General features: G+C 43.2%; 5 protein-coding genes across 5 annotated transcripts; all 5 read left to right on the top strand.

Moving 5' to 3' along the window:
* Positions 1-1,896: 1,896 nt before the first annotated feature.
* LOC129700663 (fibronectin type III domain-containing protein 7-like) lies at positions 1,897-43,015 on the top strand. The gene is made up of 17 exons (XM_055641244.1): positions 1,897-2,034; positions 4,495-4,631; positions 13,957-14,095; positions 15,338-15,401; positions 16,099-16,356; positions 18,857-19,012; positions 24,646-24,906; positions 25,007-25,267; positions 28,187-28,447; positions 32,037-32,297; positions 32,396-32,650; positions 32,897-33,157; positions 34,001-34,261; positions 34,850-35,104; positions 36,055-36,077; positions 38,852-39,128; positions 42,460-43,015. Exons 1-17 carry the CDS (start codon positions 1,897-1,899, stop codon positions 42,747-42,749), a joined length of 3,558 nt encoding a protein of 1,185 aa, XP_055497219.1. The 3' UTR covers positions 42,750-43,015.
* A 908-nt stretch (positions 43,016-43,923) lies between these two features.
* Positions 43,924-74,100, top strand: LOC129700662 (fibronectin type III domain-containing protein 7-like). The gene is made up of 12 exons (XM_055641242.1): positions 43,924-44,164; positions 44,454-44,714; positions 44,813-45,067; positions 45,541-45,801; positions 48,825-49,085; positions 65,682-65,936; positions 66,541-66,801; positions 70,219-70,479; positions 72,319-72,579; positions 72,954-73,214; positions 73,320-73,574; positions 73,814-74,100. The coding sequence occupies exons 1-12, from the start codon at positions 44,017-44,019 to the stop codon at positions 74,098-74,100; spliced, it is 3,027 nt and encodes a 1,008-aa protein (XP_055497217.1). The 5' UTR covers positions 43,924-44,016.
* LOC129701253 (fibronectin type III domain-containing protein 7-like) lies at positions 52,327-55,105 on the top strand. The gene is made up of 3 exons (XM_055642386.1): positions 52,327-52,642; positions 53,637-53,897; positions 53,989-55,105. Exons 1-3 carry the CDS (start codon positions 52,357-52,359, stop codon positions 54,276-54,278), a joined length of 837 nt encoding a protein of 278 aa, XP_055498361.1. The 5' UTR covers positions 52,327-52,356; the 3' UTR covers positions 54,279-55,105.
* Positions 74,101-74,223: 123 nt separating the features above from the next.
* Positions 74,224-100,039, top strand: LOC129701252 (uncharacterized). Its single transcript, XM_055642385.1, has 15 exons — positions 74,224-76,582; positions 78,416-78,670; positions 79,286-79,546; positions 79,647-79,907; positions 80,995-81,255; positions 81,740-82,000; positions 83,209-83,817; positions 84,615-84,875; positions 86,026-86,286; positions 87,769-88,023; positions 90,307-90,567; positions 90,664-90,924; positions 97,991-98,251; positions 98,527-98,787; positions 99,423-100,039. The coding sequence occupies exons 1-15, from the start codon at positions 76,408-76,410 to the stop codon at positions 99,710-99,712; spliced, it is 4,194 nt and encodes a 1,397-aa protein (XP_055498360.1). The 5' UTR covers positions 74,224-76,407; the 3' UTR covers positions 99,713-100,039.
* Positions 100,040-100,198: 159 nt separating this feature from the next.
* On the top strand, positions 100,199-117,366 carry LOC129701251 (fibronectin type III domain-containing protein 7-like). The gene is made up of 13 exons (XM_055642384.1): positions 100,199-100,450; positions 100,737-100,997; positions 102,242-102,502; positions 103,873-104,127; positions 105,344-105,604; positions 105,708-105,968; positions 110,137-110,397; positions 111,773-112,033; positions 112,438-112,698; positions 113,504-113,764; positions 114,386-114,673; positions 115,080-115,322; positions 116,729-117,366. The coding sequence occupies exons 1-12, from the start codon at positions 100,228-100,230 to the stop codon at positions 115,319-115,321; spliced, it is 3,096 nt and encodes a 1,031-aa protein (XP_055498359.1). The 5' UTR covers positions 100,199-100,227; the 3' UTR covers position 115,322; positions 116,729-117,366.
* Positions 117,367-121,525: the final 4,159 nt, after the last annotated feature.

The following is a 121,525-nucleotide window of genomic DNA, read 5'->3' as shown; positions in this document are numbered from 1 at the left end:
TTCTTCCTCACTATTTCTCTTGTAATAGCTTCCTGTGTCAAGTTGCGTGCCTTTTGCTAAATGGACACATCTTGCTATGTGGATGTTGTTTGACAAGATGAAAGTGAGTGTGTGTTACTGGAAGATTGATGCTAGGTGGAGTAAAACACATCTGTTTTTTTTCCTCCTCGTTCATAGCTCCATGATTCCGAATGTTTAGGCTCACCTGGATTGTATTAACATGCAGCGCTTCAGTCTCATGGAATCCCAGGCCCAGCCCTGTGGCACTTTCCGTACAAGAGCCACAGCTGCATGGGACTGATTGACAGTCACCCAGTTGTAACACACAGCGGACTAACTGTGCAAATCAAAGGACTTAACATGTAGTCAAACCTATACTGTATCTGTTTTTAAAGCCCTCAATTAAAATTGCAAGAGTAACCAAACCATCTTTGTGGAATCAAAATACAAACTTAAGTAAGTGTTTGGGCCATGTTGTAGCTGGGATATCGGTACTATCTGGACGATCTGTGAGGTCTTTTATCAAAGGGTGGTGAAGTCTGGTGGAAATCTTTTGCCACAGAATGCTTTGGAAGAAGTCAATGGACTGCAAAGGCACGTAGTTAATTCTCTGCCTCAGGAGGGGGTGGAGGCCGGTTCTCTGGATGCTTTCAAGAGAAAGCTAGATAGGGCTCTGAAAAATAGCGGAGTCAGGGGAATATGGGGAGAAGGCAGGAACGGAAGTAATGATGGAAGATGATCAGCCATGCATCATTGAATGTCGGGCAGGGTGCTGGCTCGAAGGCGCCGAATGGCCTACTCCAACACCTATTGTCGTATTGTCTATTGATATTTTTTAAGGGTGGAGATAGATATAGTCTTGAATCTTATGGGTGTCAGATGGTAGGGGAGAAGGCATGAGAATGGGGTTTAGGAGGGAGAGACTAGATCACCTATGAAGGAATGGACGCAGAGTTGAGACTTGATGGGGGCCAAATTGAAAATGAAAAAAAATATGTCTATTCTACTTCTATTCCTTATGAAGCTTAATGACTGACTACTACATCATTACGCAGTCATTTACTTTACCAAATCAAATTGTATTAGGCATGAGAGTAGTTTTTTTTCAATCCCAAGCAAAGGCCTGAATTGTGTTTTGAATTCTTGGGCTTTAATTGCCACCCTCTTTCTTCTTAGCATGGCGAAAGAGCAGCAGTGTGCCTGCCATTGAGAAGCCTACCAGCCATTTGAACTGGTGCGAATAATGCCGCTTGTGGTATTCCTGGTCTCCACCAGTGGCTTGGTGCGTCATATGTAATTATCTGGTCAGAAGAAAGTAAAAGTGCATGTTGGCCTCCTAACAAAATGCCAACGCAAAAGCTAATCACATCGCGCAAACCTGTCAATGTGGCGAGTTTTATAACATAGTCATACATGTCAGGCATCGCAACGAGGGGCCCACAGCTCTGGCTGGTGCACGTTTGTCTTTGAAAAGTAATGTATGAAAAGTTTAAGAATAACGTGACTGAATTAAAACAAAGCATACTGATTGAGGGTTATTGAGGAGAGATAACAAAAAATTGTCGAGGGAGCAAAAGCGGTATGATGTTGTCGATATGGACTTTAGCAGGCGAGCGCATTTGGATAAGGTGTCTCCATGGTAGAATGGCTCTGGAAGGTTAGGATCACAATGGGATTCAGGAAAACTAGCCAATGAAGAGAAGCATCTGGCATAATGAAAGGAAGAAGGCAAGTGTGATGGGGGAAGGTGTTTTAGGACTGGGGACTGGAGACCTAGTGGTGGCCAAGGATTCCCCCCCCCCCCCCCCCCCCGTGCTAGGTCCATTGCAACAAGGTCCAGAGTGCTAGGGAGAGCTAGAGGTGGTTGAGTAAAAGAGTAAGGGGCTCGGTGCTTTAATGAGTAAGGAAAGATGGTACGGCAGCAAGTCTGGAAATGACATTACTGATGATTTCGTCAGAAGTGAGGCGAATTGTGAGGTGAAGCTGCGAAATGAAAAAGGGGATAATCAGTTCTTACTAGGAGTGTACTTGGAGGTAGGGCCCCTAAAAGCAATTGGGAATTAAGAATTAGAAGATTCATACAACCTGGGCTGCCAATGCAACTTGAAAGCCGCATTCATGTCCAATGGCCTCCAAAGTTGGCCTTGCCCCAATTTAGTAATTTTGACTTGTGAAGAACGCCCTCCCTTTCTCTGCATAACGATCATGAAACTTAATAGAAACAGTGGTCGGCTGGTCCCGTAGGAGCTCATCCAAGAACACACTATCATTCAACATGCCCCTCTCTCAATTTCCTACGACCTAGTATCAAGTGTTTGCCCTCTTCCTGTGTGGGGATCGTCCTCTACATATTGCCTGAGGAAACGTTTCCGGACCCACCTGACAAATTCTGCCCCAGATAGACCTTGTTAACGCGGACATATACGCAGTCAATCTTGGGGAAAGTTTATAAACTCAACGACATACGAAGCTTATTTTGTCCTGCATCTGGACCTCGCAATCCTCGTGGGCAATTTGCCCTCTAGATTTGCCGCGGTGGACTATTTGGGGCCACGACATAGTCCCGTGGCAGTGCTCTCCTTTTCTATGTCTCATATGTAGGGCATACTTCGCATTCTCATATAGCCTCCTCATGGACAAACCATCAATACTTGTCATAAACCATCTCGACCAGGGTTCCTGACATCTTCCTTGTAAACAATAAAGTCAACACCTCATCATCTTGGTACTAACCCAGTCCTCTTCTCTCCTGAAGCATCTGTAACATTGGAACTTTAGTTGCCCGGTACTGTCACTCTCCTACTGCAGGTTTCTGGAATGGCTACAATGTCCTGGGTGCGCATGTACCTATCCATGACCTGAGTCAGTTCATCTGCCTTACCCAAGCAGTATCTGCTCCCATTTAATTAAGTGCAAATTCAAACCAACAGGCCTTCCTCGCTCCCGCGCTCTCCCTCTCTCCTGGCCTATGCTGTCGGCACGCCTCTCATCTGCGTTAGGTACTCGCACAAGATCACACCAACCACTTGCGATCTAGTTTTAAAAAAAAAAAACCCGGCCTATGGTGTCGGAAGGAACTGCAGATGCTGTTTTCTTACCAAGGATAGACATAAAATGCCGGAGTAACTCAGGGAGCGGGATCAGGCAGTGGCATCTCTGCATAAAAGGACGGTGGTGACGTTTCGAGAATCAGAGCCCTCTTCCTCTCAGACTGAGCAAACCACCCACCGTTCCCCACGGCCATGTAGCACGTGCGAACGCCTGCCCTGCCAGGATATTTGTTCCGCCTCCAGTTAATGATGCAACTCATCCCTCTTTTAGCAGGTCACCTTTGGCGACCAGAAGAGATCTCCAATGGGTCAGAAATGTCTGAAACCTGACCTCTTAACGCAACGCAACTACCTCAGCCGACACACTAGCACCTGGCAGTTGGGGGCTGGAAGGGCACTCGGCAGAAGATAAATTACCATAGGAGGTCCTGCTTGTTAGCCTTTTAAACCTAACCTCGGCCACTTACTCATCCTTTGCAGTACTCTGCTATTCCTTTCGGCCTACCTATTATCATTTATGCCATACATGACTCCACTTCCCCTGTGAGAGATGTCACTTGATCCATATACATCGATTCCCGGCACTTCCTATGTGGCGTATCTGAAAAGCTACTTAAATGGCCACTATCATATCTGGCCTCCACCCACCATCGTCCTGGAAATATTTGTTTCATGGTCCCCAGCACCACTCTCTGTGTAAAAGAAAACTCAACATCCTTCATTAAACATCCTTTCCCAAACTCACCTTATAGCGATGACGTCGCGACAGCTCAGTGGTGGACATTTTCACAACGCTGGGGAAAAAAGTTCGGAGCTATCTACCCTATCTATGGCGCTCTTGCATCATTTTATATTCTCCTATCGAAGTCTCGCCATTCAAGCGGCTCATACTAAAAAAAACTCCACGTCTATTCAACTTCTCTCCTGAAGGCTGAAAAACCTCCAATCCGGGCAGCATTCCGATAAACCTACGTCCTCTGGGCATCCGTTCCAAGACCTCCACAGCTTTCTTGAAATGGGGCCGACCAGAACTGCATAGCGTACACACGCAGTTACCTCGCGTAACCAAACATACTATAGAGTGACTTCCTTCGCTTATATTCAATGCCACTAGCAAGGAAGACTAGCATACCCCTAGCCATATCTAAGCCACCCTCTACGAATTATGCTGCCTAGACCTTTATTGAGAAACTAGACTAAGTGGGACCCGGTGGGCTACCTAGCTTCAGGCACGGGGAGGGTCATGATATCTCAACGCAATATGCGCACCTCAGCCTAACCAATTTCGCAATATTGTTGGCCATTGGGGGGGTGAGGGGTGCTTTTGGAGAGCTAGTATTAGGTGTTGTGGTCTGAAGGAACACATAGAATCACATAAAACGCCATAAAGGGTCCCTTCAAGACAGTTCATGTAGAACACTCAGTGTTGTGTAGATTCCGGCAGGCTCAGACACTGAGGATTCTAGGGGCCATTGCCCAGTCGCCGATCTTTGCAGCGACTGAGGGCTACCACTTCCGAGACTTTCAGGGGTTTAGAGTGCGCGCGCCACCCCCAAAGCCGGGCGTGGCATTTCATTCTGGGTGAGATTGACAGGAGAGAAAGTAGCGCAAGATTGGTTAAACACTAATATACTCTTGTATTTTTCAGTGATGGGAAAAAATCCATGGGGGGACTGATCATGCGGAAGGAGGGCCTCTGACTAAGAGGGCCAAAAAATCAGCAGCGCATATATGAGAGCATTTCTTCTAAAAGCAAAACAACAGCAAAAACCGGAAGTGGGTCATAAATGAGATCTTATTATAATAGACGAGAACTTGGGCGCCAAGATACATCTTGGGCACATCAATGATGTTAAGGGTTTTGCCATTAATCAGTATACTCTCTTCCTTACCATCAAAAACACTCCGGTGCAATGTGCAACCACCCCACTGTGTACCCGGGTTAATCTCGGCATACTTCCATTGCTCTGGTCCCATTTCTGGCATGGCTTAATGCGTATATCCGCGACAAGGTATCCTCACTGTCTGCACATGGTCTGCAACTATCATACTAAGGTCTGTTTCATCAAAAACTTAAGCCATCACCGTCATTCTAAATTAAGCGTATAGGGCGCATATCTATTATATTTATCTATCTAGCTATCTATGCTATCTACTACTGCTATGCTATCTATCTTCTATCTATCTATCTATCTATCTATCTATCTATCTATATATCTATCTATCTATCTATCTATCTAATCTATCGGCTTTTGAAGCTCACATACTTGTTCTGATTGGGAAACATCTACCTTCACTTTATCCCACTTTCAACATTAGTTCTGTGGAATTCTCATGGCCTTCAGCGAGTGGTGTGAGAGGCCCGGTTCTCGGTGGGGGCTGTTTCAAAAAGGAGAAAGGTCTAGATTAGGGTCTCTTAAAATATTAAACAGGGAGTCAGGGGGATCTGGGGAGTAGGCAGGAACGGTGGTACTGATTGGGGATGATCAGCCATGATCACATTGACTTGGCTGGTGCTTGCTCAAGGGCGTAATGCCTCCTAACACTCATGCCCTATTGTCTATTGTCTAATGAGAGGCTGAATCGGCTGTGTAAACTGTGAATGAGGGTCTTTATGGTCGTGAATTTCATGACACTGACCTACTTAGTGAGATGAAGACATTTGTCAGCGCTGACCCTGCTACCAATATTTGTAAATCAATGTCCTCTCGAAATGACTACTGCTCATCTTATGATAATTAATAGTTTCCTATTGTATGTTTCTCATCATAATATTGAAACTGCATGGTGTAGTACAGTTGTGGCATGCTCTTCTTTAATTTGGCATGTGACAGATATAAATATAGAGCAACTGTTTTTATCGAGGCATAATAATGCTGATAACATTTCTGTTCAGTGGATCACACACGAATCTTGAGGGTTGTTTGAATGAATAACCTTGTATGCTGCACTATAAGAACTTTCAAATCTGTTTCCATCTCCATTACAATACTGCTAGCCTTTTTTGGTTGCTGTCTGATTTTTGATTAAAAGGCATAGTTAGGCCTACGGAGATGTTGTTTTTGTAAATAGAGTTTGTGTCGCTTGAAGAAGTTGATTTACTTTTAAATTTGCAAATCTCATTTTTCAAGTCCGCTATGTCATCTGACAGAAAAGGTCAAAGGGGGTGCAACTGGATTGCAATGAAAAAACGCGGCTGGTGAAAATTTAAAAAATATGGGACTACAGTGGAAGGACAAGCTGTGGTAGCACTGGCCCTTGCGGAAGAGAGACTTAATGGTAATCACTTCATCTCGGGCCGCACATCATGAACATCCTGTACAACATCACGCCTACGTTCTCCTGTGGGCCAAATATATAGTGTACACTGTTGCAGCATAATGCCAGGACTTGTAAACACCTCTCTGGAGTTCAGCTGTGTTTCCCAATTCAGACAGGTAGGAATTAACATTGTTTTACTGATCGTAGTAGGCGCCATTTGTGGCATTCTACAAATAAAAGAACTCTTCCACCAAACAGCTTCCATGCTACCTTGTCTTCCCTTGTCATCCCCCCCCAGTGTGCCTCTTCTGGACTAACTGACTTGATACATACTCATGTGCTCACAATCACATACAATAACTTTCAATGGGCTCGATGGCGGGGTTGTGAGACCCTTCGCAGATCTGAAGATAAGGTCACGACCCATTCCTTCTCTACAGTCAGAGATGCCTGAGTTCCTCCAGCACTTGTGTCTATCCTCGGTGTAAACCAGCATCTTGCAGTTCCTTCGGGCTACACGATATACTTTCAATTCTTGGAACCCCACTACCTTATCTTTACCAGGGAGAACCTGTCCCTCTTCATCGCTCCATTTCCCCACCAGGGAGGCAGCTCAGACCCTCTGGATTCTTCCCTCAACTAGAGACCACAATTCAGTTCCACTAATCGTAGTACTTCTCTCCCAGGCCAAACTTGCCCTTCACCCCTTCACAACCTTTTTTTACAGTCAGATGGTGGCTTCTCGTAGCCATGAGCACCGATGTTCGATGGTGCACTGACTATGGGCGCGCGTCTTGTACAGAGTTTGTATATTCTCGCTGTGACCACATGGCGGTTTTTCTCCGGGGCTCTGCTTTCTAGGTTTCCTCCCACACTCCAATGCAATGCCAGCCAGGTTTCGTGGGCAAAATTGGCATTTGTAAGTTGCCCTAGTGTGTAGGGTGTGCGAATAAGAAGGATAACGGGGGGGAACTAGTGTATCGATGGTCGGTGTGGACATGAGGGCTGAAGGGCGCTGTTTCCACACTGTATCTCTCGAAACTAAAACTCAAATGTTTACTAGATTTGTCAAGATAAAAATGCTGCCTTTTCAAACCTTTGGAATGCCGACACACAAGTGGTGCAGCTGTAGAGTTGCTGCCCTTACAGTGCCAGAGACCCTAAAATATGGACTCGAGACTACGGGCCAGTGGCAGACTGGGTCTAAAGTATATTGCGTTGCCAGGAGACAAAACGGGGCCCCACTTTCAGGCATGGGCCCACTGCGGCCAAGGGAATCGGGGCACTTGCCACGGGCATACAGCCCACCCTTAGGCCAGTCCACCACTGACTATGGGTGCTGTCTGCATTAATATTTCGTTTTAAATTTTTATGTTTTCTATAATTATGGGTCTCCGGGTGGCTCCGGTTTCCTCCCACATTCAAAAAATACATTGGTAGGTTAATTTGGCTTCTGTAAATTGTCCCTATTGTATAGGACCAGACACTAGTGTATGGGGTCCAGATCGCTAGGCCAGCTGGACGACTAAGGGTCGGATTTCCACAACATCTCTAAACTAAACATAAATTGACAACCGTGGTGAGGTCTCCAGCCCTCCCATTAATGCGAACGCTTTAAATCATTTTGATGTTTCACTACTATTTTCATATGTAATGCGCAATCATAAATTTAGAATTTTTTTTAAAAATTTCAGGCTGCCATGCATTAATTTTTCAATCAAAGTTCTGATATTACGTTACAACCAATTTTGTTTCTCTATTAACTCTAGCCCCCTGCAGTCCGCAGAATATAAGCACTCATTTGGTGCTGTAGAATGAAGCTCCCCAGTGCACATAACATCAGTGTGTTGGCACTCGAACAGAGTGAAGGTGGTGCGCAGTGTGTTCTACTACGGCTGTGGCTGAAAGGACTGGAATGGAGGACAGCATACTGTGCACTACAACTCGAAGCAAATCAAAACTGTGATGATCCTAGGCTCCCATGCGGCCAGATATAACCCCATAACTGTGTTAGGCAATGGAACGAGAATTGCACCAGTTGACCAATCGTAGTTCAGCAGCTGTAGAATTGAGCACATGGTAAAAATAGTGCTTTTTATTTTACCAAAATAACTAAAGTCCTGAGAAGTCTAGGAATAGTGTGAATCATTAGAGAAATTAGAAGCACTGTGTGCATCAATAATTATAGCCTTGCATTTGTTTCTCTTAACTAGCAGCGGCAAGTGAGTAAATATTTGCCATAAATTACAGGCTATCAGGCGTTAATTCCCTATTGCAATGATTCGGAATTTGTTACAAAGTGATTTATTTGCCGTTCAGTATCTGTCGATTATTTTTAATCCTATGCTTTCTCCCTTGCCCAGTACCTACCTTGTATCGGCCCCACAGTATGTGGGTCGCTCACGGAGTAACTGTGGAAAATTATCACCATCTCGGTGTTTTGGCGGATCCCAGCAATGGCTCAGAGTCATACCATTGTATAACAGCAAAGAGAATCAATGGCCATTAGGGACCTGTATCCTGCAATACAACAGGCACTGAATGTGAGGTCTCTGAATGTGTACTGTGGTACTGCACTACTACTATATAAACGGTAGAGGCAATCCGCAGGAAGGTAGTGTAACAGCGCACTCAAGCTCCGCTTTAACAGTTAAAAAGGTATGGGTAGGTTCAGGAAAATGATAAGTAATATGTACAATCAGATTCATACAATCACACAGCACTGAAACCGGCCCTTCAGCCCAACTTGTCGCATCTGACCAAGGTGCCCCACATCTACACCAATCCAACGCTGCCATGTTTGTTCAAAACAATATCGCTCTAAACCTTTCGTATGCCATGCCCACATGTTTAAATGTGATAAAGAACCTGCCTCCTATCTGGCAGCTTGTTCCAACATATCCACCACCTCTGTGTGAAAAGTTGCCCATCTGCCAGTTCCTGAAATCTTTCCCGCTCTCACCTTAAACCTATGTCCTCTGGTTGGAACATAGAATATGAGAACAGTACAGCACTCACCTCGTCTCATGCCCCCTCTCTCTCTGTCATCTAGTTGGCCCCCTCTCTCTGTGTCTCTGCCCCTAAAGACCCCCTCTCTCTCTCGCTCTCTGCTGCCCCTCTCCTGTCTCTCGCTGGGCCCCGCCTCCTCCTGCTGTCTCTGCCTGCCTCTCTCTGAGTCCTCTGCCACTCTCTTCTGTCTGCCTGCCGCCTCTCTGTCTGTCTCTGCCCCCTCCTCCTCTCGTATGCCATCTATACTCTACACCCCCCCCCGCCTTCCCTCTCTGCCAGACACGCCCTGCGATGTTGGGGGCTATGCTGAGCGGGATAGGTCGAGATGGAAGGGCGGGGGATGGCAATATCAAAATTATCACGCGATGGTATGAATAATATTAAGTACCTTATCAAGGGGGGGTTGGTTTTTTTTTGGGGGGTTAGAGGGGTGCCGGGGGGGGGGGGGCCCTGGGGGGGGATGGGGGTGTGGGGGGGTGGTTTAGGTGAGGAGGGGGGGGGGGGGTGGGGTTAGTGAATGTAGTGGGTTATGAGTAGTTGGGTGCGTGGTTCTGTGGTGTGGTACAGTTACGCTTTTACAGGCTGCCCCGGCCACCTGCACCACATCCGCGCGTTGAGTGGGGGACGGGTTCTCCCTTGGTGTCTAGTGCTCCTTTAAACATTCAACTCCGCTCTCACCTTACAGTTATAAGCCCACTAGTTTTTATAATATTCCCTTTCAGGGGAATATGATTCTGACTGTTACTGCGCTATTATGCCTTCGCATATGATGTTTTATACTTCTGCCTTTCCAGAATGAAAGTCAATCCAAGTCCTGTCAAACCTCTTCCTGTAGCTATACTAACCCAAATCCAGACCAGCATTCTCGCTAAAAACCACTCTCTGTGACCTATCGCAAATCCAGCACCATCCTATCCACAGTCAATGGGGTGGTCGACCAGAACCCTGCGTGGGCAATACTCCACATGCTCTGCCGCTAACCAAAGAACACTATAAAGTTTCACCATGAATGACTCAATTCATAGAACATAGGACATAGCACAGCTACAGTACAGGAGCAGGCCCTTTGGCCCACAATGCCTCTTGTGTTGAACATGATGGCTAGCTGAACTGATCTCATCTGACTACATGATCCTTATCCGCCGCTAATTCCGGCTGCACTTCTATCGTGCCTATCTAAAATGTTCTTACATGCCACACTTTGTATCTGCCTCTCGAACACTTACCCTTGACAATGTCCTTTCGCGGCCTCTACCACCCATCTGTGTAGAAACTTGCCCCGTGCAAGTCCATTAAACTTTCCACCTCTCGACCTTATAGCTATGCCTCTTTAATGCCTAGAAGCATTTATCACCCTGGGGAGAGCAAAGGGTGACAACAAAAAGGTCTAACAAAACTAAAGTCCAAAAGTAAACATCACCCTCCCACAATGTAAGGTCCGAAATTCTGGGCACCACATGACATAATGTGGAATTTAGGCCCTCTTTTTCATGTCTAACAGTTATGTTGCTCAATTCTTATATATAGCCATTACTATATATAGATAGTGTGATACAGTGTGGGGAACGGTGTCCTCTGGTTCCCAACTTGCCACACCGGTCAACATTGTCCCAGCTAGCATTAATCCCCACATGCCTGGGTTTGGTCCTATACCCCTCCAAACTCCTGTTCTCAGTCCATGCTACCCTGTCTAACTGTTTCTTAAAACGTTGAGAATGAGTCCAGAGCCTCAACTACCCGTCCTCTGGCAGCTTGTTCCATACACCCACCACCCTCTTGTGTGAAAAGGATTACCCCTCCCCTGATTCCCCATATTAAATTTATTTCCCTTTCACCTTAACTATGTCATCTGGTCCTCGATTCACCTACTCTGAGCAAAGAGGCGGTGTGCATCAGTCTACGCCAATCTATTCCCTATCTTATTTTATAACCTCTATTAAGATATACCCCGCCATCCACCTGCGCTCGCTTACACGGGAGATAGAATCCCAGTCTACTCAACCTCCTCTCGCAGCCAGCAGACCCACCTCTCTCTAGTCCTGGCAACATCCTTAGTAAATCTCTGTGTATCCTTTCCGAACTGCCCTACAATGGGCTCAGTTTATTACCTTTTCTCGTTGCCAGTACCGTGTGTGTGCATCCCAGAAGGGTTGATGCGCTCACACATGGAGCTGTGATGCTGGACATAGTGCGGCTCTCCTGGGAGTTCAGTGAAGTGGGCAATATCATACGTGGGCTACTGCAGAAGGGTAGCAACGTGTGCAGCAATGCAGTGCAATGATACACTGTGTGATATCACCGACCTGCACTGTGGAGAGAGTCACTACACCCTCTCTGCAGTTTTGCGATTGATGGACAGCTGTGACAGGTGGCTGAAAGTCCATTCCATCACAAGGAGAACAGGTTAAATGCAGAGAAGTTTTGATGTTTCAGTCACGATAGAGAGGGAGTGTGGAGGAGTTGCTACTAAGCTAATCGGTGAGACTGTCGTTAGGCAGCACTTAAGATTTGAGTGATATTACGGGAGGTTCATCCACTCGAGGTAATTTAGATAGAGCTCTCAATAATAAGAAAATGCCCACGTGCAAATGCTAGTCAGATTGTACTGCAGGCCCCACCGAATAGCAAGCAGGAGATAGTATAGCAAGAGATGCATAGCCAAATTACCAAAAGATGACAAAGCAACAGGGTTGTCTTTGTGAAATATAGCTTCCCGAATTATTGACTTCAAGTGAAAAATCAGTGGCCAACTTTGTTAATGCTTAGACATAGTAATAACATTGGGTGAGGGTGTTATCCAACAGAATTTCTTGAAAACAATCGTGAGGCGACAATGCAATCCAGAACGAGAAGAGAGACATGCTGGTCTTTTTAGCTTAGTTTGTTAGTATAGATACAGCATGGAAAACAGGCCATGCGATCCACTGAGTAGAACACACCGACCAGGCGATCACCCGTACACAAGTTCGATTCTACACACTCAGATGTGCGACAATTTATAGACACCACTCATTACTTAAACCTGCGAGCGTCTTTGGAATGAGGGGAAAACTGAAGCACCCAGAGAAAAACCCACATGGACAACATCCTCTCCACATCCACTCTATCCTAGGCCTTTCACTATTGGGTAAGTTTCAATGAGGTTCCCCTTCATCCTTCTAACTTCCAGCTAGCACATGGCCAGTGCTGTCAAACGCTCATCCTACATTAACCCAATCATTCCCACGATCATTCTCGTAAACCTCCTCTGGACCCTCTCAAGCACCAGCACATCCTTTCTCAAATATGGGGCCCAAAACTGCTCATTATATTTCAAATGCTGTCTAACCATATTATGGTCACTACCTCATAGGAGTTCCTTTACCTTAAGCTCCCTAATCAAATCTGTTTGTTACACAATACCAAATACAGAATTGCCTTTTCCTAGTGGGTTCAACTACAGGCTGCTCTAAGAAGCCACTGTGTAGGCTTGAAGATGCTCAAGGGCTGAGGGTCCTCTAAAACTGCCTTTATCTCTATCCCCCTGTCTGCTTCACTTGCACTCACACCTTCCTCCTGACCACAGACCAAGTTGGAAGCAGCTACTCCGACAGGCGTGCCTGCCTCCAGAAATCTCCAGTCATTCTTCTAAGCTCCTCAATAATACATAAGATCATAAGGTCATAAGGGATAGTAGAGTCGAATTAGGCTTTTCGGGCCCATCAAAGTCTACTCCGCCATTCAATCAGGGCCTGATCTATCTCCCTCCTAATCCCATTCTCCTGCCTTCTCCCCATAATCCCGTGCACCGCGTACTAATCTAGAATCAATCTATCTCTGCTCTTAAATATATCCCCTGACTTGTCTATACAGCCTTCTGTGGCAAAGAAATTCCACAGATTCACCACCCTCTGACGACAGAAATTCCTCCTGATCTCCTTCCTAAAAGAGGGGCCTTTAATTCTAAGGCTATGTCCTTAGTCCTAGACTCTTCCAGCCAATGAAAAATCCTCTTCTCTCCACTCTATCCAAGCCTTTTACTATTCTGTTTGTTTCAATGAGATCCCCCAACCCTCAAATCATTCGTCTAAACCATAACAACGAATACAGCACAGTGCCGCTCAAATGGGCTCATCATAGGTTAACCCAATCATTCCTTCAAGTCAAGTCCAGTCAAGTTTATTTGTCACACACACATATACGAGATGTGCAGTGAAAATGATAAGTGGCAAATCTTCCTGGGAAGATTTTTGTAAAACCTTCCTCTGGACCCCTCTCCTGAGCGCAGCAGCACACCCTTCCTCAGATCATGGTGCCGCAAATTGCTCACAATATTCCCAAATGCGGCCTGACCAGCACCTTATAGAGCCCTCAAACATTGCATCCCTGTTTTTAACAGGCCAGTCGTCACTCAGTCTCTCCTCACATTGCAAACTCCTCCCATCCTGGGTACGGTCCTCATCAACCTTCTCTGCACTCATTCTATGAGAGTTTTTATTTTCTTGGGTAAGGAAAGAACCCACAACTATATATCAAGCTCTGGGTGTACTTGCAGCGGAAGCCCCAATATAAAAAAACGGCAATCATTCAATAACCTCAATACGTTTACCTGCTGTGCTCAACAACTTCTCCTCATCTCTTCCCTTTGCATTTTCAGCCTCGTGTATCCCCGACAGAATCTCGATGTCCAACTCCACTGCGACACAAACGGTGCTTCAGTGTTGTGGAGCCCCACTAAAGGTGGCAGTGTCTTACTCCGCCACAGCCAGAAGGAAGCGATGGACACACAGTTTACTGTGAGACAGTCAATACAGAATGTCAGATAGTGAACCTGTACGGTGGACAGCTGTATAATGTAACCCTGACAGCACTGGACGAGGTGTGTGACGCCTCACAAAGCTCTCGGCTTGAATTCAACACCGGTAGGTCTGTTGCATTGAATAGAATGATTGAAAACCTGTCCAACTAATCCACTCAGTTATTTTGCATGTCTTTCATTCATTTCTTCTATATCTCTCTATATCATCATTTATATCTCTCGTTTCCCTATCCATTGACTCTCAGTCTGAAGAAGGGTCTCGACCCGAAATGTCACCCATTCCTTTTCTCCAGAGATACTGTCTGAGCCTCTAAGTTACTCCAGCTTTTTGAGTCTATCTTCGGTTTAAACGAGCATCTGCAGTTCCTTCCGACACGCTCACTTAATGTGCTTATAATAACCATATAAACCATATAACAATTACAGCACGGAAACAGGCCATCTCCACCCTTCTAGTCCGTGCCGAACACATAATCTCCCCTAGTCCCATATACCTGCGTTCAGACCATAACCCTCCATTCCCTTCTCATCCATATAACTATCCAATTTATTTTTAAATGATAAAAACGAACATGCCTCCACCACCTTCACTGGAAGCTCATTCCACACAGCTACCACTCTCTGAGTAAAGAAGTTTCCCCTCATGTTACCCCTAAACGTCAGTCCCTTAATTCTCAAGTCATGTCCCCTTGTTTGAATCTTCCCTACTCTCAGTGGGAAAAGCTTTTCCACGTCAACTCTGTCTATCCCTCTCATCATTTTAAATACCTCTATCAAGTCCCCTCTTAACCTTCTGCGCTCCAAAGAATAAAGCCCTAACTTGTTCAACCGCTTTCTCTGTTTGTTTGAGGATTTCACACGGACTGAAATTGCCGCACTTTGTTTTTTTCTATATGTTTAAATCAGTTCACTACTGTTGTTGAGACACATGCAGATGGTTTGATTATGTCAAGTGTTTTTTCTTCTTCTTGCGTATGGCGTGCACAGCCTAAAGTTGTAGATCGAGGGTCGACATCCAGGCCAGGACAGCATCAGTTGCTGCGTGGATGGCTTTGATGCCACCAGGGAAAAGCCTCAGTGAGCAGTCATTCACGATGGTGTGGGATGGTCTGGTCTGGATGTCCCGCAGACAAATAGATGTCAAGTGCTGTCTTCATACTTCATGAACTGGCGTTTGCAAAGTTGTGCTTGCTGAATTGGTAACCTCTACTGTTTTCAGCTACAGGTTGTTCAGATTTCGACAGTCTGTTTGCTGATCCAAAAAATCCCTGCACTCCCAATATGTCAGTACCACGCTTGTGTTGTAATTCCTGCACTGAAACACTAGGATGATTATCTCCACAACCAGTTATGCCAATGCAATCATGATGGTAGCGTTGCATTTATTTAGAGATGTAGCATGAAAACAGCCACTTCTGCCCACCGAGTCCACGCTGACTATCGATCCACACTACTTCTATGTTATCCCACCTTTGCATCCGCTCCCGACACACCAGGGCCAATGTACAGTGGCCAATTAACCTACAAACCCGCACACCTTTGGGATATGAGAGGGAACCAGAGCGCCCAGAGGAAACCTATGCGATTACAGGGAGAACGTGCAAACTCCACAAAGACAGCATCCAAGGTCTCTGGGTCTCTGGCGCTGTGAGGTAGCGGCTCTGCCAGCTGCACCACACTCCCACCCCAGGGAGAAGTCTGGACAAATTGTTGCTGAAAAGAGTGGAGCTTACAAATCAGCCAACGCAACAGTGTCTTCCTTTGAGAGAGTCTTTTTGCTGTAAAAACATCTCAACTTTTTCTTTCTTGACTGTTGCGTTAGTAGAAGCCAAATGTATGTTATTGAAAGTACATTTTTCAAAGGGTCGTAAAATATTTGTCATGGGTACCAAAATATTCAGCATAGCTCTGATTGTGTACATTTGTATTGTAGACATTCACCCACTTGTCATAATCTGTTTATGTTTCTACACTTTGCAGCACCTTGTGCACCAGAGGACATCTCCACCAGTCTGAACTGTGCCACCAAGAGTACATCAGTGGCCTGGGAGGAGAGTGATGGGGCGATGTGGTACATTACAACAGCAGAAGGACAAGATGGACACATTTCACAGTGTAACACAACGGGGACAAGCTGTGAATTCATGGACCTGCACTGTAGTCAAACGTACTCACTAACTGTAACAGCGATGGACAGTTACTGTCAGAGTATAAGTGTCGTTATTGAAACTGATCCAGGTAGGATTTCTAAAGATCTTTTTGATTTGTGGGAATGCTCCAATTGAAACTACTTGTCTGAGATCTAAAATGCCAACAAGGCTGGGCAGCACAGGATTGTTCTTGTAGTATAAGGATGGCAGCTAATCCCAGGCAATTTATGTATCCCTAGTATGGAATTGCTCCTCAGATCCAACATGAGAGGCATTTTGAAATCACTCCCAGTGCAGTGTCTCATTAGACAGTGGCTGGAAAACCCTTTCCTGAAGCTGTGCTTCAATGTCTTTCCTGAAGGTTAATCATCTCAGTCGCAGGACTCCACAAAAGGAGCCCCTCACAGATGTACCGAACACTCTGCTCTACATGTCTTTAAGGCAGAGATAGATAGATTATTGATTAGTACTGGTGTCAGGGCTAATGGGGAGAAGGCAGGAGAATGGGTTGAGGAGGGATAGATAGATCAACCATGATTGAATGGCGGAGTAGACTTGATGGGCCGAATGACCTCATTCTGCTCCTATCACCTATGAATTCATGTCTCCCCAGAACCCTGCCATTCACTGCGGAGGTCCTGCCCTGGTTAGACTTCTGAAAATGCAACACTTTGCAATTCTCCTGTTAAACTCCATCAATCATTCCTCAGTTTTAGAAAAGAATCGGTTTTAGAATAGATAGGAACAAACAATTACAATGAGAACACAGTTTGCTTCCTGCTTGTTAGTTTGAAGTACATGACAGGCATATTCACATCACTACATGTTCATCAGGTTTGGACAATCTTATTGATTTAGAATATTTCATTTGGATTAATATCAGGACCAGAGCATTTTCACAAGGTACCAATTTATTTTTGGACCAATTCAGGGCTCAGTCATAAGTTATACTCTCAATGAATTGAACATCTCCAACTAGGAATCTAGTTATTGCAATTGAATCTCTTCATAGAAACATAGAAATATAGGTGCAATAGTGGGCCATTTGGCCCTTCGAGCCAGAACCGCCATTCAATATGATCATGGCTGATCATTTAAAATCAGTACCCCTTTCCTATTTTTTCCCCATATCCCAGGGTTCCTTTAGCCCTAAGAGCTAAATCTAGTATCACATCCAACATGTGTTTATTCTCTGAGGCCACAAATGAAAGAAAATCAGTCAGCACTGTTTCTAACTCAGCAGATGCTGTCTGATCTGTTGAGTATTTTATGTTTAATTTCAGAATTGGAGCACCTGCCATTTTTACTTTTCAAAATCATTCAGTGGTTGACAGAATTGAAACAAATGGCAGAATAGACTCAAGATAAATAGGATTTTCCAAAGTACTTCCCCTCTCTGTGATAAATGTCAATTTCAAGAAGCCAATGTAACTCACACTTTTGTAACTTGTATAAAAATGCAAACATTTTGGATGGACATTTAAACACATTTCTCTAAAGTTATCGATAATCAACTGGACCCAGATCCAAAATTAATAATATTAGGATAATCAGAAACTTTACGATAAGCCAGAGACACTTTCTTGATTACAGTTTAATAACTGGAAAAAAATTAATACTTAAATTTTGGAAAAAACCAACAACCCCCACAATTAAAATGTGGATTACGGAAATGACCGAGACCTTGCATTTGGAAAAAATAAGATTTGTCTTAATTGACAAACGAGAACTATTTTTAAAAATATGGTCTCCATTTATTGAATTTTTTTAAATTAAACTGGTTTAACACAAAATTAAAGTCATAACTTGAGTTTAGGGTTGGATGAACAACTATACTCAACATCTCCCGGATCTATCTCCACAATCTTTATATTTGTAATATCCTTTCCTTTTTGTTCTTCTTTCTTTTCTATTAGTTTACAGTTTCTCGTATCTCTTTCTTTCTCTATTTTCTTTTCTTTAAAAAAAACTTTAAAAATTGAAGCTATGTAAGAACTCTGTAACCGGTTTGTCTTTTATTATCATTTGTACATTTGCTTTTAATAAAAACATTATAAAAATAAAAAAAAGAATAGACTCAAGAGGCTGGATTGTTCACTCCTTTAGTTTAATTCAGAGATACAGCGCGGAAACAGGCCTTTCAGCCCATCGAGTCTGTGCCGACCAGCGAATCCCCGCACATTAACACTATCCTACACACACACTATGTACATTTAAAAAAATTATACCAAGGCAATTAATCTACAAACCTATACGTCTTTGGAGTGTGGGAGGAAACTGAAGATCTAGGAGAAAACTCCTGCAGGTCACGGGACGAACTTACAAACTCTGTATAGTCAGCACCCGTAGTCAGGACCCGTAGTCTGGCGCTGTAAGGCAGCAGTTCTACCGCTACGCCACCGTTCCGCTCCAATGTCCCTCCCAATGCATTGTTTTGCCATTTGAAATGCCACACTGATATCTTATTTATCTTTCCTCCTCTCCAAAAGCTCCTTGTCCGCCTCAGAACGTACATGCTGATAGTGTTGCCCTCACTGCCTCTGTAACGTGGGAGATAAGTAATCTCACAGTGTGGTATGCTGCAACAGCGGAGGGCAGCGATGGACACACGGCCACTTGTACCACGTCCGAAACAAACTGTGTAATCCCAGATCTTCACTGCAGCCAAACGTACAGCATTTCCGTCCTCGCAATTGGTGAAACCTGCAGCAGTCTCCAAGGCTCCAGTTACGAAATTCATACAGGTAACACACAAAGAGGGTTTCGCTTTACATATCATTTTATGACCTCCTTAGTACATTATAATGCGTTTCAGAATTTGATGTTTATTATTCATTAATAAGATTGCCAGTAAGGGTAATGTGTATCGGCGATCATCGGTTGGGAGAATGAGTGCGAGTAAAGGGGCTGTCCCACTGCAGGTGACCTAATCCGCGCATTAAGAAGCGTGTCTTCGACCTTCAAGCTCGAGGGCACTCCGCCTGGAAAACCTCGAGTTGGACCGACCCGTCCGCGTTGAAACCGCCGCGAGCTGGATCGACCAAACGCGCACCAGGCAAAGACACCACACACACACATCACACCATCTCTGTGCTCGCGCGTTGGTGAAACCTGGAGCATGCAGTCCTCTCCAAGGCTCCACAGTAATAACGAAGAAAATATATCCCTCTTTATATCCAGAATGTACAGGATGAATAGTGACTTGGTCTCTTATTGATTCAAATCGGTGTTACTTATAGAAGACAGAGGGCAGCGGGGGAAAGACAATATTCAGTCGGGCTTTCTGTAAGCAGTGTAGGATCTGCGCTGGGACCGCTGCTGTTTGTGATTATATATATATATATATATATATATATATATATATAAATGACTTGGACGTAAACCTAGATGGGTCGGTTAGTAAGTTTGCACTTGACACCACGATTGCTGGGGTCATGGTTTGTGAAGAAAGCTGTCAAAGTCTACAGTAGGATATAGATCAGATACAGAAATGTGTGGTGAAACGGCAAATGTGAGGTGTTGCACTTTGGGAGGTCAAGTGTAAGGAGAAAATATACAATTTTACTTCGGAGTCACGTGAGTGACTACGTGAAGAGCCCGCTCAGCACGCATGCGCGGCATTGCGTTCAGCAGTGCAACAGCGGCCGCATCGGGAGTCAGGCGCTCCCGCTACAGGTGAAAGAACGGGCCATCAGGTAAGTACCCTGAGGTCGGGTTTTTCTTTCACAGGGAGCCTTCTGCTTTCAGGCAGAGAAGAAAGGCTCTTGGACAAACCTGTCCTCCGCTCAACTCCACGGAGGAGCGTTCCATCTGGGGGGGGGGGCAGCAACAAGGCAGTAGGACCGCTTACCGGGCGCTCCGCTATTCCCCGACACCGTGCCGAGCCCAGCCCACTAGCGCCTGAGCAGCGGGCTGGAAGTAAAGCTACCGAAGAAGCGTCCGGCCAGTGTCTTCCGACTTGTCGGACGGGGACGTCTCTCCACCCGCCCGGGGAGGGGAGACAGCCGCCTGAGCCGCATGGAGCGGCTCCTGGAGCAGGAGCTCCAGCGAGACGCGCTTCGTGAGGGGCGCTCCTGCAGGGGGATTTCAGGCACTCCCTCCACAGTGTCTTGTGCACTGCCCATTGCTTCCTCCTTACCCGAGGGTAGCTTTGGTGACCAGGACTAGGCTGGATAAGAAGAGGGGACGCTGGCTGAAGATGTCGGGAGTATGCAAGGGGTGCAGGAACAGGAAGAGCTGCTAGGTGTGGGCAACCCCACGTGCAGGAGGCCGTTAAAGGCCAAACTAGCGGCCAGCATTAACCACCTCTCCAACAGGCCCCTACAGGAGCAGGTAGTCAATGAGGCCTTAGAAACGTATACAGAGAAATGTGAGTCCCTTAAAGTGCCGGCTGTAAACAACCAAAACTGGGGGCACGTTGGGGCAAATATTCGGAACCAGGAGCTAAAACTGCAGCGGATCCTCAGGCTCCTGACGTCAGCCATCACATCGTTTGCTCGTTCCGTGGACAAATACGGAGGATGATCACAACCTTCGTAAACAAATCAATAAAACCTGCCATATAAAATCCTAAATTTGTGGGGTTGTGCATAACCCCAGCCCACTGAGGGCCAGACACCAATGCTCTTTTGGCAACTTCACAAAAGATATGAAGGATATTGGAACAACGAGGCCTTAAAAAAACTTTCGGTCTCATGATGCAGGCCCCGGGACAAGCTCAGCATACCAAAAAATCCTCCATTAATTTGAGGTAGCAGACAAACAGGCATAACTATCCCATGCTCTTGGGCACCCTATCGCGTTCCATCAGTCGAAGTTATACCATATGGACACCCTGCTGGTGTAAAGCTCTACCCATATGGACTGGTGTAATTCGGGGTCCGCATTCTATCCCCGGAAGTCTTCTTTAGACCAGGGCCCCCAGAGCGGACCCCATGGAAAAATGCGCCACCCCCCCCCCACATCGCCGCCATGTGCAGACAATGTGCCCCTAAGAAAAACTCGTTGGAATGCCGGCAGGAAACCAGAACAATACCCATAACCATGGAGGTAGGTGGGTCTGGTTCCTACCAGCGTTTAGAAAAGGGCTTAATACTAACAGGGGGGAGATTACACCTGTTTTAAGAAGCACGGGATTCTATCACGAGTGATCAGTATATACTCAATGGCATTAGTGGATATAAAATACAATTCATACTAGGAAAATTGCCACCAGTTCAACATTCACCCCAGAGGGTATTTTCCCTCTCAGTTAAAGAAAAACGAGAGGGACAAGCTGAACTGGTGAGACTAATTACAAAGGGTATCATTGGGAAAAACAAAACATGAACCCTTGGAATTCGTATCAAATATATTCACTAAACCCAAAAAAGATGGTGGATGTCGCATCATCATTGACTTAACTTCACTAAACATGTTTGTTAAGTATATACATTTCAAAATGGAAACGTTTGTTACTGCCAAACAACTAATTTCCAAAGGATACTTCATGGCAAGCATTGATCTTAAAGATGTTTACTATTCAGTACCATTCTCAAGGATCATCGCAAATACCTGAAATTTACCTGGATGGGGCAGCTATGGCAGTTTAAAGCATTACCCAATCGATTAACATCAGCCCAAGATTATTCACCAAGATACCAAAACCAGCTCTGGCAATATTAAGAAGACAAAAACATATTGTCATGTCATATCTTGATGATATCTTAATAATAGGCAAGACCATGGAATTGACTATGTCAGCTGTATCAGCTACCAAACAGTTGTTCGAAACCCTGGGATTGTCTTACATCCAGATAAATCTAAGTTGAAGCCATCCACAATCATGAACTAATTGGGCTTCACAATTAATTCAGTCTACATGACTGTAACTTTGCCAGGAGACAAAACAGTTGAATTGGCACAATCATGCAACAATTTAATGGTCAACGAACGACCAACTGTTCGACAAGTAGCAGAGTAATTGGGACAATGGTAGCAGCATTTCCGGCTACACAATTCGGACCTTTGCACTATTAAAACTTACAAAGAGCAAAGGTACAGGCACCAAAACGACATGCAGGTCATTATGATCGTGTCATGAAATTACCCACTGAAGCAATATCAGAACTACAGTGGTGGGCAGAAAATGTTTGGCATAGTTTCAGCCCAAATTGGTCAACACAATTTGGCAATGGTGTGTCGAAAGACATATTTGGCTATCAGCAACTTACCTGCCAGGTAAGCTAAATACAGTGGCAGACACCAGGTCACGTAAATTTATGAGGAGTATTTGTGAAATAAGCCACGATGCAACCGGTCAGCATGCTCTCTAAGCTTCTCAATCTTATACCTTCCTGCTAATCTTTGCAATGTTATATGCTTAGTCTTTTACTTTTATCCTGTCTTTGACTTCCTTTGTCAGTACGGTGGCCCCATTCCCCCTTTGGTATGTTCCTTCCTCAATGGGATGAAAAGGTTTTGCATCTTCTGAATTACTCCCAGAAACTCCCGCCTTTGCTGCTCCACCCTCATTCCTGCAGGAGCTCTCTTCCAGTCAACTTTAGCCAGCTCCTTCCTTAATGGCCTGTCCCACCAGCATGCAATTGCATGCGTCTAGCACGATCAAATATGGTCGCTTGAGGGGCCGGTCCCACCTCCAAGCGCGGAGGCGTATGGAGTTGTACGGGGCTGGTCCCGACATCGCGCGGGGCTCCAAAAATCTTGCACTGTCCGAAAATCCCACGCGACAACTGCCTGTTGGCCCCCACCCGCATTGAGGCCGTACGCAGCGCCTTGACGCCGTATGCAGCATCTTGACATCGTACGCAGCGTCTTAGCACGTGGCGTTGCGCGATGACGTCACCGCCCGACGCCGTGCGAAATCCAAATTCAGTCGGCCCACCAGCTGATTGGTGAGTTTGACGTAAATGATGTCACGTGCGAATTTTGCACGTACTTACCGCATACTCACCGCGTACTCAGCGCGAACTCCGCTTCCGTTTGGTCGCGCTAGACGCATGCAATCGCATGCTGGTGGGACAGGCTCTTTATGCCTCTGTAGTCACCTTTACTCAACAGTAATACCGACACATCCAATTTCAGCTTCTCATTCTCAAACCGCAGGTTGAATTCTATCATATTATGTTCACTGCATCCGAGGAGTTCCTTCACCTTGAGCTCTCAAAAACAAGTCCGATTCATTGCACAACACCAAGTCCAGAATTGCCTTAACTTCTGGCCAAGCCCATCGGAGTAATCTCATAGGCATTCTATATATTCCTTCTCTTGGGCTCCACTACCAACCTGATTTTCCCAATCCATTATTATAGTGAAATCTCCCATGGCCTGTGTAATGTTGTCTATCTTGCATGCCTTTTCCATTTCCTGATGGAATTTTAATCCTCCATCCCGACTACTATTCGGAGGCCTGTAAATAACTCCCATCAAGGTCTTTTCACCCTTGATGTTTGTTCAACTCGACCCACAAGAATTCTACATCTTCTGATCCCATGTCGTTGTTTTGCCAAGGTTGGATTTCATACCTTACCATCAGAGCCAACCACTATCCCGTCTTGTCTTTCGATCGACAGTCCAGCCAGCATAAATGAACATGTGCTCATCCTTGCCCGAACCCCATCACCTGAAGTGGGTTACAAGATCGACCTGTTATTAGTCTCGTTTAGTTTAGTTTGGAGAATCAGCGCAAAAAAGGCCCTAAGGTCCATCGAGTCTGCACCGACCGCATATTATCACCACCTACTCATACTAGGGACAATTTTACATTTATACATTTATTCCGAGCCAATTGACCAACAAACCTGTATGTCTTTGGAGTCTTTGCAGTCAACGGAATACTCCACTGAATTCATATTCAAGCAGCCCAGATCATAGCAGCTTCACTGCTCACAGTGGATTCATACAAAAACATAAGGATTGGGGAATTCATTTTGCAACAGTTAGAGATTTAGCAGTTACATGTGCAGCAAGCTGTAATAACTCAAAGTCATGATCAGAAATGTGGTGGCCCTAATGCAAAGCAGCTACATTGAATCATCGCAAATAGCTGGATTGATGGAGGAAAGGAATTACTTTGTAAATCATTTTCAAATCCGTTAGGACTGAGATGAGAAAAAACTTTTTCACTCAGAGTTGTCAATCTGTGGAATTCTCTGCCACAGAAGGCAGTAGAGGCCAAATTCACTGGATGTATTCAAGAGAGCTCTTAGAGAAATCAAGGGATATGGTGAGAAAGCAGGAACGGGGTACTGATTTTGGATGATCAGCCACGATCATATTGCATGACGGTGCTGGCTTGAAGGGCCGAATGGACTATATGCACATATTTTCTATGTTTCTATTTTCCTCCAGTGGATTTTAATGTTTTTCTTTTTCTCAGCTTCATGCGCTCCAGGAGAAATCATTACGAATGTGGATTGTACCTCTAATAAAGTGGTAGCATCTTGGGGAAGAACTGTTGGAGCGATCGCGTACGATGTAACAGCTGAAGGAAGTGATGGGCACACACACTCAGACAACACCACAGACACGCGCTATGAAATGCTGGATTTACACTGTGGACAATCCTATAACATAACCGTAACAACTCTGAGATACAGCAGGGACGGCATTTCAAGTACTTCTGCACAAATACAAACTGGTAAATAACATCCCAGCAAGGAAATAAATTTGATGTTTAGTCATTGTGTTTATTTACAAGACAACAAGTGAATTGATATTAACTTGTGTTTTCTGAATAGCACCCTGCATTCCTGAGAATCTCACAGCTGAGCTGAATTGTGATATGAATACTGTATCGTTCTGGTGGGATGAAGCTGATGGCGCAAAGTTATACATTGTTACTCTTCGAGACAGTCAAAGAGAAACAACTTCATTCAACACAAGTGATACAAGGGCTCAAACCCAAGAGCTGCAGTGTGGTGAATATTATACAATCTCTGTTCTAGCAACAGATGATATCTGCAGGAGACCCCAGCCAGCAGTGGTCAATGTACATGCAGGTAAAACTCCATCTCATGCAATATCGTAACACATAAACTCTTGCATTCTGCAGACAATATGTAAAAGTCTTTCTGCAGACTGAAGAAGGATCTCGATCCCAAACATCACCATGAGAGTCCTTCTCTCCAGAGATGCTGCCTGTCCTGCTGAGTTACTCCAGCATTTTTATGTGTATCTTTGATTTAAACCAGCATCTGCAATCCCTTCCTACACATGTAAAGTCTTTGTTTTTTTTCGAGTTAATGACTCCTCACGATGCGGTATGTTTCATTCTTCATATTACCGAGTCCACAGCTGAAATTATCTCTTTTGTTGCTGATGTCTTTGTACTGGCAAAGTCAAGGAAATACATTGTTTAATTTAGAAATACAGTGTGGAAACAGGACCTTCAGTCCACCACGTCCACGCCGACCAGCGATCCCCGCACAATAACACGCTCCTACACACACTAGGGACAATTTATATTTATTCCAAGCCAATTAACCTACAAACCTGTATGTCTTTGGAGAGTGGGAGGAAAGCGAAGATCTTGGAGAAAACCCATGCGGTCACGGGGAGAACGTACAAACTCCGTACAGACAGCACACGTAGTCGGGATCGAACCTGGGTCTCCGGCGCTGCAAGCGCTGTAAGGCAGCTACTCTACCGCTGCGCCACCGTGCCACCCCAACTGTACCACAGGCACTTTCTTTGTTCGCGGCGTAGCTGGGAAATCACCTCAAATTTGCTTGGATCAGAATGTACAGGTCACAATATTCCAAGATTTACCTGGTGCAACAATGTTCTATCTTATAGAATGGGCATTGGAGGCAAGTGTATGAAGCAGGTGGTGGCTTCATTCCTACCTGCGGAAAGTATGGGGAATGGTATGAGTTTAGGCTGTGAGCCTGCTGCATGACAACTCTCCAGTGGGTCCAGTAAATGTTTATGAAAGACTAATAGCAATCTTCAGGTTAAAGGACCAAGTACGCACTTGACACCTGAAATATTTTCCTGAAGCCTTTATCTTTGTTTCCAGTCGGCATCTGGATTGATGTGAGCCTCATGGCAAAATGCACTCAATAATTTATTGTAAAAGCAAGTTCTTATTTCAGGAACCAAGGATATCCCATCAGGAGCCCCTTCTACATTGCCTCCCATATCTTTACCCCAGCATCTGCAGAGACGACCATATTTATCTTGAAAACTATTTACTCTTTATATTATTATTATCAAAACGCCCATTTTTCAGGCACATTGGTGAATATAATAGTTTGTTCTGACACTAATGATTCCAGCAAGATAGTTACTTCTTACAGCTGTTATGGCAGAGAAGTAGAACGGCTCTATTTTTATGAATGGTTAAGAAGGAACAGCAGATGCTGGAAAATCGAAGCTGGACATCCTTCGATTTTATGGAGATTGTTTGTGTGCAGTTGCACACACATCAGATTTGTTTTAATTTCCCATTCGCTCTATATTGTAGAGTAAGCAGTTCAAGTCAACCATTACATATGTCAAAGTGCAACTGGATTGTAGCATGAACACTGCGCTTGTAATGTGGGACTACATTAAAGGAGCACTGTGGTACACTGCCATTGTGGAAGGTGCTGATGGGAACACTGTGTCATGCACCTCATCAGAAACATTATGCAGAGTGTCCATGCTACATTGCAGTCAGTTATATTCCATCTATGTTGTAGCATCAGACTGCACGTGTAACAGTTCTCTGAGTTCAGTGGTTCAGATTCAGATCAGATTCAGATTCAATTTTAATTGTCATTGTCAGTGTACAGTACAGAGACAACGAAATGCATTTAGCATCTCCCTGGAAGAGCGACATAGCAAACAATTTGAATAAATAATAATAAGTGTCCGGGGGGGGGTGGTGGTTGGCAGTCACCGAGGTACGTTGTTGAGTAGAGTGACAGCTGCCGGAAAGAAGCTGTTCCTCGACCTGCTGGTTCGGCAACGGAGAGACCTATAGCGCCTCCCGGATGGTAGGAGGGTAAACAGTCCATGGTTGGGGTGAGAGCAGTCCTTGGCGATGCTGAGCGCCCTCCGCAGACAGCGCTTGCTTTGGACAGACTCAATGGAGGGGAGCGAGGAACCGGTGATGCGTTGGGCAATTTTCACCACCCTCTGCAATGCCTTCCGGTCGGAGACAGAGCAGTTGCCATACCATACTGTGATGCAGTTGGTAAGGATGCTCTCGATTGAATCTCAAACAGGTAATTACTTTAGAAGTAAACTTGGCATATTTTATTAACCAATATTGTTTTTTAGAGTCATAGATTCTTACAGTTTGGAAACAGGCCTTATGGCCCAACTTGCCCACAACCAGCCAACATGTCCCATCTACACTAGTCCTACCTGCCTTCATTTGGCCCATATCCCTCTAAACCTGTCCTATCCATATGCATATCTAAATGTTACTTAAACATTGCGATAGTACCTGCCTCCACCACCTCCTCCGGCAGCTCGTTCCATACACCTAGCACTATTTGTGTGAAAAGGTTACCCTTCAAATTCCTATTAAATCTTTCCCTCCTTGCCTTAAACCTACATCCTCTGGTTCTCGGTTCCCCTACTCTGGGCAAGAGACTCTGTGCATCTACCTGATCTATTCCTCTCATGATTTTGAACACCTATGTAAGATCACCCCTCATCCTCCTATGCTGCAAGGAATAGAGAACTAACCTACTCAACCTCTCCCTATAGCTCAGGTACTCAAGCAAATTGCTATAAAACAGTATCCAAAATATATCAGTAATTCTTTGTCCTCTGGTCATTTAAAGTCATTCATTCATTTTGTAATCTTAATCCTGCTGGTTACAATTTCAATGCTTTATAAGAATGTTATACTTCATTTTAACTTCCTTGAATATACAATAAAGTTGATTGTGCCTTTACCCATTCTATTGCGTTGATTTCTTCAGCTCCCTGCAGTCCCCAGAATGTAAGTGCTCACATGAACTGTACAGCACGCACAACATCAGTGTGGTGGGAACAGAGTGAAGGTGCAATGTTCTACACGGCCATTGCAGAAGGAATGGAAGGAGACAGATACTCATGCAATGCAACAGTGGCAAACTGTGAGATCCTGGGCCTCCCATGTGGCCAGACGTACAGCATAACTGTGTTAGCAATGGATGAGATTTGCACCAGTTTACCAAGTCAAGAGTTTGAAATTGAAACAGGTAAAATGATCATTACCATTTTATTTAACATAGCAAAGAAATCTTATTTCAACGTTAAAACATAGAGCTTAGAACAGCACAGCTCAAGGACTGGCCCTTCAGCCTGCAATGTCTGTGTCACACAAAACTATTAGTTATCTGCCTGCATATAATCCATATCCCACCATGTCTCAAGCATAGTGAGTGTGTTCCAGGCACTCCTCATCCTCTGTGCAGAAAGGTTGCCCCACACATCTCCTTTAAACTTTGCCCCTCTCATGTTAAAGCTCTCATATTTGATTTTTCCAACCTGAGAAAATGATTCCGACAGTCCTCTCATAATTTTATGTACTTCTATGAGATCTGCCCGCAACCTCTGGCATTCAAGAGAAAACAATCCAGTCTAACATCTCCCAGCAGCTAATATCCATTATTTGAGCCATCATTCTGGTAAACCTCCCTTTCCAAAACATCCATATTCACATGCAAATCAGGGTCGTGCCATTAATTGTATATTTCCCCCTTAATTTTGACCTCACAAAGTGCAATACCTCACACTTGCTCAGATTAAACTCCATCTGCCATTTCGCCTCCTATTTCACAGCTGATCTATATCCCGCTGTATATCTTGACAGCCTTCCTCAGAGTCCGCGATCCCAGCAATCTCGGTGTCATTTGCAGAGTTATGCCCCTGTCCGACCCACTTAGGAAACTTGAACGGAAACCTCTGGAGACTATGCGCCCCACCCAAGGTTTCTGTGCGGTTCCCGGAGGTTCCCGGAGGTTTTTGTCAGTCTCCCTACCTGCTTCCACTACCTGCAACCTCCGGCAACCACCTGCAACCTCCGGGAATCGCACGGAAGCCTTGGGTGGGGCGCAAAGTCTCCAGAGGTTTCCATTCAGGTTTCCTAAGTGGGACAGGGGCATTAAGAACCAAACCATCTACGTTTACGTCCAAGCCATTTATATTTATCAAACAATAGAGGTCCCAGCACAGATCCCTGTGGAATTAGGATGTTCAACAACCTTCAGCCTGAATATTGTTCTTCCACCACAACCCTCTGTCATCAATCAGTAAGCCAGTTCAGAATCCCTACGACCAATTCACTGTTAATCATGTGCATCTTAATCTTCCGGATTAGCCCACCCTGGGGGACTTTATTAAATGCCTCACCAAAATCCAGGTAGACAACATCCACCGCCCGACTTCATCTTTGTCACTAATGTCACTTCACCACTGTGCCACTATAGAGGGTGGCACAGCAGGTAGAGCTGCTGCCTCACAGCACCAGAGACCCCGTTTCGATCCTGACCTTGGGTGCTGTTTGTGTGAGGTGTACACATTCTTCTGTGACTGCGTGGGTTTGCTCCAGGTGCTCCAGATTCCTCCCAGATCACAAGGACGTGTTGGTTAGTGGGCCAATTGGCCCCTGTAAATTGCCTCTAGTGAGTAGGAAGTGGATGAGAAAGTGGAGTAACATAGAACTAGTTTGAATGGGTGATCAATGGTCAACATGGACTCTGTGGGCCGAAGGGCCTGTTTTCATGCTGGATCTCTAGACTCTAAACTGAATAAACGTAATCACCTCCTCCAAAAACTTTGGTAAACTCTTGTAATTTTGTCGGCACCAAAATGTGGTGACATTAGTGTATTGCCTAGGTGAGGTCTGCAACATGATTTTACTGGGTTGCATGCAAAACAAAGTATTTAGAAACATATACAATTCTTAAGGGATTGGACAGCCTAGACATAGGTATGTTACAAAACCTACCTGAATCGTCATTGGGAATCTGCCCACAGCCAGGTCCGCGATTTTGGCGCTGTTTGGAGGGGGCGGGTTTTAAACGCGATTTTTACTAGGCTGTACTAATCGCACATGTTCAGCCTAGTAAATCATTAACGAAAAATCGCTGCAAGACCCGGTCGCAAAAGGTATTATTAGTTTTATAGGCCTCGATAATATAGTTCTAATAGTTTTAAAATTACTCTCTGATTCCGCAACCTCTCGCAGCCCCAGGGTTTTATAAAGCAAACAATTAAAGGTATGTACCTTATTTTTACATTAAATGGGGCATATATATATAACCCTATATATCAAGTTATCTATAGCGAGTGGTTCATTTTGGGCTTTTTATATCCCGCAGTATTTTTCTCGGCATTTGAGGGCACTAATCCAGCGCTATGTCAACGTTCTAAACCAGCGCGTTCCACATGAACCCACTAGAAAGCCGATTTAAATGGGCATTTATTTACAGCAATTGAACACTAAATTCCTTCCATTTGGCCTATAAATTAATGTAAATTAGATATAAAAATCATGTTGTATTGTGAATTATTTGTGAATAATCTTTGGACACTTAGGCTATTTAAAAATGTTAATCTTTCCTTAAGAAATGGGCGTTTGACTATCCAAGATCACAGCTTTTTTGTAATGTCCATTGAAAATCAATAGGGAACAAGATGCTAATTTCCGAGTATGAAAATGGTCATAACTTTTTTAATACTTGAGATATGAAAGTGAATTTGGTGTCAAATTAAACTTATTGTTATGCTTTATCTGATGGGATAAATTGCAGACTTGATTTTTTAAATCTCAAAATTTTGTAACATTGCTACTAGACACAAGAAGAAAATTCCCGATGTTGGGGGAATCCAGAATCAGAGGTCACAGTTTAAAAATAAGGGGTCGGCCATTTAGGGCTGAGATGAGGAAAAACTTTCACCCAGAAAGTTGCGAATCTGAGGAATTCTCTGCCACAGGAGGCAGAAGAGGCCAATTCACTGGATGTATTAGAGAGAGAGTTAGATATAGATCTTGGGGCTAACGGAATCAATGGCCTGCTCCTGCACGTATTTTCTAAGTTTCTATGTTTCTATTTCACTCTGTCTAGGTACATGTGACAATAAAGTATCATTGGATCATTAAAGTGTTTTGGGAGATCGTGTCTCATGAATGTGATTGCGTTTTTTGAGAAGGCAATGTTATTTTCCATATATGTTATAGCATAAAGGTTAACGAGAGCAAAGCCATAATCATTGTCTATATGGACGTCAGCAAGTCATTTGATAAGATTTCACACAGTAGGCTGCTCTGGAAGGTTAAATCATATGGAATCCAAGGAGAGCTCGCTGAATGGATAGAGAATTGGCTTCATGCAAGGAAGCAAAGGATGATGATTGAAGGATGTTTATTGGACTGGAGGCCTGTGACTAGTCCAGGGATCAGTGCTGGGCCCTTTGCTGTTTGTGATTTAAATCAAGTCATTGGGTTAGGGTTATTGACAGATACTTGATTGGTAAAAGTGTCAAGTGGAGAAGGCCGATGAATGGGTTTGAGACGTCCAAAAGGCCTACTTCTGCACCTACCACATGAACTTGTATCCCTGAAATTTAGCTGAGCATCTATTTGCATCCATGTAGATCCAGACCTGAGACCATTTCTCGTAATGTTATATTTCATTTTAATTCGTGACCCAACGTGTCCTTTTTCCTGTATACTTTCTCGGAAGAGTTAAAAGGCAAATTAAAAACCTTGTTCTGTTTGTGCAGGATTAAAGTGACAATCGTTTAAGAATGTAACTTTAAAACTATGACTATTCCCTTCTCCAGTACCTTGTATCCCACAGAACATGGTCGCTCACATCAACTGTGATAATAACACCGTCTCAGTGTTTTGGGATCCTAGCAATGGCACAGAGATATACAACGTGGTTGCAAAAGCAATTACTGGACATTGGGCCTCCTGCAATACAACAGGCACTGAATGTGAGGTCTCTGATGTGCACTGTGGTCTGAACTACTATATAACGGTAGAGGCAATCCGCATGGAGTGTAACAGCGCACAAAGCTCTGCTTTCACAGTTAAAACAGGTAATTCATGTGAAGTATATAGAATCATATCTATACATTATTTGGAGAGTTTCCCTTGATGTATCCTCAGTCTATACTTATGAATGTTCCCGTTGCAGTACCGTGTGTGCCCCAGAATGTTGACGCTCACATGGACTGTGATGCTGGACATATGTCGGTCTCCTGGGAGTTCAGTGAAGGTGCAATATCATACATGGCTACTGCAGAAGGGAGCAACGTGCAGCAATGCAGTGCCAATGATACACTGTGTGATATCACCGACCTGCACTGTGGAGAGACCTACACCCTCTCAGTTTTTGCGATTGATGACACCTGTGACAGTGCTGAAAGTCCTTCCATCACAAGGAGAACAGGTAAATGCTGAGGTGTTTCCTGAATCATTCATTTCTCCATCAGTCATATCATTACTGAATTCTGCTCTGGCTAAAATATTCTTCACCTGAGAATACATTTGCTTGAAGATTTCAATTAAACAAACCACTCCAATAGTTCTCCCCAAAGTTAGAAATGTGTATATGAAGTCCATGGAAAGACTATTTGCTGATCAAGCCTGTCCCGCACTCTAGTACAAATGTTCTTCGTCTCTTTGCTTTTTTCAGTTTCGTGCATCCCACAGCATCTTGATGTCCAGTTGGACTGTGACACAAACGATGCCTCAGTGCTGTGGAGCCACACTAAAGGTGCCGTGTCTTACTCCGCCACAGCAGAAGGAAGCAACTGGCACACAGCTTCCTGCAAGACAGTCAACGAAGAGTGTCAGATTACCAACCTATACTGTGGCCAAGTGTATAATGTAACTGTGACAGCACAGGATGGTGTGTGTGACAACTCACAGCCGCCTCCGTTTCAATTCTGCACTGGTAAGTCTTCCTATCTTTGTGTTTATTTAACATGCCCCAGGGCCCAAGGTACCCAACTAAATCAGTCCCACTTGCGGGTGCATGACCCATATCACTCCAAACAGTTTCTATCCACCTATGTCTTTTCAATGGCGTCATTGTACCTAACTCTGCTTCTTCCTCTGCCAGCTCCATCCACAATTGCACCACCCTTTGTGTGGAAAATGTTGCCCCCCAGGTACCATAGAAACATAGAAACATAGAAAATAGGTGCAGGAGGAGGCCATTCGGCCCTTCGAGCCAGCACCGCCATTCATTGTGATCATGGCTGATCGTCCCCTATCAATAACCCGTGCCTGCCTTCTCCCCATATCCCTTGACTCCACTAGTCCCTAGAGCTCTATCTAACTCTCTCTTAAATCCATCCAGTGATTTGGCAGGGAATTCCATAAATTCACAACAAAGTTTTTTCTCACCGTTTTATCTTTACCCTCTCATTCTCAATCTATTCCTCCCAGTTTTAACCTCGCCTCCCCTGGGGACAAGAATCAGCTGATCTATCCACCTCATGATTTACAGTCTGAAGAAGGATCTCAACCCGAAACGTCACCCATTCCTTCTCCCCAGAGATGCTGCCTGCCCCGCTGAGTTACTCCAGCATTTTGTGTCCATCTTCGGTGGGAACCAGCATCTGCAGTTCCTTCTTACTGCTGATTTCATAAACCTCTTCAAGGTCACTCCCCAGCTTCCTACGCTGCAGAGTAAACAGTCCTACATTGACAATGCAATAGGACTTGCATCTTATGATGGTCATTCTAATTTCTTGCTTGGTCTCATTTAGTTTGTGCTTCACATACTTTGCAGCACCTTGTGCACCAGAGGACATCTACACCAGTCTGAACTGTGACACCAAGAGTACATCAGTGGCCTGGGAGGAGAGTGATGGGGCGATGTGGTACATTACAACAGCAGAAGGACAAGATGGACACATTTCACTGTGTAACACAACGGGAACAAGCTGTGAATTCATGGACCTGCACTGCAGTCAAATGTACTCACTAACTGTAACAGCGATGGACAGTTACTGTCAGAGTGTAAACACCTCCGTTTTTGAAACTGAAACAGGTAAGATTCCTAAGATGTTTGGGAGGTGTGAGAAATGTGATGCTTAAGCTGTAATGGTTTCGTTTCCTGAGAATTGTAATCAAAGAAAGCCACAGTTGCAATTTAAAGTTTTTAATCCATGTTTTGGCCTTCATGTTGATCTCATTTAGCAAAGAGTTTGAATGCACTCATTTCCATGCTATTTCTGACATCTTATGATGGTCACTATAAATTTCTATTTGCATAGAGATGGTTCCTCCGTCTTTCCGCTTCATAAGATCATAAGTGATAGAAGCGAAATTAGGCCATTCAGCCCATCAAGTCTCCGCCATTCAATCGTGTCTGCTCTACCTCTCCCTCCTAGCCCATTCTCCGGCCTTCTCCCTATAACCCCTGATACCGTGCTAATCTTGCTGTGACATTATCTCGCTGGTATTTTAAAAACAAATTCAGAAATGATGGTCTGTTAGTTCCAGTGTCTCTGATTGTAGCAGAGATTCTTGTGGTCTCTTTTATGTTTGGCTGTGTTCTGATTTTCACTTTGAAGGAAACGATGGAAACTGTAATGTTATCATTAACAAATGATCCACTTATCTTCCTTCCAAAAAGCTCCTTGTACCCCTCAGAACGTACACGCTGATAGTGTTGGAGTCACTGCCTCTGTAACATGGGAGCTGAGTAATCTCACAGTGTGGTACGCTGCAACAGCGGAGGGCAGCGATGGACACACGGCCACTTGTACCACGTCCGACACAAACTGTCTAATCCCAGATCTTCACTGCAGCCAAACGTACAGCATCTCCGTCCTCGCATTTGGTGAAACCTGCAGAAGTCTCCAAGGCTCCAGTTATGAAATTTACACAGGTAACACACAAAGAGGGTTTCACTTTACATATGATTTTTGACCACCTTAGTACGTCATAACGCATTTCAGAATTTGATGTTTTTCATTCATTAATAAATGTGAGTAAAGGGGCTGTCCCACTGCAGGTGACCTAATCCGCGAGTTAAGAAGAGTGTCTTCGACCTTCAAGCTCGAGGGCACTCGCCTGGAAAACCTCGAGCTGGATCGACCGTCCGCGTTGAAACCGCGAGCTGGATCAACCAACCGCATGCACGCACACAAACACATCGCAAACGCGGGGGCCAGGGAAAGCGGGGGAGCGCTGTCTGAAATTCACACCTGCGAAGAAGAGGAAGGTAAAAGATGGTTGCATAGTAAGACCTTCGGAGAGCACGGAGGGGGGGTGGAAGGAGAGAGAGAAGTGGGAGAGAAAGAGTGGAAACACTTTTAAGAAGTATAATAAAGTTTAGCGGGTATTTTACCTACCGGGCGGGTTTCCCTTGGTCCTGAAAACTCCAATGAGCCAATCAAAATGCCCGGTCAATGATGGATATTGCCTACGGCTGCCCTCAACTGCCTGTAACTAAATAGCGACCCCACTCCGCTGCACTACGAGTCAAAAAGAATCATGCCGACCAAATTTTACTCGCAGAAAAATTTTCAACATGCTGAAACATTTTTCCGCGACCTGGCTGAGGCCGCGAGTATTTGGGAACTTCCCTCGAGCATGAAGGAGAGTTCCAGTGACCTCATAGGACCACGTGTCGACCATGCTGCGAGTTTGAGTCGAGGGCAAACTTGTCTAAACTCGCAGATTAAGTCGCCGCAGTGGGACAGCCCCTTTAGGAAGTCATGTTGCAGCTTTGGTTGGGAGACTTTTGTCGTGGAGGCTCTCCCTGACTTACACAATACCCAATTTACGTAAACACGCGCTTACATAAACGATTCTTAAAGCTGAATTTACGTGCAGTTTGCTACTGCCATTTGCATCCGGTAGGTTGGGACCCAGCAGCTGTGGAGAGGCAGGGTGAGTGGGTAGTGCCTTGATCTGAGGGTTTAATAAAAGTGAGAAATGGAAAGATGGCATTGGCTCCCCGTCTGCGTCATAGAAATAAAAGCGATCCCCGGGCTCGCTCTCTTCCCCTTTGGACGTGATGCTGGGAAGGCGAGCGAGGAGGAGGAGGGAGAGCGGTGAGCGATTGCCAGCTGAGCACCACGAGGTGGGAGATGTCGGCGACCCTGGGGAAAGGTCTTCTACTCTGATCAAGAAGGCTCATCAGCGTCTCTTCTTCCTGAGGAGACTGAAGAAGGTCCATCTGTCTCCTCAGATCCTGGTGAACTTCTACCGCTGCACCATCGAGAGCATCCTTACCAACTGCATCACAGTATGGTATGGCAACTGCTCTGTCTCCGACCGGAAGGCATTGCAGAGGGTGGTGAAAATTGCCCAACGCATCACCGGTTCCTCGCTCCCCTCCATTGAGTCTGTCCAAAGCAAGCGCTGTCTGCGGAGGGCGCTCAGCATCGCCAAGGACTGCTCTCACCCCAACCATGGACTGTTTACCCTCCTACCATCCGGGAGGCGCTACAGGTCTCTCCGTTGCCGAACCAGCAGGTCGAGGAACAGCTTCTTCCCGGCGGCTGTCACTCTACTCAACAACGTACCTCGGTGACTGCCAATCACCACCCCCCCTCCGGACACTTATTATTATTTATTCAAATCGTTTACTATGTCGCTCTTCAAGGGAGATGCTAAATGCATTTTGTTGTCTCTGTACTGTACACTGACAATGACAATTAAAATTGAATCTGAATCTGAATCTGAAGGGCGGTGAGGTGGCGGTGGAAATGCGAGTGGTGGAGTGGACAGTGTGGTGGTGGTACGGGGAGCGGTGGAGTGGACAGTGCGGCGGTGGAATGGACAGTGCGGTGGTGGAACGGGGAGCGGTGGAAGGGACAGAGAGGTGGTGGACTGGAGGAAGTGGTCAGCTTGTCCCACAGTGCTGCCCGAGGGGAGTGGAGCGATCGTGTGATCGAGCACATCCTCACTGGCCATCATGAGGAAACACTATGGGCCAGTGAGGTGGCACGTCTCCACCTGCCAGCCATCAAACGTTTTTGCATTTTATTTTAATATAGCCCCTGACACGAATATTAGCTTTCCACATGATTGGACCGGTTAAAATCCGATGTTTTTAATTGTGACTAGAAATCTAAATGCTGTAAATAAAGCCTGACGTTACAAAATCGATGCTGACCTCAGGTGCTACATGTGTGTGGAGTTTGCATGTTCTCCCTGTGACCACGTGGGTTTCCACTGTTTCGCCGATTAATTGCCCTTAGTGTGTTGTGGATACGAAAGTGTGAGTGGGTGATCGATGGCCAGCACGGACTTGGTGGGCCGAAGGGCCTGTTTCCATGATGTGTCTTTCAACCAACTTTCAAACAATTCAATCAAAGCTTAAATCTCAGGGTAAAATGAGCCTACAATGTTTACAGCTGTGTGCAACATTTCTGCACGTTTGCTTCTATAATTCCCACCGACTATTTGGGGGCTTAGAATTACAATTCCATCAAAATGATCATTCCCCCCCCCCCCCAAACTCTCCCCCAACCTCTCTTACCCTCTATGACATTTATTACTGTGAAGTCTGCAGCATCTGTATCCTGGAACTTTGAGCTTCCAGTCTAGTTTAGTTTAGTTTAGAGACACAGGGCAAAAACAGGCCCTTCGGCCCACCGGGTCCGCACCAGCCAGCGATCCCCGCATATTCACACATTCCTACACACACGAAGGACAATTTGACCAATTGACCTACAAACCTGTACATCTTTGGAGTTTGGGAGGTACATGAAGATCTCAGAGAAAACCTACCTGGTCACGGGGAGAACGCACAGACAGCGCCCGTAGTCAGGAACCCGGGTTTCCAGCGCTATAAGGTGGCAACTGCCGCTGCGCCACCATGCCACCCCTGCCCTGCTCTCAGCAATGTTTCTGTTATGGCCTTAATATCCGAGTCCCCTGAGCCAATTCACACTCTAATATGGTCTGCCGAACTCTTGGCTTGATGTCAAATACAGGCCTGACTGCATAAAGAAAACAGATTTCCTTCCTGAAAAAGTGTTGGTGAACTAGATGTTTTTTCTCTATTCGAAATATCTCTAATAACACCTCATAATTGCCACTTATTAATTCTACATCTTTTAATTGATTCATTTGCATTTATGTGTGCCATGTTGTGATTCAAAGGCATGTCTCTTATCATTAGTACAAGCTTAGAAACCTTTCATCTGGTAAGACAATCAATGTGCTACTATTTGTTGAAGTGTTCATATAAAAAGTACTTGGAGGTGGAGATACACTGGGTTTAGACCATGATGTCCCAGAGTCCATTGTTGTCATTTGCTCAAGTAATTGCACAATAACTTGTTTGACTGTGCACCATTCAGAAGATAAAGGTGACAGATTTATCAAGGAACCTCTTTGGCACCTCAGACATTCCTTGATCGGACTTTGCTTGCACTAAAAGTTATTCCTTTCTCCTCTACTACTATAAACAAAACTGTAATATACTGTAAATACACGGTATGGCTCGATTGTAATCACGTATTGTCTTTCTGCTGACTGGATAGCACGCAAGAAAAGCTTTTCACTGTACCTCGGTACACATGACATCAATCTGAACTGCAGGTTATTTTGATTCACATTGGTAAAGCCATTTTTTCATAAGAATTTTTATCATGAACCTCATGGATTTGAATGCCAGCCTTTGTATTCTACAGCACCTTGTGCCCCAGATGAAATCATTGCCAACGTGGACTGTGATTCCAACAGAGTGGTGGTATCTTGGGGAAGGATTGATGGGGCGATCTCGTACGATGTAACTGCTGAAGGAAGTGATGGGCACACACACTTGCATAATACAACAGAGACACGCTATGAAATGCTGGATTTACACTGCGGACAATCCTACAACATAACTGTAACAACCTTGACCTACATACGGCACGGAATTTCAAGTACTTCTATACAAATTCAAACTGGTAATGCAATTAATCTTTAAATAGCATCTAACATGGAAATAGTGTACATATGTGCTGGATAGTAAAAGTAATTATACCTGTTTATATTTTCTAAGTAACACCATGTATTTATATGAATCTAACATCTCTGGAGAGAAGGAATGGGTGACGTACAGGTCGAGACCCTTACACAAAGTCCTATATTTCACAGGCTACATCTAATAGTAAATGTTTCAAGTTATCTGTTTATTGTGCTTTTGTTGAAGACGTCCGAAAGTTAATTTGTTGAATTTTCAGTCATGATATCATCAGTGGGAGGAGCAAAATTAGGCCATCCAGCCCATCAAGTCAACCACCACTCAATCATGGCTGATTTCACAGTTGTAATTCCTCTGTATTTTGATAGCTTTGGTCTGGTCTCTCAAAAGTAGGAAAGTATTTTCCAACACCCTTAATGTACTCTCTTAATGTTCTCTCTGGTGCAGGGAATGAAATGTTTGGTGTTCTAAACTAATGACATTTTCAATAGGTTACTTGGTAGTAACTGGCACACTATTCCCAAATTCTTGAAGATATCTGTGGGGATCGCTGAGAAGAGCAGACACTTTAAATGAAAATTTAATTGGAAAAAAAGGACCTGAAACTGTATCTTCTGATGGACCAATTGATCGAACTCCTTGCCCAATGCCGTAAAGTTAGCAATTCATAACGACAGAATAATAAATAGAAACTGGATATTAAGGGTGATGGCACCATGGCAGAAAACATCTGTCTGAAGAAGGGTCTCGACCCTATTCCTTTTCTCCAGAGATGCTGCATGTCCTGCTGAGTTACTCCAGCATTTTGTGTCTATCTTTGGTTTAAAACCAGCATAGAAACATAGAAACATAGACAATAGGTGCAGGAGTAGGCCATTCAGCCCTTCGAGCCTGCACCGCCATTCAATATGATCATGGCTGATCATCCAACTCAGTATCCTTTACCTGCCTTCTCTCCATACTCCCTGGTTCCTTTAGCCACAAGGGCCACATCTAACTCCCTCTTAAATATAGCCAATGAACTGGCCTCAACTACCTTCTGTGGCAGAGAATTCCAGAGATTCACCACTCTCTGTGTAAAAAATGTTTTTCTCATCTCAGTCCTAAAAGATTTCCCCTAAGGATAAACTGTGACCCCCTTGTTCTGGACTTCCCCAACATCGGGAACAATCTTCCTGCATCTAACTTGTCCAACCCCTTAAGAATTTTGTAAGTTTCTATAAGATCCCCCCTCAATCTTCTAAATTCTAGCGAGTACAAGCCGAGTCTATCCAGTCTTTCTTCATATGAAAGTCCTGACATCCCAGGAATCAGTCTGGTGAACCTTCTCTGTACTCCCTCTACGGCAAGAATGTCTTTCCTCAGATTAGGAAACCAAAACTGTACGCAATACTCCAGGTGTGGTCTCACCAAGACCCTGTACAACTGTAGTAGAACCTCCCTGCTCCTATACTCAAATCCTTTTGCTATGAATGCTAACACACCATCTGCAGTTCCTCCCTACACAGCCTGTATTATTTCATGTACTTACACCATTGTACCAATGGTGGGGCTGAACCAGTAATCAATTTGTCTGCTCCATATGATCTCACGTGGGGAAAAGAACGTCATAGGAAATTTGTGCATCAATTTATTCAGATCAACGACATAGAAAATCATGTAAAATTCTACATAACGTCTGCAATAATGAATATGAAAAATAATAAATGAGAATAGATAAAATTGCTTAGTGAGTGCTAATTGTAAATAAATAAAGATATTTTGATATATTCAGTGCCAGCAACTAATGAATGATGCACACACTTCAACCCTTAAGTCTTATTTTTTTTTAAATGTTTTACTCTGTTTTCGGAATAACTTGCTTTTATTATTGTGTAGGAAAGAACTGCAGATATTGGTTTAAATCGTTGATAGACACAAAATGCTGGAGTAACTCAACGGGACAGGCAACATCTCTGGAGAGAAGGAATGGGTGACGTTTTGGGTTGAGATCCTTCTTCAGACTGATCTTGTTAGGCTTTCATTATTGGTTGTTTGACAAATTCATAGATAGAGCTGATAGTTATTGGAACTGACAGGGTGGTAGATATATGGAACGAGCTGCCAGATGAGGTGATTCAGGTACATAGAATGACAACATTTAAAAGGCACTTGGGTACATTGATAGGAAATATGTAGAGAAATATGGACTATATGTGGCCAAATAGCACTGGCTTAAATAGGCAAATCTACATGGATGAGTTCAGCCGAAGGGCCTGTTTCCATGTGGTACGACTCTGACCTTTATGCCTCTTATGGTCGATCAGAAGACACAAGGAACTACAGATATTGGAATTCTGAGCAAAACACAAAGTGCTGGAAGATCTCAGTGGGTCAGGCAGCATCTGTGGAGAGAATGGACAGGCAACGTTTTGGGGTCAGGACCCTTCTTCGGACTGATTGTAGTAGGGAGGAGAAACATGTAAAAAGGAGGCGAGGGTGGAAAAAAACGTGGCTAGTGATAGGTGGATACAAGTAGGCAGTATGGTGACATAGTAGTAGAGCAACTGCCTTACAGCGCCAGAGACCCGGGTTCGATCCTGACTATGGGTGCTGTTTGTACCGAGTTTGTACGTTCTTCCTGTGACCTGCGTGGATTTTCTCTGAGATCCTCCCACACTCCAAAGGCGTACAGGTTTGGAGGTTAATTGGTTTGGTATAAATGTCAAATTGTCCCTAGTGTGTGTAGGGTAATGTTAATGTGTGGGGAGCATTGGTCGGTGCTAACTCGGTGGGCCAAAGGGCCTATTTCCACACTGTATCTCTAAGTGAGAGGGGTTTGATAGGCAGATGGGTGGAGTAAGTTTAAATGGTTAGAGCAGGGGGGCTACTGGAGGGCTGGGAACACTCCCAGCTGCACTGCTCACCATAGCTCTCTGTTCTTCGTCCCATCCCCACCTCTCTTTTCCAACTTTCTCCTCCCTACTATAATCAGTCCGGAGATGGGTCCCTTGTTGCAATCCTTTCCCTCCAAAGATGTTGTGTGGAGGAAGGAACTGCAGATGCTCGTTTACACTGAAGATAGAGACAAAATGCTGGAATAACTCAGCGGGACAGGCAGCGTCTATGGATAGAAGATCTGAGGAAGGCTCTCGACCCGAAACGTCACCCATTCCTTCTATCCAGAGCTGCTGCCTGTCCCGTGGAATTACTCCAGCATTTTGTGTCTACCCTTCAAAGATGCTGCCTGACTTGCTGTTCCTCCAGCATGTTGTGTTTTGCTGATGGTATATCATATTGTCTTGCATCTATTTAATTTTTAATTTTATTTTCAGTGCCTTGCGCCCCGCAGAATGTCAAAGTGCAGCTTGACTGTGCCCTCAATACGGCCCTGGTACTGTGGGACCATAGCAAAGGAGCTCTGTGGTATGGTGCTGTGGTAGAAGGAACTGATGGGAACAACATACTGTGCAGCACAGCAGAATCATCTTGTAGAACTCGCACGTTACTCTGCGGCCAGTTATATCATGTGTATGTTGTGGCATCTGATAGCGCGTGTAACCATTCTGTGAGTTCCACAGTTGAAATCCAAACAGGTAACATCTACTATCGTTTTATTGACTGATGTTGCATATTCTCATTAGAAAATTGCAGCAATGTTCGGTGGGCCGAAGGGCCTGTTTCCGCGCGGTATCTCTGAACTAAACTGTTAATGCTGTATTCTTAATTATTATCTTTTCCTAGAAATGTAATATCTCACACCTATGCATTGTATATTAAATTTGACATCCATTGACCTCTACATTGTCTTGCAATCCACATCAGTCAACATTCCAGCACAGTTGCTAACCATAATAGACATTGAAAGTCTCCACATTCACACCGAAAGTGAGTCACTGCCGACTCTTCACAATTGCAAACACCAAGTACATTAGTGAAGATGGTCACAAAATGCTGGAGTAACTCAGTGGGACAGGCTCTGGAGAGAAGGAATGGGTGGCGTTTCCGGCCGAGACCCTTCTTCAGGCTGAGAGTCGGGGGAAAGGGAAACAAGAGATATAGACGGTGATGTATAGAGATATAGAACAAAGTAATAAAAGATATGCAAAAAAGTAACGATGATAAAGTAAACATGACTCTCAGCCTGAGGATGAGTCTCGACCCGAAACTGCACCAATTCCTTTTCTCCAGAGTTGCTGCCTGACCCACTGAGTTACTCTAGCTTTTTGTGTCTATCTTCGGTTTAAACCAGCATCTGCAGTTCCTTCCTACATATGTACACCAATGGTTAGATTTATGTCTCCCTACCACCAATCTATCCATTTTGCAACATTTTCTCTTCAACATTTGCCTATTTGGTTTCAAACATGTCTCTGCGACACCTTAGTAAAGTCCATCTGAATAATCACTTACACTACACCACATAAAGAAGTCCAGGAAAAGACCAATAGACTCTCGAGCCTGCCCCAATAAATAAATATAATACAAATAAATATTAATATAAATATAAATAAATATAATATAAATAATAAATAATAAATAAATAAATATTAATACAATCATCATCATTCCAAGCAGGACTTCCTTGAAATCAACGATTGTTCACAAGAATAACCAGATAAGATCATAAATGTTTCACATCACACACTTCGACACAAAAGCCCATTCATGAAAGAGAAAAACAAAGCGTTATGAACTGACCTATTTTTCATGTACTGTATATATTTCAATGGAACTAAGAATGTGACTTTGACTGGCCTGTTTGTCCCATACCTTCAGCTCCCTGCAGTCCCCAGAATGTAAGTGCTCATTTGGACTGTACAGCACGCACAACATCAGTGTGTTGGGAGCAGAGTGAAGGTGCAGTGTTCTACACGGCCATTGCAGAAGGAATGGAAGGAGACAGATACTCGTGCAATGCAACAGCGGCAAACTGTGAGATCCTGGGCCTCCCATGTGGCCAGATGTACGGCATAACTGTGTTAGCAATGGACGGGAAATGCACCAGTTTACCAAGTCCAGCTTTTGAAATTCAAGCAGGTGAAATTATGGTTATCCTTCTATGAAAATAAGCAAAATAGAATCACAAACAAATAGGCATAAATTGATATGGTAAAGCATTTAAAAATGGAGAGCTGTGCATTAAATCTTTGATACAAATTCATTATTCCATCAGTTAGTCTTGTCGGATGTTGACCATCTTGAGTGGCTCTTTTCATGTCATTTCATTCCATAATATTTATATAATCAATATTTTTCAGACATTGTTGTACCATTAGTTTCAAATAAGGTTAAAAATTCCATTTTTTTTTTATTCCACATTCGGCAGAACCTTGTATCCCACAGAGAGTGGTTGCTCACATCAACTGTGAAAATAACACCATCTCAGTGTTTTGGGATCCCAGCAACGGTTCAGAGTCATACCATGTAACAGCACAAGGAATCAATGGCCATTGGGCCTCCTGCAATACAACAGGCACTGAATGTGAGGTCTCTGATGTGCACTGTGGACTGAACTACTATATAACTGTAGAGGCAATCCGCATGGGGTGTAACAGCTCACAAAGCTCTGCTTTAACAGTTAAAACAGGTAATTCATGTGAAGTATATAGAATCATATCTATACATTATTTGGAGTGTTGCCTTTGATGGATCCTCAGTCTATACTTATGAATGTTCTCGTTGCAGTACCGTGTGTGCCCCAGAATGTTGACGCTCACATGGACTGTGATGCTGGACATATGTCGGTCTCCTGGGAGTTCAGTGAAGGTGCAATATCATACATGGCTACTGCAGAAGGGAGCAATGTGCAGCAATGCAGTGCCAATGATACACTGTGTGATATCACCGACCTACACTGTGGAGAGACCTACACCCTCTCAGTTTTTGCGATTGATGACAGCTGTGACAGTGCTGAAAGTCCTTCCATCACAATGAGAACAGGTAAATGCAGAGGTGTTTCCTGAATCATTAATTTCTCCACCAGTCTGAATTCTGTACTTTCTAAAATATTCTTCACCTGAAAATACCTTTAAAGATTTCAGTTATATAAACCACTCCATTAGTTCTCTACAGCGACTGAAATATAGAAACATAGAAAGGGGTAGGCCATTCGGCCCTTCGAGCCAGCACCGCCATTCAATATGATCATGGCTGATCATCCAAAATCAGTACCCCGTTCCTGCCTTCTCCCCATATCTCTTGATTCCGTTAGCCCGAAGAGCTAAATCTCTCTTGAAAACATCCAGTGAATTGGCCTCCACTGCCTTCTGTGGCAGAGAATTCCACAATTTCACAACTGTATACCTATGTACAAATGGTCCTTTTGAAATCCAGGAAAAGACCAGTTTGCCAAACCAGCCTAATTTGCACTTATATACAAATGATCTTCATCCATTCTTTTTCCTTTTTTTCAGTTTCGTGCATCCCACAGAATCTTGATGTCCAGTTGGACTGTGACACGAACGATGCCTCTGTGCTGTGGAGCCACACTAAAGGTGCCGTGTCTTACTCCGCCACAGCAGAAGGAAGCAATGGGCACGTGACTGCCTGTGAGACAGTCAATACAGAATGTCAAATACCCAGCCTACACTGTGGACAGGTGTATAATGTAACGCTGACAGTACTGGACGGTGGATGTGACAACTCACAAAGCTCCCAGATTGTATTGAACACGGGTAGGTCTCTTGTGCAGAACAGACTTATTTAACACGTTGTATTTTTAAACATAATTTGAGCAAAGTTGAGGGACTGAGTTTGTTTTTTGCTCAAGACTCCAGCATCCCCACATTGTGTCCCCAATGGTAACTTTATCTGTATGCATATTTAGTTTAACAATCTATTATAGATTGTCCAAAATTTGTTTTGGAGTAGGGAACATGGATATTTGATAGCAATTGGGAGAAGTCCTGACTGAAGGCAATTTATAAGATGCAGAATTTCAGGGAAGTCGCTGGTTAAAGTAATTTCAAAAGTGATCTACACATCAGTTCCTTGCTGGCTGAAGCCACTGTCACCAAAGACTGTGTAGAAGAAGAAGCTGATGCTGCAAAGATGCGCAAATGGCTGTGAGGGAGAAAGGAATGCAGAAATATACAACGACACGCTATAATACGATGGAACTTTAATTATCCCAGGAGGGAAATTGATCTGCCAACAGTCATAAAAACACAAAATACATGAAACATGAAATTAAAGTGACGAGTGGAAAGGATTGGGGATGTATCTTGGTAGAACCAGTCTGTTGCTGAAGGTACTCCTCAGGTTGACCAGTGTGTCATGGCGAGGATGTTCTGCAGTTTGAGGAGCATCCTCCCCTCCAAGATGGATGCTCAATAGTTCAATGGTACTCTATTATCACGTGTACGTAGGTAAAGTGAATTTCTTTTTGCATACATTTCAGTGCCAATCCTACTGTACAATGGGCTCAATCATACTAAGTAGAAGAGTGTAGGGTAGTACACAAGAGTCGCCACGTTTTAGACGCCATCTTGTACACTTCCTGAAGACAGTGACGGTGATCTGCGATAAAGAACAAGAAATGTGCCTTATGCCCCTGTCCCACTTAGGCAACTTTTTTACGCCACTACAGGTAACTAGGCTATAGCCATATGGTCGCCGGGGTGTCGCCTGTATGGTCGTGAGTTGTCTCTTCAGGCGCCCAAAGAATCGTAGCGTTTTTCTGGTCACCGCTGGATTTTGAAATGTTCAAAACATTTTGGCGACAGTCGGCGACCGTTGACGCCAATGAGCGTAGCTTGACTTTTCCTGACGTAGGTGCTGTCGTATGTTGTCGCCAGGATGATGTAGGTTGTCGCCGGTGCTGACTTCGGTGCTGACCTACATCAACCGGCGACAGGTACCGACTGGCCACTGAGTTGTCTTACCTTGTCGTAGCTTGTGCTGGTGGATGTAGGTTGTTGTAGGTGTGGTCGTAGGTGGACGACCTAATGGGTCGCCAGTTGTCGGTAGCTTGCCATAGCTTGACGTCGACTAGGTGGTTGGTTGTTGTAGACATTGTCGTAGGGGGGGGTCCAGTTGCCGGTTTTTCGGTGACCTGCTACGACCAGTCGCCGGCAGTCACCGAAAAAAACACCTAAGTGGGACAGGCCCATTATGCAGTATAGAAATAAGAAACGGTAAACAAGAAGTGTTTTCTGAAGTAGGACGGAGTGAAATCATGGGAGGAATTGAAATAACGTGATTCAGGGCAGTCATTTACATAACAGCTGTTATGGACTCGGAAATTCATGGAGAGTGATGAGTTTTGAAGTGCAATGTTTAGTTTAGGGCAGCACAGTGACAAAGTGGTAGAGTTGCTGCCTTACAGCACCGTAGACTGTAACACAGAGAGGCTTGATCCTGACTACTGATACTAGCTGTAAGGAGTTTGTACGTTTTCTACGTGTGCTCCGGTTTCCTACCATACTACAAAGACTTGTAAGGTTTGTAAGTTAATTGGCTTTGGTAAATTGTAAAATTGTGTCTAGTGTGTGGGGTAGTGTTCGTGTACTGAGTGATCGCTGATCAGCGTGTACTTGGTGGGCCGAAGGGCCTGTTTCTACGCTGAATGTCTAAAGTCTTTAGTTTAGAGATACAGCATGGGAACAGGCCCTTCGTTCCACTGAGTTCATGCTGACCATCGATCACCTGTTCACACTGATTCTAGGTTCTCCCACTATTCTCATGCACTCCTTCAACACTAGGGGCAATTTACAGGTGCCAATTACCTAACCCGCACGTCTTTGGGATGTGGGAGGAAACCGGAGCACCCAGGGGAAACCCACGCAGTCACAAGGAGAAGGTGCAAACTCCACATAGACAGCACCCGAGGTCAGGATCGAACCAAGGTCTCCGGCTCTATGCTCTACCGTGTGTGCCACTGTGCCACTCGATATGTTCTGAGTAGAATTATGTATAAACATTGTAAGCTATGTTTCTGAGATGGAGATTCATTGAAAAGGAAGGATGATAAGAAGTGTGTGTGATAATGCATGGAATTGCACTCTGCTCTCGGACATAGTAAGTAAGGTAGGGATATTGCTTGAAAAAGGGTTCTGCTTAAAAATAATTGTTTGATCGCAAAGTATTTTCATTGAAGCAGGCATGTTCAGTATTCATAGCGTGAGTAACTCTATAAATGAAAATGGAGAGTTGAACCAAAAATGAATTTCAGTTTCAGGCCTCAAGGCCCTTCCTATCGACACTTCTTGCTCTGGGATAAGAGCAGCTTTCTACTGAGGCCCATCTTCCATATATTATCTTCAGTAATGCACTCGAGCAAATGTAAGAGCAGAGATTTTCAATCTTTTGAAGATGGAGTAGGTCCAGGAAAATGTGCCCTACAATGCATAGAAATTTGATATTAATGCTCATTTAGAGATTACAAAGGTTGGTGAGAGTTATTTAAAAAAATTGTAATCTTTGCAAAATTAGCAAGTTGGACAGTTAAAAAACAGTCCCAGTTAAAGTCATTTTTCCTGTCACCAGAATGAGTAGAATTCTAAGATGTAAGCTGAAGCTGTAACTACATACGGTAAACAGAGGGTATCAATATTGAAATGCTCTGTTATAAAAATCCAGATGACCAGTCAAATATGTGATGGTGCTTTATTCCTTGAAAGAAGCTGTAAAAATGAATTCAAGATGAAGTATATTCCTTGCACTGTAACAGCCAGTTTGTTGTTTCTGTACGTTTCAGCACCTTGTGCACCAGAGGACATCTCCACCAGTCTGAACTGTGACACCAAGAGTACATCAGTGGCCTGGGAGGAGAGTGATGGGGCGATGTGGTACATTACAACAGCAGAAGGACAAGATGGACACATTTCACTGTGTAACACAACGTGGACAAGCTGCGAATTCATGGACCTGCACTGCAGTCAAACGTACTCACTAACTGTAACAGCGATGGACAGTTACTGTCAGAGTGTAAACACCTCCGTCTTTGAAGCTGAAACAGGTATAAAACCTTTTTTTTTAAACTCTGATGGGAGGAAATGGTTTTCCTGCTCCAGTGGAAAAAAATGTTTTCTGTCATTTGAAACAGGCCCTTCGGCCCACCGAAGTCCGTGCCAACCAGCGATCCCCGCACATTAACACACTAGATACAATTTACACTTATATCAAGCCAATTTGCCTACAAACCTGTATGTCTTTGGTGCGTGGGAGGAAAGCGAACAACTCGGAGAAAACCCACGCAGTCACGGGGAGAACGTACAAACTCTGTACAGACAGCACCCGTAGTAGGGATTGAACCCGAGTCTCTGGCCCTGCCAGAGCTGTAAGGCAGCAACTCTACCTCTGCGCCACCGTGCCGCACTTCTGTATTGGGAAAGTTAAAATCCCCCACTACGACTACATTATTTGCCTCACAGCTGCCTGCAATCTCTTGGCATATTTGCTCCTCCAATTCCCACGCCGACTGTTTGGAGGCCTGTAGTACACTCCCAACAAGGTCATCATCCCCTTTTTATTTCTTAGCTGCACCCATACAGGAACAAGTTGCACTGGTTCAAGGTGAGAGGGCAACATTTTAATAGGAACCTGAGAGGTAACAGAGGGATGTGGTGGAAACCCTCTGCCAGAGATAATATTTGGGGCAGGTATGATAACAAAACTTAAAACATTTGGAGAAGAAAAAGGAAGCAAATGTAAGGTTTAGAAAGGTAGAATCAGACCGGGCCTTAAAATTAGAAGGGCACCTAGAAGGGGCAAAAGAGGCCATGATCTTGGGGCACAAATCCATAGCTCATTGAACATGGCCATACAAGTACATAGAGCGCTATAGAAGGTATGTGATATGCTTGCCTTCATAGGTCGAGGTATTGTGAATAAGAGTCAGGATGTCATGATGCAGCATTAGAAGACTTGGTTAGGCCACATTTGGAATATTGCATGCTGTTCTGGTAACCCCATTACAGGAAGGACTTGGTGGCTTTGGAAAGGGAGCAGAGGAGGTTTACTAGAATGTGGTCTGGATTACTGGGTATTAGCTAGAGGGACAAGTTGGACAGACTTGGATCATTTTCTCTGGATGGCCGAAGGTGCGGAGAGACCTCATTGAAGTACATAGAATTATTAGAGGCATAGAGTAGGCACCAGAACCAGAATCTTTTTCCCTGGGTCAAAAAATCAAATGGTAGAGCAAATAGTTTAGTTTCGTTTTTAATTTAGAGAAACAGTGTGGAAAGAGGCCCATCGTGATGCACACCGAGACGAGGATTTACTCGAGTTTGGAAGGCAATGTGATAATCAGGGCCAGACAGTCGGACGAGGTATTTCCAATGTTTCCAACCTCCTCCAACCTCATCTACTGCATCCGATGTTCCCGATGTGGCCTCCTGTACATCGGTGAGACGAAGTGTAGACTCGGCCACCATCTAGCATAACGCTTGTGTTCAGTCCACAAGGGCCTACTGGATCTACCGCTTGCTAACCATTTGAACACCTCTTCCTATTCCCATACTGACGTTTCTGTCCTGGGTCTCCTCCATTACCAGAGTGTGGCCTTATGCAAACTGGAGGAGCATCACCTCGTATTCCACTTGGATAGTTTACAACCCAACAATACGAACATTGAATTATCCAAATTTACATAGAAACATAGAAAATAGGTGCAGGAGTAGGCCATTCAGCCCTTCAAGCCTGCACCGCCATTCAATATGATCATGGCTGATCATCCAACTCAGTATCCTGTACCTGCCTTCTCTCCATACTCCCTGATCCCTTTAGCCACAAGGGCCACATCTAACTCCCTCTTAAATATAGCCAATGAACTGGCCTCAACTACATTCTGTGGCAGAGAATTCCAGAGATTCACCACTCTCTGTGTAAATTTTTTTTTTCTCATCTCAGTCCTAAAAGATTTCCCCCGAGGATAAACTGTGACCCCCTTGTTCTGGACTTCCCCAACATCGGGAACAATCTTCCTGCATCTAACTTGTCCAACCCCTTAAGCATTTTGTAAGTTTCTATAAGATCCCCCCTCAATCTTCTAAATTCTAGCGAGTACAAGCCAAGTCTATCCAGTCTTTCTTCATATGAAAGTCCTGACATCCCAGGAATCAGTCTGGTTAACCTTCTCTGTACTCCCTCTATGGCAAGAATGTCCTTCCTCAGATTAGGAGACCAAAACTGTACGCAATACTCCAGGTGTGGTTTCACCAAGACCCTGTACAACTGCAGTAGAACCTCTCTGCTCCTATACTCAAATACTTTTGCTATGAATGCTAACATACCATTCACTTTCTTCACTGCCTGCTGCACCTGCATGCCTACTTTCAATGACTGGTGTACCATGACTCCCAGGTTTCGCTGCATCTTCCCATTTCCTAATTAGGTAACTGCAAGCCGCCTTCCCCCTTCTTCCCCCAACCCCTTTTCTTCCCCCCTCCCTCTGTTCCCTACCTGGACTCGCATCTACTACTCTCCTTCCCCCCTCCCCCTCTACCTACATTCCTTCCTCTAGCTTCACAATTCAAACCTTCAATCCTTATGTCTCACAGCTGTCTTTTCATCTCTGACCTTTGTCCGCCATCTGCCTTTCAACCCAACCCCCCCCCCCCCCCCCTCTCCCTTCCCCTCCCCCCCTTCCCCCCCCCTCACCTCTGTTCACCTATTCATTGTTAGGCTTTGCCCTGTCCCTCCACCTCCACAATCAGTCTGAAGAAGGGTACCGACTCGTAACGTCACTTCTGTATGTTCTCCATGAGATGAGAGATGCTGCTGAGTTACTCCAGCACTCCGTGTCTCTTCTAGCTTAGATGGGGAACGGTCAGAATTGACCAGTTGGGTTCTTGGCCATTTTTCCGTCTGTACGATGCTGTGATGACTTGCTTATTTTTCTTCCTCTCCACATACTTTGTCCCCTCAGAACGTACAAGTTGATTGCCCCACCGTCTCTGCCTTTGTAACTTTGGAGACAAATAAAAGTGTATTTTCTGTTCCGTAGATCAAAGAATACAATTGAGTCTGAAGAAGGGTCTCGATCTGAAATATCACCCATTCCTTCCATCCAGAGATGCTGCCTGTCCCGCTGACTTACCCCAGCATTTTGTGTCTATCTTCGGTGTAAACCATACCCACTACACTTGAAATGCCTTACTGTTTGTGTAGACATTTGTAGACATTTGTTTTGTTTGTATGGCTGTAGAGTTTCGTTTGAGCCTCATTGAGGTTCAAATGACAATGAATAAATATTGTATTGTATTGCATTGTACTATAATTAATTAATGATTTGTTTCTCTTTCTTCCTCTCTAAAGCCCCTTGTCCTCCTCAGAACGTACAAGCTGATAGTGTTGCCCTCACTGCCTCTGTAGCATGGGAGATGAGTAATCTCACAGTGTGGTACGCTGCAACAGCAGAGGGCAGCGATGGACACAAGGCCACTTGTACCACGTCCGACACAAACTGTCTAATCCCAGATCTTCACTGCAGCCAAACGTACAGCATCTCCGTCCTCGCATTTGGTGAAACCTGCAGCAGTCTCCAAAGCTCACGTTCTGAAATTCATACAGGTAATAAAGAAGGAAAGAATACCTCTTCATATAACACATTTAATCTTTGAAGGTTATCTTGAGACACTTCACAATGCAGATTGTTTCCTATTTGGTTACTCTGGAACAAGCTAAACTGTTCAACACTATGAGGTCTCATAAAACACTAATCTGTGTGGAGAGGGCAGTAAGGTAGCAACCCTGAAGTGAGGCAACTACCAACAATTCTTTAGCAATGCTACCTACCAGCGCATCAAGCATGCAAGACATGGCAAACAGCATGGCTTCCACTCCTTCAACCTGTGTGTTGCAAATGCCAAATCACCAAATGACGCAGGGTGGAGAAGAGATAAAACTGAATTCTGTGATGTTGTTCAGGCCTATGAGGCAATGTCATGTTAGTGCAGAGAGAGGCCCTTGTTTTACAGATGCCCACTGCTTTTGCCAGTGACTCCGCTGGCTCAAAATCGATCCAATATTTGGATATGTTTACTTCAAGGAGTATCTGATCTTCAAGGAGTATCTGATCTTCAAGGAGTATCTGATCTTCAAACATGCAGGCATAGATCCACTGCACCAAGCAACTTGATTGGAAATGGCAAGTTTGTTGTCTTGGAATAATCAGTCATCAGCATGAAACACTGGTGGTCTGAGAAACAGTGGCCGGGTTTTAGTGGTATACTGGATTTCAGTTACTGCAATGATTTCATCCCTGGTACTGCAACTTTCTTCAATCCTTGTATTTTTTTAGCAATTACCTCTGATGCGACCAGAGTCTTCCTATTCCTGTCAGACATCATTGATCAAGATTCAACACTCGGAGAAATCAGTGGGACACCTTGGATTTAAAATAAATGCTGAACTTAGGGCATAATTTCTTTGTATCTAATGTGGTTGGATTGAATAGACGTATGTGAATATCATGGTAGCTCCTGAAGCTACTTGAACTTTGAGAGATGCTGGCAAGCAATATCTGTGCCCTTGGATTTTAATGTTAATATTTCCTTTCCTGCAGCACCTTGTGCCCCAGATGAAATTGTTGCCAATGTGGATTGTACCTCCAATAAAGTGGTGGTATCGTGGGGTAGGAATAATGGGGCGATCTCGTACGATGTAACAGCTGAAGGAAGTGATGGGCACACACACTCAGACAACACCACAGATACACGCTACGAAATGCTGGATTTACACTGTGGACAATCCTATAACATAACCGTAACAACTCTGAGTTACAGCCGGCATGGCATTTCAAGCATTTCTGTACAGATACAAACAGGTAAATAATATCCATCAAGGAATCATTTCGATTTTTAGGCAATTAATACAGGCAGCAAGAGAATTGATATTAATTTGTATTTTCTAAATAGCACCCTGCATTCCTGAGAATCTCACGGCTGAGCTGAATTGTGAATTGAATACAATATCTTTCTGGTGGGATGAAGCTGACGGAGCAAAGTTGTACACGGTGACTGTTCGAGACAGTCAAAGAGAAACAGCTTCATTCAACACAAGTGATACAAGGGCTCAAACCCACGAGCTGCAGTGTGGTGAATATTATACAATCTCTGTTCTAGCAACAGATGATATCTGCAGGAGACCCCAGGCAGCAGTGGTCAATGTACATGCAGGTAAAACTTTTGAAAGTGCCATCAACTGAAGTATGAGGTTTCATTAGCAATATTCAAATAAGTTGCTTTTTCATATTATTAAACGTTCTTTTGCCACATATGAATGCTGCAGATTAATTTTATAATACTTTATTGCCTTAAAAATATTTATCTAATTCTCTCGAAAAACTTACCATAGAATTTTCTTCAACTTCCATTCACGGCCTTACCTCACGCTTATGATGTAAAGATTCAACTAGTCCAACTTCACATCCACTTCATTGCCATTTTTCAAATGTATCCATTCTCTGGTTGTCATCCTCCTCCCAGAAGAAATGTACCATATTTACTTTAGTTTAATTTAGTTAGTTTGGAGATACTTCATGGAAACAGGCCCTTCACCCCACCAAGTCCACACCAACCACAGATCCCCCATTTGCACTAGTTCCATGTTATTCCACTATACATTAGGGACAATTTTCAGAGGCTTATTAACCTACAAACCCAATGTCATTATTCAAGCAAAATCATTCAAATGCATTCCACTTGACTTTCACTGTCCTACGGAGAACCATATTTTCCTCTCCAGCATCTTCGTAGAACTGAATTCCCTCACCCTGGATATTACTTCAGTAACTTCTGCATCTTCTCCTGGACCTTGTAAACCTTCTTTAATCTTGAAATGGATACAACACTCCAGTTATGGCAGATCCTGTAATTTATGAAGATTCACTATCTTCTGTGCTTTTATACTTCAAATTCCTCTATTATTGAATTATTCTTCATATTTTATTTCTGAGAGTTATTGAAATTTCATAACTTCATTCATCTATTTCTTTACTCACTTACGGTTGGTCCGACTGCCTGCCATCCAATTTAACTCTCAATTTTACTTTCAGTCGCTTGTGATCCTCATAATGTCAAAGCACAACTGGACTGCAACGTCAATACAGCATTGGTAATGTGGGACTCTGGTAAAGGAGCACTGTGGTACACTGCCGTTGTGGAAGGTGCTGATGGGAACAATGTCTCGTGCAGCACATCAGAAACATCCTGTAGAACACCCACGTTACTCTGTGGCCAGTTATATTCTGTACATGTTGTAGCATCGGACAGGACTTGTAACCACTCTGTGAGTTCTTCAACTGAAATTCAGACAGGTAACTCATTATTTCATGGCATGCTATCCAGAAGTATAAGAGTTTATCATTTACATGCACCCTTATGTTACTTCAATATGTTGACAGAGCATGTGTTTAAGAAGGAACTGCAGATGCTGGAAAATCGAAGGTACACAAAAAAGTGGAGAAACTCAGCGGGTGCAGCAGCATCTATGGAGTGAAGGACATAGGCAACGTTTCGGGTCTGAAGAAGGGTTTCGGCCTGAAACGTTGCCAATTTCCTTCGCTCCATAGATGCTGCTGCACCCGCTGAGTTTCTCCAGCTTTTTTGTGTACCGTTGACAGAGCATGATGGTGGTTAAATTGCTGAATTTGATATTTGGAGGCGTATCCACTGATTTTGGAGATACAGTAGGTTTGAATTTCACAGAAACAGCTTGGGAATTCAGTTTAGTTAAAGGTGGAAGTGGACATGATCCACTGAGTCCATGCTGACCAACAAGCACCCGTGCACTAGTTCTATCTTACACACTAGGGACAATTTACAAAAGCCAATGCACAAGAAACATGCACGTCTTTGGAGTGTGGGAGGAAACCAGAGCACCTGGAGAAAGCCCACATGGTCAAAGGGAGAACATACAAACTTTGTACCGACAGCATCTGTAGTCAGGATCAAACCTGGGTCTCTGGCGCTGTAAGGCTGCAACTCTACAGCACTGAACTTAAATTCAAGTTCAAGATTTTAGAGTCCATTATAAAGGATGATGTTTCTGAGTCCTAAGAAACACTTTATAAAATAGGCCGGTCATGCTCAATGAAACTGTTGGAATTCTTTGAGACAGTAACTAACAGGACAAAGGAGAGTCAGTGGATATTGTTTACCTGGATTTTCAGAAAGCCTTTGATAAGATGCCACACTTGAGGCTGCTAAAGAAGATGAGAGCCCATGGTATTGGAGGGATATATACTCATGTGGATAGCAGGAGGGATATATACCCATGTGGACGGCAGAAGGCAAAGAGTGGCAATATCCACGTCCGTCAAGTCAAGTCAAGTCAAGTTTATTTGTCACATACACATACAAGATGTGCAGTGAAATGAAAGTGGCAATGCTCGCGGACTTTTGTGCAAAAGACAAACAACCAAACAAACTATAAACACAATCATAACACACATATTCTTTTACATAATAAATAATGGAAGGAAAAACGTTCAGTAGAGTTAGTCCCTGGTGAGATAGGCGTTTACAGTCCGAATGGCCACTGGGAAGAAACTCCTTCTCAACCTCTCCGTTCTCACCGCATGGCAACGGAGGCACCAGAGATGCCCCTGGCCTTCCCTGAGTTACTCCAGCATTTGTGTTCAAGTGTAAGAAGGAATTGCAGCTGCTGGTTTAAACCGAAGGTAGACACAAAAAGCTGGAGTAACTCAGCGGGACAGGCAGCATCTCTGGAGCAAAGGAATGGGTGATATCTCATGTCAAGAAGGGTCTGAACAAAGGTCTCGACCCAAATCATCACTCTTTCCTTCGCTTCAGAAATGCTGATTGTCCCATTGAGTTACTCCAGCTTTTTGTGTCTATCTGTGTGTTTAATTGTTGAATAACCAGCACATCAAGGCCACTCATTAGCTGTATGCCGTCAATCCTTATTGTAAATGTTGCCTCACTGTAATCCATATTGTATCAAGATTCAAGATTCAATTTAATTGTCATTTGGACCCCTTGAGGTCCAAACGAAATGACGTTTCTGCAGCCATACATTACAAACAAATAGACCCAAGACACAACATAATTTACATAAACATCCATCACATCGCTGTGATGGAAGGCCAAAAAAACTTATCTCTCCACTGCACTCTCCCCCCCCCCCCGATGTCAGAGTCAAAGTCAAAGCTCCCGGCTGGCGATGGCGATTGTCCCGCGGCCATTAAAGCCACGCCGGGTGGTGCGAGGTCGCACACCGGGTCTTGGTGTTAGAGCCCCCGGCGTGCGCTCGCAGAGTCCCGCGGCCATTCCAAGCCGCGCGGGGCGGTGCTGTCAGGCCCCGCTCCAGGAGCTCTTCGACCCCGCAACTCAGGCGGGAGAAGTCGCCGTTGCGAGAGCCCTGAAAAGCGGTCTCCCTCCAGGGACCCGCGGGCTCCCGGTGCCGCCGTCCGCCAGACCCGCAGTTGCAGCCTCCGAATCTCCGGAGGTCGGGCCGCAGCAGCAGCAGCGCTCCACCACCGCTCCACCCGCTCCGGACTCGGCCAGCCCCGCGACGGTGACGGTGAGTCGTCGGCACCAGAGTCCCCGGTCTTCTCCTGTTGGAGGCCGCTCCTCGTTGCAGCCCCAACGACAACGGAGACCCGACAAAGAAAAGGTCGGGTCTCCCGTGCAGGGAGAGATTTAAAAGTTTCCCCCTCCCTCCCACCCCACCCCCACACACACACCCCAACAAAAAATAACAAAAACTACATAGAAACATAGACAAAAAATAATAAAAACGCGGACGGGCTGCAGAGGCCGCTGCGGACGAGAGTCGCGCAGCCTACCTGGAAGTTTGGTCATTGGGCCTCCTGCAATACAACATGCACTGAATGCGAGGTCTCTGATGTGCACTGTGGACTGAACTACTATATAACTGTAGAGGCAATCCGCATGGAGTGTAAGTAGTATCAGGCACGTCAGCCGAATTGACCAGATTAATTCTGCCTTTATGGAATCTGTAACAATTTTCATTACAAGGCTGACAGGATTGTGGCTGAGGCAATGTTTCCCTTTGTTGATGTATCGGGAATTTGCATATTTTTCTTGGAATAAGGAATATGGAGTAAGCCATTCACTACTGAGATGAAAATCAATTCTTCACCCAACGGATTCTGGAACTTTAGAATACTCTGAGAAGAGTTGGAATCTCTGATGCCACAAATACTTCTTCCAGGCTATTAGAAAGAACTATGTATAACATTTTCTTTCAATTTGAAATTGCATGTTCTAATTTGTGAATTTAAGTATAAGACTGATAATCATTATCCAGTTTTTTAAATATTTCTTCAGCTCCCTGCAGCCCCCAGAATGTAAGTGCTTATTTGGACTGTACAGCACGCACAACATCAGTGTGTTGGGAGCAGAGTGAAGGTGCAGTGTTCTACACGGCCATGGCAGAAGGAATGGAAGGAGACAGATACTCGTGCAACACAACTGAAGCAAACTGCGATATCCTGGGCCTCCCATGTGGCCAGTGGTACAATGTAACTGTGTTAGCAATGGATGAGAATTGCACCAGTTTACCAAGTTCAGCTGAAGAAATTCAAACAGGTAAAATTACTTTTTAATTATGCGAAAACCGGAAAATAACCAATCGTCAGGAATGATTTAAATGATTATAAAATGCATATTAATAATTATGTTAACTACTACTAATTATCTGTTCTAATTGTGGTGTAAATATACGTAGCCAAAACATAGCCATAATTGAAGTTTGGGATCCAAGATGCAATATGGAGATTCAACAGTTTTGTGATGTTGAGGTTGTGGGAGTTTTTCAGCTGAGAGCTAACAGATTATTGCTGTTATGTTCATGTGTTTTTCCCTTGGCAAAATGTAGTGAAAGTACTCAGTCTAATTAAGATTAGCATGAGTATGAGTTCCTTGTAATAAACAAGTAGAAATGACAGTACGTTGTCTTATTTGCTGCTAGTCCCCAAATTTCTACCTCAAATACATTCACTTCACCTCATTGCTCAAGTTAGCTGGTCCATTCCTCCGCAGTTTGTTGTAAGATTTAATATTGTGTAACTTTGAGCAATAGAACTGCAATATTAAATCCACAATTGTTTATAGATTCTTTTTCGATGTTTTCTCAACTATTCAGAACCTTGTATCCCACAAAATATGGTCGCTCACATCAACTGTGAAAATAACACCGTATCAGTGTTTTGGGATCCCAGCAACGGCTCAGAGTCATACCATGTAACAGTACAAGGAATCAATGGCCATTGGGCCTCCTGCAATACAACAGGCACTGAATGTGAGGTCTCTGATCTGCACTGTGGACTGAACTACTATATAACTGTAGAGGCAATCCGCATGGAGTGTAACAGCTCACAAAGCTCTGCTTTAACAGTTAAAACAGGTAATTCATGTGAAGTATATAGAATCATATCTATACATTATTTGGAGAGTTTCCCTTGATCTATCCTCAGTCTATACTTATGAATGTTCCCGTTGCAGTACCGTGTGTGTGCCCCAGAATGTTGACGCTCACATGGACTGTGATGCTGGACATATGTCGGTCTCCTGGGAGTTCAGTGAAGGTGCAATATCATACGTGGCTACTGCAGAAGGGAGCAACGTGCAGCAATGCAGTGCCAATGATACACTATGTGATATCACCGACCTGCACTGTGGAGAGACCTACACCCTCTCAGTTTATGCGATTGATGACACCTGTGACAGTACTGAAAGTCCTTCCATCACAATGAGAACAGGTAAATGCAGAGCAGTACAATCTCCTGAATCACTCGTTTCTCTATCAGATTACTAACATCAAATTCTGCACTGGCTAAAACACTGTTCTTCTAAAACTACATTCGCTTGAAGATAAGACACTCCGTAAGTCCACGGCAATAATAGGAATAAACAGATAAATATCAGGAAAAGATTCCTTGACTGACCAAGTCCACCAAACGCTGATGAAATAATGCTCTTCATCTCTTCTCTTTGTTTTTTCAGCCTCGTGCATCCCACAGAATGTCCATGTCCAGTTGGACTGTGACACAAACGATGCCTCAGTGCTGTGGAGCCACACTAAAGGTGCAGTGTCTTACTCTGCCACAGCAGAAGGAAGTGATGGGCACACAGTTTCCTGTGTGACGGATAATAGGGAATGTCCGATAACTAACCTACAATGTGGACAGGGGTACAATGTAACTCTGACAGCATGGGACGGTGTGTGTGACAACTCACAAAGCCCTCAGTTTGTATTCCACACTGGTAAGTCTCTTGTCTGGAATGGATAGACTTAATATTAAGACAGCATATTCTCAGTAGTAATTTGAGCAAAAGACTAACTGCTGGTGGAGCTGAATGGGTCAGGCAGCATCTGTGGATGGAAAAGACTCGACAATGTTTCAGGAGGTCTGTCCATTTCCTTCCAGTTTTGAAGAAGGGTCCCAACCCAAAGTGTGTCGCCTGTTCATTTCTCATCACAAATGTTTCCTGACCTACTGAGTACCTTCAGCAGTTTGTTTTTTGCTCAAGATTCCAGTGGTATCTTGTACACCCAATGATAACTTTATCTACATGCATAGGAAGGGATTTTGTTTATAGAACAAACCCTAAAGTTTATATGCTATAAACGTTATTCTAAAGTAACATTTATAATGTTACTAGACTAAGTGGGACCCGTTGGGTTCCATGTTCACACGGGAGGGCTGGTCCCCCGATGCAGTATGGGTACTGTGGGCTGAAGGTACTGGTTAATATGGACATTGTGGGCCAAATGGACTCTTGAGATGGCAGCTCAGTCACTCAAGCCTGATGTGCTGGCAGCTCACTAATGGCTGGTGGACTAACAGTTGACTCATGGCCATTCTTTGAAATTCCACTTCAAGCAGGGTGGAAGGCAACCAAATTCAAATGCAGATTCCTACCATTTCAAGCAGGGTGCAAGGCCACCAAATTCAGGTGCAGTTTCCGACCACTTCAAGCTAGGTCCAAGGCCACCGAATGCAAGTGCAGTTTCATACCACTTCAAGCAGGGTGCAAGGCCACCGAATGCAAGTGCAGTTTCATGCCACTTCAAGCAGGGTGCAAGGCCACCAAATTCAAGTGCAGTTTCATGCCACTTCAAGCAGGGTGCAAGGCCACCAAATTCAAGTGCAGTTTCATGCCATTTCAAGCAGGGTGCAAGGCCACCAAATGCTAGTGCAGTTTCATGCCATTTCAAGCAGGGTGCAAGGCCACCAAATTCAAGTGCAGTTTCATGCCATTTCAAGCAGGGTGCAAGCCAACCACATTCAAATACAGTTTCATACCATTTCAATCAGGGTGAAACCACCATAAAACCACTGTAAAACCACACAAAACACCACACACAGTTCAGTAGACATTCAGTGTGTTCAGTTGATTCACAGCTCAGACAGTCGTGACCTCCCTCTCCCCCATCTTGCAGAGATTAAGCCACACCCACACTTATGGGTTTTATTATCCCTCCCTCTCCAACTGGAAGGGGCATGGCCTTCATGGCATGATTGACAGTAGAGAGATTCTCAAAAAAATGTTTTAACACTAACACCACTTTTATTTTTAATTGATGGGAAGAATCCTCTGCACCTGATGAGTGGCGAGGAACTGAGTAAGATTGTCAAAAATCACAGCTGTAAGTGGTAACGTTTTATCTAAAATCAATATTCGTGCAAACAGGAAGTTGTCAAGTTTCCACCAACAATAGCCATTTTTTTTGCAGTTCAGCAGCCTTTCAAAGCGGTTACCACCACCAATAACAGCCATTTGTATTTGCTGTACAGCCTTTCAAAGCAGTTACCACCACAACAACAGTCAATAGACATTTTTTACAGGCATTTTAGAACCAATAGCCACTTTTTGCAAGCTTTAGAACTAATAGAGCCACTTTCTGCAAGCATTTTAGAACCAAAAGACAAATTCTGCAAGCATTTTAGAACCAATAGAGCCACTTTATGGAACCATTTTAGAACCAATAGAGACACTTTATGGAACCGCTTTATGGAACCATTTTAGAACCAATAGAGACACTTTTTGCAAACATTTTAGAACCAAAAGAGACACTTTTTGCAAGCATTTTAGAACCAATAGATACTTTTTGCAAGCATTTTAGAACCAATAGACACCCTTTTTACAAGCATATTAGAACCAATAGACACTTTTAAAGCAGTTACCTCCACCAACAACAGCCTTTTTTTTGCAATGCAGCCTTTCAAAGCAGATACCACCACAAACAACAGCCATTTATTTCCCAGTGCAGCCATTTAAAAGCAGTTACCACCACCACCACCAACAGCCATTTTATTTGTAGTGCAGCCTTTCAAAGCAGTTACCACTACAACAACAGCAAATAGCCATTTTTACAGGCATTTTAGAACCAATAGACACTTTTTGCAAGCCTTAGAACCAATAGAGACACTTTTTGCAAGCATTTTAGAACCAAAAGAGACACATTTTGCAAGCATTTTAGAACCAATAGACACTTTTTGCAAGCATGTTGGAAACAAATATAGACCTTTTTGCAACCATTTTAGAACCAATAGAGACACTTTTTGCAAGCATTTTAAAACCAATAGAGACACTTTTTGCAAGCATTTTAAAACCAATAGAGACACCTTTTGCAAGCATTTTAGAACCAATAGACACTTTTTGCAACCATTTTAGAACCGAAAAAGACACTTTTTGCAAGCATTTTAGAACCAATAGAGACACTTTTTGCAACCATTTTCGAAACAATAGACACTTTTTGCAAGCATTTTAGAACCACATTAAGGGCACTCACAGTTGAATAGGCATGTGTTCAGTGTTATTCACAGCTCAGAGAGACATGACCCTCAGGCTTCCTCCATCTTGCAGAGACTGAGTGAGGCAAACCACATCTGGGGTTTATAGTCCCTCCCCCCTCCCACCAGCAGGGGCAGCAGAGAGAATGGCAATTTAAAAAAAAACATTAATTTCTCTCTGATTTTTCATCGATGGGAAAAATCCTCCGGAGAGGGGTGGGCTCTGAGCGAGGTGGCCAAAATGATGGCCGTAGTTGGCGGCGTTCTCGCGGAATCGCAGCACACTGGGCCAAAAGCGGTCAAGATCAGACTTTTAGTAATATATAGATAAAGTAACATTGAGTATTAGAATGTTATAAAGTAACATTGAGTACAGGAGCCTGAAGACTGTAACGACCAGGTTCAGGAATAGCTACTTCCCCACAGTCATCAGGCTATTAAACTTGGCTTGGACAATACTCTGAACATTAATAGCCCATTATCTGTTATTTGCACTTGATCAGTTTATTTATTCATCTGTGTATATATTTATATAATGGTATATGGGCACACTGATCTGTTTTGTAGTCAATGCCTACTATGTTCTGTTGTGCTGAAGCAAAGCAAGAATGCCATTGTCCATCAGGGTCAAATGACAATAAACTCTCTTGAATCTCTTGAATCTTGAAGCTTGAATCTAAATACATTCCGTCCCTTATCACGGCCAGTTTGCGGTTTCTGTACTTTTCAGCACCTTGTGCACCAGAGGACATCTCCACCAGTCTGAACTGTGACACCAAGAGTACATCAGTGGCCTGGGAGGAGAGTGATGGGGCGATGTGGTACATTACAACAGCAGAAGGACAAGATGGACACATTTCACTGTGTAACACAACGGGAACAAGCTGTCATTTCATGGACCTGCACTGTAGTCAAACGTACTCACTAACTGTAACAGCGATGGACAGTTACTGTCAGAGTGTAAACACCTCCGTTTATGAAACTGAAACAGGTAAAACAGTAATTTTTGAAAATTCTGACAGGAGGAAGTTACAACATCTGCAGGTGATTTGATTTTCAGTGATTGCCAGTGGTCTTGGTGTCCTGGATAATGGGGAACCTCCTTAAATTTAGAGTTAGTTTCATTTACTTTAATTTAGGTTAGTTTACATTAGTTTATTTTAGTTTACTTTAGAGATACAGAATAGAAACAGGCCCTTCGGCACATACTGACTATCGATCAACTGTTCACATTAGTTCTATGTCATCCAACTCTTCCATCCACTACCTACATACTACAGGCAATTTATTGCAGAGGCCTATTAACCTGAGTCCCACATGTTTTTATTATGTAGGCGGAAACCGGAGCACTCAGGGAAAAGCCCATGCTGTCACAGGAAGAACATGCAAACTCCACACAAACAATTCCTGAGGTCGGGATGGAACCCAAGTCTCTGGCGCTGTGAGGCAGCAGCTCTACCAGGGTCCACATTCCTCAAAACTTTAGTACTTTTTCAAATTCCTTTAAAATGTTCCTGCCTCAGCTACTTCCTCCAGTAGCTCATTCCATTACCCACCACCTTTGTGTGAAACGGTTGCCCTTCAGATTCCTATTAACTCTTCCCCCTCTCATTTAAACCACTTGACTATCCTACCCTTGGAAAACGATTCTGTGTATTTAACCTATCTATCCGCCTCCCCTCCTGATATTATACACCCATAAAACATCACCCCCTCAGCCACTTGTGCTCCAAGGAATAAAGTCTTAAACTGCCCAACATCTCATAAGTTCATAAATTCTAGGAGCAGAATTAGACCATTCGGCCCATCATGTCTCCCCCGCTGGTCAATCATGGCAGATCTATCAGATGTTAGACTCACTGGCCTATAGTTCCCAGGCTTTTCCCTGCAGCCCTTCTCAAATAGAGGCACAACATTTGCCACCATCCTGTCTTCCAGCACCTCGCTCGTATTTAATGATGACTCATAAATCTCAGGCAGGGCACCTGCAAATTTCCTCTCTGGCTTCCCACAGTGTCCACGGATATATCTGATCAGGCCCGGGAGATTTGTCCACCTTTACACTCGTTAAGATCTTCAAATTCCACGACCGTAACATTGACGGTCAAAACACTTCCATTGACTGCCCCAATTTCTCCAATTCTAATGTCTTTCTCCGTGTTCAAAACAGAGGAGAAATACTCATTGAGGACCTTGCCCATCTCCTGTTGCTCCACACAGAATTGATCGCTTTGATTCCTGATGGGCCCCATTCACTATCTGGTTACACGTTTCCCCCAAAAGTACTTATAATACCTCTTGCGATTATCCTTCACCTAATCTGTCAGAGCTATCTCCTATCCCCATTTTGCCTTCCTGATTTTGCTGCCTTTTGTAGCATTCTCGAAACTCAGTTCCCAAAACTCCTCCAGGGTACACTTACTTGTTTTGAGGCTAGATTAATTAAAATGATCATAAATCTGAACAATAGATATTTATGAATCCAAATGTAAAGAGAAATTCATCCAAGACACAGGTAACATTCATATATAAACTGGTATAGTTTATAAATATAGACAACATCCACCTAGATCACGGAGCTGAGTTCCTGCTCCTGCCCAATATCCTGCATTCGCCACTGAAATGCCACAGTGTTATCACTGATTCATGATCTGTATAGGAAGGAACTGCAGATGCTGGTTTAAACCAAAGACAGACACAAAAAGCTGGAGTAACTCAGCAGGACAGGCAGCATCTCTGGAGAGAAGGAATGGGTGACGTTTCGGGTCGAGACTCTTCTTCAGACCTTTCATGATCTCTTGTTTCTCTTTCTTCCTCTCCAAGCCCCTTGTCCCCCTCAGAACGTACATGCTGATAGTGTTGCCGTCACTGCCTTTGTAACATGGGAGTTGAGTAACCTCACAGTGTGGTACACTGCAACAGCAGAGGGCAGCGATGGACACACGGCCACTTGTACCACGTCCGACACAAACTGTCTAATCCCAGATCTTCACTGCAGCCAAACGTACATCATCTCCGTCCTCGCATTTGGTGAAACCTGCAGCAGTCTCCAAGGCTCCAGTTATGAAATTTATACAGGTAACACAGAAAGAGAACGTATCTTCAGTAATATCTTTCTTCTTTGAAGGATAGCTTAAGATACTGCACAAATGAGCGATTGTGTCTGAAGTGTGGTTAACATAGAAGTTATAGTAAACTGTGCAGCTCAGTTCAATACTCTGAGGTCTCATAACCAGCTATTGAATTGTCTTTTGTCGCTGTGATATAGAAGCACTCCCACAAATCCACTGTGCAGCCCCTGCATATATCTGCATTAAACTCTGTTAGCCATTCCTCAGCCCACTTGTCCAGCATGTTGTAATTGTTAACACCAATCTTCACTATCTACAATACCAGCCTCTTTAGTGTCATATATAAACTTACTAATCCTGCCGTGTACATTCTCATCCTAATCGCTGATATAAACAGCAAAGAGCAAAGGGCACAGCACTGAACCGTGAGGCACAGTGATCATCACAGGCCTCCAGTCCAAAAACACCTTCCTACTACCACCCTCTGCTTCCTTCCATGAAGCCAATTCTGTATCCAGTTTGCTCGCTCTCCCTACATCCCATGAGATCTAACCTTCCAGAGCTGCCTGTCTGGGCCATAGATGTTAACGTTTATATTTCCTTTTCTACAGCCCCTTGTGCCCCAGATGAAATTATCACCAATGTGGATTGTACCTCCAATAGAGTGGTGGTATCTTGGGGAAGAACTGATGGGGCGATCTCGTACGATGTAACAGCTGAAGGAAGTGATGGGCACATACACTCAGACAACACCACAGAAACACGCTATGAAATGCTGGATTTACACTGTGGACAATCCTATAACATAACCGTAACAACTCTGAGTTACAGCCGGCACGGCATTTCAACTACTTCTGTACAAATACAAACTGGTAAATAATATCCCAGCAAGGAAATTATTTTTATATTATGACAATGTGTATACAGTATTTACAGTCAGCAAGAGAATTGTTATTAATTGACATTTTTTAAATAGCACCCTGCATTCCTGAGAATCTCACAGCTGAGCTGAATTGTGAATTGAATACAATATCTTTCTGGTGGGATGAAGCTGATGAAGCAATGTTATACACGGTGACTGTTTGAGAAACAGCTTCATTAGCTATATTCAAATAAGTTGTTTCTTGATATTATTAAACATTCTTTTATGTACAATACACAATAGGTGCAGGAGTAGGCCATTCAGCCCTTCGAGCCAGCACCATCATTCAATTTGATCATGGCTGATCATCCACAATCTGTATCCCGTTCCTGCCTTTTCCCCATCTTTAAGAGCTCTATCTAACTCTCTCTTGAAAGCATCCAGAGAACCGGCCTCCACTGCCTTCTCAGGCAGAGAATTCCACAGACTAACCACTCTCTGTGAGAAAAAGTGTTTCCCCATCTCCGTTCTAAATGGCTTACCCCTAATACTTAAGCTGTGGCCCCTGGTTCTGGATTCCCCTAACATCGGGAACATGTTTCCTGCCTCTAGTGTGTCCAAACCCTTAACAATCTTATATGTTTCAATAAGATATCCTCTCATCCTTCTAAACTCCAGAGTGTACAAGCTCAGCCGCTCCATTCTATCAGCATATGACAGTCCCGCCATCCCGGGAATTAACCTTGTAAACCTTCGCTGCACTCCCTCAATAGCAAGAATGTCCTTCCTCAAATTTGCAGACAAAACCTACACACAATACTCCAGGTGTGGTCTCACTAGAGCCCAGTACAATTACGGAAGGACCTCTTTGCTCCTATACTCAACTCCTCTTATGAAGGCCAACATGCCATTCGCTTTCTTCACTGCCTGCTGTACCTGCATGCTTACTTTCAATGACTGATGAACAAGGACCCCCAGATCCCGTTGTACTTCCCCTTTTCCCAATTTGACACCATTTAGATAATAATCTGCCTTCCTGTGTTTGCTACCAAAGTGGATAACCTCACATTTAGCCACATTAAACTGCATCTGCCGTACATCTGCCCACTCACCCAACCTATCCAATCACCCTGCATCCTTATAGCATCCTTATCACAGTTCACACTGCCACCCAGCTTTGTGTCATCTGCAAATTTGCTAATGTTACTTTTAATCCTTTCATCTAGATCATTATTGTATATTGTAAATTGTTGCTGTGCCAGCACCGAGCCACTAGTCAACGCCTGCCATTCCAAAAGGGATTCTTTAACCCCTACTCTTTGTTTCCTCTGCCAACCAATTTTCTATCCAGGTCAGCATCCTACCCCCAATACCATGTGCTGTAATTTTGCCCACTAATCTCCTATGTGCGACCTTATCAAATGCTTTCTAAAAGTCCAGGTACACTACATCCACTAGCTCGCCCTTGTCCATTTTCCAAGTTACATCCACAAAAAATTCCAGAAGATTAGTCAAGTATGATTTCCCCTTCGTAAATCCATGATAACTCCGACTGATCCTGCTACTGCTATCCAAATGTGTCGCTATTTCATCTTTTGCAACATATTGGAGGTATGTTACAAAACCTACCTGAATCATCATTGAGAATCTGTCCCAGCCCCGTGTGTGTGATTTTGGCGCTGTTTAGAGGGGGCGGGTTTAAAACGCGATTTTTACTAGGCTGTTGCAATCGAAAATGTTCAGCCTAGTAAATCATTAATGGAAAATCGCTGAAAGACCCCATCGGAAAAGGTATTATTAGTTTTTATGGCCTTGTATAATAGTTATAGTAGTTTAAAAATCACTCTCTCAACCCGCAACCTCTCGCAGCCCCAGGGTTTTATAAAGCAAACAATTAAAGGTATGTACCTTATTTTTACATTAAAAGGGGCTTCTTAAGAACCCTGTATATAAAGTTTTCTAAAGCGAATAGTTCATTTTGGCCCCATTATATCCTGCAGTATTTTTCTGGGCATTTGAGGGCACAAATCCACTGCAATGTGAATGTTCTAAACCAGCGCGTTCACAGGAACCCACTAGAAAGCCGATTTAAAATTGACTTTAATTTACTGCAATTGAACACTAAATTCCTTCCATTTGGCCTATAAATTGATGTAAATGAGATTTAAAAATCATGTTTTATTGTGAATTATTTGTGAATATTATTTGGACACTTAGGCTATTTAAAAATGTTAATCATTTATTAAGAAATTGATGTTTAGATCTAGTAATTGAAGTTTGAAATTAGCTACAATTGGGTAACTAACTAATTATATGCTTTAATTTCAGGTCCTCCAAGTAAGATTATTTTATATTTGTTTCAGAATGGTTCAATCTATGATAACTGAAAATTTCATTCAGCTCTCTTAATTTTTAAGAAGGTTATGGGCTTTTGACTGTCCTCAATCACAGCTTTTTTGTTATGTCCATAGAAAATCAATAGGGAACAAGATGCTAATTTCCGGGTATGAAAATGGCCATAACTTTTTTATTACTTGAGATATGAAAGTGAATTATGTGTCAAATTAAACTTATTGTTATGTTTTATCTGATGGGATAAATTGCAGACTTGATTTTTTAAATCTCAAAATGTTGTAACATTGCTACATCTTGCTCGGTGAATACTGCAGATTAATGTTATAATACCTTACTGCCCTTAAATTATTTAACTAATTCGCTCGAAAAACTTACCATAGAACTTTCTTCAACTTCCACTCACGGCCTTACCTCACTCTCATGGGGTAAAGATTCAACTGAATTCATATCCACTTCTGTGCCATTTTTCAAATGTATCCATTCTCTGTTTGTCATCCTCCTCCCAGAAGAAATTTACCTTATTTAGTTTAGTTAGTTTAGAGATACTTCATGGAAACAGGCCCTTCACACCCACCAAGTCCAGACGGACCATTGATCATCCATTTGCACTAGTTCCATGTTATTCCACTACGCATTAGGGACAATTTATAGAGGCTTATTAACCTACAAACCCAAATGTCTTTATTCAAGCAAAATCATTCAAATGCATTCCACTTGACTTTCACTGTCCTACGGAGAACCATATTTTCCTCTCCAGCATCTCCATAGAACTGAATTCCCTCACCCTGGATATTACTTCAGTAACTTCTGCATCTTCTCCTGGACCTTGTAAACCTTCTTTAATCTTGAAATGGATACAACACTCCAGTTATGGCAGATCCTGTAATTTATGTACACTCAGTATCTTCTTTGCTTTTATATTCCAAATTCCTCTGTTATTGAATCATTCTTCAATATATATTTTATTTCTGAGAATTATTGACTTTTCATAACCTCATTCATCTATTTCTTTACTCACTTACGGTTGGTCCGACTGCCTGCCATCCAATTTAACTCTCAATTTTATTTTCAGTCGCTTGTGATCCTCATAATGTCAAAGCACAACTGGACTGCAACGTCAATACAGCATTGGTAATGTGGGACTACACTAAAGGAGCACTGTGGTACACTGCCGTTGTGGAAGGTGCTGATGGGAACAATGTCTCGTGCAGCACATCAGAAACATCCTGTAGAACACCCGCGTTACTCTGTGGCCAGTTATATTCTGTACATGTTGTAGCATCGGACAGGACTTGTAACCACTCTGTGAGTTCTTCAACTGAAATTCAGACAGGTAACTCATTATTTCATGGCATGCTATCCAGAAGTATAAGAGTTTATCATTTACATGCACCCTTATGTTACTTCAATACGTTCACAGAGCATGATGGTGGTTAAATTGCTGAAATTGATATTTGGAAGCGTATCCACTGATTTTGGAGATACAGTGGGTTTGAATTTCAATGAAACAGCTTGGGAATTCAGTTTAGTTAAAGGTGGAAGTGGAAGTGCGATGCTCCGCTATTCACTGGGAAACGTCTTTTCATTTTGCACTGTACTTGTTGCTTGCAAGATGACAATAAAGGTTGATTGATTGATTGATTGATTGATTGATTGATTGATTGATTGATTGATTGATTGATTGAAGTGGTCGACCGAGTCCATGCTGACCAACAAGCACCCGTGCACTAGTTCTATCTTACACACTAGGGACAATTTACAAAAGCCAATTAAACAAGAAACATGCACGTCTTTGGAGTGTGGGAGGAAACCAGAGCACCTGGAGAAAGCCCACATGGTCACAGGGAGAACATACAAACTTCGTACCGACAGCACCTGTAGTCAGGATCAAACCTGGGTCCCTGGCGCTGTAAGGCTGCAACTCCACCGTTGTGCCACAGCACTGAACTTAAATTCAAGTCATGGAATAAAAGCAGAATAAATATATTGTGTTATTTTTATCCTTTTTTTGGCAAAATAAATCTGGTTACTAATGCCCTTTGAGGGTAGGAACCTGCCAACCTTACTCTCTCAGGTTTGTTTGGTTCATTCTCAACTGCCCTCTGAAAAGGCATAATCCCTCAATTGGTAAGATTTTAGAGTCCAGTATAAAGGATGAGGTTTCTGAGTACTAAGAAACACATGATAAAATGGGCCGAAGTCAGCATGGTTTTGTGACAGGGAGATCATGCCCGATGAAACTGTTGGAATTCTCAGAGTATTGTGGATATTGTTTACCTGGATTTTCAGAAAGCCTTTGATAAGATGCCACAAGTGAGGCTGCTAAAGAAGATGAGAGCTCTTGGTATTGGAGGGATATATACTCGTGTGGATATCAGGTTGGCTGGACGGCAGAAGGCAAAAAGTGTCAATATCCACGTCCTCCAGAGACCCCCCTGACGTTCCCTGAATTACTCCAGCATTTGTGTTCAAGTGTAAGAAGGAATTGCAGCTGCTGGTTTAAACTGAAGGTAGACACAAAAAGCTGGAGTAACTCAGTGGGACAGGCAGCATCTCTGGAGCAAAGGAATGGGTGATGTTTCATGTCGAGAAGAGTCTGAAGAAAAGTCTCGACCCAAATCATCACTCTTTCCTTCGCTTCAGAAATGCTGATTGTCCCGTTGAGTTACTCCAGCTTTCTGTGTCTATCTGTGTGTTTTACAGTAAGTGTTGAATAACCAGCACATCATTAGCTGTAAGCCGTCAATCCTTATTGTAAATGTTGCCTCACATTAATCCATATTGTATCTGGCACATGTCAGCCGAATTGACCAGATTAATTCTGTCTTCATGGAATCTGTAACAATTTTCATTACACAAGGCTGACAGGATTGTGGCTGAGGCAATGTTTCACTTTGTTGATGTATCGGGAATTTGCATATTTTTCTTGGAATAAGGAATATGGAGTAAGGCATTCACTACTGAGATGAAAATCAATTCTTCACCTGACGGATTTGGGAACTTTAAAATACTCTGAGAAGAGTTGGAATCTCTGATGCCACAAATACTTCTTCCAGGCTATTAGAAAGAACTATGTATAACATTTTCTTTCAATTTGACATTGCATGTTCAGATTTGTGAATTTAAGTATAAGGCCAACAATCTTTACCCAGTTTTAAAAATATTTCTTCAGCTCCCTGCAGTCCCCAGAATGTAAGTGCTTATTTGGACTGTACAGCACGCACAACATCAGTGTGTTGGGAGCAGAGTGAAGGTGCAGTGTTCTACACGGCCATGGCAGAAGGAATGGAAGGAGACATATACTCGTGCAACACAACTGAAGCAAACTGTGAGATCCTGGGCCTCCCATGTGGCCAGTGGTACAATGTAACTGTGTTAGCAATGGACGAGAATTGCACCAGTTTACCAAGTTCAGCTGTAGAAATTCAAACAGGTAAAATTACTTCTTAATTATGTGAAAATCAGAAAATAACCAATCGTCAGGAATGATTTAAATGATTATAAAATGCATATTAATAATCATGATAACTACTACTAATTATCTGTTCTAATTGTGGTGTAAATATACGTAGCCAAAACGTAGCCATAATTGAAGTTTGGGATCCAAGATGCAATATGGAGATTCAACAGCATTACGTTCGTGATGTTGAGGTTGTGGGAGTTCTTCAGCTGAGAGCTAACAGATTATTGCTGTTATGTTCATATGTTTTTCCCTTGGCAAAATGGAGTGAAAGTACTCAGTCTAACTGCAATATTAAATCCACAATTTTTGATGGATTCTTTTTCGATGTTTTCTCAACTATTCAGAACCTTGTATCCCACAAAATATGTTCGCTCACATCAACTGTGAAAATAACACCGTATCAGTGTTTTGGGATCCCAGCAACGGCTCAGAGTCATACCATGTAACAGCACAAGGAATCAATGGCCATTGGGCCTCCTGCAATACAACAGGCACTGAATGTGAGGTCTCTGATCTGCACTGTGGACTGAACTACTATATAACTGTAGAGGCAATCCGCATGGAGTGCAACAGCTCACAAAGCTCTGCTTTAACAGTTAAAACAGGTAATTTGTGTGATATATAGAATCATATCTATAATTTCTATACATTATTTGGAGAGTTTCCCTTGATGTATCCTCAGTCTATACTTATGAATGTTCTTGTTGCAGTACCGTGTGTGCCCCAGAATGTTGACGCTCACGTGGACTGTGATGCTGGACATATGTCGGTCTCCTGGGAGTTCAGTGAAGGTGCAATATCATACATGGCTACTGCAGAAGGGAGCAACGTGCAGCAATGCAGTGCCAATGATACACTGTGTGATATCACCGACCTGTACTGTGGAGAGACCTACACCCTCTCAGTTTATGCGATTGATGACACCTGTGACAGTGTTGAAAGTCCTTCCGTCACAAGGAGAACAGGTAAATGCACAGCAGTACAATCTCCTGAATCACTCGTTTCTCTATCAGATTACTAACATCAAATTCTGCACTGGCTAAAACACTGTTCTTCTAAAACTGCATTCGCTTGAAGATAAGACACTCCGTAAGTCCACGGCAATAATAGGAATAAACAGATAAATATCAGGAAAAGATTCCTTGACTGACCAAGTCCACCAAACGTTGATGAAATAATGCTCTTCATCTCTTTGTTTTTTCAGCCTCGTGCATCCCACAGAATGTCCATGTACAGTTGGACTGTGACACAAACGATGCCTCAGTGCTGTGGAGCCACACTAAAGGTGCAGTGTCTTACTCTGCCACAGCAGAAGGAAGTGATGGGCACACAGTTTCCTGTGTGACGGATAATAGGGAATGTCCGATAACTAACCTACAATGTGGACAGGAGTATAATGTTACTCTGACAGCACGGGACGGTGTGTGTGACAACTCACAAAGCCCTCAGATTGTATTCCACACTGGTAAGTCTCTTGTCTGGAATGGATAGATATTAAGACAACATATTCCCAGTAGTAATTTGAGCAAAAGACTAACTGCTGGTGGAGCTGAATGGGTCAGGCAGCATCTGTGGATGGAAATGAATGGACAATGTTTCAGGAGGTCTGTCCAGTTTTGAAGAAGGGTCCCAACCCAAAGTGTGTCGCCTGTCCACTTTTCATCACAAATGTTGCCTGACCTACTGAGTACCTTCAGCAGTTGTTTTTTGCTCAAGATTCCAGCGGTATCTTGTACCCCCAATGGTAACTTTATCTACATGCATAGGAAGGAACTATCTCGTGGTGTAATCTCATCTTCCATTCCAGCACCTTGTTGCATCGCATTTCCAGCTGTTGAGCACATAAATTGTGGTATAATTTCAGATAACCACTCCTCCACCTCATCCATGAAATCATTGAATAACTTCACCTTTACTGCATACCACAGGGTGTGTCTTTCGCGTTCTTTCAGAGATGGCTCAGAGTCCATCAATGCGTTTTTTCTTTCTTGAACCTCCTGGCAGAGGTTAAGTAGTTGGCTCAGATTAGATTCCACTTTGATGGCATTCTTATCTGATTCCATTAGTTTCTTCTGATTCTCAATTAATTTGGTAACCCGTTTCCATAACTTGTTTCTCTCATTCTCGGTTTCTATCAGGTAGGCAGCTTGGGTATTATCTGCATCTTCTCGATACTTTTGCCTGGCTCTGCCATGTTGTGGTTACTCTGACTCACCTGTTCTTCCATCTTCTTGCTTCATGGATTTAAAACAGGTCTTGGCAGATTGCCAAGTCGTAAAATTGGACGAACAAGAACTTTTTCAGTTTGCTTTAGTCTTGTTGATAAACGTCAGGGCAGAATGTTTTGAAAACACCTTCTCAAGAACAATAACAGATTGGATTTTCAGGCAACATCCACAATATCTTCGAAGTTGATAATGACGTTAGTTCAAAAGGAATGTGTTTTATCTTGACTTCAAAACAACTCAAGGTCAGACATCTGGATTTCCCCAGACAAAGTGAAAAAACAATTTGTTGGCTATCTTCCAAGCTAGCAGAACTAGCTTTCGAATCACCTTACAGAAGCCGTTCACATTAAAGCTTTCCAGCTTCAATTCAAAAGTATAATAGTCGATTTTTACTCACGATTTCGTGATAATGTCTTCAATCTTCAGATAATTCATGTCACTGCCAATAAACCTCTAAGCCATTTCTGGCCGATTCTATTGTCTTCAGTTTCTCTTCTCGAACCGGTCTTCTGGCCGAATCTCTCCTGAGATCCTGGCCTTATCTTCTGTCCCTCTTCTTTGGGATGCGGCACATCTCCTGTCAGAGGTACCCTTCGACTCGATGTAGCGGAAGACTTTGATATTGTTTAAGAGATTACTCCCTCTATCCACTTAAGAGACAACATGGGGTTAGAGGTATGTCATATTACGCAAGTAAGCTCTCCTTGAGACTTTCAGAGCTTCTCGAAAGATAAATCTTCATAACACAGTCTTTTGATTAATAGTTTCTTTATTGTTGAAGAAAAACAGTAAGATATTCATCCAACCTTCTCTGACTCATACACTTTAATCTTCGTCAAACTCCAGCATATCGCTTTTAAACATAAGAAAACTCCTCCTGTTTCGGTAAAATTCCACATGGTCAAAGGGTATTCCTTCTAGCCATGTTGAGCTCTAAAACTAAACTAACTAGCAAACTAAGCTTCGGCACAAGAGAACCCAGCAGTAAACACGCCACCGACTACGTAATAAATCCCACCCACATAATTACGGGCAGACCAAAAATTAAATTAATAAAAACTAAATAATGACACACAAAATAAAGCCAAATGTCCCCGACAGACAGTGAAGCTTTAGTTTAGTTTAATTTAGTTTAGAGATACAGAACGGAAACAGGCCCTTCGGCCCACCAAGTCCAGGCCAACTAGCGATCCCCACACAAGTGGTTCTAGGGAACAAGTTACTTTTTCTGTGTCATTTAGACTGAACAGACACAAATTCTGTAAGATGTAAACCAAAACTGTAAGCACAGAAACAATAGGGAAGATTACAAAATAGATATTTGCTTTTTTAAAAACCTCTAGCATGGTCAAAGATGTGAAGGGATTTCTTTCTTGAACAAATACTACAGTGTATATGCTGTAAACGTTATTATAAAGTAACATTCAGTATTCAATACATTCCGTCCCTTATCACGGCCAGTTTGTTGTTTCTGTACTTTTCAGCACCTTGTGCACCAGAGGACATCTCCACCAGTCTGAACTGTGACACCAAGAGTACATCAGTGGCCTGGGAGGAGAGTGATGGGGCGATGTGGTACATTACAACAGCAGAAGGACAAGATGGACACATTTCACTGTGTAACACAACGGGAACAAGCTGTCATTTCATGGACCTGCACTGTAGTCAAACATACTCACTAACTGTAACAGCGATGGACAGTTACTGTCAGAGTGTAAACACCTCCGTTTATGAAACTGAAACAGGTAAAACAGTCATTTTTGAAAATTCTGACAGGAGGAAGTTACAACATCTGCAGGTGATTTGATTTTCAGTGATTGCCAGTGGTCTTGGTGTCCTGGATAATGGGGAAACCTCCTTAAATTTAGAGTTAGTTTCATTTACTTTAATTTAGGTTAGTTTACATTAGTTTATTTTAGTTTACTTTAGAGATACAGAATAGAAACAGGCCCTTCGGCACATACTGACTAAGGAACAACTATTCACATTAGTTCTATGTCATCCAACTTTTCCATCCACTACCTACATACTACAGCCATATTATTGCAGAGGCCTATTAACCTGAGTCCCACATGTTTTTATTATGTAGGCGGAAACCGGAGCACTCAGGGAAAACCCCATGCTGTCACAGGAAGAACATGCAAACTCCACACAAACAATCCCTGAGGTCGGGATGGAACCCAAGTCTTTGGCGCTGTGAGGCAGCAGCTCTACCAGGGTCCACATTCCTCAAAACTTTAGTACTTTTTCAAACTCCTTTAAAATGTTCCTGCCTCAGCTACTTCCTCCAGTAGCTCATTCCATTACCCACCACCTTTGTGTGAAACGGTTCCCTTCAGATTCCTATTAACTCTTCCGCCTCTCATTTAAACCACTTGACTATCCTACCCTTGGAAAAAGATTCTGTGTATTTAACCTATCTATCCGCCTCCCCTCCTGATATTATACACCCATAAAACATCATCCCCTTAGCCACTTGTGCTCCAAGGAATAAAGTCCTAAACTGCACAACATGTCATAAGTTCATAAATTCTAGGAGCAGAATTAGACCATTCGGCCCATCATGTCTCCCCCGCCGGTCAATCATGGCAGATCTATCAGATGTTAGACTCACTGGCCTATAGTTCCCAGGCTTTTCCCTGCAGCCCTTCTCAAATAGAGGCACAACATTTGCCACCATCCTGTCTTCCAGCATCTCGCTCATATTTAATGATGACTCATAAATCTCAGCCAGGGCACCTGCAAATTCCTCTCTAGCTTCCCACAGTGTCCACGGATATATCTGATCAGGCCCGGGAGATTTGACCACCTTTACACTCGTTAAGATCTTCAAATTCCACGACCGTAACATTGACGGTCAAAACACTTCCATTCACTGCTCCAATTTCTCCAATTCTAATGTCTTTCTCCGTGTTCAAAACAGAGGAGAAATACTCATTGAGGACCTTGCCCATCTCATGTTGCTCCACACAGAATTGATCGCTTTGATTCCTGATGGGCCCCATTCACTATCTGGTTACACGTTTCCCCCAAAAGTACTTCTAATACCTCTTGCGATTATCCTTCACCTAATCTGCCAGAGCTATCTCCTATCCCCATTTTGCCTTCCTGATTTTGCTGCCTTTTGTAGCATTCTCGAAACTCAGTTCCCGAAACTCCTCCAGGGTATACTTACTTTGTTTTGAGGCTAGATTAATTAAAATGATCATAAATCTGAACAATAGATATTTATTAATCCAAATGTATAGAGAAATTCATCCAAGACACAGGGTAACATTCATATATAAACTGGTATAGTTTATAAATATAGACAACATCCACCTAGATCACGGAGCTAAGTTCCTGCTCCTGCCCAATATCCTGCATTCGCCACTGAAATGCCACAGTGTTATCACTGATTCATGATCTGTATAGGAAGGAACTGCAGATGCTGGTTTAAACCAAAGACAGACACAAAAAGCTGGAGTAACTCAGCAGGACAGGCAGCATCTCTGGAGAGAAGGAATGGGTGACGTTTTGGGTCGAGACTCTTCTTCAGACCATTCATGATCTCTTGTTTCTCTTTCTTCCTCTCCAAGCCCCTTGTCCCCCTCAGAACGTACACGCTGATAGTGTTGCCGTCACTGCCTTTGTAACATGGGAGATGAGTAATCTCACAGTGTGGTACACTGCAACAGCGGAGGGCAGCGATGGACACACGGCCACTTGTACCACGTCCGACACAAACTGTCTAATCCCAGATCTTCACTGCAGCCAAACGTACATCATCTCCGTCCTCGCATTTGGTGAAACCTGCAGCAGTCTCCAAGGCTCAAGTTATGAAATTTATACAGGTAACACAGAAAGAGAACGTACCTTCAGTAATATCTTTCTTCTTTGAAGGATAGCTTGAGATACTGCACAAATGAGCGATTGTGTCTGAAGTGTGGTTACCATAGAAGTTATAGTAAACTGTGCAGCTCAGTCCAATACTCTGAGGTCTCATAAGCAGCTATTGAATTGTCTTTTGTCGCTGTGAGATAGAAGCACTACCACTAATCCACTGTGCAGCCCCTGCATATATCTGCATTAAACTCTGTTAGCCATTCCTCAGCCCATTTGTCCAGCTGATCACGAGCATGTTGTAATTGTTGACACCAAGCTTCACTATCTACAATACCAGCCTCTTTAGTGTCATCTATAAACTTACTAATCCTGCCGTGTACATTTTCATCCTAATCGCTGATATAAACAGCAAAGAGCAATGGGCACAGCACTGAACCGTGAGGCACAGTAATCATCACAGGCCTCCAGTCCAAAAACACCTTCCTACTACCACCCTCTGCTTCCTTCCATGAAGCCAATTCTGTATCCAGTTTGCTCGCTCTCCTTACGTCCCATGAGATCTAACCTTCCAGAGCTGCCTGTCGGTGCCATAGATTTTAACGTTTATATTTCCTTTTCTACAGCACCTTGTGCCCCAGATGAAATTATCACCAACGTGGATTGTACCTCCAATAGAGTGGTGGTATCATGGGGAAGAACTGATGGGGCGATCTCGTACGATGTAACAGCTGAAGGAAGTGATGGGCACACACACTCAGACAACACCACAGACTCACGCTATGAAATGCTGGATTTACACTGCGGCCAATCCTATAACATAACCGTAACAACTCTGAGTTACAGCCGGCACGGCATTTCAAGTACTTCTGTACAAATACAAACTGGTAAATAATATCCCAGCAAGGAAATTATTTTGATGTTTAGTCATTGTGTTTATTTACAAGATAGCAAGCCAATTGATATTAATTTGTATTTTCTGAATAGCACCCTGCATTCCTGAGAATCTCACAGCTGAGCTGAATTGTGAATTGAATACAATATCTTTCTGGTGGGATGAAGCTGACGGAGCAAAGTTGTACACGGTGACTGTTCGAGACAGTCAAAGAGACACAACTTCATTCAACACAAGTGATACAAGGGCTCAAACCCAAGAGCTGCAGTGTGGTGAATATTATACAATCTCTGTTCTAGCAACAGATGATATCTGCAGGAGACCCCAGACAGCAGTGGTCAATGTACATGCAGGTAAAACTTTTGAAAGTGCCATCAACTGAAGTGTGAGGTTTCATTAGCAATATTCAAACATCAACCTGTTATTTTGAAGTTATTAATATTTATCTTGCTAAATGTTGCTCTGTGATTGTGCAGCGTAATTTTTAAATATCTTAGCTCAATTCCCTCATGCACTTCCTCCAGGTCTGGTTCAGAATCATGTCTGTGGCCCACTCAATCCCCAACAAGAATTATTTTGCCAGCTACCTCTTTTGCCCTAAAAATAGTTATCCAATTGTCTGGTAAAGATCATAATTGGAACTCCTTCAACTTTCATTCAAGGCCATGTATTCCAGAGGTCACTTTCATTGTGTAATAATATATTTTACTTCATATCTGCTTCTTTGCCATTATATTTAACTCTACACTCCATCTTCACAATCCTAAAGAGGACAATGTACCCACTCCATCATCTGGATATAGTTGAATCCCCTCACCCCAAATATCATTATGATAACTCTCTTCCACGCCTTCTCCTGGACCATGTGTGTAGGAAGGAACTGCAGATGCTCCAGAAGAGATGTCCAGAAATCTGAACCCTGCCCCTGCACCAACTCCTTAGCCACACATTCATCTCTCCTATCGTTTTGGTCCGACCATCACCAGCACGTGGCACTGGAAGCACTCCAGAGATCACACCCTTGGACGTCCTGCTTGTTAGCCTTTTACCTAACTCCCTCTACATGTATTGCAGTACCTCATTCCTTTCCCTACCTACCTCGTTTGTGCCAATGTGCTCACCTCCCTCTTGAGTCACCCATTCCTTCTCTCCAGAGATGCTGCCTGTCCCGCTGAGTTACTCCAGCATTTTGTGTCTCTCTTCTCCTGGACCATGTTAATCATCTTTAATCTGAAAATAGATACAACACTCCAGTTGTGGTTGAACCTGTAATTTATAAAGTTTCACTGCCATCTTTGCCTTGCCCCTCAATTTAGGAAGATATTTCTAAATATTTTTCTGAGTATGATTGACATTTTCAAAACTACATTGATCTGTTTCTTTACTTGATTAATCAAGGTGGTCCAACTGCCTGACATCCAACTTTCCTTTTATTTCCAGTCGCTTGTGATCCTCATAATGTCAAAGCACAATTGGACTGTAACGTCAATACAGCATTGGTAATGTGGGACTCTGGTAAAGGAGCACTGTGGTACACTGCCGTTGCAGAAGGTGCTGATGGGAACAATGTCTCATGTAGCACATCAGAAACATCCTGTCGAACACCCGCGTTACTCTGTGGCCAATTATATTCTGTACATGTTGTAGCATCGGACAGGACTTGTAACAACTCTGTGAGTTCTTCAACTGAAATTCAGACAGGTAACTCATTATTTACTGACTGATGTGGCTTGCAATGCCAGACATTACTTCAATATGTTCACATAATATGTGGGATGATGGAATGTATAGGAAGGAACTGCAGATGCTGGTTTAAACCGAAGATAGACGCAAAATGCTGGAGTAACTCGGCGGGACAGGCAGCGTCTCTGGAGAGAAGGAACGGGTTTATAGTATTGTCTTTGCGAAACAGTTAGGAGAGAAGATTGAGAGAATAGTTCATTCTTTCACGATGGAGGGACATGAGCGCTCACCACTTGCAATGCCACCTGTGGCCACTCAGGGAATTTCAACTGAGCTCTTGTGATTTTGTCTGTATTATGGGTGTGGGCGGGCCATCAGTTGCTGGAAAATCAGTGTTTAATCTGTAATAGAAAGAACTACTCATACATTTTCTTCAAATCTGTGTTTGCACGTTAAGATCTGTGAATTTAAGTTCAAGACTAATTAATTTTTTTTTCTTCAGCTCCCTGCAGTCCCCAGAATGTAAGTGCTTATTTGGACTGTACAGCACGCACAACATCAGTGTGTTGGGAGCAGAGTGAAGGTGCAGTGTTCTACACGGCCATTGCAGAAGGAATGGAAGGAGACTGCTACTCGTGCAACACAACCGAAGCAAACTGTGAGATCCTGGGCCTCCCATGTGGCCAGTGGTACAATGTAACTGTGTTAGCAATGGATGAGAATTGCACCAGTTTACCAAGTTCAGCTGAAGAAATTCAAACAGGTAAAATTACTTTTTAATTATGTGAAAACCAGAAAATAACCAAGGAATCGTTTAATTTGCATAATTGGCATAGGAATAAAACCCAATATCAATAAACATTATTAAGAAAGAAAAAGGTAGACAAAAATGCTGGAGAAACTCAACGGGTGAGTTCCTTCGCTCCACAGATGCTGCCTCACCTGCTGAGTTTCTCCAGCATTTTTGTCTATCTAGATGCAGGAAGATTGTTCCCGATGTTGGGGAAGTCCGGAACAAGGGGTCACAGTTTAAGGATAAGGGGGACGTCTTTTAGGACCGAGATGAGAAAACATTTTTCACACAGAGAGTGGTGAATCTCTGGAATTCTCTGCCACAGAAGGTAGATGAGGCCAGTTCATTGGCTATATTTAAGAGGGAGTTAGATGTGGCCCTTGTGGCTAAAGGGATCAGAGGCATGAAGAGAAGGCAGGTATGGGATACTGAGTTGGATGATCAGCTATGATCATATTGAATGGCGGTGCATGCTCGAAAGGCCGAATGGCCTACTCCTGCACCTATTTTCTATGTTTCTATGTTTCTATCTTCTATTAATAAACATGGATTACTACAAAAAAATCAGTCACATTACCTTTAATTGTAATGTATTGTACATGTGCTCATTTCAGTTTAGTTTATTGTCACTTGCATCAAGGTACAGTGAGAAGCTTATGTTGCGCGCTATCCATTCAGCAGAAATACAATACATGATTACACTTGAGTCTTTTACAGTGTATAGATACATGATATGTTGCATATCACATTAACATGCATACAATCATCAAAACATTAATGCACAGCAAAATTAATGTCTGGGATCCAAGTTGCAACAGGATTCAACTGCATTTAGTGTTTGTTGAGGTTGCTGTTGTTTTCATGTCTTTCCCTTGGACAATAGTAAAATGTGGAAAACGTATTCACAAATTGATTAAGATTAGCATCTATGTGCTCATGTGGAGTAAACATTACCAAGTAGGATAGTTAATCCATGAAATGGGCGGTTTTATGGGCTACCAGTCACAAAGTGTCTACCTCAAATACAGTTGATTATCTCGTTACCTCATTGTAAAAGTTAACGTGCACTTTTCCTGACAGCTGCTGCTAGGTGCTAGTGTGTAAATTTTAATAGAATTACATTGTTAAATCTTGAAGTGTTTAAAACATGTGTTGAGTATGTTTTCTCTGTTGTGCAGTACCTTGTATCCCACAGAGTGTGGCTGCTCACGTTAACTGTGAAAATAACACCGTATCAGTGTTTTGGGATCCCAGCAACGGCTCAGAGTCATACCATGTAACAGCACAAGGAATCAATGGCCATTGGGCCTCCTGCAATACAACAGGCACTGAATGTGAGGTCTCTGATGTGCACTGTGGACTGCACTACTATATAACTGTAGAGGCAATCCGCATGGAGTGTAACAGCTCACAAAGCTCTGCTTTAACAATTAAAACAGGTAATTTGTGTGGTATATGGAATCATATCTATAATTTCTATATGTTATTCGGAGTGTATCCTCAGTCTATACTTATGAATGTTCCCGTTGCAGTACCGTGTGTGCCCCAGAATGTTGACGCTCACATGGACTGTGATGTTGGACATATGTCGGTCTCCTGGGAGTTCAGTGAAGGTGCAATATCATACGTGGCTACTGCAGAAGGGAGCAACGTGCAGCAATGCAGTGCCAATGATACACTGTGTGATATCACCGACCTGCACTGTGGAGAGACCTACACCCTCTCAGTTTATGCGATTGATGACACCTGTGACAGTGTTGAAAGTCCTTCCGTCACAAGGAGAACAGGTAACTGTGGGGAGGCACGGTGGAGCAGTGGTAGAATTACAGCCTTACTGCACCCGGGTTCAATCCTGACTACAGGCACTATCTGTATGGTGTTTTTACGTTCTCCCCGCGACCGCTGTGGGTTTTCCCTGGTTGCTCCGGTTTCCTCCCACACTACAAAGACGTACTGGTTTGTAAGTTGATTGGCCTTGGTAAAAATTGTAAATTGCCTCTATGATGCTAGTGTACGGCAATCGCTGGTCGGCATGAACTCAGTGGGCCGAAGGGCCTGTTTCCACACTGTAACCTTCCGAATTAGTGTTAGTCACACTAATCTTCATTTCTGCACCATACTACACTCGAAGTCAGTTTCACTTTGTAAAATACAGTAGGATAACATTCATGACTAAACTAAGGAACTCTTTTATTGAGAGAAACCTATGGAGTCTCAGAATATTTACCTATCTGTCTACCAACCAACAAACATGCAACAGCTTCTTGCCATTCCCATACTCACAATGCAAGACATAGCATAGTTTAATTTAGTTTAGTTTAGTTTAATTTAGTTTAGTTTAAGCTTAGTTTAGTTTAATTTAGAGACACAGCATTGAAACAGACTTTTTGTTCTACCGAGTCCACGCCAACAATCAATTCACCCATTCACAGTAGTTCCATGTTATCCCACATATCCCATAGTCTTAGTCCTAGTGCAATTCCAAAAGGGGTGTACACCGAATATTATAGAGCCATACACGGCATATTTGCTTGAAGATTTTGGTTAAGTTAACAACTACTGTTCATCTCTTTGCTTTTTTCAGTTTCGTGCCTCCCACAGAATCTCGATGTTCAGCTGGACTGTGACACAAACGATGCTTCTGTGCTGTGGAGCCACACTAAAGGTGCAGTGTCTTACTCTGCCACAGCAGAAGGAAATGATGGGCACACAGTTTCCTGTGAGACAGTCAATAAAGAGTGTCAGATAAGCAACCTACACTGTGGACAAATGTATAACCTAACTCTGACAGCATTGGATGGTGTGTGTGACAACTCACAGAGCTCTCAGTTTGAATTCAACACGGGTATGTTTTTGCATGAATTTTTATTCCTGGTAGGGTCATAGAGTCATTGAATCAAACAGCATGGTAACAAGTCCTTCAGCCCAACTTGCCCATGCCCACCAACATGCCCCGTCTACAGTGGTCCCACCTGACCCTCTAAACCTATCATATCCATGTACCTGTGCAAATATCTCATAAACGTTATGATACCACCTGCCCCAACTACTTCCTCCGGCATATATGGAAGTAAGTGAGGGAGGTATAATCTATACATAACTAAAAGTGTAATCTTGTATGTATGTATGTTCCCGAAATACAGCCAAAACAGTACATGATAGCGCAACAATTTTAGGGGCGCCTTAACTCACCATTCACCTGCTGTACGCCGTATCAAGTTTCATTCTATTTTACAAAGTCATTCACCTAATATACTTTAATTAACTTTACACTGTGAACGGGACGAGTTTCAACGTGGCAGTCATGCCTGCGCAGCACTTGACCCACGGGCCTATGGGTCGTCATCAGCCGCGCCTGCGTAGTTGGGGAAGGATTGCTGGGTCCGGTATCCACGTGTGCACAGATCGCCATTTTGATCTAATTCTTCCATGTGTACTTGACTGGCGACACAACAGGGACCCAACGGGTCCACGGGTCGTCTAGTAACGTTTAAAAGACACTTGGATAGGTACACACTGAGGAAAGGTTCAGAGGGAAATGAGCCAAACACGGGTAAATGGGGCTAGCTTAGGTGAGGCATCTTGGCTCACATGGACAAGTTTGGTTGAGGAGCCTATATGCATGCTGTATGACTCTGCAGGGGCGGAAAACCCGAGGGGGGGGGCAGAGTTGAGCTGCATTTAGCGCTGGATTGAGCCTCCGAAGCCTCGCACGCGCGTGTGTGTATGAGTGTGCGCATGCGCGCGCGGACGCCAAAAAAATTGTGTCCACTGTCCCCTCCATGTTTTGATAGCGAGTTCCACTCTTGTACCTACAAGTCATGTATAGTTTATGGAGAAAATTCCTATGTAAATGGAATTCCTTTTTAAATACTCCCAACAATTTCAGGCAAGTTATGAAAAAGGATGTTAATTTTATGTTGTCAGTACCATAGATTTTGAAAGATTTACATTTCCTGTCCAGTCACAGTTAGTTTTGTTTCTGTACTTTGCAGCACCTTGTGCACCAGAGGACATCTCCACCGGTCTGAACTGTGACACCAAGAGTACATCAGTGGCCTGGGAGGAGAGTGATGGGGCGATGTGGTACATTACAACAGCAGAAGGACAAGATGGACACATTTCACTGTGTAACACAACCGGAACAAGCTGTGAATTCATGGACCTGCACTGCAGTCAAATGTACTCACTAACTGTAACAGCGATGGACAGTTACTGTCAGAGTGTAAACACTTCCGTTTTTGAAACTGCAACAGGTAACAGTCCCAATGTCTCTGATGTGTAAAACAGGTTACAATGCAGAAGTTAATTTGGGTTAATGGCTACGGCTAATTTACGATGTTGCAGGAAATGCAGATTCCACAATACCATGCATCTCATGCAATAGACTGGTTCATCTGATTCATTTCTGCTTCTGGGGTTTCAGGCCAACCTCTTGACCACAAGAACAATGGAAATTTCCAATGCTAACCTGCTGATAAACGCTGGAAAGCTCATTGTAACTTCAAATGCAGACTAGACTAGTATTCTTTTAAGATTAAGATTAAGGGCTGCACGGTGATGCAGCGGTAGAGTTGCTGCCATACATCTATAGAGACACAAGTTTGATCCTGATTACGGGTGCTGTCTGTATGGAGTTTGTACATTCTCCCGTTGACCTGCATGGGTTTTCTCCGGGTGCTCTGGTTTCCTCCACACTACAAATACGTATGGTTTTCTAGGTTAATTGGCTTCAGTAAAAGTTTATTCGTCACATACACATACGAGATGTGCATTGAAATGAAAAGTGGCAATGCTCGCGGACTTTGTGCAAAAACAGACATCAAACAAACAAACTACAGACAGAATGGAACAGAATCACAGATTCACATATTACATATTGTTGGAGGAAAGAAAAAGGAAAAAAACAGCAATTTAAAAAATCCCAGTAAAATGGTACAGTAGAGTTAGTCCCTGGTGAGATAGGAGCTTACAGTCCTAATGGCCTCTGGGAAGAAACTCCTTCTCAACCTCTCCGTTCTCACAGCATGGCAACCGAGTCCCTTGTGTGTGTGGGATTGTGTTAGTGTGCGGGGATCGCTGGTCGGTGTGGACTCGGAGGGCTGAAGGGCCGGTTTCCACGCTGTATCTCTAAACTAAACTAGTCTAAAAGAGGGTTTTTGAAAGGATTAAAGGAATTATGTGGGGAGATAGACACTGTGATGATGGAGACCTTTGCAACACATAATCAGTGTAAAACGCTGAATAAGATCTTTCAGGAATTAGGTCTGAAATTCTAATGCCACATCAATAGAAATCTAGATTTCTCCACCCCAATGAGTTACTGAGGTTAGATTAATTGACATATTCAAATTTTGAATTGATTGATTCTATTACATGAGGACACGAAGGTAAATGGACCCATGGTGCAAGTGAATGTTGAAGAAACAGACTGGTACATGGATAGGACAGGTTTGGTGGGATATGGGCCAAACGCAGGCAGGTGGGGCCAGTGTAGTTGAGACGTTGGCCAGCATGGGCAAGTTGGGCCGAAGGGCAATTTTCAACACTGTATCTATCACTCCATGACTCAATGAATAATTCTTCCAGATCAGCCTTGATCTATTTAAAAAATACAGAAAATATTTAGTCAGAAAATACACGAGGGTCTGAATGGGCCAGTACTGCCACAAAGTCCGACATCTACTTTTGAAATACTACACTCATTGTATTAATTCATATCTTTCTCTCTCTCCAAGCCCCTTGTCCCCCTCGGAACGTACACGCTGATAGTGTTGGTGTCACTGCCTCTGTAACATGGGAGATGAGTAATCTCACAGTGTGGTACACTGCAACAGCAGAGGGCAGCGATGGACACACGGCCACTTGTACCACGTCCGACACAAACTGTCTAATCCCAGATCTTCACTGCAGCCAAACGTACAGCATCTCCGTCCTCGCATTTGGTGAAACCTGCAGCAGTCTCCAAAGCTCCAGTCATGAAATTCATACAGGTAATAAAGAAAGAGTACCCTGGGAGTCAGGAGTGTTTAATTGTCATATGTACCGAAACAGAACAATGAAATTCTTACTTGCAGCTGCATAACAGATCTTTAACACAGTACTCAATAGATGGCATGATAAACAAACATAAAGAAAAGTTCAATTAAAAAAACGATGTTAGTAGTAATAAAAGCCCAAAGTTCCTGCTGCAACTAAGATAGTTTGTACTTCATGGTTTAGTTGATGTTTGTCGTGTTCAATGGACTGATGATTGTCTCCTTCATTCCTAACCATTCGAGTAGCCAAATCAGCTGTGATCCAACCAGTTGATATGCTCTCTGCCCTGTAGAAGTTCTATAGAGTGTTTGTTGACAAATCCAATCTCCTCAATCTGCTAATGAAGTAGAGGCATTGAAGGACTTTCTTTATGATTGCATCAATGTGCTGGCTCCAGGACAGATCTTCAGAGAACTGTCCTGGACCCAGCCCAGGAACTTGAAGTTGTTGTCTCTCTCCACCACTGGTCTGCCAATGAAGACAGGTTTGTGGATCCGCAGCCTTCTTCGTCCAAAATCAACAATTAGCTCTCTGGGGTTATTGGTCAGGAACCATTCAATTAGGCGATCGATCTCCCTCCTATACGCTGACTAATCATTACCCACAAGTTTGTCCAACAATGGTGGTGTCATCAGAGAATTTAAAGATGGAGTTGGAACAGAGTCCGTCTACACTGCCATGGGTATAGAATGAGTAGAGCAGTCTTTATAGAACGTGTCATATCCGCAGAATATCATGACAGGCTTTGCAATGACCAGATTATTTTGGAAGTTAAGCAGTCAGGGCAGCCGAGCTTTGCACTGCGACCTCTGAATTATCTGTTTAGAACAGGTAATAAACGTCAGAAAAAGACACAGTGACACAGTGGGTCAGGTAACATCTCTGGAGAACATGGACAGATGACGTTTGAGTCGGGGACCTGCTTCAGACTGATTGTAGGGGAGGGGGGGGGGGAGAATGCTGGAAAGGAGGAGGGCAGGACAAAGCCTGGTGAGTGATAGGTGGATACAGTTGTAGGGTTTTTGATAGGCAGATTGTTGGGGGGGGGGGGGGAAAAATGGAGGCGCGTCCAGTTGCGGCATAGGGAAGAGAGGCGGGGGAAGAGGGGGAAGTGGGGGGAGGCAGTTTGTTGCTTAGTTACCTAAAAATGTAGAAGTCAATGTTCATACCGTTAGGTTGTAAGTTACCCAAGCGGAATATGAGGTGCTGTTTCTCCATATTACGTGTGGCCTCACTCTGTCAATGGAAGAGGCCCAGGACAGAAAGGTCAGTATGGGAATGTGAAGGGGATTTAAATGCAAATCCTTAGAATACTTTAAAAATGTTATTCAGTATCTTCCAACTAGAACAGGCATCACAAGTTTAACATGGAAATAGGCCCTTAAGCCAACTAACCCTTATGACAACTAACCAACTAATTGGGCTTGTATACTCTGGAATTGAGAAGGATGAGAGGGGTTCTTATTGAAACATATAAGATTATTAAGGGTTTGGACACGCTAGAGGCAGGAGACATGTTCCCGATGTTGAGGGAGTCCAGAAGCAGGGGCTACAGTTTAAGAATAAGGGGTAAGCCATTTAGAACGCAGATGGGGAAACACTTCTTCACACAGAGAGTTGTGAGTCTGTGGAATTCTCTGTCTCAGAGGGCAGTGGAGCCCGGTTCTCTGGACACTTTCAAGAGAGAGCAAGATAGCGGAGTCAGGGGATATGGGGAGAAGGCAGGAACGGGGTACTGATTGGGGATGATCAGCCATGATCACATTGACTGGTGATGCTGGCTCGAAGGGCCGGAAGGCCTACTCCTGCACCTATTGTCTAGAACCTTTGATGCTGCAATCTTCACCAGGCTCGGTGGATCCCAGTAATTCTACAAGAAATGTGGAATCAGAGTCCTTTTAATACTGCATGGAAACATTAATGCAAAGATTCAACAGGCAGGACATTAATTTGACTAGAGATAGAAACAAAATTCTGGAGTAAGTCAGGTGGACAGGCAGTATCACTGGAGAGAAGGAATGGGTGACGTTTTGGGTCGAGACTCTTCTTTAGACTGACTACTTAGGGTTCGAAGTAGGTGAAAACTTTTGTGACTCTTACCTGGAATTTCTTTGGATTTAACGTGATTACATTGAATAGACAAACACGGCATAACATTACCATGGCTTTATTGAAGGTATTTGAATTCAGTGAGCTGCTAGCATGGCATTTTCATCCTTATATCTCCTCTTCTACAGCACCTTGTGCCCCAGATGAAATTATCACCAATGTGGATTGTACCTCCAATAGAGTGGTGGTTTCATGGGGAAGAACTGATGGGGCGATCAAGTACGATGTAACAGCTGAAGGAAGTGATGGGCACATACACTCAGACAACACCACAGACACGCGCTATGAAATGCTGGATTTACACTGCGGACAATCCTATAACATAACCGTAACAACTCTGAGTTACAGCCGGCACGGCATTTCAAGTACTTCTGCACAAATACAAACTGGTAAATAACATCCCTGCAAGGAAATTATTTTGATGTTTAGTCATTGTGTTTATTTACAAGACAGCGAACTGATATTAATTTGTATTTTCTGAATAGCACCCTGCATTCCTGAGAATCTCACAGCTGAGCTGAATTGTGTATTGAATACAATATCTTTCTGGTGGGATGAAGCTGACGGAGCAAAGTTGTACACGGTGACTGTTCGAGACAGTCAAAGAGAAACAACTTCATTCAACACAAGTGATACAAGGGCTCAAACCCAAGAGCTGCAGTGTGGTGAATATTATACAATCTCTGTTCTAGCAACAGATGATATCTGCAGGAGACCCCAGACAGCAGTGGTCAATGTACATGCAGGTATTGCTCATTTCCGTAAAAACCTTTATAACAAATGGTCTCCTAAGTCCATTGGCAATATATCAATGTGATACTCTTCAATTTTATTAATTTTGCTTGTGTTAAACATTTTTTTAAATATATTATATAAGGCAGATCCCGGGTTTTGATAGAGTTCTGTTCCAGAAAACTGTTCATAATCCAAACTGTTCGTAAGTTGGAAATAAAATAAAAGCTTGCGTGCAGGAGAGGATGAAAGAAACAGCCGTGACTATCGAGCAAGCAGGCATGGGAAGAGCAGCTCTCAGCCAACGTCTCGGACTCATTGAGTGAGTGAGTGAGTGAGCGAGTGAGTGAGTGAGTGAGTGAGTGAGTGAGTGAGTGAGTGAGTGAGTGAGTGAGCGAGTGAGCCTACACTCACTCCCAGCTTGCCTTGAACCAGTCCGTGTTTGTTGCGGCTTGGGCGGGTTTGGAGGTGGGTGAGTTGAGAAGGCACGTGAACATGTCCCGTCCCCACCCAGCAGAAGATGTCTGCAGCCACATAGCAGCCAGTGAATCCCTCCCCATCCATCCCGCCAGTTTTCCAAACATTCGCTTGTATGCACAGAGTGCCCATAAATTTGGTATTCATAATAACAAGGGTGGTGCAACGGTAGAGTTGCTGCCTTACAGCAGCTCTTGCAATGCTGGAGACCCGGGTTCGATCCCGACTATGGGTGCTGTCTTTACGGAGTTTGTACGTTCTCCGCATGACTGTGCGAGTTTCCTCCCACACTCCAAAGACGTGCAGGTTTGTAGGTTAATTGGCTTGTTATACATGTAAATTGTCCCTGGTGTGTGTCGGATGGAGTTAGTGTGCGGGGATCGCTGGTCGGTTTGTACTCTGGCCGAAGGGCCTGTTTCCGCGCTGCATCTCTAAACTACAACTAAACAAGTGGTGGACCTGTACCTCAATTCAAGGTTTTTTTTTCCATGATCTAACAGGAATAAAATTTGCTTCTGTGCAATTTCTGATTAATGGAACATTTTCCAATATTATTAGAAAGGGAATACAGCATATTCACAAATCCTGGGTGAGTGGATTACGAAATTACTCATTGACACTCCTCACTAAGGAACTGAACAATGTTATTAGGGATCACTCCCTAGATAAACATCACATTTAATCTCCATCTAAAAAAATGAAATCCTGAGTCTAATATGGTTAGGTGCTTAATATTGAACTCCACAACCTTCTCCCTACCTTCCTTCTCCATCCCTACCTTCTCCAGTGTCTTTATGTAAAGGAGTTCCCTCATCCTTGGTCCCAGTCCACTAAGTCTTCTCTGCACCCTGTCCACATTTGTTACATTCCTTGTGAAGTTTGCTGCTGCGAATTAAACAGAAAACGGCAGTGACTAGAGACTTTAGAATGTTTCAGAATTCTTTCTATTTTATTCACCACACAAAGGAGAATCAGTGTTATTGAAAAGTTTGGTAAGTAAAAACTATTAATCTCTCCTAAGAATAAGCCATAATATTACCCAAACAATAGCAGATACAAGATAAAAGATAGATTTAATTGTCACATGTGCCAGATGGCACAGTGAAATGAATTCCCATACAGCCATACAATAAAAATAAACAGGACTCAACACACTATAGAATTTAACACAAAACATCCCCACACAGCAGAATCAAAGTTTCTCACTGTGTGGGAAGGCACCATAGTCAGTCTTCTTCCTCCACTGTTCCCCGTGGTCAGGGTCTCCCCAAGCCCTCCGCAGTTGCAGCTACGGGCGGCCCGATGACCAGGACCGCACGCCGGGATGATACCAGTCCGACGTCGGGGCTGCGGGACGTCCTCAGCGGCGTGGACACAGAGTCGGCCCCCTCCTACCGGAGTTGGCGGCTTCCAATGTCCGTAGGCCGCGCCGGGTGGAGACTGCTGCTGGAGACCGTCTGCAATGCGCCCCAAGACTCCACGATGATGGTCAGCGCCGCCCGCGTTGGAAGCTCTCCGCACCAGAGCTCCACGATGTTGGAGCAACGGCCCAACGCTCCGGAGCTCCAACGGCGACCCAGGTAGGCATCGCCCGCTCCGCGGTGACTCCAGCGCTGCGCCGCTGCTGTAGCAGCCCTGGTCCGGATCCCGGTCCCCGGCAGGAAAGGCCGCTCCGATCCAGCTGGTAGGCCGCGAGGTGGGGGGCGAGGACGCGACTCGGAGAAATAGTCGCGTCCCCGCCAGGAAGAGACTGGGAGACGGTTTCCCCCTTACCCTGCCCCCCTCCCCCACATAGAAAAGTTAAAGTTCCCCCCAACACAACACTTTAGTCTAATTAAAAATAATAAAAAAGACAGAAAAAAACAGACAGGTTGTAGGCAGAGGCTGCTGCCCGTGCAGCGCCCCTAGCACTAAATCTATTAAATCTTCTTACCCTAAGCCACTGGGCAGAAGAACCATAGCCCAGCCAGGATATTGGATTTATATTCTACTAGACCAAGTGCAGACCCATTGGGTCTGCTCCCCCAACGCACCCGTTCCCCACCAGTAGCCCCCACAGGAGCCGTGGTCCTCCAACTCAAGCCGTTCCCGAATGTAAGATTCCAGCACTCCCCTTGCCTTCCTCAGCAGTGATCTTTAAAAAAAATTCCAATTGCACTTGCCCTGCGTGTTGCAATAGCAATTCGCCCTCCCACTGCTAGTCTAGCCATTGTGACGTAAAAAAAATCCAATTGCACTTGCCCTGCGTGTTGCAATAGCAATTAGCCCTCCCCCCTGCTAGTCTAGCCATTGTGAAATCATCAGTTGAAGATGGTCGGTTTGAAATTAAAGGTATTTTGATTTTTCTTTAACTTTAATCAGTAATGTCAAGAAATAAAGCATAAAATTTTCAGTGAACATGATCTCTGCCTAGAGGGGAAAAATGTGAATCAGAATATGTAAAAATCTTATGAAAGTGGGCATTTTTAAAGCTTTAATCGCAAATAACGTGTCAAATATAGGATGGCATCTTCATTCAGGCTGGTCTCTTCTAGCTGAGCTATTGTGACATTATCATTTGAAGCTGGTGGTTTTAATTTCAAAGTCTTTTGACTTAATCAGTAATGAGTCGAGAATAAGTCGAGAAATAAAGCATGAAATGTTCAGATAAGGTGATCCCGGCCTTGATGTGAAAAATGTCAATCGGAATATGTAAAAATGTTATCTTTGCACGTGGTGTTTTTGCGAAGATGTAAAGACAACCACATATACATACACATATACAAATATACACACTAACAAGATCAGAGTTTCAATAAGTATATGATGATATGACCATGCCTGTTTGTTTTAATTGAATCAGATGTGCAAAGTTGCCATCAATGAAATTGAATAGGCAGAGTTAATTGCAGAAGTCAGAACTATAGGGTATGGAGGTGCATCAGACTCACCAAGCCTGAAGAAAGATCCCGAGCTGGAACATCACCTATTCATGTTCTCCAGAGATGCTGCCTGACCCGCTGAGTTACTCCGACACTTTATGCAGAAGAGTTTGTCAGCCGCAGCAAACAAGGCCATTGACAAAACTGAGATGCCAACCTGGTGAAACAACAACAACAGTGTACTAAGCAGTTGACACATCTATGGACCAAAACTAAGTTCTGCAGTCTTGCCACAGCCAGTCATAAATGTTGGTGAACAATTAAAAAAACGCAAGAATGAGGTGACAACAAGAATATCTCCAACCTCTATGAATATAGGTCCAGCATGTGAGTGCTGAAAAATACATGATGATCTATCTTGGCTTTCGCTCGAGTTTTCCGCATTATAGAAGTCCGCTTTTGGCCAATTCAGTTCACCCCACCTGATGTTGGGAAATAGCTGCGAGCATTGTATACAGCAAAACATGTGGCTCCAGGTAATATCCCAGCTGTAATACTGAAGACTTGTTCTAGACTTGTGTATCAGTACAGTTGCAGCTCAGCCGTATACGCAACAATGTGAAACGTTGAAATACCAATAGAAAAGGCCGGAGGTCCTCAGCGAGTTTGGTGGTAATTGTCAAAAGACCTGAATAGAACCTTGAACATAAAACAGTACAGTACGGGAACAAGAGTTCGACCCACAATGTCAGAGCTGAACCTAATGCCGAGATCAAGTAATCTTATCTGCCTGCATAATATCCATGTCCCTCCATTCCCAGCATATCCATGTGTCTTTCAAATATCTTGCTAAATGCCGCTATCATATCTGACCTCAACAACACACTGAGCAGCCTGTTCCAGGCACCCAACTACCTCAATGTAAAGAAACCTAACATTCTGACTGTCTACTATATCTCAAATAATTTTATAAACATTTATCAAGTCTTCCCTTCAGAGAAAATAATCCAAGTCTGTCCAACCTCTCCTTATAACTAATAACTTATAATACAGACAGTGTCTGTTAAACCTCTTCTGCAACATCTCCAAAACATTCACATCCTTCCTGTAATGTGTTGATCAGAACTACATACAATAGTCCAAATGTGGCCTAACCAAAGTCCTATAAAGATGCATCATGACCTCCTAACTCTTACACTCAATGCCTTGGCCCATGAAGGCAAGCATAACAAATGCATTCTTTACCACTCTATCTAGCTCTGTTGCCTATTTGTGAGAGTTACGAACTTTGACCCCCAAGATCCCTCTGCACATCAATGCTGGTAAGGGTCTTGTCATTAATTGTGCTCTCTTCCCTTACCATCAACCTCCCAAGGTGTAACACCTCATACTTGCTTGGATTAAACACTGTCTGCCAATTCTCTGCCCATTTCTGTAGCTGATCTACACCCCAACCCATCCTTTGACAGCCTCCCTCACAATTCACAGCTCCAGCAATCCTGGTGTCGTCGTTTATGACCATCATTTAAACACATCACAAACAGAGGTCCCAGCACAGATCCTTGTGGACTTCCACTGGTCATAGACCAGCAGCCTGAATACCCCCTTCCACTCCTCTATCTTCTATCAGCAAGCCAGCACTACATCCATAAGACCAAGTCACTGTGAATCCCGTGCATCTTAATATTTTAGATCAGCGTACCATTGGGGCCTTTATCAAATGCCTTACTAAAATCCAAGTAGCCAACATCCACCGCACGATCCTCATTGATCACCTTCATCACCACCTCATAAAAGTCAATCAAATTAGTCAGGTAGGACCTGTTATGTACAAACCTATGCTGACTGTCCCTAATTAACCCCTTCTCTCCCAAATGGGAATAAATCCTATTCTGAAGAATCCTCTCCATTAGGTTCCTGAAACTGACGTGAGGATCACCAGCCTACAATTCCCTGTATTCTCTCTACTTTCCTTCTTAAACGAAGGAACAACATTGGCCACTCTCCTGTCCACTGGGACCTTGCATGTGGCTAGAGAAGATCCAAAGATCTTTGTCAAAGCTCTTGCAATCTCCTCGCTTGCTTCTCTTAACAGCCTGGGATAGGTCCCACCAGGCCTTGCGGATTCCCAAAACCACTCCCTTCTTAATCTTAAACTGCCTTTCCATATTGCTATTTCCTCCACGTCATTCATTTTCTCGGTAAATACAGATAAAAGTACTCATTTAGTACCTTGTCTACATCCTCTGACTCCAAGCAAAAATTCCCTCCATTTATCCTTGAACGATCCCACCTTCTCCCTCTTCTTTTTAATTTAAATGTGAAAAGCCTTAGAGTTCTCTTTAGTCCAACTCGCCTATTGTGCCCCTTTTGGCCCTTCTAATTTTGTTCTATACTGTTTACTTTATATTCCTCAAGGCGCTGTCTGATTTCATCTTCTTAAACCATGCATACACTTTTTTTTCTTTTTGACCAAATTTACAACCGCTTTGGTCAATCAAGGTTCCCTTCCAAATCTATGACCCATTCCACCAAGAAGGACAAAAGCACAAACACAGAGGAATGTCACCAGCTAAAGTTTCCCCTCTAAGTCGCAAACCCTGACTTGGAAATTACTTGCTACTCTCACATCATTGCTGGTTCTAAGTCCTGGAAGTGTCTCCCTAACTGTATTGTGAGCGTATCTTCAACAGAAGGACTGTGGCAGTTCAAGAAGGCAGCGCACCATCTCCTTCTCAAGGCAATTAGGGATGAGCAAGTAATGTCGGCTATGCACAAACGCTGCAAATATAGAAATAAATGCTAGTTAACAAGGAAAGTCTATCTTCAAACATTTTGTTGTTTCTCAACACCGTGTTTTTATCTGTTCCTGCACCCATGTTAAGATTGTGCCATTTATCTTGTATTGCTTCTCCTTACCTTTCCATCTAGAATGGATCACCTGATATTGTCAGTACTCTATATGTGCCATTTTCATCCCTCTCACAATTCAATTCAATTCAATTCAATTCAACTTTAATGTCATCGCACAAATACAAGTATCAGTACAACGAAATGCAGTTTTGCGTCAGACCGTAGTAGTTGTACATAAAGAGAAAAAACAAGAAAAAAATAGAAAGAGAGAAGATACAGAATAATCAGGAAATACAGAATGATTAAACAAAGGGGGACGGAGGGACCAGAGAAATCTATCGTCGGGACTCCGAGTTCAGCAGTGTGATTGTGTTGTTATAGAAGCTGTTCCTCATCCTGCTGGTACGTGACCTGAGGCTCCTGTACCGCCTCCCTGATGGGAGGAGGGCAAACAGTCCATGGTTGCGGTGTGAGGGGTCTTTGATGATCTTCCCAGCCCGTCTCAGACACCGTTTTCGGTGGAGGGCATCCATGGCAGGGAGCGGGCAGGCAACTGAAGTCCTTCCCCATCATGCTGTTCACCATAAGCTCAATTTTGCTTCTTTAGCAGATTTGTACATGTATGTCTAAAATGTTAATCTCTCAAATGTATTAGTGAATGTAATCCTAATTCTGGATGGACACTGTGGCATACATCTCTATTGTATAATAAACAGCCATTCACCATGACCTCCGAATGCTAGTCAATTTCATATCCAAGCTGCCACTGCCCTTTACGATCGCATCAACTCTGAAACGTTAACCTGCAAACCATTTCTGTGATTTTACACTATGAAATGTCAACGATATTATCGATAACTTAGATTTTAATTTTCAATTTTATTCCCAGTCGCTTGTGATCCTCATAATGTCAAAGCACAACTGGACTGCAATGTCAATACAGCATTGGTAATGTGGGACTCTGGAAAAGGAGCACTGTGGTACACTGCCGTTGCGGAAGGTGCTGCTGGGAGCAACGTCTCATGCAGCACATCAGAAACATCCTGTAGAACACCCGCGTTACTCTGTGGCCAGTTATATTCGGTGCATGTTATAGCTTCGGACAGGACTTGTAACCACTCTGTGAGTTCTTCAATCGAAATTCAGACAGGTAACTCATTATTTCATGGCATGCTATCCACAAATATCAGAGTTTATCATTTATATGCACCACCAGTTTAGCAGTTGAACTTCAGACAGGTAACTCATTGTTTTATTGACTGTGACATTTAATCCATAAAAATAGTCAATAGAAATTCATAAAGTCAATTCATAATAGTCTTTATTCTTAAAAACTTCTCATTTTCTATTTGTATGAGCATCATTTTGGATTTGAGTAGAAATATGGCCACATCTTTACCCATTTTGCTTCTTTTGTCTCTTAAGCTCCCTGCAGTCCCCAGAATGTGAGTGCACATTTGGACTGTACAACACGCAAGATGGTCGTGTGGTGGGAGCAGAGTGAAGGTGCCATGTTCTACATGGTCATGGCAAATGGAATGGAAGGAGAATGGTACTCATGCAATACAACAGAGGCAAGCTGTGAGATCATCGGCCTCCCATGTGGCCAGATGTGCAATATAAGTGTCCTTGCAATGGACGGGAATTGCACCAGTTTACCGAGTCCTACTTTTGAAATTCAAACAGGTAACCCATTCTTTCCTATTCAATAAAATAAACAGAAAGAGCATCAAAAATGCAAGAAGAAAATTGCATAGCAGGACAGAACTGTAGATCATTAAACCAAGCAATTAGTAAAATGAAAATTTACATAGGGCAGCAGTTAATTCAAATGGGCAGCAGTGAATCACGTCAGGTAGAGGATGTTTCTCTCATTCGTGCTTTAATTGAGCAATGGGATTGGTGTCGTATCTGGTAAGCACAATGCACTAGACAGGGGACCTAGCTTTCTGGATTGTTTCAGTGTTTGTTGAGGCTTCAGAAATGTATGTATTTGTTGGGACATTAATGGGTCATTTTCATATGCAGTCCCTCTTGTTTATGGGGAGTAATAGAGAGAAGATTCAAAGTACAATAGACAGCAAAGTGACTCACTGTCTTAAATGAAATGCTCTCATGGGCTCTCAATGACAAGTTTCAATATTAAATATTTTGCAACAAAGATAATGAATGCTTTGTCTCATTGATTTATCAGCTCGATCTGCACAATTAGCTGTCACATTTCCCTCCTTCCATTGCAAGATTTGATAATATGCAATTTATAGTTATATAATATTGAGTTTACAACAGATTACAATTATTTTCTGTACTCCTTTCTGTAGAGCCTTGTATTCCACAGGATGTGGTTGCTCAGATCAACTGTGAAAATAACACAATTTTGGTGTTTTGGGATCCCAGCAATGGTTCAGAGTCATACCATGTAACAGCACAAGGAATTAATGGCCATTGGGCCTCCTGCAATACAACAGGCACTGAATGTGAGGTCTCTGATGTGCACTGTGGACTGAGGTACTATATAACAGTAGAGGCAAACCGCATGGAGTGTAACAGCTCACAAAGCTCTGCGGTGACAATCAAAACAGGTGAGTTCAGGAAATATGTACATTGTTAAATTCTTCACACATTATGCGGAATTCTGTCTTTTAATGTATCTTACCGATATATTGCTCAGTATTTTTCTAGCAGGTTCAATTGATGAATTTATTCCTTGCAATACCATGTGGAACCATATTAAATGCCTTGCTGAGGTCCATATAGACGGCTTTGCCCTTATCAACCAAAGCAAGAATTTCATTGTCCTATGTGGGACACATGACAATAAACTCTCTTGAATCTTGGTTCCTTCTTCAAAAATCTTAATCAGATTTGTAAGACACGATCTCCCATGTACGAAATATGCTGACTCGTCCCAATCAATGCTTGTCTACCCAAATGCATATATATCTTATCCCTCAGAATTCTCTCCAGTAACTTGCCTGCTACAGATGTTACAAATTCTGCACACATTATGTGGAATTCTGGCTCTTTTGCATATTGCCGTTATGTGGCTCGGTATTTGTACAATGGGTTCAGTTTATGAATGTTCTTGTTGCAGTACCGTGTGTGCCCCAGAATGTTGACCCTCACATGGACTGTGATGTTGGACATATGTCGGTCTCCTGGGAGTTCAGTGAAGGTGCAATATCATACGTGGCTACTGCAGAAGGGAGCAATGTGCAGCAATGCAGTGCCAATGATACACTGTGTGATATCACCGACCTGCACTGTGGAGAGACCTACACCCTCTCAGTTTGTGCGATTGATGATACCTGTGACAGTGCTGAAAGTCCTTCCGTCACAATGAGAACAGGTAAATGCAGAAAAAACAATCTCCTACATTTACGATACGATAGAACTTTATTTATCCCAGGAGGGAAATTGATTTGCCAACGGTGATAAAAGAAAACACAAAATACATGAAACATGAACATTGAAATTAAAGTGACAATTTCTAATTTCTCTATCCTTCACACTAACTTTAATTTTAAAAAACAGTCCCCCAGAATATATTTACATGTAAATTAAAACATTTTTTAAAAATTACATACATTTTACCAGTTGCTGTGCAATTGCTCTGTTCGTCTTTCCTTCTTCAGCTTCATGCATCGCACAGAATCTCGATGTCCAGCTGGACTGTAATAGAAATGATGCTTGGGTGAGGTGGGACCATGCTAAAGGTGCATCGTCTTACTCTGCCACAGCGGCAGGGGGCAATGGGCACATAGTTTCCTGCGAGACGGACAGCAGTAAATGTCAGATAACCAACCTGCAATGTGGACAGATGTATAACGTAACTCTGGTTACACTGGATGGGGTGTGTGACAACTCGCAAACGCCTCCGTTTCAATTTAACACTGGTAGGTGCTTTGTATGTTCGAAAACTAACAGTACAAATTTTCATGGATGAATATGCCAGATCAAAGCAGATGTGAAATGCCACCCATTCTTTCTATCCAGAGATGCTGCCTGTCCTGCTGAGTTACTCCAGCATATTGTTTCCATCCTTGGTGTAAACCAGCGTCTGCAGTTCCTTCCTACACAATATAGTTTTTCATATCAGTTTCACTTACAATGCACCGCCGATAGATGCAAATGTCAAACCACACTGAGATGGATTTTTTGTGGTCATCTCCAACAATTTTCGTTGTTAATTAGAATACATGTTTTAGTAGATAGTTAGCATCACGCAGGGAATAAGCATTGATTAAGAAAAAAATGATTAAGGTCCTGCCCTCATTTGACTTCCCAAAACACGACACCTCCCACTTATCTGCAAAAGAACATTGAACTGTTCAGCACAGGGACAGGCCCTTTGCCGAACATGACACCAAGTTAAACTGATCTCATCTGCCTGTACATGGTATATATCCCTCTATTCCCTGCACTTCCATGTGCCTATCTAACAGCCTCATAAACGCCACAGTTGTACCTGCCTCCACGACCACCTCTGGTAACGCATTCCAGGCCCCCACCACTCTCTGTGTAAAGAAATTGTCCCACACATCTCCATTAAACTTACCCCCTCCCACCTTAATTCACGTATTAAACTTCATTAGCCATTCCTCAATCCACTTGCCCAAATGATCAACATCCTGCCATAGGTACATGGATGGGAAAGGCTTAGAGAGATATGGGGCCAAACGTGGTGTGTGGTTTTAGTGTATATGGGGCATCTTGGTTGGCTTCAACAAGTTGGGACGAGGGCCCATATCCTTGCTGCGTGACTCTGTGACTCTAAAAGTGTGTTTGTCCTGAATGTGCCAGATTATTGAACTTTTACTAATATAAAGAAAGTCCACCAAACTCTTAATACATTAGATTGTTTCCAGAGGTTTATAGGTGATTTTGATAAAACCAGCTGCCTCCTTTGAAAAAAACCGAGCCATCTATTGTCAAAAGTGAAAGTTCCTGATCAGAAAAGAGGCTTTCTCCCACTGGTCAGGCAATTTAAAGAGTGATTATATGTTGATAGAAAGTACAAAAATAAGTGTAACATTCTCACAGTCAGCAAAATCAATTATGCTGACAGCTATATTGAAGGATTTGGAGTGTAGACATTCCTGCCTGGTTACAGTTAGTTTGTTGTTTCTACACTTTGCAGCACCTTGTGCACCAGAGGACATCTCCACCAGTCTGAACTGTGACACCAAGAGTACATCAATGGCCTGGGAGGAGAGTGATGGGGCGATGTGGTACATTACAACAGCAGAAGGACAAGATGGACACATTTCACTGTGTAACACAACGGGGCCAAGCTGTGAATTCATGGACCTGCACTGCAGTCAAACGTACTCAATAACTGTAACAGCGATGGACAGTTACTGTCAGAGTGTAAACACCTCCATTTATGAAACTGAAACAGGTAACAAATATTGCTAAATTATTTTAAAGTATAAAGTTTCCTTTATTGTCATTCAAATATAGTTTGAACGAAATGCATACCGTGACAAAAAATCAAATAACATAACAGAACACACAATGAACACAGTTTAACATCCACCACAGTAAGTCTACCAGGCACCTCCTCACTGTGATGGAAGGCAAAAGTCTTAAAGTCCTTGTCTCTTCCTTCCTTGTTCTCCCTCTGCGTTGAGGCGATCCAGGCTTTCGATGTTGGGCCCCCCGCCGGGTGATGGTAAGTCCCGCTGCCGAATCCGAGCTCCGCGGACGGGCCGGTTCAAATTCCACGGCCCGGGGCGGACAAAGCTGCCACCCTCCAGTCCAGCGGACGAATCTGGTGTTGCAGGAGCTCCGGAGACTCGGTCACCAACCTGGGGCCTGCGAGCTCCCGATGTTGTCGTCCACTGGGCCCGCGGCCGAAGCCTCCGAGGCTCCGAAGACGAGCCGCCGTCGCCGCAGCACCATCATAGCCCCGAAGTCGGCCAGCCTCGCGATGGTGAGTCCTGGCTCTGCCTCCGGAGACTCGAGGTCGGTCCCAGTTGGAGGGATAGGCCTCAGCGCAGACGGAGACGGCGATACGACAAAGAAAAGGTCACATCCCCCGAAGGAAGAGACTAAAACAAGTTTCCCCCACCCCCCACACATACACAACTAAAAACAAACTAAAACAGATGTCCAACAGGACAAAAGAAAACAAAAAAAGGAAAAGACAGACAGAAGCGAGCCGCAGCTGCATGGCAGTGCCGCCACTTCCAGAATTATTTCAGGATATGTGAGAAACAGTTCATCGCGGTGGGGAAAGCTGTTCTGAAGACTATAGTCCAGTCGGGTCACACAGTTGCTTTAGGAATTTGTGGAGAGTTTTGCTTCCTTCTCTGTGATCATATCATTGAGCGATATATATTAGAATGCTTGTTCTGTGGGTTTCTACATGGCTTCTAACATTAACCCTTTGTATTGGTATTGTATTAGTCTCTCTGTAAAGAATGGGACAAGTAGTACTTCTTCCGTTTTGAGATGTGATCCATGACCTCGCGACTAAAAGCCTGATTGGAAAATTCAAGTCCTGCTGAACTGAATGCTTTGAAGTCAGAAGAAGGGTCCCGACCAAAAACATCATCAATCCATGTTCTCCAGGGATGCTGCCTGACCCACTGAGTTTCTCTACTAATTTGTGTAGATATATTTTTTCTGCCTTTGATTGGGAATCCAATTACAACATCACAACTGTGCACCTCAATAGAAAAAAATCCTCACATAAAGGAACAGAATTGAGATATTGCATTGCTATCACTAGTTAATGATTTGTTTCTCTTTCCTTCTCCCCAAAAGCCCCTTGTCCCCCTCAGAACGTACACGCTGATAGTGTTGCCCTCACTGCCTTTGTAACATGGGAGCAGAGTAATCTCACAGTGTGGTACACTGCAACAGCGGAGGGCAGCGATGGACACACGGCCACTTGTACCACGTCCGACACAAACTGTCTAATCCCAGATCTTCACTGCAGCCAAACGTACAGCATCTCCGTGCTCGCAATTGGTGAAACCTGCAGCAGTCTCCAAGGCTCACGTTCTGAAATTTATACAGGTAATATACCTATATATCTCTTCAGGGCATTGCATGAATTTTCAAAATCTACAGAATAGAGCACTCCTGAACTATAATCTACCTCACTGGAGATACTACCATTAGTTAGTAGTATCTTTGATCAGACTTGACTGGCTTTATCTTGCATTAAATGATATTCACATTATTCCCTTCATCATGTATCTGTAAACCGTGAATGACTCGATTGTAATCATTATTGTCTGTGTAGCTCACAACAAAAGATTTTAATTGTACCTCAGTACACGTGACAACAAATAAACTAAACTAAAAAATAGGTCATATCTAAGCCAATTACGCCTCATAGCGCCTTTCAGCGCTTGCAGCTCCCGAGACCCGGGTTCGATCCCGACTACGGGTGCTGTCTGTACGGAGTTTGTACGTTCTTCCCTCATTTTCTCTGAGATCTTCGGTTTCCTCCCACACTCCAAAGACGTACAGATTTGTAGGTTAATTGGCTTGGTAAATGTAAAAAAAGTCCCTAGTGTGTATAGGATAGTGTTAATATGCGGGGATCGCTGGTCGGCGCGGACTCGATGGGCCGAAGGGCCTGTTTCTGCGCTGTATCTCTAAACTGCATCTCTAAACAACAATTTTAAATATCTCTCATGAAAATTCAAAGCGGTGGGCTGTCAAAAGGGGTGTAGTTAGGCAAGGTTCAGTGTGTGCTGCCTGAGGCCTGTTTTCAAAGCACAGCCCACTCATCGCCATGGAGTCCCTCTGAGGTATCGACGATCAGCTTGACATTCAGAATCAGTGTAGTGCAGGTGGGCGGCAGGGTTGGACACAGTGGTTTCCTTAGCTTCTCTCTGGGAGGAACTCCACATCATTTGTAACTGAAAAGATGGTAATTGCTCCTTCTATCCAAAGATGCTGCCTGTCCCGCTGAGTTTCTCCAGTATTTTGTGTCTATCTTCAGTGTAAACTCAAATCCGCAGTTCCTTCCGACACAATGCTAATTATTGATGACCACACATGGTTTAATACTCATTGAAAGCATAGTTAGACTTGGTGCTGACTTTTATTGTGGTTTCTCCACTTGAACAATCAAAATGTAGATTATCAATTCATAATATAGAATATAAAGTTTACTCTGGGCTATGTAAGTTCTATAAGATGTTTTGCAATAACCTTCTATCCAAAAGATGTACTGGCATGAACCCGGTGGATTTTAATGTTTGTGTTTCATTTTCTACAGCACCTTGTGCCCCAGATGAAATAGTTACCAATGTGGATTGTAACTCCAATAGAGTGGTGGTTTCATGGGGCCAGTCTAATGGAGCAAACGAATTTGATGTAACAGCTGAAGGAAGTGATGGCCATACACACTCAGCCAACACAACGGAGACACACTATGAAATGCTGGATTTACACTGTGGACAATCCTATAACATAACTGTAACGACACTGAGTTACAGCCGGCACGGCATTTCAAGTAACTCTGTCCAAATCCAAACTGGTAATGTTACCTCCTTAGTAGCACGCACACTAGAAGTGGTCTGATTTGATAATCATGGTACCTTTCAGGTTTTGTTGATTTGACATATTTATTTTCTGAATAGCACCTTGCATTCTGGAGAACCTATCGGCTGAGGTGACCTGCAATTCGAATGCAATCTCCTTTACATGGAATGACACGGATGGAGCAAAATTATACACCGTCACCATTCAAGATAGGCAAAACGTAACGGCCTCTTTCAACATAAGTGATACAAGGGCTCAAATCCCACAGCCGCAATGTGGTGAATATTACACAATCTCTGTTCTGGCCACGGACGACGTCTGCAAAAGTCCTCAGAGTGCAGAGGTGAATGTACAAGCAGGTATCACTCAACAGGATTCACTTTTTGTATTGATATTTCTGATCTATTGAATGACTTTCTGTTGTGGTGCAGGTTAAATCAGAGAGTGAGACTACAGTTGCACTCACTGTTAAATATCATTGGTATCTATTGCAAAATAATTCAGATATTTTGATTTTCTTTAATTTTAATAATTTCACTGATGCACTGATTGGTGGGACTCTATACCTTAGAGCGCAGGAGGATGAGGGGTGATTTTATAGAGATGTATAAAAGCATGAGATGAATATATCAGGTAGATGCAGTCTTTTGCCCAGAGTAGGTTAATCATGGACACGAGGACATGGGTTTAAGGTGAAGGGGTAAGGGTTAATTGGAATCATTGATTAATTGAGTGAAAGATGGAACTTCAGCCTGTGCTCAGGAATCCTAAATTTAAGTAAGCAACAACCAGCTTTTGTATCTATCTTCAGGAACTGGTTTCGGAAGAAGTTTAAACCAGCATCTGCAGTTCCTACAGCAATTGGAAATGCTGCTTGTAACAGTCAAGAGTCAAGATTATTGTCATATGTCCCAGATAGAACAATTAAATTCTTACTTGCTGCAGCATAACAGACTATGTAAACATAGTACACTGTTAACAATATGATAAACAAGAGAAAACAAGTTCAGTATGTATACACATATTCACAAGTACACAACACACACACACACATACACACCTAAACACACACACACACACGTATATACACACACACACACGCACACACACACACACACACGTACACACACACATATACACACATATATACATATATCATACACTACTTACAAACTTAGTAGTGCATAAGGTGTGAAGGTATCACGGGGGGGGGGGGGGGGGGGGGGGGGGGGAGGGGGGGGGGGGGGGTTGGGGGCGGGGGGGGGGGGGGGGGCGTGAGAGGACCACCTGCTACGTGGTGGACACTAAGGGCTCAACTTGCAAAAATATTCCCTCCACTGACCCCTTGACTCATGGCTCAACGGACTTCAGGATAAAAACGGCCTTTCTGAATATCCTGCCCACGTACAGGATGCCTGTGGGCTTAGCCGCCACAGCAGCCGTGCAGTCCTCCAGGTTCATCTGGCGAGGTAAGTAGCACCTTATCCCATGCTCAAAAGGCCCGTTCCTCGCGTGGAACTGGGCCCAGAGAGGAGCAGCCGAATCAACTGAAGCAGCCGCCTTTGCATAGGCCCCAATCCCCCAGAATACTGACCTTGCATGGTATCATTTATGAACAAAATACCATACAGACATGGACAGTCCAAATGGTACGAGGCCAAGTCCACACACAGCAACGATGAGGCAGTGAGGGGGGGGTTGTTCCGGACGCAGGTGTAAAAGTCCAGAAAGTTGTTCTCCCCCTTTTGGTGTGCCATAGATTCCTGGCAGGTTGCCAGCCACAGTAGTGGGAGATAATACTGCTCGCAGCTCCAAACACATGCAGAAACATTTAAAACAAATTTCTGCAGCGTCGCAGCGATACACAAAGATGTTTAAATGTACCGCTGTACTTCCTCCAAATCCCAAAAGATGATTAAACTCACGGGTTTGTGTGTGTGGACGAGAGCTCCGAATCACCGCACCTCCTCGCGTAACCAGCTTTTTTTTTTTTTTTTTTTTATCAAAAAATGTATTCAATTATTAAAAAATAATATTTACACTACAATAAAACAAGCCAGAACCCACCACCATAAATACAATACAAACATATATCCATAATAAACTATTATACAATTATGATACAATCCTTATTGAGGATACATTCAACACCCTGCGGAGCCCAGCGGTCCCGGAACTCCCTCAGGGTGCCCACAGACAGGGCGTATTCCCTTTCTAATCCCACCCGGGCACGGACGTAACCCCGGAAAAGGGGCAGGCAGCTGGCCCGGGTAGCACGTAACCAGCTTGGAGGGAATGATGGTATTGTAAGCCGAGCTGTAGTCTATAAACAACAGCCTGGGTGTTTATTGTCCAAGTGGTCCAGGGCAGAGTGGAGAGCCAGTGAGATCGCATCCTCCGTTGACCTGTTGTGACAGTAGGCAAACTGTAGTGGGTCGAGGTTCTTGTTGGAAGATATGTCATGTTGTTTCTCAACCAGCTCTGCCTTGTTCAAATAGATTCCCAGCAAGTTTTGGAATTCCAAATTTGAAGTCATGCGTAAAATTGCAAGCATTTTCAACATGATCAAAGCAATTGTTACGGCATCATCTCTGAATAGAAGGAGCGGATGTCGTTTCCCATCCCTTCTATCCAGAGATGCTGCCTGCCCTGCTAGTTACACCAGGGTTTTTGTAAACCAGCACCTGCAGTTCCTTCCAACACAACTGTTAAGGCATGCTCATCTAGACAACGTTTTAGGATGTCAAATATTACGGAATTCTGAGCCACATCTGACAGCCCAGCAGATACTTAGAAGTGAACATTGAACTCACAATCCTAGTCATTTTTCAGGATTCCCAAGAAGAGAAAAATATTTCTGACAAAAACATGACCCATCTGAGGAGCCTTATTGGTCGACGAGGAATCTAGGTGAGAAAATGAAAGGAATTGATCAGGTAAACGCACAGAGTCTCTCGCCCAGATTAGGTGAATCGAGGAATAGAGGAATTAGGATTAACGTGAAGGGGAAAAGATTTAATAGAATTCTGAGGGGTAACTTCTTCACACAATGGGTGGTGAATGTATGGAACAAGCTGCCAGAGGAGGTAGTTGAGGCTGGGACTATCCCCAACATTTAAGAAACAGTTAGAAAGATACATGGATAGGCCAGGTTTGGAGGGATATGGGCCAGACATGGGCAGGTGGGACTCGTGTAGCTGGGACATGTTGGCAGGTGTGGGCACGTTGGGCCAAAGGGCCTGTTTCCACGTTGTATGACTATGACTAAAATGGGATAAATAAATAATATATGGATCCAATCAAAACACCCGATGCTGGCAGATAACAATAAAGCTTCCTGTTGGTTTAGTCATAGCTGCTTGGTGAGTCACCACAGACTGGATTCAGGGCAGTCGCTCATCATTTTGAGCAACCCTGCAAAAGATATCTCTGAACCAGTTCCATTTGATTTCCAAAGTGTGTGCTAATGAATTAATGGGCACACAATGTACTCTTTATGTTGCTGATTACTTTCCTGTGTCATTATCATGATGGATTCCAATGGAAATATTCTTTAGGATTTTCCAGAGAGGTGCTGGTGGTATCATAGAAATGACCTGGGTGGGAGATTGCAACCTTCACGTGGTCCGCCCTGATCCGACAAATGCAATCAATCCGCCGTGCACAATCAAATAAGATCAAATAGAACAAGTTGTCCGACAACTGTAGGCTGTGCACGCCATACGCAAGAAGAAGTAGAAATGACCGGCATTTCCTTCTGTAACTCAGGAAGCTCAGGATTCCTGTGCAGTTTGTCAGAAATATCCTGCCTGTGCTTCAACATGGATTCAGCTGTACACAGAAACAATTTGCTGTAACCCTTTACCTTTATGTGACCATATTCATGTTGCACCGCACATATTCTCCAGCAACATCTTAATACATCTCTTGCTACTCAAACTCCTTATCTTTCTCTTTCATCTTTCACTCTGTTTGAACTGTTCGGACTATTTTACTGTTCTTTTTACAATCATTGTTCTCGGGGTATCTAAATCTAAATGTTATTAGTTATTTAAGTTATGACATCGGATGGAAGCTGCATACCAAATCTCGTTGCGCTTATGTGCAATGACAATAAAATATATTTATTATTATTATTATTATTGTTTTGAAACTCATTTCTATTTTCCTTTCCTATATTTTCTGATTATACCATGTTTTTATTTATGAAGTTGGCCTTTAAATCCTCAGGAAAAATGTTTCAATTGAAAGGACTGAAAAATGCTTCAAAATACAGTATCGTTATAGTAGTGTGATGAAATTACACTTAAACACAGGAACAATACAGTGCATTTAACTCTTCTATTATACTAACATTAGCTATTTGAAGCTGTTTAATGTTATAGCAATAACCTACTACCACAATAATATTGTGCCATTTTAATGCTAATCGTCGATTGGCATAGTACACTTACAAGAGAACAATACAATTTTTGCAGATGCATGAGTGGTACCAAACTAAAGCATATTTTCCATTTTAATCTGTAGGACCATGCACTCCACAGGGCATTGCTGCTCACATTTATTGCAATAGCCATAGTGTGTCGGCTTCATGGGAACAGAAGGATGGGAGTGATTTCTACATTGCGACTGCAGAAGCAATTGATGGGCACACACAATCTTGCAGTGCACACGAGGCAGCCTGTGAAATCTTGGACTTACGCTGTGGGCAATCATACAACATAACAATAGTAGCAGTTAATGAAGTATGCAACAGCTCGCAAAGTCCAGTGATATATGTTCAGACAGGTAACTAGTTCTGCTTACAGTATGTTCTGTTTTCGACACTGTTCACCTGCACAAGCTGTACTTCCAATTTCATGGCAGAAATATTGTCTTAGCCATGCGTGTCAGCTTTAATCACCGATTTTGGCAATTACATGTTTCACCATTCCACCACTTACCTACACTCTAAGGCCAATTAACCTGGGAGGAAATTGGAAGACCCAGAGGAAAGCCATGCGTCACAACGTCCAAACTCTACACAGACAGCAGCAGAGGTCGGATTTGAATTCAGGTTGGACCCAAAATGTCCTCAGCGGGACAGGCAGCATCTCTGGACTAACGCTTACTAATCAGTTTAGTTGAAAGATACAGTGCGGAAACAGGCCCCTTGGCCCACCAAATCCACGCCGACCAGTGATTCCCGCACCATAACATTATCCTACACATGCTAGGGACAATATATAATTACACCAAGCCAATTAGCCCACAAACCTGTACGTCCTTGGAGTGTGGGAGGAAACCGGAGCTCCAGGAAAAATCCCATGCAGGTCACAGGGAGAGCGTACAAACTCTATACAGACACGCACCCATAGTCAGGATCGAACTCTGGTCTCTGGTGCTGTAAGGCAGTAACTCTACTGCGCCACCATGCCAACCCGGCATGAACATGTCAATTGTTAATTTAAAAATACACAAAGACTTGATCTCCACATCCGTCTGTGGCAATGAATTCCACAGATTCACCACCCTCTGGCTAAAGAAATTGCTCCTCACTTCAATTCCAAAGTCCCCTATCTGGCTGCTTTAAATCCTACTGCTTTAAGGATGTAAGTTTTAAAATACATTACTTTATCATGGCGTTCATTCCACTAATTTGTAACGCAGGACATTTTTTTAAATCTGATGTCTTTCTTCACACTTCTTAGGCTTAACAATGATATATATATTAGCTGGTAAACTAATCTGCTATCATCTTAAGTATTAATTACTCTTAGTATTTTGAAAAACTGAATGATAAATATTTTCAATCTTCTGTGATGTTTGTGAACATGTCTTCATAACTTTATTTTTTCATTTACCATTTAATTCACCTATTCACTTTTTTTTTCCACTTTTGCGCCTGTGTTGGTAACTGTTTTATTTTCTCCGTTTTTCATTGTCAGCCTCTAAAAGCTCTTTCTCTTATCTTTGATCTTTGATCTACTTTTCTGTTACAGTCTTCTGATATGCATTTTAGCTACGATCAACTGACCTTAGCTAACCATCTTGATATTCTTAAAACGTGATTTTTAACTCTGTTTACTTGATGTTTTTACCAAGCATACTGCTAGTGATATGCTAGCTTATGTTGTATGTAACTGATACGAAACTGAAAGTTACTCTCCTTTATAACATACAGCACCATGTATCCCAAAGATTATTTCGGCTCAAGTAGACTGTGATACCAATGATGTATTGGTATCCTGGGAGCAAAGTAAGGGGAGTGACCTTTACCTTGCTACTGCAAAAGCAACAGATGAACACGAACATCAATGCAATACAGTGGAGACAACCTGCAAAATATTTGACTTGCATTGTGGACAATCATACAATATAACAGTAAAAGCTGGTAATGAGATGTGTAACAGTTCAGAGAGTGTACAAATCGGTCTTCAAACAGGTAATGTCATGATTCTTTTATTCACTAGGAGTCTTTTGGTCTCAACTACAAGTCATTGACATCCTAGCTGGTTTATGATCCCTGTGCAGCTAGCAATACAGGCGCTAGGAAATGATGGAAAGTTGAAAAGCAGATGTAAACGGAATTTTTCGTTCAATTTAACATTGTGAATATTCGGGATTGAATTAGAGGGGAGTTAGATAGATGACACAACTAGAAAACAACAGATATAAATTATTTTCAAGTGTTCAAAGTTTGTCTTTTATTCTAAAAAGAGATTAAATTGAACCAAAACATTATTAGAGATTTTTTAATATGTTACAATACTGTCAGACTGCTGGTTTCTTAAGGATGTGATGGAATAACAAGATATAAGCATAACCTCATTCTCCAAATAATTGCAGGGCCATGCACCCCAGGGAATATTTCTGCCTTTGTGGATTGCAGTACTAATGCTGCAGTCGTGTCATGGGAAATGAGCAATGGGACTGATTGCTATGTTGCAACTGCAATGGGAAGCATTGAAGAAACACACTCATGCATTGCGGAAGATGAAACGTGTGAAATATATGGCCTGCAGTGTGGAGAAACATACAATGTAACTGTGGTAGCTGTTAATGAAATGTGCAACAGTTCAGAAAGTACAGTGTGGAGTTTCCAAGGAGGTAACCAGTTTTAACTAAAGTAATATCATAGTTTGATACAGACTATGAATTTAGAATGTGTGTGATCTTTTTCCACCACACCCTCTCACAGAGCATGAGATTTAACCCTTGTCCACAAATGCGAACCCGAACACACATATACGCATGACTTTCTCCTCTTATGTTCTGTACTAAAAGCCCATAAGACACAGGAGCAGAATTAGGCCATTCAGCCCATTGAGTCTACTCTGCCATTCAATCATGGCTGATCTATTATTCCGCCCCCTGCCTTCTCCCCGTAACCTTTGCTCTTCCTAATCAAGAATCTATCAAACTCCGCTTTAAAAATACCCAATGCCTTGGCCTACTGGCGAAGAAATTGCTCCTCATCTCATTTCTGAAGATACGTCCTTTTATTCTGAGACTGTGCTCTCTGGTTCTGGCCTCTCTCATTACTTGACACATCCTATTCCACATCCACTCTATCTAGGCCTTTCATTATCATGTAGATTTCAATGAAATCCCTCCCCCCCCCATCTCATCTTTCTGAACTCTAGCAAGTACAGACCCAGAGCCTTCAAACGCTCATCGTATGTTAACTCAATCACCCCCAGGATCATTCACGTACACTTCCTCATGGCTCTCTCCAAAGCCTGCACATCCTTCCTCAGATATAGGGCTCAAAACTGCTCACAATATTTCAAATGTGGCCTCACGAGCGCCTGATAAACCCTCAGCATTACAGCTTTTACTATATATTCTAGGTACTATGCTTGTGTCTAATGCAGCACACTGGAAGTAACTTTTTTTTTTCTCATTCTTCCAGTGCCATGTAATCCACAATACCTTGGTGCTGACGTGGACTGTGCAAATAACTCCATGAGGCTATCTTGGGATCACGTTGATACAGCAATATCATATATGGCGTTTGTCAATGCTAGCAGTAAAGAGCAACTTCACTGTGATACAACTAACACAACTTGTTACATTCAGCATCTGAGCTGTGCCACCAAATATAAAGTGTGGTTTTATGCTTATGATGGACTTTGTACAAGTATAATTAAATCTGCATATGACGTCAACACAGGTAAACACACCACCAATACCATCCACAATTCTAATTTGCTTGAGTGCTTTCATCTTAAACAAAAAAATAACTTAATATAAAAGATTCTTTTAAGTGGATCCATACGTTCTGAATTTACAAAAGTTCAATCTAGTAAGTGGCACATAGCTGGCTGACCAATATTAATCTTTCTTGGCTCAGCACTTCCACTCCCCCTCCCACTCCGCCTCCGACCTCTCTGTCCTGGGTCTCCTCCATGGCCACAGCGAGCAGCACCGGAAATTGGAGGAACAGCACCTCATATTCCGTTTGGGGAGTCTGCACCCCGGGGGCATGAACATCGACTTCTCCCAATTCTGTTAGTCCTTGCTGTCTCCTCCCCTTCCTCAGCTCCCCTGCTGTCTCCTCCCACCCTCCAGCCTTCCGGCTACTCCTCCTTTTCCCTTTCTTGTCCCCACCCACCACCACCCCTGATCAGTCTGAAGAAGGGTTTCGGCCCGAAAAATAACTTAATATAAAAGATTCTTTTAAGTGGATCCATACGTTCTGAATTTACAAAAGTTCAATCTAGTAAGTGACACATAGCTGGCTGACCAATATTAATCTTTCTTAAATTGTTTGTTGTTTATTTCATCCTTTTAGTCCCATGTCCACCAGAAGACATTGAAGTTGTATCAGGCCCTGCTAGCAATGGTGTGCAGGAGCTGGAAGTCAACTGGAACGACAGTCACTGTGCTGCAGACTATGAAGTAGATATAACAGGACAAATTGAACAAGATCCTTTCTCCATGTTTACATTGCGCTCATATTGGACAACCAGAACGTTTTTCCAGTTTCCCGTTCCTTGCAGTTCCACATATGACATTTTTGTTACAGCTAGGAATGTAGCAGGAATCAGTAGCCCGAGCGCTCCCTTACTTGGTCTCACTGGTAAGTAAAAGGATTAACAGTAGGGGGCATTTTTGTATATATACAATCTAGTCAAACTATATAATGATTTCTTAAATGTTTTAAGAAAGTAAGAAGCAGGAACTAGTGAATATTATTCAGCCCTTTGAACCTATTCCACCAGTCAATAAAGTCAACTCTGAACTTTTCCTCAAGTCCCCCCGCCCCCTTAGTAACCAAAAATGCACCATCCTCCACTTTGACTATACTCAAAGGCAGACCTGCAAACATGTATTGTACTTTGTTAATACTCACCGCTGTTTTAAATAACCTTCATCTTAATGCCTGCTTCTTATCTTTTCAGGCTGAAATGCAATCTCAGTGGCATTTTGAATTAAATTCAGCATTGTGTAATAGTGATGCATGTAGATGATATTTTATGTTTCAGTTCCTTGCCCTCCAACCAACCGAACTGCTATTTTGGAAAATGGTGCGCTATTTATATCTTGGACGGAGTCAATTTATGCCTCAGAATACATTGTGTATGCAGCTTCCAATTTAGAAAGGAATGAGATTTGCAGAACTGCAGCACTCTCTTGTGAATCTCCTAACGTTGAGTACAACACAATTGAAATTGTTGCTTTAAACTCTGCTGGCAAAAGTGAAATCACCAAAATCACTGTTTTGTAAGGTAGGTCGTCCTGTCCTAATTATGAATCATAGTCAATGAAGGTTTATTTCAACAGTAACTTAAAAAGGACATTTTTGATTGGAAATATTTTTGTTTAACAAATCTTTAAATAATTGGGAGTGGGGAAGGAGGGACATGGTGGGGGGGGGGGAGGGGAGGATGAGGGGGGTGGTGTTTGGGGGGGGGGGGGGGGGGTGGGGGAGGAGCATGGAAGTATCAAAACATGATCAGTTGCCAAGTCTATTATTAAGGCATGATGTGCTTTTTTTCTGTTCCAGTTTTCTGTTCAGACAGAATATTGAATTTGTCAACCGGCTTTGAATTCTCTATGAGTTCAGGCATCTTGGTCGATGGGACTAGTGTCGATAGGGCATCTTGTGTAGATTGGGGCATCTTTGATCAGCATGGGCAATTTGGGCTGAAGGACCTGTTTCCATGCTGTATAACTATGACTCTATGAGAGGACTAGGGTAGAGACCCAGGTTCGATCCTAACAATGGGTGCTATGTGTACGGAGTTTGTATATTCTCCCTGTAACAACATGGGCTTTCTGCGGGTGCTCCGGTTTCCTCCCACATTCCAAAGACATGCAATTTTGTATCATTGGTTGACGCAGACTCGGTGGGCCGACGGGCCAGTTTTCACACTGTATCTCTATACTAAACTAAACTGTGTGTGCTGTATGGTATAATGTTTAAATCTAGTGTTTTATGAAGCAATGGGAATTGGCTGTCTTCAATAAACAATGCTTTGTTGGTAGTTTTAACACATACTGTATATGCCTTTCTAAGCAGCAGCACCAAGAAGAATTAGTAGGAGCTTTCATATGTATTCAAAAAGTGAAAGAGTGGTTGAGAAGTCGATCAGAGTAGATAAGGATGATCGAAATGTGCAATTGTTGAGGATGATCAATAGACATTTTAAATCAAGGATAGAAAACTATGGTTAGAGGATTTGAAACAAGAGTGGATTTTAGAGGGTTTAAAATGTATGATGATGGAGAATAAATTTTTGTAAGGTGTCCTTGAGACTCTTGAAAGGCGCCATAAATAAAATTTATTATTATTATTATTATTATAAAGAAACACTTTCCTCCATTGAAACTGTCAGTGACCAACAGAGAACTGTCACTGAATAAACACATTGAAAGGTTTGGGAATATTCTCTACATTGAGGTTAAATAGTTATTCCTGAAACAAAGGGGAAATACAAAACAACATAAAAGGAGTGGGTCAGTGGGATTAGTTTGTAATGTTGAATCAAAGGGGCAGTGTAGATACAAGATTGTAAACTTCCATTCTTTAGTGTTTCCAATAGAAGCAAAGGGGAGAATCTCCTTCAGATCATTCATTTAATTTTAAAAAAGTAACACTGCAAGATATAATTGTTCCGTGTATTCTTTCTAGGTTATTCATCCTCCCCAAAGGAACTGTATTATGCCAGATCACCATATATTGCAAGAAGGACGAAAAGGATGTCGTGTATGTTACAGCTGTAGTGAAAGGGGCTGCATCCAATTATTCTAATAGTTGTTTCAAAAAATATTGTCAGGTGGAAGATTATGGTTCAGTTGGATCACGAAATGCAGCAAGCGAAGAAATCGTCTAAACACACTATTTGTGATTACCAAAATCTGATCTCACGTTGATGTAAAAAATTACAAACCATTTTGTTTAGTCAGTGATGTTAATGCACCTTTTTTTAATCACTTTGACTGTTTACCAACTGTGTCTGGTATCCTCAGAGATAGTAATGGAATTTACAAGTCCTATAGATGTTAGACTTTTTCCTAATATATAATGATTTTTTTTTTAATTTTTATGTTTCTATTATGATTATTTACTGCAGCATACCTTCATAATGTAAGAACAAATAAATAGAATGCTTTTATTTGGAGTTTGTGTGCATACGAAAAGAAAATGCAATTTTGCTGTAGACGCCAAGTACAATTACTTCATGACCTGTATAAAATTATATTTTTACTGATTTCATTGTAAAATACTGGCTCTATATTTGATGCATATAAATAAAACAATTCTCAGCATTTTTGCACGTTTTGTGACACTTTTACAATGGATTTAAAAATAAACCTAATGGCTCTTAAAGATAGTGGAGTCGGGGGATATGGACAGTGCAGAAGGCAGGAACGGGGTACTGATTGTGGATGATCAGCCACGATCACAGTGAAAGGCAGTGCTGGCTGAATGGCCTATTCCTGCACCTATTGTCTATTGAAACAAATAGCTTACATTTTTGTAAATAATTCCCAAACCTAATTCATTATACATGCAAACCTTGCTGGAAAGAAGAGACATTACCTCTTGCAATATATGCGGTATATTTCCGTTCCTTAGAAAATTGTGTACTATATTTCCTCAATTTCCTCATTAAATCTAAGTGCTGCTGGACAGATCCTGACATCAATCTGAGGTCACAAGAATCCTAAATGAAAATACCTTTCTTTTTTTTAAGGGAAAGAATCTAACAGTTTGCATGTGCAAATAATATCTTCATGAGTCTGAAGAAGGGTCACAACCCAAAACGTCACCCATTCCTTCTCTCCAGAGATGCTGCCCATCCCACTGAGTTACTCCAGCATTTTGTGCCTATCTTCATGATTAGTTTGGCTTCATGAAGAACCATAGTATGGCAGGACTGACCAAAGGGGTAGTGGTTTATTCCTGTATTTTAAGTATCTGCTGTACTCCTCACAAGGTAATAGCAATTTTCTACAGTCGTGTGTAGGATGGAATTGCAGATGCTGGGTTACACCGAAGAAAGATACAAAATGCTGGAATAACTCAGTGGGCCAGGCAGCAACTTCATGCCTGGTAATAGTTAACAGGATGTTGATTCACAAGGACCGAATAAAATACTATTTTAATTGAATGGCATATATTATTGAGGATTGGATTTCCTAATTATTCATTACAAAGCAAAAACTAAATAGTTACAAATTATATCAAATATCTGCATGGTTCCCACTACTTAAAGCAGATTTTTTGATATCAATGCAGCTTGTCTGATACATATATTTTTACTTTATTGTAGTTGCAGATTATATAGATATATATTTTTAATTTAGAGATACAGCGTGGAAATAGGCCCTTCAGCCCACCATATCCACACTGACCATTGATCACCAAAACACTTGTTCTATGTTATCCCACTTTCTCATCCTACACTCTAGGGGTAATTTGACAGAAGCCATTTAACCAACAAACCTGTTCGCCTTTGGAATGTGGGAGAAAACCGGGGAACCAGGAGAAAACTGATGTGGCCCCTAGGGAGAATGCACAAACTCTGTACAGACAGCATCCGTAGTCAGGCTTGAACCTAGGTTTCTGGTACTGTAAGGCAGCAACTCCACTGTTACACCACTGTGCCACCCTAATAGGATTGCATTAGATTTTACAGCCAGTTGTAAACTAATGGTACCCATTGCAGATCATCCATTAAGGTTCAAGCATGAAGAGTGTTTTTGTCATATGTACAGAACCAAAACAATTACATTTCTTGCAGCAGTACAACGGGTTTGTAAACACAGTACTTGTTGGAGGAAATTTTGTGTTTAACCTGGACCTTGAATCTGGCTTCACCTGGGGCCGAGTTGCCCTCTTAATTATAGCTCAAAGAGGTACTGACACAAAGAATATCTCGTAAAGCAGTGGTGAGTTTCTCAAACAAGTCGGCATATACAAGGCCTTAACACTGCATATACAAGGCCTTAACACTGCACACTGTCAAACACGCAAAGAGATCCCAAAGTGTTTCAAAGACTCATAGCACCGACAACATTTTTATACTCCCACAACACAATGGTTACATGTGCATTTTACACCTTTGATGCAATTCACCATTGATCAACGTTTCATCTCCTGTTTTCTGTTACGTGTGGAATTTACACCTGATAAATCTATTTATTGTTTCTCCAAATATCCTCAATTGTTGGCGTCTTTTCACATTGTGCTTTCCCAGTACATAAACTCTCAAGTTAAACATAACAAACGCCTCATCTTTCTTATAATTTTCTGAATTTCATAATCTAGAGATTATATAATAAACAAAGAAAAAAAAAGTTCAATAAATACAAAAAACAATATTGTTGAAGACAAAAAGCCCAAAGTCCTTATGCAATGATCTGCAACCTTGTTCTGCACAGGGGCCAGGACCCATGTCTGTGAGCGGATGGCGGGCCACATTTATCGCCATAGTTAATAAATTGAGGTCATAATAATACATACTAACATGACAGATTTATATATTTAAGCAATATTATGTCTACTGAACATAGCAGTTATTTTAATAATAATATCTTTTTTATTGTCATTGCACGTCAGTGCAATGAGATTTAGTATGCAGCTCCAACCAATGAAAAAGAAAAGTAAAATAAATAAATAAGCTGTGTGTCGTGACCATCCGAGGGAGACAGTCCAGGGGGGGGGGGGGGACACTCAGCAGGGCCGGTTCAGAGCCGCTATAGCTCTTGGAATAAAGCTGTTTCTGAGTCTGGAGGTTCAGGCGTAGAAGGCCTTGTAACGTCTGCCGGAGGGGTGTAGTTCAAACAGTCCGTTACAGGGGTGTGATGAGTCATTATGGATGCTGACGGCCTTCCTGAGGCACCGTGTGTGGTAGATGCCCTCCAAGGCTGGTAGCTCTGTCCCAATGATCCTCTGCGCTCTGTGGACGACGCGCTGAAGAGCTCTCCTCTCCGCCTCCGTGCAGCTGAGATACCACACAGAGATGCCATACGTTAGTATGCTCTCTGTGGTGCAGCGGTAGAACGTTGTCAGCAGCTGTTGGGGCAGACCAGTCTTTTTTAATGTCCTCAGGAAGAACAGTCGTTGCTGTGCCTTCTTGACCAGCGCAGCAGTGTTGGTGGACCATGTGAGGTCCTCTGAAATGTGAGTGCCCAGAAACTTGAAGCTGGACACTCTCTCCACACTTTCCCCGTAAATGGAGATTGGGGCGTATTCTCCATTATGGGACCTCCTGAAGTCAATAATCAGCTCCTTGGTCTTGGAGGTGTTTAGTGACAAGTTGTTACGTGTGCACCTGTCCGCCAGGTTCTGCACCTCCGCCCTGTATTTTATTTCATCACCGTTGGTGATCAGCCCAATCACTGTTGTGTCGTCTGCAAACTTCATGATGGTGTTGGATGCAGGAACACAGTCGTGAGTGAAGAGGGAGTAGAGCATGGGGCTTAGTACACAGCCCTGTGGTGTGCCGGTGCTCAGGGTGATAGTGGAGGACAGGTGCGGGCCCAGTCTCACTGCCTGCGGTCGCTCCGTCAGAAAGTTCAGGATCCAATCGCATATCGGCGAGCTGAGGCCTAGCTGGTGGAGTTTGGTGGTGAGCTTGGTGGGGATGACTGTATTAAATGCAGAGCTATAGTCAACGAAGAGCATCCTCACGTACGTGCCCTGTCTGTCCACGTGAGTCAGGACAGTGTGAAGAGCCAGAGAGATGGCATCCTCTGTTGATCTATTTGCCCTGTATGCAAATTGATGAGAGTCCAGTGAGGCAGGGATGCTGGATTTGATATGGGAGAGGACCAGCCTTTCGAAGCACTTCATTGGGATTGGAGTTAGGGCAACCGCTATTGGAGTTAGGACACTGCTATTGTGAAGTGTGCTCATGTGCAGGGCATTTCCAGAGTGTGCGCATGTGCGGGGTCTCAGGTCAGTGAGGCCTGCGGAATCAGCGATATTTTCCAGACGCTTTGAAGTTATGTATTATGGAAATGAGTTGCTTAAAGCTTAATTAAAGTAAGTAAATTACAAGTAGCGTAAAAGTTTCATTTGCCTCAGAACAATTTAAGCAACTCAATCTCAGAAGTTAAGCAGTGTGACATCGAGATGGAGAAACTATTGAAACCACAACGTTTGGGTCAGGATCCCAACTCACCTACAAAGGAATGGAAGCACTGGCTTCGTACATTAAATAACTTCTTTGATGAGCGTGGCAACAATGCACCAGACAAATCCAGGACATTAATAAGCTGTGTCTCTTCTGATGTATATGATTACATAGAGGAATGTACAACTTATGATTCTGCTATTGATGTACTAAGCAGACTCTTCGTTAAGACACCCAACGTAATATTTGCTCGACACCTCCTTGCTGCTCGGAAACAAAAACCTGGTGAGTCACTTGATGAATTTTTACAAGAACTTCAAAGGCTTAGTGAAAACTTCCTTCAA

Source organism: Leucoraja erinacea, chromosome 10 (assembly GCF_028641065.1).
Source record: "Leucoraja erinacea ecotype New England chromosome 10, Leri_hhj_1, whole genome shotgun sequence".
Classification (NCBI taxonomy): Eukaryota; Metazoa; Chordata; class Chondrichthyes; order Rajiformes; family Rajidae; genus Leucoraja; species Leucoraja erinaceus.
This window is presented reverse-complemented; position numbering and strand designations above follow the sequence as displayed.

Coding starts and splice junctions, on each gene's coding strand:
- LOC129700663 (XM_055641244.1), top strand. CDS start 1,897: ATGAGTAAGGAAAGATGGTACGGCAGCAAGTCTGGAAATGACATTACT. Junction 15,402..16,098: donor AATCCCTGCACTCCCAATAT/GTCAGTACCACG, acceptor TACACTTTGCAG/CACCTTGTGCACCAGAGGAC. Junction 39,129..42,459: donor TTCTATACAAATTCAAACTG/GTAATGCAATTA, acceptor TTTTATTTTCAG/TGCCTTGCGCCCCGCAGAAT.
- LOC129701251 (XM_055642384.1), top strand. CDS start 100,228: ATGGACTGTGATGTTGGACATATGTCGGTCTCCTGGGAGTTCAGTGAA. Junction 110,398..111,772: donor AGTGATATATGTTCAGACAG/GTAACTAGTTCT, acceptor TATAACATACAG/CACCATGTATCCCAAAGATT. Junction 112,699..113,503: donor AGTGTGGAGTTTCCAAGGAG/GTAACCAGTTTT, acceptor TCATTCTTCCAG/TGCCATGTAATCCACAATAC.
- LOC129701253 (XM_055642386.1), top strand. CDS start 52,357: ATGATTTGTTTCTCTTTCTTCCTCTCTAAAGCCCCTTGTCCTCCTCAG. Junction 52,643..53,636: donor ACGTTCTGAAATTCATACAG/GTAATAAAGAAG, acceptor CCTTTCCTGCAG/CACCTTGTGCCCCAGATGAA. Junction 53,898..53,988: donor TTCTGTACAGATACAAACAG/GTAAATAATATC, acceptor TTTTCTAAATAG/CACCCTGCATTCCTGAGAAT.
- LOC129701252 (XM_055642385.1), top strand. CDS start 76,408: ATGTGGTACATTACAACAGCAGAAGGACAAGATGGACACATTTCACTG. Junction 79,908..80,994: donor AGTGGTCAATGTACATGCAG/GTAAAACTTTTG, acceptor TTTTATTTCCAG/TCGCTTGTGATCCTCATAAT. Junction 98,252..98,526: donor TTCAATCGAAATTCAGACAG/GTAACTCATTAT, acceptor TTGTCTCTTAAG/CTCCCTGCAGTCCCCAGAAT.
- LOC129700662 (XM_055641242.1), top strand. CDS start 44,017: ATGGAAGGAGACAGATACTCGTGCAATGCAACAGCGGCAAACTGTGAG. Junction 44,715..44,812: donor TGCTTTAACAGTTAAAACAG/GTAATTCATGTG, acceptor TTCTCGTTGCAG/TACCGTGTGTGCCCCAGAAT. Junction 66,802..70,218: donor TTCTGTACAAATACAAACTG/GTAAATAATATC, acceptor TTTTATTTTCAG/TCGCTTGTGATCCTCATAAT.